A 141460-nucleotide genomic window follows, 5' to 3' on the forward strand; every position below is an offset into this window, starting at 1 on the left:
TGTGCCAGTAGAGAATGGGACTCTTAATCTCAGGGTTGTGTGTTCAAGCCCCACTTTGAGCAAAATATTCCTGCGTTGCAGGGAGTTGGGCTAGATGTGATCTCTTCCAACTCTACAATTCTAAGATCCTATGACAATCTCCCTCGACAAAGGTGGCCCAAACATGCAGCTGAAATGTTTAAATATAGGCTAGAGACAGCCACAAGGACATGCAATCAGGGTTTCATCATGAGATACTTGCATACATAGTTGCCCCCACCACCACTGCCCTGAGGGGGACAAACCTCTACCTCATGCTAGTAGCAGGCCACTTAATCACATTGTGGAACACCTCCCCATCAGATGTCATAGAGAAAAACAGCTGCCAGATTTTTAGAAGACATCTGAAGGCAGCCCTGTTTACAGTAATAGTACCACTGTATTCTGCTCTGGTCAGACCTCACCTGGAGTACTGTGTTCAGTTCTGGGCACCACAGTTCAAGAAGGATACTGACAAGCTGGAACGTGTCCAGAAGAGGGCAACCAAAATGGTCAAAGGCCTGTAAACGATGCCTTATGAGGAACGGCTTAGGGAACTGGGTATGTTTAGCCTGGAGAAGAGAAGGTTAAGGGGTGATACGATAGCCTTGTTCAAATATATAAAAGGATGTGATATAGAGGAGGGAGAAAGGTTGTTTTCTGCTGCTCCAGAGAAGCGGACACGGAGCAATGGATTCAAACTACAAGAAGATTCCACCTAAACATTAGGAAGAACTTCCTGACTGTAAGAGCTGTTCGGCAGTGGAATTTGCTACCAAGGAGTGTGGTGGAGTCTCCTTCTTTGGGGGTCTTTAAGCAGAGGCTTGACAGGCATATGTCAGGAATGCTTTGATGGTGTTTCCTGCTTGGCAGGGGGTTGGACTGGATGGCCCTTGTGGTCTCTTCCAACTCTATGATTCTAGGGAGGCTTTTAATCTTTAATCGATTATTTTATTCTTCTGTTGGAGAGTGGGCAGGGTATAAATAATATATTATTATTATTATTATTATTATTATTATTATTATTATTATTATTATTATTATATAAAAATGCTCAGAGCCAAAGAGCCAAGACTCATAGGGCCTAAAACCAAAGACTAATGGGGTGAAATCCTTACTGGGCAACTCCTTTCAAAAACAGACAAAAGGGAATGTTGTGCATGCGCATTCACACATCACATATGTACTGAAGAGAAAGGAATCTTATTCCATTCGCTTATTTGGAGGTTCTAATGTGGAAAGGGGGGGTCACCCCACAGCTGAAGTCACCATGTCCCAAAGGCCTGGAATTGGGCGGGTGGGCGTGGGCAGCTGCAGGGGATGGGCGGGGGGATGCGTTCCCCTCAAAGGATTTCCACCATTAGCCAGGAGGAACCGCTTGAATTCTGCCCCGTTGAGGGCAGGGCAGCCAACTTTTCAAAATACTTCTCTCCACCCCCGCGCCCCCGGCTTTTTTGAGCCTTTAATACCTGGCGCACCAGCAAGCAGGCGGTGCTGTGTTTTAAATGGCTGCGTTTGAGCTCCTCTTAAACGCCTAGGCGGGACAGTCCGTCCTAGAACAACCCTAAACGGAGAGGCGAGGGCTGCGGCGCCTTTCTCAGGCGCCTTTCTCCGAGAGCAATTGCACGAGCCTGCCCGCGAGAGAGCAGAGCTAAGCGGCCTTGAAAGGCGCTCTCTCCCGCCCGCCGGCGCTTTCGAGACTTCTGCTCTCCACTGCCGGCCCTCTCCTTTTCCGGCGAGTTCCATAGCATTCCCGCCGGTTACCGGTACCCAGCGAGCAGTCCCTCCACTCCCGCAGATCGAGGGGCGCGTGCTTTTGACGCATTACGGGCGCAGCCGTCGGAAGCCCTCCGGAGGGGCCGAGGCTTTTAGGAGCAATACGGTCTTCTACCCGAGCTTCTCTCTCTCCCTTGCCCGTAGGTGCAGATGGAGACCGCTGCGGACGAGCCCACTTCCTCTGGAGGGGGAGGCTGCTGCTGCTGCTGCTGCCCTCGCTGCCGCTTCTCCTCCTCCTCCTCCTCTTCGACGAGCTGAGCACAGCGGCCGGTTCCATCGGGGGAGCTGTCTGGGGGGAAGGGGCTGGGAAGCCGAGGCGCGCGGTGGCGAGCAGGAGGCGGATCCAAGAGAACGGGCCCGAGCCGGGACCTCCGAGGAGGAGGACTGAGCCCGCGGGGCTCCCAGCGCCCGGCTATGCGAGGTGGCTGAGTTGGCGGCGGGGGAGAGGAGGTTCGGGTGCCGTCAGGTAAGCGGGGCGGTCAAGCGGGGCGGGCGCTCTGCACCTGCAAGGCCGGCGGTGATTCGCGGGCTTCTTTCGCAATCCTCGCCGGGAGAGGCAGGCGGCTGGCCGGGGATGAGGCAGCTGGGAGGCGGAGGCTGCGGGAGGAAGCGGAGGTAACTGCAGGAGCCGCTTGCACCGGGGAAAGGCGGAATGGACGGAGCCGGTGTGTGCGTGTGTGTGAACGCTCTCTCTCTTTCTCTCCTTGGAACCGGGGGTGTGGAAGCGGGCGAGCCGAGCCGTAGGCAGAAACGGATCGGGAGCCGCGGGCGCTCTTACCCCGGCGATCGGGGCCTGAAGGGCGGGTCCCGCTTGCAGGGGTGATGTAGGGAGCAGTTCCTTTCCGCGGGGGCTTGTTGGGGGACGAAGAGAGGAGGGCGTTCCCCCATTCCCGGGGCGGCTTGCCTCTGGCGCTTGAGTATAGTGCAGCGTAGGCTGCTAGGGAGCCCGAGCGGCAGCAGGCTCCTTTGTTCTGGGGTTACGGATTGGGACATACAGCGAGAGAATTATGGGGCTGTGTCGTCGTCTTCCCTCTCCACCTCCACCCCCTCCGAACGCATGCATTGGCCGATTACTTAAGATCCCTGGAGATGTCCTTTGCAGATCCCCTGGCTGCAGGAGAGGCTGTTGCTTGTGCAGCGTCTAGGCCGGGGGAGCAGCGGGAATGTCGTGGCTGCCTAGCGGAAGGGCTGTTGTGTTTAGGGAGGGCGTAGGGACCGCCTGGAGTTGCGCTGGGCCTGGAGTGGCGGCGGGGACCTGCCTTGGCCATTTGGGCGACGGAGGAGGGGCGATTAGTCGCGCCTGGACTTGGTGTTGGGCGACCCAGTAATGTCAAGCGCACTCAAGGGGCCTGTTGTGTTGGGCGTGGCATGGACCGCCACTGTGAAATTCCCACCACCACCCACTTTACCGATTTAACGCAATGCATTGCTTGGCTCTGGGCTGCAAATCTCATTGGGATCACTTAGAAGGCTTTGCAGTAAGTGTGAACTCTTGGCGTGACTACTGGGGTCGGGCGGGGGTGGGTGGGATCGGTGCCAGTAAAGTTTTTGTACACCAGCACCGTGTGTGTGTAGATTGTAAAACACCGCAGGGAAGGACTCCCCTACAGACACATCTTTCATTTATTTATACGCTGTTACAGTGACTTACGAGGCCAGTGCTGTGTGCATTTGGTACCTTTGTCTATGTTAACACTAATGAACTGATGCAATGAAGTCTCTTCTGGAGTTTGATAAATGTTTAGCTCTGCCTCCCCATCCCCTTTTCCTCTTGGATACTGGCAGAGGTGCGAATGCTTTTGCCTGCCTTCTGTACTGCATCATATAGATGTAGATTTTCTTCTTAACATGAAGGCACAAGTTAACAGAACCTCATATTCTACTCTTCTGGCAAAGAGCGAGAGCTGTAACTTGCATGATGGGATTTGTAGTTCAAGGTGTTTGCTGTTGTATTTTATAGATTCCTATTTGGCACCTTTTTTAATGGGGGGGAGGGTGTATTTTCAGCTGAGCAAGGGCTGAAGGGCCAGCAACATTGGCCTTGCTCACTGATTCACTAGTATACCAGGTGCTGGGCTCTTTAACCCTCTATTTCTCCCAGTGAAAGCAGCACTAATGGCTTTGGCAAAGTCCTATCCTTAAATAAGTATCTCAACTCTACACTCCTATATTGAAGCCAAGGTAACAGGAAAATGGTACAGAACAGCTTAGGTGCATAATCAGGAGGCTGTACCCAAATCTCTCATTTAATGCTGTTATTATTTTTCGAGTATGTATAGCACTGCTCTCTATCTGTGTGTGTGTTTTTAAAAAGTAAACTGTACATGCAAAAAAGGGAGCAGAATGTGACTAGTAATTGCAGTCCCCCCCAACAAATAAATCACCAAGGAGTTGGATGGCACAGAATCATATGCTGCAATTACAAAGCCGGTATCATTGCTGTGATTTTGGAAAGAGGATCCCCCCCTTGTGCTTACCCACTTCCAATTTGTACTTTGCCCCCCCTCCCAAAAAAATATGGTGACCTGTGTCAGGCTTTGAGAAAATATGGAAGAGATAAAAATGGGAATAGTAGAACTGTGTAAGTTTTGATATGACACATGAAGACTAGTGGCAAGTTACTAGTGGAGGACTGGGCATCCTAGAATTGGGTGGCTAATCTGTGCCTCTCCAGATGTTGTTGGACTACAGCTCCCACCAGTCCAGCCACCAGGTACCAATGGGCAGGAAACTGTAGTCCAGCAACATCTGGAGGGCTGCAGGTTCCCCGTCCCTGTACTAGATAGAAAGTTGAGCATGCTGCGGAAAAGCCAAAGGCATACTGGCTGAAATTCCCCTCGTGACAGTAAAGTGGTTTGTTCAATATTTCTCTGTTGCTCGGTTGTGGCATCATTTGGCAGCAGTGAGGCCTTGCCATATTTTACGAGAATTTGCAGAGGAGTAGCTGGGTTAATCCATTGCAGCAAAATGAACAGACACTCCCGAGACATCATAAAGACTAACAAACTGTTAGGGCAAAATTCTGGGTGCGAGAATGCTCAGCCACCCAGCTCATCAGGCAAGGGCCTGTGGTCGTTGCGGAGTATAAAAGGAAGGAGTCCAGCCATGATCCGGAGCAAACAGCAAGGTTTATTACTGCGCAGCAGGTTCAATGCCAGACTGAACACTGTGAACAGGGCTGCAAGAACTTTTAAAACTTCCCACCACCATCCCATAATGCACATCGAAAGCATCATACATACATCACTTGTGACAGGGTAAAAGGTCAGAAAAGGGGAAGGTGCAAGGGGCATTAGCATACAGGTAAACAGGAGGTAAGCAGGATTAGCATAAGGATGTCCCAGGACATTGTTAAGCAAGTACCAGTAAGTATCTGGGAAGGGATCCTTGAGTACCTGGTGGGGGGAAACAATGGGTCCAGTTGTGTGTATTGCCTCTGGCTTCGGAGGGTTGGGAATGGCAGGAGATGGTACCTGAATGGATTATGGATATGCAGAGGAGCACCACCCTGGCTACCTGACCTCTTGCTTAAGGGATTATGGCTGTTCCCTGCATCCCTGAGAGCCCTTGGCCAGAGTCGCAAAAAGGAGGTTTCATTTAGAAATAAAGATACACTGTATTCATTCATAAAGAAATATGGTTACATAGAGTCTCAGGCAACAGAGAAAGGGTAGGAAAGGGAGCCTTTATTACTCAGGGCTTGATCTTGAGGGGTTCGTGTTGGTGCGATACTAGAGTGGTGTTGTAGGATCAAATGGGGTCCCCTTGAGGGCATTAGTGCCAATCTTGATTCCCAAATGAAGCCTCGTTTGGGTGCCCCCCCCCTATAAAATTCCCTAACAGTCCCCCATTCGGAGATAGATTCGTGACCCAGTTCTGAAAGAACAACGAATCTTTTCTCCGCTCCTTCCTGCCCTTCCCTGGGGTCCTGGGTGCCAAAGCTCTGTGATCTGGTATTCTCCTTCCTCAAGTGTCGCATCTGAACATATTCTGGGAAGAGGGTACGGTGCTGAGAATAAGTTCTTTAGGGAAAGAGATTTGAGGGGTTTGTGTCAGGGAAGAAGCGGAACAGGGAACAACAAGGGTTAATACAATGCATGGCACAACAAAACACAGGTACACATAAACTAAAACAATTCCTTTAAATAACCATCCTAGGTTGGGGGGGGGGGCAGCCCCATATGTCAAAGTCCGAAAGTCCTTCATGTTGAATAGCTTCCAGTTGTCCAGCCAACTTATGGATATTGTTCAAGTATCCCGGAATATGTAGAGTCTGGTCTGTGACATACGTGCAGCACTCAGAGTTGATCAGGGCACAAGTCCCGCCCTCACTGGACAATAAAGAGTCCGTAGCAATTCGGTTCTGTTCTGTTCTGCCTTCTGCATGAATTTTAAAAGTACGCCTGTAAGTTTAAGATGTCTACATGGTTGGAGCTAGCTCCATACACAGGGAATAGTGCCCTGCCCCATGTTTCCCTATTGGCAGCCACGTCAGAGAGTTTGGGGAGGGATTTTGATTTTCCCTTATTCCTTTTCCTTCCCGCCGGTAAGTCGCGAGTGATAAAGCAAATCAGGTTCAAGAAAAGTTGGATCTGCTCCGAGCTGGCATGGGGCTGTACTGGTAGGGTGTGGGGGTTAGGAGTTTAAGAGGGTTATGTCCTTTGCAATCTCCCCGCAGCGCTGTGGTCCGGTGTGGTCCCATACTGGAGAGGTGGGTGAAGGGCCTATGGGGTGGTACCAACCCTCAAGGTACTCTTCCCCCTTTCCAGCCCTCTGTGTGTCCAGGATTCCACAGGCAGCAAAATCGCCTCAAACAAATCCCTTGTAGTTGGGGCTTTGAAAGTTTTGGGGTCAAGAGGAGGCACTGGAACCCAAACATTAGGTTTTCCGTTTGGTGTTGCTTGTCAGTATAAACATGCACAGCCCCTCCCTGCTCTATTTCTGTCCAATTTGGGTGGCGAAGGGCCTCACCTTGTCCATAGAGGAGGTACGATCCATTAGCACAGTCCATATGGTAGTATTGTTGTTCCATGGAAAGGTTGGCATATAGAGAGTTCCCAGTACTGAGTCCCAGTGATTTTAGGCACCAGCGAGTGACGTAGTAAGGTTTGGGAACCCGGGTGACAGAAGTTGAAATCCCCCATTCGGTCAGGGTTGTGGTCGCCCCCTAGGTCTACAGTGTGGTAGTCGAGGAAGTGGCAGTCAGCTTGCAGTCTGGAGCATTGGTCCGACAGGACCAAGGCAGGTTGAGAGCAGAAGAACAGGGTAAGGAGGTAAAGGATGGGACCCATGTTCAGTTCAACGTGGAGCGACAAACAACTGACAGCTGTCAAAGCATGAGTTGTCAAACGAAGCGATGAGTGAGCGGCTGACAGCTGTCAAAGCAGGAACTGTCAAAACAAAGCGACGAGTGAGCGGCTGAAGCGACGGTAGGAAGCAGGAGCGAAGCGAAGGCTGAAGCGACTGCAGGAAGGCTGAAGCGACGGCATGAAGGCTGAAGATAGACGGCAGGAACTATTCACGTCTTAGGCGCAATTTGATGGTGTTGGGGTCTGGAACTATCTCCGAGGTCCAGATGTCCAAAGCGGTTTAGAGGAGATCCTGGTCTGGTCCGGTCTGTTGGGCCCGATCTTGGTCCCGATTCAGGTCCGGTACTGTTTTCTTACACCTAGTGTGATGCAGCCAAGAGTTCTTCTCCCCTATTTTAGAGCAGTGGGTGAGGTGAGGAGAACTTGAGATGGTCCCTCCCAAGGTGGTCAAAGTGGCTGCTTCTGGTACACTTTAACTGAAATCCAGTCTCCAGACTTCATGGATTCTGAAGCCTCTTTTTTTGGTCAAATGAGTTAAAACAATTAAAAAAGATGTGTAGAGAAGGTTGGCACACTGCAGAGTGCCAGGTGGGACAAGAATATGTGGTGATAAGTTGGTCTAACTTAATAAATTGGTCTTAACAATAGCCTGATCTACTGGAAAGTATAAAAATGCATGAGAACCCTCCAATGGGGTAAAAGCAAAAGTATGGTAAACATAAAAACAATTACACAAAAACTGTGATCCCCCCTCCCCCCATGGAAATAACACACTATCAGACATAGTTCAGCAATTCTACATAATAACACATAATATACACAACATACAATTATTAATTCCACCCCAGTTGGATGTATTTGAGGAAATCTGTGGTTTTGAGGCAGTTCTTGCCTTTTTCACACATCTTTAGCCATTTGGCACATTTGCTTGAGGTTAGAAAGGGACAGAAAATGTCCTTACAATTCATCTCCCCCCCCCTTTTTGTCAGTCCATATCCTTTTGGAATGTGATTGTTGTGGCCAGAGTCTTCTTGGGAAGCTGTAAACAATAAAATCTTAATGCATTTAAGTATTTTATTCATCGCCTTTCTATATAGTTACTACTGTTATTACCTGCTAAGTTTGTTTGGTTCTTTTGCTAAAAGAGAACTTTATGAAGATAACTTAAAGGTGCTACCTGACAGAATGCAGTTACAAAACAATACTGTATTTGGAAGTACTTAGGTTAATTTCATAGACATAATGGAAAAATAAATAAATAAATGAAAGCAGATTATTTGCAACCTAAAAAGAAGCATCAAAGCCCAAAACAGAGGGAAGTCAACTTTATATAGCAGGGGGGAAGAATGCCTGTAAGGGAAGAAAGACTAAAAGAATAAAAGGGATTACTGTTTGTATCTCCTCTCTTTTTTTTTTTTTTTTGCTGTGGAAGAAAACAAGAGGCAAAATACACCAGGATTAATACCAGTATATGGTAGAGGTAAATGTGAGATTAGTACATCTCAAGGAAGCATTTACTGACGAAGCATTTGCCCAGTGACCAGAAGATAGCAATTTTCTATTAATTTACAAGTGTGGAGGGGGCGTCCCCCCTTTTGTGTAAATAACATACTGTCAGACGTACAGTAGTTCAATGTTTTTGTTGAATATCACACAACGTAAATTATATATCAGTTGTATGTCTTGAGGTCATCAAGTGAGCTTGAGACAATTCTGGCTGCTTTTAAATCCTAGGGCACAGAGTCTTGAGGTCGAAGAGAGAAAATATCCTTGTAATTCATCATAGTTAAGCATTTTATTCATTTAAATATTATTATTATCATTTATATTTAATTACTGCTGTTATTGTCTACTCAGTCTGTTTAGTTTACTTCACCTAGTTTGGCTGTGGAGGAAACAAAGGACAAAAATGTTGTTAATTAGGACACAATTGATAAGTTATTAACATTTTCCTTATGTGGTTCTGAATTCTCTTTGAGGTTCGCGTATCCTGTTTGAAAGGGACTATTATTACTATTATTATTTACAGGAAAGAATGACTTAGATGCTACATTCGTATGTACAGGAAGAAAAGGTAGAAATGCAAAAAAATTGCATAAATAAAACAAAATGATATTTAGATTACCACTCAAACAACATTTTTTTCAGATGGACTGGACACAAAGATATCAGATTAAAAGGAAAAAGTTACTATCAATTAATACGAAGACATTATAAAGACCACACATGTTAATATTGGACTGTAACCTTAAAGATTTGAAGGTGAATGGGAAAATAATGGAAAACTGATTTAATAAATGGAAGCTAGGAAAAGGACCCATACGTCACAGAAGGGGTGTAGCCCAAGACCGCCCTCCCTAGATTCATCATAGGTACATCATGAAAGGGGAGGTCTGGTAGCAGTAATCTGAGCAGTCTGGACCCTGCCCCCTGCCCCCAAAACCCAATCAACAAGAGATATTTACATTTCCCTGTTTCCCAGCCAAGTTAATCACACCCTTTTGTCTGGCACTCGGGTATCAGGATGCCAGGGATTACCTGAGACAATGAGAAGGTTCCCCCCACCCCCTTCTTCCTTGCAGAGGAACACCTGCTCAGAGAGTCAAAATGGTGTCAGTCAGGCCTGTCTTCCTGTGCTGCTTCAGACATGTGCCTGTACATTCATGTACATGTTTTATGAACAATTATTATATATGTGACCTTAAAATTCTTATAACAGAGCCTTAGTTTGCATAGTCTGTCTGTCAACTGGGTGGATCTGACCATCAGGGTAGTATGAAGAGAAGACAGCTATTTTCTATGAATTTCCAAGTGTGAAGGGCGCTTTACATTAAGAAATTTGAATAATATTTCATGTGCAGAGTATAACCTTGACACCTCTTAAGTTACAACCTTCTTTTTCTCCTCTCTTTCTCTTCAAGCTGACATAGTCTCTGTGCATGTACAGAGTTCATGATTTAGAAATCCATTGTACCAATTGAAAGTGTTGCAGCTGTTGGCTAAGTCACCATTTGAATAGAGGAAGGGAAGGGTGAATAGGTTAGATTTTACCCAGAAACCCAGCAATTTACACTTCCACCAAACCAGCAACAAAAGTGGTCAAATTAAATTCTTTGGTAAGTTTAAATCCATTTCTTTAGCCTTTGTGTCCTGAGATATTTCTGACCTCTTATTTCCTGTTCCTTGCTGCTTAGGAGGCAGGCTTATAAATCTTAAACTTTAAATATATAAAACTTCAATATCCAGACAACGCAATATTTTCACCAGAAAGCTGCAAGAAAAGTTTGGTCAAATTAAACTCCTTAATGAAGTCATGGCACTAATTAGCCATGTTTACTGTACTATATAAACATCTCATACCCCAGGCAAAAGAAATCTAGATTTGCCCCCTTTATCTACAGGGTTTTTGGGGTGCAGACTTTTATTCAAAATATTTCACAAATGTGGATTATTATTATTAGTGTGCTTTCCCTCTAGTCATTAGCGGAACAATGACCCGCCCCCTTATGTACGGGTAAATGACCAGTCAGAATTCATAAATTGCAAATGTTTGTTTGTTTTAAATAACTTCAGCCATGGGCAGACTAAAATTCCCTGCCCCCTCATATATGGGAAAATGGCTACAGGGTCACAATTCATAAGATATATTCTGCCATTTATTTACAAGGGGAAATGGTCAAGACTTTTATATGTGCTTAAACTTTAAACCTTAATAGACAAAATGGTAAAACTCATATAATCACTCCTTAAAAAAGACACTCTTGTTCTAACTCTGAAAACCAATAATCTTTCCTTGCCAGAAAGCAGAGCTGGGCTGAATTTCAACCCATCACCACATCAGACACATTGCCTTTCACATAGCTCTAAAATGGGAGTTAGAAGGGACCCTGTGGTCATTTAGTCTAACCCTCTAAGATACAGGATCCACAAGATTTGAATTAAAATACCAACTTTATACAGAACCCTTTAGCAGATGAGTTTTTCCTTAAGAGGTTATATCAGGAGCCCAACACAATTGAAGTTAAAACTAGACTCAGATAGACAATTCCTGGCTAAGGAAGCTCTACTTTTGACAAACAAATCACCTTTATAGGAATAGCTGTTCAATTTTCCTTTAGTCAATATTCCTCTAGTCACTTGAAGAAAGACTCCCCTTTTGAGCCTCTCTCAATAACAAACATTTGCACACCTCATGAAGTGAACATTTTCAAGTTTCAAAATATTTTCAAAGTATTGAGCAAGCATTTTCAAGGTTACTTACAAACACATTCTCTTTCTCTCCTACCTACCTAGCACCTTCGCATCACATACAACATACAATTTCAGACACATTCTCTCTCTCTCTCCTTCTACCTACCTAGCACCTTCACATCACATACAAAATGTAATTTCAAACACATTCTCTCTCTCTCTCCTTCTACCTACCTAGCACCTTCACATCACATACAAAATGCAATTTCAAACACATTCTCTCTCTCTCTCCTTCCACCTACCTAGCACTTTCATATCACATACAACATACAATTTCCTCATTTAACTCCCCCCCCCCATTTGCAAGAGTCTGGTAGGGTTGGAAGGGATCTTGAGTAATCTAGTCCATCCCTTCTGAAATATGGGGATCTCAACACTATCATCGCCCTTTCAAAGCAGGATACACATACATTTGAGTACAGATGGCTAACTGGGAAGGAAACACGGGCTATGCCCTATCACGGAAGCACACATGTGTACTAAGGGAAAAGGAAGGAAGGGGAAGATTAAAAGTACCAACTTTACATGGAGGCCTTTAGCAAACCTGAGGGTTGGATAAACAGTTTTAAGAGGGAATTTACTTTCTCACTACCACCATTCTGTCCAACTGGACCAAGGTTAAACTGACTCAGATAGACATTTGCTGGCTATGGAGCCTCTACTTTTAATAACATTTCCCTAGAAGGAACACCATATTTCATAGTCACATGGTCCTAATACTTCCAAGGATTCCTCATAACAACAACACTCTTCTCTCAGAAGGAGACCTACCTAAGGCTTTATGAAATATAGACACTGCATTTTAGCTTGCAAAGAGCTGTTGTGCTCAATGAAGCTGGTTGCAGCAGAAACATTACATACAGAGCACATGGCTCCCTTGTTACACAGACCTTAAACATTGTGAGTTCACAAACAAACATTTTCAAAGTTACAATCTCCCTTTTCCTAGCTTCCTGCTCCCCCTTTCTGTACAGAAAGGGGTAGGTATACACACACACCCTCTTTTACTCTCTGGAGAAAGATTGGCCTTCTACAGCCTCTTACAACCAACAAACATTCACACACCACTTCCACCCTTTTTCAATATTTGCCATGTTTTTGGGTTGATCAATCCCTTAACATAAAATTATTTAAGCAAGCTTGCATTATTATTATTTTTAAACTTTTTTTTTTTTAACTTAAGGAAGGCAGTCTGTAGAGGTCATGGCCAATTTTTAAACACAAACTCCTTACATTCCCAAACCTTGATTACATTTCTTATTTATTTCAAGGGAAACAACGATCTCTAGCAGACACAAGGAACAGATGCACACACACTTAACAGACAAAACAAATAACAGACAACATGTAACGTGAAAACATATATATACCATTCCTATTGTTTCTCAGTCCTAAATAAAGTTACCTAGCTATTTCACAGAGTTTCTCCTGAGCCCTAGCTATCTGGTTTCCTCCCCAGACCTTTGGTGCTCACTTTTCCCGTTTCTCTTTGGGGTGCTTCCAACCACTCTGCCATGTCCTGCCTAATCCCTGTTAGGCTACCCCTCCTGGCAACCTCCTACCTATCGTCACAATCTTGAGAAATAGGGGACCCTACTGGACGCCCACGCTTTGCGGTGCCAGATCAGGTACCCCCTTGGATAGAATTTTCGCTCCGGAATACCCCCCTTGCTTTTGGAAGCGGGCTCACGCACGATACACGTGTTACGTGGCTCGACCAGTGCGGCTGGGGTAAAGACAGGACAGAAAAGGCTTCAGCCTGCTGGCTGAAGTGGTTGAAAAAGAGCCTTTGGTCCCTTGCTTTTGGACAGGGCCTTCCTGCCAGGGCGGCTGACCAAAGGACCCCCACTCTTTTCTGGAAAAGGGGGGGTGGAGAAGCAACAGAGATAGAGCTCAGAACTCCCCTTTCGAGTTGAGCACGGCACACGGTCCGGAGAGACAGGACAGAAAGCACGATAGATAAGAGGGCAGAGAATTCAGTTGCCAGGAGATACCACCCCGCTACCACCAGTGCACTGGGTTTTAACCTTATACTCACACACTCCTCCGTGTTGATCCTGGGGATGAAGAAGCTGGCCGGCCGGTTCTTGCCTTTGCTCCCTGGCTGGGTCCTTCGAGACTTGCAGATTACCGCCTGGAGGATGGCCGAGGGTCCAAAGGGGTCTTCCCAGGCAAAAGGGCCTGGTGCCGGCTGAAGATCTTGGGGCCCTCAGTCAGCCACACAGGAGAACCGCAAGTCCCTGTTCGGGCGCCAAATGTTAGGGCAAAATTCTGGGTGCGAGAATGCTCAGCCACCCAGCTCATCAGGCAAGGGCCTGTGGTCGTTGCGGAGTATAAAAGGAAGGAGTCCAGCCATGATCCGGAGCAAACAGCAAGGTTTATTACTGCGCAGCAGGTTCAATGCCAGACTGAACACTGTGAACAGGGCTGCAAGAACTTTTAAAACTTCCCACCACCATCCCATAATGCACATCGAAAGCATCATACATACATCACTTGTGACAGGGTAAAAGGTCAGAAAAGGGGAAGGTGCAAGGGGCATTAGCATACAGGTAAACAGGAGGTAAGCAGGATTAGCATAAGGATGTCCCAGGACATTGTTAAGCAAGTACCAGTAAGTATCTGGGAAGGGATCCTTGAGTACCTGGTGGGGGGAAACAATGGGTCCAGTTGTGTGTATTGCCTCTGGCTTCGGAGGGTTGGGAATGGCAGGAGATGGTACCTGAATGGATTATGGATATGCAGAGGAGCACCACCCTGGCTACCTGACCTCTTGCTTAAGGGATTATGGCTGTTCCCTGCATCCCTGAGAGCCCTTGGCCAGAGTCGCAAAAAGGAGGTTTCATTTAGAAATAAAGATACACTGTATTCATTCATAAAGAAATATGGTTACATAGAGTCTCAGGCAACAGAGAAAGGGTAGGAAAGGGAGCCTTTATTACTCAGGGCTTGATCTTGAGGGGTTCGTGTTGGTGCGATACTAGAGTGGTGTTGTAGGATCAAATGGGGTCCCCTTGAGGGCATTAGTGCCAATCTTGATTCCCAAATGAAGCCTCGTTTGGGTGCCCCCCCCCTATAAAATTCCCTAACACAAACTTATTGTGATATACCGGTAAGTCTTTTGTGGGTCAGAGCTCACTTTGTCACTGAGATATATGAAGTGGAATATGACTAAGTGAGCACATATGGTAGGTAAACCTACAAAAGAGAAGTAAATTGGTTTTGATCTGTGCTTCCCCCCCAAAATGTTAAGGATTGGCTTTTCCTGTGTGCATCTCCTCACATGCTTACATAAATGTGCGGCTTTCACCGCCAAATAAACACCCCCCCCTTTAGTTTGGTAGTGTCTTAACCTGTTGTCGCACCTTTGTTGGACAATGTCTTCTGTAGGGATGGGGAATGTCTGGCTTATTAATGGCTGTGCTTTTGACATTAGTGAAAACCAGCCTTTTCTATCAAGACTTTTGGGGGATTTGGCAAATTGGGTTTGTGGGCCATTGTGTTGGTTGTTGAGTGCTTTCATTGATTTATGTTGCTAGCCATCCTGGTTGTTGCTGCGTGTTCACTTTGTTTAGAAAAAGAGGCAGGATATATAAACTTTTAAATAAATCAAGTTAAACAGCAAAATACTGCTATAGAGCTGGCATAGTACTATGCAAAACATGCAGCAGCAGCAGCAGCAACAACAACAATTTTTCCAGAGAATGTTTGCCTGGCTTGGTCTCATCCTGAGTTAGTATCAGTTGTTGCACTTCTAAAGGGGAAAAAAATCATAGCTCTTTTGTTGGACTTTACTCTTTAATGATTGTGGTTTGACATGGTAGCATGTTATCAACAGTTCTAAGAATTTTGGCTAGGAAGTGGTCTGTAAATAAGATTCTTTTGCTGCTTAAAAATATTATTTTGAAAATCTTTTTTTTAAGCAACTCTTAGGTGAAATGACTGCATAGAGGGCAGCTCTGAATCACTTGTATTAAAAAAACCCTGCCTTGAAAACTAGCTGTGTGATAGAGAGGTCTTGACATAATAATGACTTTGGTCTTACTTGCACATACAAAAGGCCAAGTCAATATTTTAGGGCTTGCTTGATCTTGTAAATTTCCTAAGTGACCACACACAGTGCAGAAGGTAGACCAGCAAACAGACTTTTCAAACAAACAGTACCACACAAACTGTGCTAGATTTAGCTAAGTGCATTGCAAGAAGTTTTGTCAGCATCAAGAAAATGTCAAATGCCCACACTCAGTCCTTTCCTCCCCCTCTTATCCACCCAGTGATACTAAAGATACAGATAATAAGTGCTAAAAGGTTTCCTATCTTGAGCCTGTTGTTGTTTGTTTACATCAGGAATGGGGCTTGTATCTCCCACCATCCCTGATTATATAGGTCATGCTGCCTGAGGCTGAGGGAGTGGTAGTCTAACAATACCTGGTTTATATGATCAAGTTCTATATCATAACTCTTCAGGGAATATACATGATGTATAATCTGTTGTTTGAAGTACTAATTCTACATTTATTTCACTGAAAATACCTGAGCAGTTAAGTTATGGCCTGGAACCTGGACCAGGAGTTGCTTGGTGTATCTGTTGGCATCTGTTGATGGTCCTGCCATCTCTACCATAGAACCAGCTCATTTTTTGTACCTGTCTGTATGGCATTCTACCTCCCTCCCACAACACCCACCATGTTCTGAATTATTTCCCACTTACAACTTACCAAGCTAAGGTAATGCCCACAAGGTATGGGGACGTTACCTGCGGAATTCATCCCCCTCTAAGGCTAACCCTATTGCTCCATTGCATAACACAGTGGGAATCTGTTGCCCCATAGCAACTTAGCAGTTGCCTTTGCTCAACAGAGATGCTGTTTTTTCCTGACTAGCAATCAAATGACATGAGAGCATTATGCTGCCACTGTTCATTCCCATGGGGTGATAAAGCAGCCAGTTACCCCCATATGCCATGGAGCAAATGATTGGCCATGGCCCTAGATCCATCCCAGAAAGTACTGACTGTTGGCAAGCAATTCCTTCCTCTGGGTGGAGATGAGGAATAGATTGGTGCTTTGCTCTCAAGTAAAGGTAAAGGTAAAGGGACCCCTGACCATTAGGTCCAGTCGTGACCGACTCTGGGGTATCGGCGCTCATATTGCGTTATTGGCCGAGGGAGCTGGCGTACAGCTTCCAGGTCATGTGGCCAGCATGAAAAAGCTGCTTCTGGCAAACCAGAGCAGCACACGGAAACACCGTTTACCTTCCCGCTGTATCTACTTGCACTTTGCCATGCTTTCAAACTGCTAGGTTGGCAGGAGCTGGGACCGAACAATGGGAGCTCACCTCACTTAGTGCAAATGTGCTTTACACTACTGTAACAGCACTTACAAAGAAATGTTTTGTCATCTGACCCCACTGCCTGTCAAGCAAAATAGGGAGAGCAGCTGCAATTCTGCACCTTGTCAGCTCTACTCAGAGGGTGAGTGTTCTGGGTTCTGGTGGCTTTGTAGTGCTATGTGGGTAATTATGCACATCACAATTAAAATAATAAGCCTGGGTTCATAGCAGAAGCTAAAATACAAATAGTACCAACTGCCTGTCCCTGAGCTTTATTATATGTCATCTTTGGCTGCTTGATTTCAGGATGCCGCCCATCAAAGCGGGAATATGGACCTTCTGTTATGGTTTGCTCCTGGTTTTTAGCTTGAAAAGTAATTCTTATTTTTCTATCTCCTTAAAAAGAAAACTTGATGCACTGAGTGAAGTGGATTGCAGCCCACAAAAGTTTGCCACAATAAAGTTGTTGGTCTTTAAAAGTGTAACAGGCCTCTCTTTGTTTCTTGTGTGTATATGTGTCTACCTGTCTTCCGAAGTTGTGGAAAGCCTTAAGGAAGTCCTTGTTGGAAGAAACAGATATGAAGTTCAGTTTTGCCAGAGAGGTTGTGGAATGGACAGGGGAAATCCAGGCATGATTTATAACAACTGTGGGGCGACTGCTGGCACGGTAACTGAATGGGGAACAATTTACTTCAGCCTGGTTCAAGATAGTAGGTTACAGTACTTTGTCCCCAGTAAACACCTGATAGAAATGCCTGCAATTCTCATCTTTGTTGCCAGTCCTGATGGGAGAGGCAGTGAATGGAAAGAGCTGTGAGAACTTTACTGTGCATCCTAACAGGAGATCTCTTGGAGGAAATGCCAAACAGTCGAGCCTGCTGTTGCACCGGCTTGATAGGGATATTTCAGAAATGCTCCTTCTTAACAGCACAGTTGTGGCTTTTGTTATTCTCATGATGGACTGTATCCTTTCAGTGTTGGCAGCAATATGGGCTCCTTGCATGCCACCCTCAGCCTCTACCCACAATGTGGGCTGCAGAGAGTGCTTAGTGTTCACTGTGGCCATGGCACAGGGATGGTCAACCTTTGATTCTCCTGAGGTTATTGGAGTCCAGTTCCATAATCCCTGACCATTGACCATTCAGGCTGAGGCTGATGGGAGTCCAACAATCTCTGGAGGGACTGCAGCTTCTTCTTTATTCTCTTCTGTCCCGAGAGAGACCATGTCCCTTCTGAACTTTGCCATGCACATCAATTGTGGCACAATGCTGATATGGAAAGAAGCTAGCACACTTGTCATATCAGCACTGTGCAAGGCGTTCAATATTTCATATACAGTCTGTGCAAATGCACTCTGTATTTTCTCAGGGCCTGCCTGTCTAGAAGGCTGGTTTGAACTGGCAGGTGAGTGTGCATTCATCTTGAGTTCCTCCCCTTCATTTGACATGTGCCAGTACAGCATGTACACATCACATCCTGTACAGGATGTGCGCCCAGTCCCCATGGGCCTAGCTCTCCTAAGCCTTATTTGCATGCCCACAGCAATGCTATGTCAGTGAGTTTAAGTGCCAGGAAAACTGTCCCCTAAGCTGCACTCCCTTCTTTCCCTCCCACCCTCCCTTCTAGTGCTAGTTGCATCTGCTGACTTCTGTTTCAGTGTATCTGAAGAAGTGTGCATGCACACGAAAGCTCATACCAATGACAAACTTAGTTGGTCTCTAAGGTGCTGCTGGAAGGATTTTTTTTATTTTTTAGCATGATGTCACCTTCATTGTCCCTTCTTTCCCAATAGTCAGGCACAGTTTGTTCCTTAGCTGCATTGGCTATGCCTCTCCACGTTTGGCTTTCCAGTAGTTTGGGAGCATGTTAAGGTAGCCAACAATAGCCTTTGTGTTCTGGCCTTATATAAATTACCTGGACGAAGGTGTGGTATTTGCACTTGTCAAAGGAAAGTGCTTTCTCAACGGGAGTGAGGGCTAATCATACAAGTGTTTGGAGAAGCCCCTTGCTTGCTAGGTGTGTGATTACAAAGGATGTGGGAGGAAGAGCCTTAATATAGTACATTATTGGGTAGATCAGTCTTTTCCCACCTGGTGCGCTCTAGTTTTGGACTACAAGTCTTATCAGCCTCAGTCACCTGTGACCAGTGGTCCAGGATTATGGGAGTTGTAGTACAAAATATCTGGAGGGTGCCAGGTCTGGGAAGGCTGGTTAAACTTAATTTATTTGCTACATTTGTATCCCACTGTTCCTATGAGAAGAGCAGAATAGTATTGTATCCTCCAAGCAACTGTATTGATAGTCCGTGTTGACGTTGGGTTGCAGATGGCCTGGCTATGTAACTTATACATGGGATGGGGCTTGGAGGGGAGTGAGTCTTTGGCTCATATACCCACCCTACTAAGCACAAACCTTGCCAAATGAACTTGAGTTCATGTGAGCAGACCATACTCATATGATCTCTCCAGCCACCTACAGAAAAGTGATGGGTTGTGGCATATTTAGAGTTGACATTTAAATATTCCAGATGCAGTTGGAGGGGGTGTCTGGATTCACGGTTCACCCCCCACGCACCATTCCATGTATAGCTTATGACCCCATACGTCATTCATCAATTACAGCATTTGCCAACCTGGTGCTCTCCAAAGGTTTTGGAATCCCAACTTGCATCAGCCCCAGCCAGCGCGGCTGTAGTCCATAACATCTGGCGGGGCATTAGGTTGTCAGTGGCTGATCTGGGGAGGGGGGTTAAGTGTTCCCTACTTGTTAGAGCACAACTTGCTTTAGCCGAGGAATGCTGGAAGTGGAGCTTGTTGCTTTGGTATTCCCCCACACCCATTTAATGCTGAAGTCTGATAAAAAGATAAATGGCACAGTCTCCCCTTTCATTGAGGACTAAATCTGGCTTGTAAAAAACGACGGTAGAAGTGACGTTCCCTTCAGCAGCTGCTGCTGAATGACATGGTTTATGGCTCCCATTTTCAGGCAACGTGTAATAACAAACAAGAGCAGGGGAGGGGAGGAGGATGATCTGAGGCTTGTGCAGGGGCAATACTTGCTCCTTGAGACTGCCTTGTTTCCTTTGCCTGTGACAGATGCTGCCCCAATGCAAGGAATTGATTGGGCAGTAAAGCCCAAAGTCTTGCTAACCAGGGGGGGGGGTGCAGTACAGGATAAGATGGTGGATTTCTTGGTATTAAGTGGAAGGGAGTTTTTAAGAGAGATTCGATTAGTCCCGTTTTATGAACCCGTTGGAAGAATGGAAGAGCGATGAGTGTGGGATGGTTAAAGAAGCCTAGAAACGTGGATGCTTACTGTTGAGATATGCTGGCTACCGTGAGCCCATGTGCTTGGCAAACAACACCAGCAGATGCCACCCTGTTTGCACTGGGCCTTGACTAATGAAAGGCAGTTTCCTGATTTCCTTAGTTATTCTGACACATCCCACTGCTTTGCTGGAATAAGAACTACTTGGCATAGGCAGGATCCTCTATTAAACTAGTGAACTGCAAGAGTTCCAGGATAAATGTTTACACTTTTCTCCTTTTTAAATGTGAAGGCTGTGTGCACTTAAAATAATAATTATGTGGCAAGATTTCCCAGCTTTCATGTAGAAAAAGCCCAAACCCTGCAACCTGCATAAGGAAAATAATATTGAGTGTATTTACATTATATTTTGTTTAATTTGTCCCATTTCTCCTGTTCATGGGAGACTGAAGAGGCATGCAAAAATGTCAAGTTAGAACTTATCCAAACCTCCAGGAGAATGCTTTGAAGCTGCCCAATGCTTATGGGACCCCCTCCCCTCAGTTCCTTATTTGTAATTGTCATCTGGAGTTATCACACATTTAATGCAAGTTGTGCAATACCGGTAACATTTTTGATTGGAGCAAATCACTGTCAGTCTTGAAGAGCGTAGTCTCCCAGTCATGGGGATACATGATAATAGGGTTTAGGGCATATAAACTTTCCTTGCTTGTTACATTTGCTGATTAAGATGTGTTTTGAACAGGGAACTAGCAATCAACTTCTCAATTGTTCTTACGCTAGGTTTTCCCACCTCCTTTTCAAATCTATCCTTGCTGTCCTCAAGGTTTGTCTCTTGACTTACCTATTTTTTAAAAAGCTGGAATTTTGTGCTCTGTATCACATAGGTTTCCCTGTGCCTGCACAGAATATATGCAGCCCAACTTGGGGTACCTCTTCTACATTCCTTTAAGGACTCTGCTTGCCACAAAGCATAGGTTATCTATTGGAAGGTCCTTCTGATGTAAAACCTGAGGACTGGCTTTCCTTTTATAGTCCCCACACTATGTAGCGACTTGCAATAAAATGCATTGAATGAAAGTTGACTTGCATGACACATAGGAACAGGAGGAGGAGACCTCCATGTTTGAGGGCAAAAGCAAAGATAATTTCCCACCACCCGCATTTAATTAGGACCAAAAACACATTTTTGACCATGGAGAGGTTCTGGTATAAATTGTTTTTTGCTGAAGTAAAGGAGATATTGGGCTGAACATTTCCTCTGTGAACTCAGAGCTTAAATACAAACCATGTTAGATCAGAGAATTCTTAAGAAATGCTGATGGAATCCAAACAGTCTAATCCTTTTGCTGAACTGGCCTTATGATGCATATTCTTGCTTTACAGAGTGTTTGTAGAATTGCTGTGGGAAGCAGGGGGGTCTGCTCAGTTCGTTAACAGTGGATTCCTGAAAACTGATATATATATTAGGATGCTGGATAGTCAGTTGGTCAGAGCATGGTGCTACTAACTCCAAGGTTGCAGGTACAATCCCCGTATGGGACAGTTGCATATTCCTGCATTGCAGGGGGTTGGACTAGATCAGGCATGGCCAAACTTGGCCCTCCAGATGTTCTGGGACTAAAATTCCCATCACCCCTGACCACTGGTCCTGTTAGCTAGGGATGATGGGAGTTGTAGTCCCAAAATATCTGGAGGGTCAAGTTTGGCCATGCCTGGACTCGATGATCCTTAGGGTCCCTTCTAACTCTACAATTCTATGATTGGCATGGAAGATGGATCTGGTTTCCTTTGGATCAGCTAGTGCCTGATTGCCAGGATGCTTGCAAAGAATGCTAGTCTAGGTAGACCTTGACTCGATCTAGCAAGGCACTTCTTATCCTCTTAAGAAAAATCTGCTTGTTGGCACTGTGGATTTGGTGGGGTTTTTGCGGGTGTATTGTGCAACAATAGTGCTTTATACTGGACTGTCCGTACATCATTCAGCTTTATTCTGTGATGTTTCCCCAATGTTGCATATTATTGCCATCTGGAAGGGGAACTCTTATTGAGCTATAGTGCAACAAATGCAGATAACCTCCCCCCCACTCCCCCCAAAACCACCCAACCCTGAAACATCTGTGGTATGAAAAATTACAGGAATTCAGCAGGAAGCTTTCCAATTGGAAACTAAGTAGTATGATCACCCCAAAACTTCTGCGGGCACAAATAGAACTGAATTTGGGACCATGTTTAAACCACGCTGATACTGTGATGAGCACAAAAAAAAATCATGAATGCAGCATAAAAGGACATAAGGAGAGTTCCCATTGCTGTGTGTAGACTAGTTGTGTTTTTTGTTAAGAGATGCGGAGTATGTACTCCAGCTTTGTAAACTAATTGCTGTATGCAATTTTCTGGGGTTATTTTATTTATTTATGTTGTTATATCCCAACCATTCTCCCAAAGGAATCCGAACTATTCCAGTATAGATGAAGACTGGGAAAGATCTTGGCTTAAAAGATTTGTTGCAAGAGGAAGGTATTCAGTAGGCACTAGAAAAAGACAACAGAGATAGTAATTGTATCATATTCCTCAAGGGGAGGGAAGTCCAAAGGGAAGGTGCCACAAGACGAAATGCATAATAATCCTATATTATGCAGAATGGACCTCTTGAGAAGATGGTATTTGCAGGAGGCTCCTACTTGCAGGGGGTAGTGATCTATTGGGCACATAAGTGGTTGAGATGATCTTTCAGGTATCCTGGTCCTAGGCTGTGTAGGGCTTTGTACGTCAAAACCAACACATTGAACTTGACCCAGAAGCTAATTGGCAGCCTGTGCAAATCTTTCAAGAGTTGGGTAAAATGGTGACAATATCTTGCCCAAGTGAACAGTCAAGCTGCTGCATTTTGCACCAGCTGCAGCTTCTGGACCAACCTCAAGGGCTGCCCCACGCACAGTGCATTGCAGTAATCCAGCCAGGAGGTTATCAGTGCATGGATGACAGTGGTAGGTTGCCATGGTCCAGAAATGACCATAGTTGTTTTATCAATCAAAGGCGATAAAAGGCACTCCTAGTTACTGAGGTCAGCTTGGCCTCTAGAGGAAAGTGGATTTGGGAGCACCCACAGACTTCAAACCTGCTCTTTCAGGAAAGAGCAAGACCCCATCCAAAATATGCATTTTGCCTAGTTATCGCATCACCAGGATTCAGACCAAGTTTGCTGTCTTTCGTTATTTAATGCCTTAGTTGTTAATAGCTGGTTTTGTACTTTGGTGTTTTTCAGGCTTTTGTATTTAATCTAGATATATCATAGTCTTTGTTTTGTAAGCTACTTAGGATACACTTTTGTACAATAGCAGGATTGAAATAATAGGTCTGTTTAACAGGCATGTTTAAGCATACTGGGGTTCAAAAATGAGTTTGGTTCTTTTTTTGTGTACGATGGGTGAAAAGGCGTCTGCAAAAATGAAGGTGTTACTCGGTATCAGCTCCTGCACAGATGATAATGACTGAAAGCTTTTCCTATGAATAGCTTTGTGAGCTGGCTGTTGGTATTGAAGCGTTTTCTTATGTCCTTTACATATTTAGAAATAGTGTCAATATTGTTAGTTCTGTAGTTCATACACCTTGGTATCACCTCCATCTGCGGCAGGTACTGCCCCTAGCATTGCAATTCTATCCATACTCTGACTCGTGGCCTCAAACTGGCCAGGTGACAACCTTGCTTAGGTCTGACAGTAGTGAGTGTCAAGTGGGTCACACCCTTTCTATAGTTAAGCGCTAGCTTTTCGGGACAATCTTTTCCAAGTTGCTCAGAGCAGAGGGAGCGGGCCATATCTCTGTAATTGTTATTTTGGTAAAAATCCATGGTATCCACTTTTGCTGTGTGGTGTGCTGTTAACATGGCTGTCCCTATTTTCAAAAGTATTTATATACTGCCAACACATACAAAATATCAGGGTGGTGTACAATAAAACACGGGGGGAAATGCTGTAAAATGGGCATTAAAATGACTGGCTACTGAAAAAAATGTAAACAGCTGCATAAGCCTGTTGGCATAAAAAGGCCTTCAGGAGGATCCTCAGCATGCGGCTGGTGACACTGAGTCTAGGCAAGCTTTGGACTTACACACTCTTCCTTTTGCCATGAGGAACTTGTAGTTCTCATTTAGTTTCTCCATAGCTTGCTGTGTCATCTGAACATGGCAAAGTTGGTTAATCTTACCCAGGGGTCAGCAAACTTTTTCAGCAGGGGGCCAGTCCACTGTCCCTCAGACCTTGTGGGGGGCCAGGCTATATTTTGGGGGGAAATTCCTATGCCCCACAAATAACCCAGAGATGCATTTTAAATAAAAGGACACATTCTACTCATGTAAAAACACTCTGATTCCCGCACCGTCCATGGACTGGATTTAGAAGGCAATTGGGCCAGATCTGGCCCCCAGGCCTTAGTTTGCCTACCCATGATCTTACCTATGAAGTAAGCCAATGTCAATCCATAGTTTAAGAAGCAGGCTTTTTTCCAACTGACAGCAATTAAGATTGACCACAGTTCAAGATCTGGACATAAATCCAAACTCTGGTTTGAAACAGGCTTCTGATCCCTTTGTGACCCTACAAGAAGGAAGAGAGAGTTTTAATGTTACATCATGGTTTAGTGCCAAGCCTGAACTGGGCTATATTCATAGTTGAGCCCATTTTATGTGGAATGTGGCCACCTGTTTCCTTGTTATCAGTGTATGTTCTAGGAGAACATTTCTAAAAATAAAACAAAGCAAATCTGTGGGAACTCTCCTCACAAGCCATTCACTGTTGTGGTTGTCAAAACATACTTTCTACAAAACCAACAAACCACATGAGTGGTGTTGGAGATGAAATGCTCATGATGTTAATTAGCCATCATAACCAGGAACTTACTGCATTAATTTTTTTTTTTTGTTTAAGTCTCTCAGCGCATCTTCTTGTGTGTAGGATGCAAGCCACTTTCCTTAGCCAAGGCTTGCATTAGTAAGATATGGGCAGTAACACTGGCCTTTTTCACCCAGCTGCTCCAAGGATTAATACAATGATGTGAAACAGTTTAAATTCTTATGAAAAGTGCTATATACATTTTAAGCAGTAGTAGCTTTCTTCTTCCAAAGCTCACAAAGTAGAAGGGTACATGTTGTCTATATGTTCTGGTGAAATTAGGTTGTTCTAAAGAGGCTGACAGAAGCTGACATCTAATATGTTCCTAAGTCTTCTTTCACTTCCTCTTCTCCAAATCACGCAAAGTAATACATTAATCACTCTTTTTGAAAGTATACCTTGCATTTTCAGTTATATTTCCTATTTGGGAGACAACTGCGGCTTCTATGTTTTGATGAATTTTTGAAGTCGCTCAATTGCATAATATTCAAATAACTCCCTCCCCTATTCATCCTATGGGGAGTGCAGCAAGGATAAAAATAGTGATTGTGGGAGATCTTTCTCTCCATATTTCTTAATGGTCGTGGGGGAGGGGATTTGCTCGTATTGTATGGCAGTTTTAAGGGGGGGCAACACCCCTTTTGGAGATTCCTGGTTGTCTTCAGTGCACACAATGGAAGTAGAGTATGCAGGATATATGCCTAAGATTCTGCTTCAACCCTGCTTGCAACATTGTTGTATTTCTCACAGAGGTGCTAGACCTGTCTGGTATGTACCATTTCAGACTTCTAGTTGCGAGCTGCCTGGATGAGAGAGATATCTTCCCGATACCAAATTTTCTATATGCAGGGAGCTTCCTAGCCCCCCTATGGCCTATTTACCCATGTAGGCTCCAACCTGCTCTCTGAAGTTCACCACCTCTGTAATAACTAGGTGTAGGTTTCTTAGATTTTACTTTCCCCCTTCTTGTTTTGCTAAGAAGGATCCTTTTCCGTTAAACAAAATGAATGTCTTAGTTGCTAAGACACCTCAACGCCACATTTGTTTTCTCAAAGGCAAAAAATGAAAACCCTTCCTCCTATTTTTACAGATTCTGATGAGCAGCATTGCTCCTGCAACAAAGAGAGAATTCGTATGGATGTGTGTCTAGCTTATTCTAAGGCAGGCATGGGGAAGCTCAGGCACAGGGATTGAATGTGGCCCTCCAGGGATCTCCCTCTGGCCCCCCACCCCACCCTATACCCTTCTCCAGTCCTGCTCTACATCCTTCTTGAATGCTTTTGCCTGGTTGGAATGTGTTCTTCAACTCTTGAGGCCTCTTGCTTGCCTGGATGAAAGACTGAAGTGTGTATAGAGACTTCTGGTTCTTGTGTAGCTGCAGTGTAGCCTACAACAGTGTTTCCCAACCTTGTGCCTCCAGCTGTTTTCGGACTACAATTCCCATCATTCCTGACCACTGGTCTTGCTAGCTAGGGATGATGGGAATTGTAGTCTCAAAACATCTGGAGGCACAAGGTTGGGAAACACTGGCCTACAGTACAAAGGCACTGCATCCACTGCTCGACTGTCTGCTGTTGTCCCTGATCTTATCCACACAAGAGAAATGCACCCCTTGAGCTGAATATGGTCCCCCAGCCCTGTTCAGAGTGGCAGCCTCTAACAACCAACACTGCCGCTGCCCTTTGGTTCTTGCGGCTTAGACTTAGCCTTGCTTTGAAAAATGAGGAGGCGGTGGCATAGACTCTGGCTCCTGGGCAGCAGAAGGGGATTAGTGAGGGCAAGCTTAAATTGTTTACAGCCTGCTGTTTGAATAGTGGGAGGTTGCTAGACCGTCTGTACTAGAAGCAGCAGTGCTGGTGGCTGCCTGACACAGCTGGAGTCAGCCCAAGGCATTTTGATACCTGAGGCAGAAAAATCCCACCATGGCATGCCTCATGGTGATAAAAATGCAGGAAATTAAGAGCTGTAGCCAACCAAGTTCCATTTGCAGGTGTCCTTGTGTGAACGGGACAATTTTGTTGGATGCGAACCAGAGGAATTGACAATTTGCTGCCCCCCCTTTTTTATTACTCCCAAATCTTCTGCCTGAGTTGGGCTGTCTCACCCCGGCTAATGGTGCCTATGGTCCTTACCACAGGCTTTCTCCCCCCCCTCTCCCCCATATTCCCCCAGTAAATTTGGGATAAAAGTGGGGAGGGTTCCCAGACAGGCAAGAAACGATGTACACATGAATGGCCCTAGGCATATTTTACCAGATCATACTTGTTAATTTGAAAATGCTAAAAGAACACTGAAAACTCCTCTACGCTTATAAATCTTGCTGCATACCAGCATTCACATTTAATTATGAGGAAATTAATGAGGGGAAAATTACCACAAACTCTGAAACACATCCGTGACCTCTTGTCGTCTGGCTTCTTCCTTCTTGGGCCCCTTTGCAGAGTTACATAAAAAGATGTGGTAGGGTTAGGAACTTTTCAAAAATGAGTTCAAACTGCCACTTATTAAGTAAGTCAGAATGCTCTATGGCTGGTTGGAAAATTTTGAGGGCCAAGCTAGGCATTACATGTGGCAGCATTTAATGTGCCTGGCTTTTGTCCTTTTAATATTAGGTACGGTAAGTGGCTCTGATCAGAGCTGGAAGACTCTGAGGTAAAAACTTCATCTCCCAGGGCTAAACACTTCATCTCCCAGGGCTGAGACCCCGAAGCTGCTCTTGACCCCAGCATGTGAGCCTTGTGATGGGTAGCTTCCTCACGGTGTAATGGGATGAGTTTCAGTGGCACCCGATGGGGGGAGAGTTAAAAGACTTTCCCACCCTTGCATTGCAGTCCCAGTCCTGATTGATACTCCCACCCTGTGACCACTCTACAAATAATTAAAAGCAGGTCTACACACATTTAACATTATGACTGTTTTGGCCATGAGATGCACTATTATAAACAAGACATAGAGGTAACTTAGCAGAAGTACTCAATGCTGACCAGTGTGACTTCCAAAATACATGCAGGGCTTGTGTGTGTGTGTGTGTGTGTGTGTGTGTGTGTGTGTGAGAGAGAGAGAGAGAGAGAGAGAGAGAGAGAGAGAGAGAGAGAGAGGAGAGAATGCAGGCCTATTGTGTGTCTAGTACTGTATAATATAATGGGTTTTTGTTCAGAGTACACCCATTAAAATGAATGAACATGAATAAGTTCATTAATTTCAATAAGTCTACTCCAAGTAAAACATAATAGCACCCAATGTATCACAATTATGTTTTATCCTTGCACTAACCATTTTATACCAACATACAGCTTTTTAAAACTCTCTTCACCCTGAGCACTTTATAATTTCTTATGTTCCCATATTAACATCTCTGCTCAATGCAAAACATGGTTTTCCACCTTCTGACCATAGGAAAGTGTATAATACAGTGGTACCTCGGTTTATGAACACAATTGGTTCCGGAAGTCTGTTCATAAACTGAAGCGTTCATAAACTGAAGCGAACTTTCCCATTGAAAGTAATGGAAAGTGGATTAATCCGTTCCAGACGGTCCGCGGAGTAACCGTTCATAAACTGAAGCGAACTTTTCCATTGAAAGTAATGGAAAGTGGATTAATCCGTTCCAGACGGGTCCGCGAAGTACTTAAACTGAAGCGTTCATAAACTGAAACATGGGTGTAATTGGTTCCGGAAGTCTGTTCATAAACTGAAGAGTTCATAAACTGAAGTGAACTTTCCCATTAAAAGTAATGGAAAGTGAATTAATCCGTTCCAGATGAGTCCGCGGCGTTCATAAACCGAAAATTCATAAACCGAGGTGTTCATAAACCGAGGTTCCACTGTACATAAAACACATCACTTATTTTTGTTCTTGATTTGGGGGACCCTTACAACAGCAACAAGCTTTCTGCTGTACAAAGTTTTTCAATATATAATTATGTAGGATTTCTCACTGCAGAAAACTTGCACCATTAGATTGGCTTGCAAAGTGAGATCATACCATATTGATGTTGCTGTTCGGCTTGTTCTTAAAAGTAACCAGTAACCAGTAGGGACTAGGCTTGCAATGCTGTGCATAGTTTCTTAGTGTTCAGTCTCGTTGAACACCTTTGTAAATATTCAAGTTGTCCCAGATTTTGATGATTGTGATGAATGCTAGTGTCAAGAATGCAAGCATCTTATATTGGAGCTGCTTTGTACAATGTGGCAGCAAATGTGTATTTGCTATCCTGTATGTGCATGCCATGGGACGTAGGTGGCGCTGTGGTCTAAACCACTGAGCCTAGGGCTTGCTGATCGGAAGGTTGGCAGTTCGATTCTCCTGTTGCTCGGTCCCAACTCCTGCCAACCTAGCAGTTTGAAAGCCCGTCAAAGTGCAAGTAGATAAATAGGTACCACTGTGACGGGAAGGTAAATGGCGTTTCTGTGCACTGCTCTGGTTTCGCCACATGACCCGGAAAAACTGTCTGCGGACAAACATTGGCTCCCTCAGCCAGTAAAGCGAGATGATCACCGCAACTCCAGAGTCGTTCGCGACTGGACTTAACCTTTACCTTTTATGTGCATACCATACAGATATGTATATTGTCACATATTTGCATTACATTTCTAGAAGTTCTGTCCCCCCCCCCCCCGGTTTAAAGTAACCCGATGCTGTTTTGGCAGCCTTCACCAACCTTCTCAACTTTTCTCTTGCCTCATATATGCTAGTTATACTGCCTTAGTGGAGTGGGTGTAATACTAAGAGCAAATGAAAAGGACTGTTAAGTAACCCTTGTAAATCTGATTTCTAAATAAGAGGGCTTTTTTAAAACAACAACAACAACAACCCTCTGCTCAAATTTTATTCAGCCAAATCCCACGTGTTTACTGAAAAATAAGCCTTGGCGAAGTTAGTGAGCTTACTCTCAAGTATGCAAATGTGTGTGCTGCCTACCAAGTATACTTGCAAAGTGGTTGCTTTCCTTTCAGCAGCAAATAAAATCTGGGGTGCTCCTTTCTACTATTTCTCATGCAAAAGAGGAGCATCCTGCTGGGGGATGCCTGTAGGCAACAATCACTGGGTGATATCTAAGTAGTACTCATAAATCAGCGGACCTTCTCTTATGTGTAACTACTGCTGGATGTCACCCATGTCTCTCATCAACACTGTCAAGGTGATTGTTTCACCACATATCACATCTGTTTTAACAGCACTGTGCTTATTTTGCATCAATCCTTGCTCTGATTGAATTACCACTATCAATATTTCTTGCATTTCATCTCCTCCTGACCCCGCTGCTTAACTCTTCCTCCTTGTGGGCATATACCTGCAACTGAGGATTACACTTTATGCATAATATGTCAATTCCAGCTCACAAATGGTTATGCCATGACATTTTTTAGAAGTCTTTATGGAGCCATAAAAATATTTGCTGCTTTTGCTGCAGCAAACTAACATGACTACCCTTCTGAGACTTGTTTCAACTCTAATGCTGGAGTACACCCTCTTGTCCCCAGATGTGCATTGCGTTGTTGTGTAGATTGGGGCTTGCTCAGCCCATTTAGGTATAAGCAATTGGCCCAAAGGGTACCAACCAATCCTAGGTAGGGATGGATTCTTGCTGCTAGCAAAAAAAGTACTTGGGCCACTGGGAAATAATGCTTTCTGGCCTGCAAGGATAACTGGCATCTGTATTGGTATCTGAAGAAGTGTGCATGCACACGAAAGCTCATACCAATGACAAACTTAGTTGGTCTCCAAGGTGCTACTGGAAGGATTTTTGTTTGTTTGTTTGTTTCAACAATGTCAGACGTCAAAATGCAAGTAGATAAATAGGAACCGCTACAGCGGGAAGGTAAACGGCGTTTCCATGTACTGCTCTGGTTTGCCAGAAGCAGCTTTGTCATGCTGGCCACATGACCTGGAAGCTATACGCCGGCTCCCTCGGCCAATAATGCAAGATGAGCGCGCAACCCCAGAGTCGGTCACGACTGGACCTAATGGTCAGGGGTCCCTTTACCTTTACCTATGTCAGACCAACCCGGCTACCTACCTGTAACTAGCATCTTTATTGTGAAGAGAGGCTTACTACACTTGCTCAGAGGAACATTATATCAGAATGCAATGCTGCCAATGATCCTTCCTGGTTCTCCTCCTCTCTGAGACTACCCCAGTTGTAACACCTTACCTTGGCCAGCTCCAGCTGTTGCTGCTGTTGCTTTATTGCTTCAAGGAAGACGAGGTAGCAGAGTGCCCAGGGCCGTCTCTAGCAGGTCGGGCGCCCTGGTGCTGAGGCGCGGAGATCGCTCCGGCGCCCCCACCCTCACAGCGCGCAGCACGGCTTCCGCGCAGCTTCGTTGCGCAGCGCCCCCCTCCTGCCGGCCCGGCGCCCCGCGCCACCGGGACTGCACCTAGAGCCGGGCCTGAGAGTGCCAATGTAATGATTCCCTAGGAGGAGCTGCGATCTTTAGAGCTTGCTGCTCTAGTAGGAGGTTGATAGTAAGCACTGTGCCTCTTATGGAAGTATAACAGTCTTGTGGCGTCTTAGAAGACTAGGAAATTTATCATGGTGTAAACTTTTGTGGGCCATGGTTTCTCGCCATATTACCAAAGTCTACCCCCGTCTCACCACCTTTCCTTTCTGTATTATAAAGTTGCACCATGAATTTCATTGCTCTGCTCTCCCTGCCCCCCCCCCACCTTGGGCACACCGTATTCCAAACCTGTTCCAGGCTCTGTCCCCAGTTGCCATGGCTCCATCCTAACACCTGCTCTTCAGGCTGCAAGTCCCGCTGCTGCCGCGTGCAGCCGATTCCGGCGACAGCAGCGCGGCTGCGCAAAGATGGCCTGTGGCTGGGGAGGGAGGCGCGGCGGCGCGCCTGGTCACGTGTCCATAACCCGGGCCCGCGCTCCCGCCCTCGGCTTGCTGGAGGCCGGCGCGCGTGCGCGCTCTTCTTTCCCCTCTCTTCTTTCCCAGCTCCGAATGTTGTGAATAAAATGCGCCGTTTGTTACATCCTGGCGGCGCGGGCGGCTCTTAAAGGGCCAGAGACCCTGGGGCCAGGGTTACCCTCTTTCTACCTCGCCCGGCTCAGCTGGGAGCGCAGAGAGGGTCGCAGCTCGCCCCGAGCGTAGAAGAAAACAAAAGAAGCGACCGGAAACAGCCGCGGCGGCGGGGGAGGGGGCGCGGGCCCAGAGCCCAAATCAGGCGCCCACGAACAAACAAAAAGAGAAGAGGGGTGTGTGTGTGATTTAGGTGCATTTGCACCCCGAGCAGTCAGCGGAGAAGGTAGGTCTCGGGGGCGGAGGGGTGTGATTGCATTTCAGCCGCAAGCTGGCGATGCATGGGGTGGGAGGAGAGAAAGAGAAGGGGGTGGTGGTCGTGCAGCTTGGACAGTTGCGCTGCAAAGCTTCGGGGGATCAAGTCCTCTTAAGCCACACTAAATAAATAAAAATCCAGTCCGGGTGCTGCTCGGCAATGTCGGGGGGTGGGGAGGCATGGATGGGCCGGTATTGCAAACTGCGGCTTCCCTCCAACACCAACACGGCCCGGGGCATTTCCTCGCCTTTGATGGTGTGATGCACCTGCAGCGACGGGGGGGGGGTGCAACTAAGATCATCCTCTCCCCTTCCTTGCAGACGGTGAGCAGCACCTTCTTGTTCCTCATAGCGAAATAGCCCCTAAGACCGCTCACCCCCTGAAAGGGCCGGTGTTTCCTCTGCCTTTTTTTCTCCTGGCTAAGGAAGAGGCGATTGTGACTCCGAGGAAAGGGGTGCTGGCTTGCTGGGAGTTCAGCTGAGGCGGGGAGGAGGAGGAGGAGGAGGGCAGCCTCTCCTGCTTCAGTGACACGTGCTGCTCCTTTCCGATGTTGTTGATGCCTTTGTCTGATAGCGGCGAGGAGGTTGATTTCTTTTTGCGGGACTTGGGGGGGGGGATCCTCCGTGGGATCTGCTACCAGGAGGTAGGATTGGGGCTTTGTGTGTGCTCCTCTCCCCCGCTCCTCTTGCTTGTCCTTCCCGTTGTTTTTCCGTTTTGGCTGGGGCAGGCCGGAGGACGAGGCTGCCTCCGTTCTCTTTGTTATTGCTTTTGTTTCGCACGGAGCACATGGCCTGTGATCTCGCTGCTCTTAAAGTTACAGAACCCCAACCTTTGCACAAACGGATCGATTCCCAATTGTTTGGTCCTCCAAGCGGGAGGGGAATTATTCCCTTTGGGGCCTCGATACCAAGAATTACAAAGGCCCAAAGCACATTAAAGTGATTTTGGGTGGGTAAGTGGGTGTGTTTTTGCAAAAGGCACAGCAAAGCAAGCGGTGGAGGGTACAGAGGAGAGAGGGAAATGTACAATACCCGCGGATTAAAATAAACTGCATTGCCTCGCCTGTGTTCTGTCCAGCGGTCTGGAGTAAGCCCAGTAATAGCAGTGCGGTAATTAAAGTGCTGAATGTGTTCTGAACGGGAGTTGGCAGCTGTCTGGGGAAATGACAATATTCCAAACGGAAAAGTGGCACGTTTGTTCTGGATCCCCATTGTGTCTGATAATGATGATCCGGTGTCTGTGTTCTAAGAACAAGTTCCTGAAGGTGAAGTGGAGAATGAAAGTGAGCAGTGGTGCAAAAGAAGCAGGAACTATTAATTCTAGGCTTGCCTGAATACGCTTCCTAGTACTTTGAGGGCGGTAGTTAAAATTCGAACTGGCTTTCTGGTGCTGTTCCGTTTATCTCATGTGCATAGTAAAGGGTTGGGTTTTCTCATTTTCTTGTATTTCTCTTTTTAAGGAGTCCTGCCCCATGGCTTCCTTACTTGTGAAGTGTTTAAAGGAGCGTTGCTGGCACAGTCCCCACTGGTTGTGTGTGCATCGATAAGACAGTTTTGTTAGGCCTTCTTTCAGAGTGTATTTGTTCCTTTCACAATTTTGCTTCTTGGATAAGAAGGGAGCTTAGGGAGGTCTCTCAACTCCCACTCAGAATAGTGCCCCCAAAGCTTGTTGTGTCTGCTGTTGCCCATGAGCACTGAAATGGCATTTCATGCTGTTTTGTTATCACAGTTCTATCAATGCTTTGCTTGCAAGAAGCTCCTGGTGGGTTTCTGCCTCCTCTCAACCATCCTGTGAAGTAGGTTACGCGGAGAGAAAATGACTGGTCGAGCTTGCTTTGGGGAGGATTGCACACAGAGTTTTTTAGCTTTCCCCCATAACTTTTTGTATGGTATAAGGATCCCGTGATCTACCAGAATCAGCCAGGGATCTACCAGTAGATCACAATCTACTGGTTGGACATCCTGCACTATTACCACTGTAGCTCTTTCCATCCCATCTGTTCTACAAATAAAAGGAGTGTGTTGAAAGCAGAAGTGGGCATAGAAAACATACTCAGGAAGCAAAGACATTTTTGGCTAACTTTTGGAAGTAGATCAGATTAAAGTGGGAGGTTTCTGCAGGTGGCAGAAGCGAAGAGCCTTGGTTCATCATGGAAGAGTCTGTTTGCATTGTGATGTGAGATGGAAGGAGAGCGAGCTAGCGAGCTGAGAAGCCAGTTAGGACTTGGATTTTTTTTTGAGGGGGAGCTAAAATAATGCGGCCCAAATTCTGCCCAGCTCAAACCTGTTTGCTATAAGATATGATATAAATGTACAGTACAGGATTTTGCATGCATCAACTTACATAACTATTTTAAATGCTTTTTTTCTTCTACTTTGGGTTTTTTTTTGTGGTTAGGAGTAAGATGTAGGCTGCTGAAGCACAAGTGACATGTGCCAGGGAGGCATTGAATTGTGCAAGGAATAGAGTGGATGAATTCCTTTGATAAGTTATTAACATCTGTTGAAAATTTATTGGCATATCTAGAAGTGTATCTGCAATCATGAGGTCCAGTAACATTTTTAAAAAAACGACACATCATACAAAGCAGATTCTCTGTTCTGCGCATGAACATCCACACCCTTAGGCATAGAGATATTATAAGTGTTCACTATTGCTGGTATAAAAGTGTGTGAGGAATGTGCTGCATTCAGAGAGGTCACAGTGAAGGGAACTGGCTGTCTGGAGCCAGAGAACATCATTGCTAGATGAGTAGTAACATGGTGGAGAAGGTGCACAGTTAATCTGTTAGAAGAGAAGTTGAAACAAAATTAAAAAATTCCTTCCAACAGCACCTTTGTTGTTTAGTCGTTTAGTCATGTCTGACTCTTCGTGACCCCATGGACCATAGCACGCCAGGCACTCCTGTCTTCCACTGCCTCCTACAATTTGGTCAAACTCATGTTTGTAGCACCTTAGAGACCAACTAAGTTTGTCATTGGTATGAGCTTTCGTGTGCATGCATACTTCTTCAGAAGAGAAGTATTTCAGTTAACTCGGTCCCTTTGGAAGTGTAGACAAAGCGAGACAGATTCCTTAGTCATCTCACTTTCCAACTCAGGAAGCCTCCAGTATTGCTCCTGAAGTTTCTGTGCTCCACTGCAATATTGTATATAATTGCCCCATGACATTATCGCAAAGAATCTCACTACAGTAGTTGACTTAGTGTTGACCATGCTTTTGTGGACAATGCTAATCAGTGCAAATCTTGTTTTTATTATGTCAGTTAACTCCATTTGAAATGCTGGGAAGGTTTTATAGCAATGACCAGCCAAGGTATGTTTAGATGAATTGGCAGATTGTTAGGCGGTGGAGAATCATTAAAGATGGAATCTGGGGCTTCTGGTGTGCTATTGGGAGAAGCAGAAGAGTGGATGGTTGTGGTGATAAAAGTGCTGCCTCTTTGCTTCTGGTTCTGCTGATCAGTCTCAAGCCAGTGGGATGCTCCATGAGTCAGGCACAGAGGGACCACTGGATATGGTAGGCAAGAGTGACCTTAAACCCTAGATGTGCCTTTGGGGGAGACAATACCAGAATTGCCTTTTCTGCCCCTTCTCACAGAAAAGGGACAAAAAGCTGAACAGCAACCTCTGTTAGTGTGTCTCATTGCCACACTTCACACCCTAGCTGCTCAGTGTGTCATTGAAAGAAGCCTCCTTATGCTGGTAGTGGATTCCAATCCCCAAAGCAGCTATAGGCAGCAATACCTATAGAATTCCTGTTGTCAACCCTCACTTGCAGCAAAGAGAAAAATACTGGTTATCTGCTACCAGGGCTTCACTAGGTCTTTTTCTTGTTTTTTTCTTGTTTTTGTTTTTTTGCTAGAGGTGTGGCAGATTTCCCCCAGCATTGAAACCATTTTATTTCTTGTGTTTAGTGGCGCTGTGGTCTAAACCACTGAGCCTCCTGGGCTTGCTGATCGTAAGGTTAGCAGTTCGAATCTGCATGACGGGGTGAGCTCCCGTTGCTTTGTCCCAGCTCCTGCCAGCCTAGCAGTTCGAAAACATACCAGTGCAAGTAGATAAATAGGTACTGCTGCAACAGGAAGGTAAATGGCACTTCTGTGCACTCTGGGACTCGTCACTCGGAAGTGGTTTAGTCAAAGCTGTCTGCGGACAAACGCCGGCTCCCTTAGCCTGAAAAGTGGAGGTGAGCGCCACATCCCATAGTCAAATTTGAGTGGACTTTACTGTCCAGGGGTCCTTTACCTATTCCTTGTGAGTACTGAGAGATGTTTATAAAACTGATATTTGTTAAAAGACTCTGAGTGTGTCTGGAAGATGCACTTGATGGACAGCTTTTTGGTGGAAATAAAAGTGGCATGTCATGGTGGGCAACTTTTCCACCCTACAGAGTTCTCTAAGAATCCCTGTCATAAATAGCCTTTCCCCCTGCTGTCTCCTCACCTGTATATTAGAACTGGAAGGAAGTTTTTGTTTTTTCTCTGTTGTGCTATTTGCAGTTAGGGTTGAGTATGACAATGTCTCATCCTGTTACCCTCTCCGCTGATACTAAATGGAATTGCTGTTTGATGTATTAAACTGGATAATCCAATAACATTTGATTGGAATGTATTATTTGGACAATTGATTCTATTTGTTTTGAAGTCAGGGAAATTTGGCTTTCCAGGCTCTAGAATTTTAGTTCTTGATTTGCATTAAACGAAGTCTTCCTTCATGTCATTCAAGCAAAAATGCAGGCAGCAGTTTCATCATGGGTTGATAATAGCATTTTTGTTAAAATGGGCATTTAAACTTTTTTTCTGAGCCACGATAGCCTGTCTGGATGGTGAGCTTGCAGATAGCCACTTGCTTGGTTGCCTGTGGCAAGTAAGAGCCTCTTAGGTAGGGAGGCTTTTGCAAAATCAAAGATAATTGGTTGTTCTTTCTTTCAGGATGTTGATAGATTGCAAATGCTGTCTGGACACTCAGACAATAAAAAATAGTTGTGGACAAGTAACCATGGTTGACTTATTTATAAGATTGCTGTACATGCAAACCCGACTCTGCACATGGAATCAAATATGAACCTGGAAGAAATGAATATTTTGATTACATGGAAGACAAACGTGTGTTTGGATGTGTGCAAACTGATATGTTGAGGCTGTAAATGCAATACGTAGAGTCAGTGATATGGTGTAAAAACGTTCTAGAACAGGCAATGGCAACCTCCGGCCCATGGGCCAGATGCGGCCCACGGAGGCCGTTTATCCGGCCCACAAGCCGCCCGGTCACCGAGCCACCCGCTCGGCAAGTCACCGCGCTGCGCTGTGCTAAACCAGCGGAGCTCGGTGCGGGGACTTGCAGAGTGGTGCCGAAAATTTATGTGCAGTTCTCTTCAATTTGCAGCTCCCTTGTGATCTCGGGGTTTGTTTGTTTTTACCAAATAAATATTTCTTTCTCTGATTGTTCAGCCCTGTGGTTGTTGACTGCTGTCCTGCTGTCTTAGATCTGTGTAGGATTCTCCCCCCCCCCAAAAAAGCATGTTCTTATTCAATAAGTCAAAAAGACAACAGGTGGCTGCAGACAGATGGCTAGGGCAACGCTGATCAGCAAGACAGGCCATCATCTCCATATGCTGCTTGTCTTGCTTGTGTTCCAGCTGAACCAGAAGGTCTAGGTTGGATAGCTGAGTGAACTTTTATAGCCTCTGTCTTTCAGACAAGTGGTCATTTCAAATCACTTTCCCCAAATCTATTATAACTGCATTGGCCTCCTTGAGTTTAGTGTGTTGTTACAGAGCATTCATGTGGGGCCTTTAACATCACAAACTCTCAGCTATAATACTGTGTAATCTGTTTCAGGCAGGTACTGGAAAGATTGGTACCTTTGTTTTTCCACTGGCATGTATGTCTGAGATGTTGGCCTGAGCTTGCTGCAACACTTGCATATTGTCCTGTTTTTGTAATGCTGTGCAGAGATAGCAGTTGGTATGAGATAGCTGTCCTAAGCAATTAGGCAGATGAAAAAAATGATCGACAAGAGGTGGGCGTTAAGAGGGGCATTCCAAGCTTTCTGCTGCCTGTTAGAAACTGTCCCCAGTTGCCAGCAGCAGAATAATTATAGAAGAGCACCTTCCTCTGAATAATAGTTGTTGCAGGTGCAGAGAGCACTGTTGCACAGTCTCTGCTTGAGGACTTCAATAGATATCTGGTTGGCCACTGGGAGAACAGAATGTTGGACTAGATGGGTGTTTGACCTCATCCAAAAGGGATTGTCTTATGTTCTTAACCAACAGAGGTAAAATTGGGGTCTAATTGATCAGGAATAGAATAACAGATCCATAGTTTTACAAAGTTGGGGCACCTGAGTCGGGGTGTGTGTCTGTGTGTGTGTGTGTAAAAGAATGCCTGCCCTGGTTGCCATTTCTCTCTGTGTTGTAGTGGGGGTTGCAATATAACTTGGCTTTGAGAGACCAGTAGTGTTATGAGGGGAGCTCCTTTAGGGAAATCTTCATATCCTGCAGAAGGTACCCTGTTTCTCATATTTTAAGACATACCCATAAAATAAGCCATAGCCAGATTTTTAAGCATTCAAGGAATATAAGCCATACCCCGAAAATAAGACATAGGGATAGGCGCAGCAGCAATGCCGGCCGCGGCAGGAGGAGGAGGAAAAAAATAAGACATCCCTTGAAAATAAGCCATAGTGTGTTTTTTTGAGGAAAAAATAAATATAAGACGTGTCTTATAATATGAGAAACACGGTAGTGAGCAATGAACATGGATGTTCATATGTGGGAGAAATGGGAGAGAGAGGTGGAAATTCATGGATGTGTTTATGGTAGAGGTGGGGAGCCTCAGGCAGGGGGGGGCAGGGGCAGCCTCCAAGCCTTTCTCTTTGGCCCTTGAGACTCTTCACCCTCTCCTCTGCCCCATTCTGCACTCCTTGGGGGCTTTTGCCTGGCTGGAATGTGTTCCTGATCAGCTGTGATGAGGCCACTTGCTTGCCTGGAGGGAAGATGAAGAGGTGTGGTGTAGACTTTTGTGTGGCTGGATGTGCACAAAGGTTAATAGCTGCCTCCATTGCTCTGCTTGCTTTTGCCTTTGCTTCCTAGCCACAAACATTCTGGCCCCCCAGAAGGTCACAAACAAAGGAATGCAACCTCATGTATGAAAAAGGTTCCCAGTCCCCGTTCTCTGGTGAAATGTCATATTCTTATTTTTCTGAATTTATACACCATGCTTCCTACACCGTGATATCCCCATTTGCTTGTGGAAGGGTGTTGCTTGGCATGTTGTGACTGGTTTCAGCAGCAGCCTAACTACAGTGTGGGAAAGGGTAGAGGAGCTGTGGTGCCAGAAACCTTCAAAACTAATCATGCATGATCCAGAAAGCTATATTGTAGTGTACAGGAGATACCCAGAAGGAGGGTTTAAAGAGCTATTTGCTTGCAGGATGGGTTGAAGAAGTGGGTGTCTCTGCTTTTAAGGTACTCCTTGGTTTTTTTTCTAAGATGTGTGAGCCAACTGTCTCCTGTATTCCTGTTTTTTTCCTTCAACAAATGTCAAAAAGAGGTCCTCCTCTCTGAAGCTGGATGGGCAGTAGCACCTTCAGTTTATTCTAACAGATGTTCTTCTAGAGACTTGCCATCCTCCTGACTGCTGGGTTGGCCAATATGCTACCCTCCATGTGTTGTTGGATTCCAGCTCCCATCATCCTTGACACAACCATGTTGGTTGGGACTGGTGGGAGCTGCAGTCCAACAACAACTGGTAGGCAATTGCTGACTACCTCTTTTTCCAGAGAGTGTGATGGTGATTTCTGTTGCTATCCCTTGAAGAAGGTTTTGAAAATCATTCTTGAGTGAGATCTCTGTGTGGCTCTGTCCCCTGTGGTGTGAGCCTCTGGGGGGTGAATCATGCTTCTCATGTGGGCATTGTTGTTGGGGCAGATGGTGATGCTCACATAGCCTTGCATAATTAGTGGGATGTATGTATGATTAATATATAGGGATGCTATGCTAAAGGCTGTTGGCATGAGATTTTTTAACAATATGCAGATGATCCTCGTTGCTTGAGAGAGGTGGGGGCTGTCTTTTCCTTATAATATGTGCAGATTGCTTTTTTTAAATCTATAAACCAAGTGCTCTGTAACACATAGGAGGTTTATGCCATGCCACTTTTTACAGATGTAAAATAAAGGAAGCAGAATTACTATTTTTGTTGTTATTTGGGGGCAGTGTCCTTGTCTTAATCCATATATTGCTAACATGGTGCCCTCCAGTGTTGTGCACCTGTCACCCCTGACCATTGGCTATGTTGGCTGGGGATGGTGGGAGTTTTAGTCCAGCAACATCTGTGTGGCACAACTTTGGCTACCCTTGCTTTATGCCAGTACTTATGCACTAGGACATAACTTCCTCTTGTGCACTCTCAAATCCCTGTGATTGGAGGGGGGGGAGATCAACTTATATATTTAATGTCCTCTTCTTCTGGTGCAAACGTGCTGCTCGGCAGTTTACAACATTTGAAATTGATGTTTAATAAAAGCAATATTAAAAAAGAATAAAGCAAGGAGACGGGAACAGCCGTTGTATTAACTGCCACACACAACAAAGACCTGGCAGAGTAAAACTGTCTTACGTAACTGAGGAAAAACAGCAAGGGAACTAATGGGAACCAAGTTTGATTGGCTTAGCTTAGATCCATCCCTGTGCAGAACATTTGTGTCTCTCAAATACACCAATACACATCCATCTGTCCTTCTGAAATGACTGCTTGGGATTACCCTCACACCATTTGCAGGCCATACTCGGGCTACTTTCGGTACTTCTGTTGCATTACATGCTATCTGCTCATCATTATGGCTTTTTAAAATACATCCTTTTCTTTTTATATTAATAAATAGCAACATTAAAAAGTTATTTTAAGGGGAGGGAAGCAAGGGAGTGGGCCACCCATGCTTCACAGGGCAAGGTGTTTGTTCCTTAAGTGCAGCCACAAAGAGGACCTTTCCTCTCATTCCTCTCTTAACATGCTTCTGGCCTAGGTGGGAAGAAGGGAATGGGCAGAATGATATGGAAAGAGGAGTTCCTAAGGTATCCCTAGACCAGGGGTCAGCAACCTTTTGCAGCCATGGGCCGGTCCACCGTCCCTCAGACCATGTGGTGAACCAGAGAATATTTTGAAGAAAAAAATGAACGAATTCCTATGTCCCACAAATAACCCAGAGATGCATTTTAAATAAAAGGACACATTCTACTCATGTAAAAACACGCTGAGTCCCGGACCTTCCATGGCCAGATTGAGAAGGCGCTTGGGCCGCATCTGGCCCACGGGCCTTAGGTTGCCTACCCCTGCCCTAGACCTAAGCATTTAGCTTTAAAGGTAATCACCAACACTTTGAATTATGCCTAGAAGTGTATTGCTAAGGAGTGCAGCCGTGTAAATGATGCCATGAACATAGAACAGGATAGCTCATAGAATCATAGTGTTGGAAGGACCTCGAGGATCATCTTGTCCAACCTCCTACAATGCAGGAATATGCAGCTGTCCCTTATGGGGATTAAACCTGCAACCTTGGTCTTGTCAGGACCCAAACCAACTGAGCTATCTGAACACCCACTGACAACCTTGCAGGTTCATTCTGGACCAGCTGGAGTTTCCAGAGACTTTTCAAAGGTAGCCCCATGTAGGATGTGTTGCAGTAATCCCACCTGGATCTAATGAAGGCATGTGAAGACTTATATTAAAATATGCAGACATTTTAAGTGAGTTTTCTCTGAACTTAAAGGTAAAGGGACCCCTGACCATTGGGTCCAGTCGTGACCGACTCTGGGGTTGCGACGCTCATCTCGCATTATTGGCTGAGGGAGCCGGCGTACAGCTTCCAGGTCATGTGGCCAGCATGACAAAGCTGCTTTTGGCGAACCAGAGCAGCACACGGAAATGCCATTTACCTTCCCGCTGGAGCGGTACTTATTTATCTACTTGCACTTTGACGTGCTTTCGAACTGCTAGGTTGGCAGGAGCTGGGACCAAGCAATGGGAGCTCATCCAGTCACGGGGATTCGAACCGCCGACCTTCTGATCGGCAAGCCCTAGGTTCTGTGGTTTAACCCACAGCGCCACCCGCATGATATATGATGTCTCCTGTTGCACACTGCTCAGAAGCGACTGCATTAACTAGTATATATAAATTATTTTAATAAATCATCTTCTGTGGCCAGTGGGTATGGCTGGCACACCAACCTCAGCTGGCTATAGGTACTCTTTGCCACCAGATCAGCTAGGCAGAAAGCAGAGCCCAGGAGTATGGGGCCATAGTTTGGTGGTAGAGCTCATGCTTTGCATGGAATATCCCTTGGGTGTTTGGTTCCTGGCACCTCTAGTTAAAACAATCAGGTAACTAGTGATGGGAGACACCTCCCTCTGCTTGGAGACCTTAGAAAACCATGGCCACTTAGAGTAGACTATACTGGAGTCAATGGACAAATAGCCTGGACTTTTTGTAAGACAGTTCAGATTTTGCATGTAGAAAGAAACAGGATTGGCATCATTGCCTTTTCAGTCATGGAATGCCTGTTGGGAGAATGTGGTCAAGGCACTTTGCTGCCAACATATCAGTTCCAAATTAATAGTGGCCAAACTGGAGGTCCACACACAACCTCAAGTGTGTGACAGGAGTGTTTGTTATTCAATCTACAGCATTGCACTGTAAATCTTGCCTATACGACCTCATTTATCTTTTATAAACACTTCCTGTGATGCTCCCTTCAGAATCATGGACAATGGCAATCATGGAGTGGCAATATGATGATGATGATGATGATGATGATGATGATGATGTTGCTGTTGCTGCTATTAGTTTGTTATATTTCTCACGATGTCCTTCACAAGAAGGTCCCAGGACAGGTTACAGAATATAAAAAATACAATACACTTCAATCAGAAAATAATAATAATAATACCATGCATAACCCCAAAACAATAATTCCACAAAACACGTCTCAGAGAGGCACACCGCAGGCAATTCATTATAAAATCAATTCATCAGTTCATTACAGAAGCAGGAAGATTCTAGCATCAACACTGGTAAGAGTTCCATAAGAAGAAAATAAAAGAAAATAGCTTTCCCACGGCATGTGTTGTGGTCTGAAAAGCAATTTGCAGCTAACTGATTTAGATGGTTGGGGTGGAGAATCTGTGACCTAAGGGCCACAGCTTTTTTCACCAGGGTTTTTATTAATATATAGCACAGACAGACAAACAAACTGTCAGGGAGGTGAGACTGAGAGAAGGTGGCTAGCCCAAGTTCACTCAGTGGTTGAGTGGAGATTTGAACCTGAGTCTCTCCAGCTCCAGCCTGGCACTCTTAATGGGCCACTCCTTTAAAGTGATTTCTGTAAATGTGGACTACAGTATTAGTGAAACACTTCTGTTTTGGGTAGGCTCAGCCTGAATCCCACCCCCCAAGTAGTTAAAAGAGAAAAAGAACACATTATAATAATAACTAGTTTTTAAAAGCAGTTGGGCCTTATAGACAACAGACATCACCAGGATCGTGGCTTTGACAATAATTTGCTTCAGTCAAGTAAAAAGGTGGCCAGTCAAATTGACTCGCATAGAGCCTTATTTTGTCCACCCTAGCAAGATGTCTCTGCATTGTAAACACAATTCACACAAATTCAGATGCACTTTGGGAGCCTGCAATGTGCTGCAACCCAGCCAACACTCACTTAGCATTAGTTTATTGAACAATAAAACCAGGTGTTTAACAAGCTGTCCATATTTATCACTGAACGGGGCTGGCCCTCTCTTCTGTCTCCCCCACCCCCACCCTCCGTCCATGCAGTAGGCAGTAGGAGTTTTTCTGGCTAAGAAAAGGGGTTAATAGTGAAGAAATGTTAAGAAAATGATAGAGCTTGGTTTTTTCTTCTTTTAATTCAAAAAATTTATTTACGAACAAATACATAGACAGAAAACAAAATTCATATTACACTACCACCCCAGGTTACAAACATTAAAACACCCTTGTGATTTCCCTCCGCTGTCCCTCAGCCTCCTATGAAGATTGTTTTTGCTAGGCAAATAAAAACTGTGGCCATGTGAAGCCATGACCAGGGACACTTGAGAAATGTTTTCATTTTCGTCTCGCTCTTAGGTGTGTGTTTGCAAATAAAGTTGGTTAGCAAGCATCATAGGGAGATGATCAGCAGGGGGTTTGGGGCTGCACACCCATTGGAATAGCTTGCTTTTTAAAACACCCATATGCTTGGGAAACCTTGGGTGTGGAGGTTTCTATGGTGATCAGGGCTTGGAAGGAAAGTACAGTTCTGTGTGTGCATATATATGTATGAATACATTCAGCAAATGAGTGTGGTGACCTCCCGGTATGGGCACGGAGCTCTGAATTTGGGGACCTGGCTGGGGCCATGCCTGTACTAATTAAGGAGATGATAAGTTTGCTGAGTTCAAATTGCAGAAGATTAGGGGACACTGGAAGATTGAGGGCACTGGCAGCAGCATTGAAAGATTGAGGGCACTGACTTGCTCCATATGCTGATCAGAAATGGCTCTGAGGGATGCAGTGACACTACATTGGTCAGCTGGGAGAAGGTCTGCGAAGATGTGGCAGGCTTGTGGGGGTGGGAGGGCAAGGCTTTTTACCTTTCGTTCCTTGTGGAAGTTATGGGATCAGAACAACTGCATGCTGTAGAGTCAAATCAAACTAGATTTTTTCTGATAAGACTAATATAACCTGCCTTCCTGGTTAATATGGCGGCTACATTCAGTGTTAGGGGAACAGTCCAGTTCACTGCATCCACAATGCTGGGAGCCGGTGTCTGCCATCTTATAAATAATAATAATAATAATAAATTTTTATTTATACCCTGCCCTCCCCAGCCAAAGCCAGGCTCAGAGCGGCTATCGCCAAATATAAAACAACTGGTTAAAATACAACTCAACAACGAGACTAAATACATCAAAATTAAATTAAAAAGTATCACTTTGCCTTACTTTTTTCTTCACCTTGCCTGCCTTGTAGCTGGGTTTGTGTCTATTTGGCAAAGGGACTTTCCTGAAGCTTAGACTAGGGTAACCCTGTTGCTGTTTTTCAAATTGCTGCCCTGTGTGACTTCCTAATCTTAGTGTTTTGTTGGTGCTTATTTTAATTGCATCCCGTCTCTCCAAGGAGCTTAGGCAGCATGTATGGTTCTTCCCTTTTATCTTTGCAAACAACCTTGTGAGATAGGTTAGGTCAGTGGTTCCCAACAGGTGGTCCGGGGACCCCCAGGGGTCCGCGAGCTATGCCAGAGGGGTCCTCAAGATGCTATTAGATGCCAAGCCTCTGGCCCGCCGGAACCGGCGGAACTGCCGCCGCCGGTGCGCGGGCGCCAAGCGAGCCCGGTGGATCAACCGGGGAGCCGCTGAAGGCCCCCCGGTGACCCCACTGGACCGAGGCTGAGTGCACCCGGCCGGAGACTCGGCGGAACCCCTGGGGGCCTAGAGGCCCGAAACTGCCTTCCAGGCCGCGGACACCGCGGCGACCGCGTGGACGTCGGAAACGTCCGGCGGAGCAAGCGAGGAGCCGCTGGGGCCCCCGCAGGCCCGTCGGGCCGAAGCCGAGGGCGTCCGGCTGCCGGCCGAGCGGAGCTCCGTGGCCCGAGACCTCCCACCACGCAACGATCCTGGGGGGCCTGCCTCGCGACTGCAGTCACCATCACCCCTAGCTGCCCAAAAGGGGGAAGGAGCCCCCCAAGCGAAGGCCCCCGATCCCGCAGCTCCTGCGCGCCACACGGGGAGCCTCGTGGGGACCTGAAGAACAAAGGCCGCACCGAACCTGCTGGCGCTGGCGCCGCAAATACAGCCACCCCCAGAGGAGGAGAAAAGAAGAGGGGACGACAGGGAAGAGAGGGCCCCACCACCACCCTCAACCCAGGTGAAAGGCTAGAAACCTCCCCCCCTCCAGAGGGAAACCCCCTGACCCCCAGACGGCCATCACACCGCCGCCGCCACAGCCACCACCACACCAACGCCCCCCCCCCCGAAGGATAAAGAAAAGAGGAAAACAACTGAAAAATAAATAAAACCACTTTTTAATTTTAGGATTAGGAATTAATGGGGGTCCTTGTCACAATAGCGGCTCGATGAGGGGTCCTCGAGAAAATTTTGTTGGGAACCCCTGGGTTAGGTTGAGAGATTGTGGCAGGCTTAAGGACACCCAGTGAGAGGAAGGGGAGGCGGACCTGGATCTCCCCAGTCCTTGTCCAAAACTCTGTGACCACTGTGCCACTCTGGCTCACTTCTCAGGCCTGTTTGCAGTTGTGTGGGTTCAGTCAGTGTCATCTGTGGGGGGTTTCTGGCAAATTTTGTCTTCCCCATGCCTTTGGGGTACTGTTGACCCCTGCTACCAGTTGTACTGTTAAGGGAAGGGAATTTGTCTATTACCGGTACATGAAAATAGACAACATATTGAGCAATATCCAACCAAATAGATCCGCTAGTGCAGACATAGGCAAACTCGGCCCTCCAGATGTTTTGGGACTACAACTCCCATCATCCCTGACCACTGGTCCTGTTAGCTAGGGGTGATGGGAGTTGTAGTCCCAAAACATCTGGAGGGCCTAGTTTGCCTATGCCTGCGCTAGTGCAAGGATTTCCACATGTGCAACAGAACCTCTCCCACCCCTGTGCCCTCTCCAAATCTATCAGAGGGTTAGTGGAACCCCCATAACATATTTAGGGGAATGTGTAGAGAAGAGAGGGAGAAGTTCCGTGACACAAGTGGAAATCCTTGGGCGAGCAGATCTACCTACTTAGATGGTGCCCACAGTCTTTTCATCTGTTATTTTCCCCACAAAATGGACAGAATAGGTTCTGAGATAAATATCTGGTGAGTAACCAAAAACATTGAACATCAGTTTTTGAGTTTACCATTTATTTATTTTTGCCTTCTCAGTCATTCCAGTTAAGGGTAGAATTGATCCCCAAAGCTGTAAAAATAAAACCACAGATTTCTCCCTAAACTAAGAAGTGAGTGTCCTGCAACACCCACACATTTAAGGAATACCTGGAATAAAGAGTTGTGGGAGACTAACTGATTTCCACACACCCCATACTTTGGGAGTGTGTTTGTCCCTACCTGATGGCACAGAACTAAATTGCACCAGGCTGTTGGCCTGCACAGCTGGTAGTAATGTGACCCTAAAACCTGATACTGCTCAAAATTCCTTCGGCAGCATTCTGGGCTAGTAGAATTTTATTGTATTAGTTTTAGTGGTCTTCAAGGGCAGCCCCATGTAAGTGTGTGACAGCAATCCAATATTAATGGGTACTACTAGTGTATGCTTGACTTTGGACAGGCCTGGCATCTGCTGAAGCGGAGCAGAATCACTTATGGCCAGAGCCACTACATGGACCATCCAGGATCAAAGCTGAGGCCTGGAGCAATGTCAAACAGTGAACCCGGTTTTTAAAGGGGAGTTCAACCTGTCCAGATCAAGCCCCAGGACCACTTGGCTTCCTTGTCCTGGCTGCGTTTTACCTTGTTTGCCCACATCCAGCCTGCCCAGTGGCTTCTGCAAAACAGGCTTGATTTCCCCCTGTCCATAGTTCTGGCTACTCCTGGTGTGTTCCATGGAAATGAATAAAATAACAAGGATACTGTAAGGGAACAGAACTTAGCCCTGCATCATTTCTTTCTCTGAAGAGACTTGGGGATGCTCACACAGCCAGTGGTGCTCAGTGCTTAAGATACCTTGGCATTACCCTGTCTACCCATGCCAAGGCCTGGACCCCGTAGAAAAGCGCCACACCTGTGTTTTAATTCCGGGGATTTGTTACAAAGTCATCTGTTCGCAGAAGCAATTGCAGTTGGGGGCATTGCCTTGCTCTGCTTGGGTCATTTGCCAGCTGTGTGCTTAATAGGACGTGCAGCCTTTCCGCTAATGGTGATGAAATTGATGCCGTTGATGAGATGGGGGCAGGAAAGTACAAAGCTTGTGCCAAGGAGCAGTTCCCGTGGGGTGGGGGGTTGGTCTTTTATCACAGCTACTTTATGCGCACACTGCTCTGTCATCAGTGCCTTTGAGCTCTGCTCTGCCTTGCCCCATCTTCCCACCTTTGGGAACAGGCTCGGCTGTGAGCAGTGTGGTTTTCTGAGATTGCTTCCCCCATTAGACAGGCACTTGGTTGGCAATAGTGGCCTGTACCCATTGCGGGGGGACGGGGACGGGGGACACACACACACAACACTTCTCCGTATTAACCCTCCCCCCTCAAAAGATGCCATACATTTGCATGCCTCTCGGCCAGCGTCCGATTCACAAAACGTTCTCTCCTGGGAGAGGCATGTCCGTGTGGTGTAGTGGTTAGAGCGTTTGAACTTGGTGCTTCAAAGCCAAAAGGCAAATCCGTCACATGCCCACTCAGCCACAAATCTCACTGGTCAGTGTGTCTCAGCCCAGCCTACTTCACAGAGCTGTGGTGGGGATTAAGGGAAAACCCTCTGCTGCTCTGGCGGCAGGGGTAAAATACGATACATGGAGAGATACAGGTAGAGGAAGGGAAAGACTGGTGGAAGGGGTCTGAGCAGAGGAAGTAGACATTCGGGGGGGGAGCATCTCATATGCATTGTGGGAGGAGATGTAATTAAGGAAGAGGCTTGGTCTGTGACTGAATGCATGAAGCATTTCCCCCACCACTTGCCGATGTGCTGTAGCCTCCTAGCATTGGCACGACTGATCCGGAGACTGTTGTCATGAACTGAAACTGCTTGACGCTTCTCATGGCCTCCAGGCTCTGGCTCACTGGCTGCTTTCTCCACTTTCTACAGATCCCAAAGAACCAGGGTGCTGTCGTGTTTGGAGTCTGAGATCCAGCACCCCCTCCTTCCTTGCCAACGTCCCCAATGCGACCATGGGAACTGGCAGTGAATAGGCGGCCTCCTTCTGTCCCCTTTGACCAGCGACGATTCTCAGGGGGAAGCTGTGACAGCCCAGCACACCTCAGGAGAAGGTACGACTCTTCCTCTTTCACTGTGCAGGTCACCTGCGCTGAGGGTTTCTTAGGGCAAGCGCTGGAAAAGCCAGAGTCTCCTTATATGGAAGCGGATAGCGAAAGTGGACCCTTGTAACCTCCAAAAGGTTCCCTATGCAATTCTGAAAGCAAAAGTGCAATCCATATTAATGTAAGCCAACAATTTCTATTCGCTTTACACGCCAGCTCCCATCTTCCTCCCATATGAAGTTAATTGAGAAGAAAACCTTGCACTGTCCATCCCGTTGACACGCACAACTTGTTTTCATGCAATGTGTTTGTGAAGGTATCTGAACAAAATTAATCCAGATACTCCCTGAGCAAACTTAAAGCTTTGCTCTCATCCAGAGTCCAGGTAGCCATCTGTGTTGCAATGCACATCCAAGATGCAGGTGCAGAAGGAAAGACCTGGGGTGACCAGGATTACCAGTGGAAAGGTGTTGAACCATCAGTTGAAAGGCCTGCATAGCAAGCCTGTGTTTTAATGATTTTAGGATTAATTTACTCGCCTTATACTAAGCTAGCTTTGCTCCTGATGCTGGGAACCTGCCATGTTTGGGAGGCTATTTGAGATGTGACACCTTAACCTATTCCTGCCTCCCCCGATATTGCTGATCTCCAACTCCCATCAGGCTCAGCCACTCTGGACATTATCTGGAGGGACACAGGTACCCCAGCCCTGCCTGAGATACCGGGAAGAACAGATTCACTTTGTATGCTGAAGGGTTTGGTCCTGGGAAAGAATGCAGCCATGATAATAGAATAATATATATTTAGATTCTATCTTATCTCTTAGCCTTCCGCTCAAAGGAACCCACTCATAGGCGTTCTTCCGTGTTATGTCTCTGTATTCAGTGTTATGACTGAACTAGGGTCCTAGTTTTTTGCTGCACCAACAGTTGCTCCCTTGTGTTGCTGTTCTGGCCTAGCCCTGCTGTAAAAAACCAAAATAAAATGGGCGAATTTGTAGCTGAGAGCTCAGCGCAGATAATTGGCTGGCCCCTGGGGTCACCCCTCTATATTTCTCTCCCCACAACTGGCTCCACAGCCCTTCTTCCCGGCACCACTGGGGCCGACGTGAGCGACCTCTGCAAACTCTCCTAGCCCAGGATGAGAACTACTTGCACCCGGCTTTTTTCCAGCAGCCACACACCCCTGTAGATGAGCACCCGGCGTACGTTCTGGCCAATACGCCACCACGAATGCTTCACCCGGCTGCACACCCACCCCACCAGCATCCATTCATGGTGGATCTCCATGAGCAGGTAAGGACGGTGCCTGGGGAGGGGTGGGGTGGGGGTGGGGGTTTATGGCTCAGAACTATGTGGATTCCAAGGGCTGGAATCTTGTCCCACCAATAGATAAACTCTGGCTGGGATTTGCCTAGATCCCATGCTGACCAAGACCAGCAGACCTGGTCAGGGAAGCCCATCTCACATTTCCACCACTGAAGTGGAAGGCTATTCCGTGTTGGGTATACAGTAGAAGCTCGGCTTACGTTACCCTTGGGTAATGTAAACTTCAGGTTGCGAAAGCAGCAAACCCAGAAGTATTGTTCCGGGTTTCGCCACTCGTGCATGTGCAGAAGCGCTCTACGTGCTGCACTCATGTGCAGAACAGACACCTCCGGTTGCGGAAACCTCGGGATCTGACCGGAGCTCCGGAACAGATCCCATCCACAACCGGAGGTACCACTGTACTCCGTTTTTGTCAATGGAGATTGGCACAGCTGTATCCAGGGCAGTAGAGTGCCTGGTGGCGGGTGCCCACTCCCAATAGTATGCGGCAAAAAGCTGGCACCTTCCTTGCTAGCCTGAGCACAGGGAAACAGCATCTTTCCTAATCAGGGTGCCTCACCTGTGGCCTCCCATGTGTTGGTGGCCTACAGCTCCCATCAACCTTGGCCGATGCTGGCTGCGACTGATGAGAGTTTAGAGGGCTACAGCTTAGCTACCTTTGCTCTCCACCAGAACTTCCATTTCCTGACTGACAAAGCAACCCAAACCCAAGGACATGAACGTTCTGTGAGAGCATTGCATTGAAGTTTGATTTTGTACCATGTGCTTCTTTTGGCTGTGAGAGCCAAAATAGGCTGGACTGGTGTGTCTAGCAAATATGGAGTGCTAGTCTCCCTGCAATGGGATTCCTGCAGACTTGCCACAAAACAAAACTTCAGTGGCTGTGGAAGACTTTTTTACAGGCCATTTGCCTGGGGGGGACGGGGGACGGGACACAATAGCACTGTTCTCCCTTCCATTCTATCTATATCTAACATATATCTGAAAGCCACTCATCACAAGCAAAATAGGTGGGCTAAGGATCAAACACCCCAACTTGGGACCCTTTTCGGCTGGTGGAACAATGTGATGACATGTCTTCTAGTAAAAGAAGGAAGGAGGCCTTCAGGTGCACAGACTGAACCCAATGCATTTGCTAATAACAATCCTTCTCCACATCGCACTGTGCAATATAAAAATAAAATAAAATTACATTGATAACCACCTGCAAAATAAAATGAAAATAAAACTCAGGGATATTGTTTTCATCAGAGGCAATAAACTAGACTGTAGATCTGTCCTCTGGTGTGAGGGTTATGTCTCAGTTTGGGAGCTTGCACAACCTTTTGGAATACCAGAGGGTCAAAAACGCCAGTTTTCTGTGTGTGCCGCATATCCCAAAATGAGGGACTTGGAAACAGGAGAAATAAACCACTTGGGATAAGTCATAAACAGAATGTATATATTTCAAGGCACAAAACAGTAATCGATGAAATACAATTGAAAGTATGTGGACAAGTGTTCAAGATCTAAGTATTTCTTAAAAGAAGCCCGGGAGAATTCCAGACATTTGATGGATAGTTGGGTCACTAGGTTCACCTCAGGAGATTTTCACCAAGAGTCAGTTTGAATGCAGAGCTTTAGAAATTCATATATTGTACAGAGTCCTGCAGCTTCCCAGTAGGGGATGAAATGAGCTATTCATAAGTTCAAATATTAATTCTGTGGCCTACAGAAAGTTTTGCCCTCACGCCCCGAGAGCCATAATGGGAAAGCTTCTTCAAGGGAGAAGCTGCAAGTGTCTGTCGGCTGCAGTGCTGGTTCCTAGAGGAAGCTGAGTACTATATAACTCATCCTTGATCTACAGAACTTACACACAGCAGCCTGGGAAGTGTTCTTTCAGAGAGCGTATCATCCCAACTCTTAAATTCTTGGACTTGCTTGTACATTAAGCCCACAACTTCTGTGGGGGTTATGTTACAGCGATCACGCCTAAAGCCAAAATTGCATATACAGTGGTACCTCTACTTACGAATAACTCTACTTATGAATGTTTCTACTTACGAACGGAGCTCCGTCCTCCATCTTGGATGCGGTTTAGAATTTTTAGATAGGGTTGCTTCGACTTACGAATTTTTTCTTCCAATGCATTCCTATGAGATTCGACTTACAATTTTTTTCAACTTACGAATGTGCGTTCGGAACGCACTAAATTCGTAAGTAGAGGTACCACTGTAGTCAAAATACATTATTTTTGCCACGTGTGCAGAGCGGAATGTGCACAAGTTAAATGCGCCTAAGCTGTGGGCTTGCTGTAGATTTGGAACGCTAATCATACGAATTTGTATTTCATCAATTTCTACTTTGTGGTTATCTGAATCTTGTATCATTCTTTGGCCTACTTTAGCCGTGGGCTCTCGGGTGGTGGCGGTGGCGGGCGAGGGGTTATCTACGTAAGGCGGATTGAACATCCCCATGCGCGGAGATGTGACTTCTGATTCTGCTGCTGCTGCTGCTCTCTTTCCTCCAGGTGCATCAGGGAGCCATCCCTCTCTCCTACACGGTGACCACAGTAACCACACAAGGCTTCCCCATTCACACCGGCCAGCACATCCCAGGTTGCAGTGCGCAGCAGCTCCCAGCATGCTCAGTGATGTTCAGCGGACAGCACTACCCACTCTGCTGCCTCCCACCCCCCGTGAGTCTTTTGGTATGGGGAGAGAGCAGTCAAGGTTAAATGTCTTGTTCTCTGATTTGCCATTAGGGGGTGGGTATTGCGCCACTTCTCTGTTTGGGTTTGATACCTGATCAGCCTGGCTGGTTTTCTTACCTATAAAAAGAGGCTAGGATATGTTGACATTTTGCTTAAGGCCCGTAGGTTTCCTGCCGATCTTAGAGGAGAGAATATAGCCTGCTGCTCATAGGATTCTCCCCACCCTGTTCTATAGCCAGACTGATGTCAGCTGCCTTTCAAGTTGGTTGTAGCTTTCTCATGGTGATTCTCATGGTGACTCTCTCCCCCTCCCTCCCTCTCTCCCTTCTTATAGCTGATCCAGGCTTGTGCCATGCAGCAGCTCCCTGTCTCCTACCAAACGTTCCCGCCGCTCATTTCCAGCGACCATTACATCCTGCACCCTCCACCGCCTGTGCCGCCACACCAGCCTCCACACATGGCTCCCCTCAGCCAGTTTGTCCCCCTCCAACCCCAACACCCTCGCATGGTAAGTTGATTGGGGTGGCAGGTGGGTGGGCTTGGCGGAAGGAAGGGAGGGAGGGATGTCTGGGTCCCATCCCCCACTCCGTGCTCTCAGCTCTGTTCTTCTGAGGGATATCAAAGCTGGTGCGATCTCAATTCTCCAGCGTAGCGTACAGTTTGAAGACACGGGTTTCAGTCTTCAAAGGAGGTCTCTTGCCATTGTAACAAGAGAGAACTGTACCTAGTTTCCAATGGCCATCAGAGGTAGGTAGGTGTTGGGATTGTTGCGGCTACTCTCGAGTAAAGACGCTCCAGTCCGCTCTGGCTTTCAGAGTTTTATTGTGCATATTATTTACAGTGCAGAGATATCAGAAAACATGACTGCCTAGTCCGATTCAGAACCTGGCAATGGCTTCCGTCGCATCTTGGACCAGCATAAAAGCCTGGGCACCCCAAAGCGCCTCCCCCTAGCCCTGCGTGTGGGCACGTGCCTCAATTTGCATGCCGGAAGGGGCTGCGTTCCTTCTCCCATCCTTTGGCTGGAGCGTTGCAGAGGCTCCGACACCTCGCTGCGCTGTCCTTCCCCCTCTGGCCAGCTGGGTCAGTGTCTAGGCTCTGACACGTCTGAGAGCCCCCCCGCTCCATTCCTCATTCCCTCCTCCTGACCCGCTGCTAGTGCTGTCACTGGGCGAAGTGCTGGTCAGGATGACTGGGGGAGGGTCCCTGTAAGGAGTCGCCCTGACAGTAGGCAATGCTAGAAACTCACATATATAAGCTAGGCGCCAAATGGTTCCTCAAACCAAGGTTTCATTTGCCAAAACAGAACATCTAGTTGCAAGACTGCTCCAAAGTCTTCTCCCCCCCCCCATCCAAACAATGGACTGACTGTACAGTGGTACCTCTACTTACGAATAGCTCTACCTACAAATGTTTCTACTTATGAATTGAGCTCCATCCACCATCTTGGATGCGGTTTAGATAGGATTTTTTCTACTTACGAATTTTTAGATAGGGTTGCTTCGACTTACGAATTTTTTCTCCCAATGCATTCCTATGGGATTCGACTTACAATTTTTTTCGACTTACAAATGTGTGTTCGGAACGCATTAAATTCGTAAGTAGAAGTACCACTGTAATTGATTTGTAGTTAAACATCTGGCTAGTAGGGTTGCCAGACTCAATAGAGGACAGGACATCTGTGCCTTTAATTGCCCTGCTCTCTTTTGAGTCTGGAAACCTTAAAGAGAAACCAGCAGACCCTTTGTTTAATTTCCAAGCAAAGGGTCTGCTGGTTTCTCTTTAAGGTTTCCAGACTCAAAAGAGAGCAGGGAAATTAAAGGCACAGAAGCCCTGCTCTCTTTTGAGTCTGGCAACCGTACTGGCTAGTTCAGATGACAACCTTGAGTTAGGTTAAGAGCTTTGAGACCTTAAAGAAGAAAAAGTCTCTTGATCCAGGTACAGTCCATATACATATTGGCTCTATGCAGACCTCCTTCTCTTAATGGTGTCTGCTCCTGCTCAGGCTACACAGAAAAAGCATTTTGGTTCCTGAAATTCATGTTGATTGTACTTGGTTGTAAGTGGCTGGAAGCCAGGTGCAAAATGTGCCTGGCTAATTTCAAACACTGAAGGTAGGTTGTCTGTATGATGGATGGGTCTCCTTTTCACTGCATCCAATGTACCACAATCAGTTGCCTAGAATCCTGTCTGGCTCAGGCTAGCTGCAAAGCCAAGCCTGGGCTGCACACCTTGCTCAGTATGTACCATGTAGGACAGTGTGGAGTGACAGTACTTAATGCCTCTGTGGCAGCAGTTGTGACTAGGTGGAACAAGGAGGGGGTTCTGCATGAAACTGGCAATGCACAAGAGAGAGAGAGAGATTGGGGTAAGGAGCGGTCCCTCGCTGCCACTGATCACCTGGGGCAGATTGGACCTTGGCACTGCAACCAGATGGTTGGGTGGTCGCCTGCTCTTGATGGGGTTATGCTGCCCCTGAAGGAGCAGGTTCATAGTGCAGAATTCAGCGGCTAGGTTGCTCACTGGCGCAAGATGTTTTGAGCATATTAAACCGATCTTGGTCCGACTGCACTGGCTACCAGTTAGTTTCCGGGCCCAATTCAAAGTGCTGGTTTTGACCTATAAAGCCTTATATGGCTCAGGACCACAGTACCTCAAGGACCACCTCTTTCTACCTGGACCCTGAGATCATCTTCTGAGGACCTTCTTTGTGTGCCTCCTCCTCGAGAGGTCCTTCTCTGCAGTGGCCCCCCGTCTGTGGAATGCTCTCCCCAGGGAAGTTCACTTGGCACCTTCATTATACACCTTTAGGCACCAAGGGAAAATGTTCCTTTTTAACCAGGCCTTTGGTTGATTTGATTGACATTCTATGCCCTTTTAAAATGTGGGTTCGTTTTTTTGTTTTCTAGGGTGGGGATTATTGAGTTCTTTTTATTTTGATTTGATTCTGTGAACCGCCCTGAGACCTCCGGTTATAGGGTGGTATATGAATTCAATAAATAAAAATAATACTAGCATGCACATTTTCTTTGCAGTATTTATGAATTCAATTTCCATTTTTAATAAGAATGCTCAAGGTGATTGAAATAATACATTGCTATAGACTGTCCAGATTGCTTTACATCACAATTCCATCCTCCCAACATGCAACACAATGAATCCTGTGCAGTTGGCTCTTAATCTCCCCATTTTGTAAGTGGGTCACTGAAGTTCAGGCAGCAACTCCCAGAACGTCTTCAGGGCATCGGAAGCTTGAGGTCTGTTACCTGTCTGGCCTTCTGATATGGTTGGCAGATGTACTTGCAAATCAGATGAATCCATACAAAGTTATATGAGCCTTACATGTGTTGAGATAGATTTTTACAGGCTATACTGTTTTGCACACACTCCCGCCCTGGGTGACTTCTGTACCCTTCCTGTATTTTCTGCCTGTGTTATTTGGGTTCCATCCCTCCCTCAGCTCCTTCTCTTTGAAGAGGAAGCAAGGAAAAGAGGGTGACTGAATGAAATGGAGATGACAGATTTGGAGCAACAGTTCCCAGCGATGCTGCTAGTTAGGAGTATGGGACTCTGTGCACTATGCACTGTGCTTTTTCATGTACTGTAGTCAGCATTAGGAACTGCAGTGCCAAGGATTTAGTTTTGGTCTAAAAAAGCAGGCATCGTTATGAAAGAGGGTCTGTGGCAGTAATAGTAGGGCATAGTGGTTTGAGTATGTCTGGTGTACAGTACAAAAGGGATTTGATTTAGGGTTTTGGATGGGGCAGTAATCATCTTAAAATTACAATAGGATGCTGCCCTCTGTCCTTGTAGCCCAGTGTTGTCTACACGCTCACTGCCAGCATCTTTCTCGGGTTCCAGAAGGGCCTCTTTCCCCCACACTCCCTGGAGGTGCTAGGGGGCCACACTGGGCTCTTGCAGGCATAGTTTGTGTTCTGCCACTGAGCTGTGAACTTTCTCCCAGTGTCCATTCAATCAATCATTTTATTTGCATGCCACCTTTCCAAAGTTAAATCCATGCTTAAGGTGGCTTACAACATACAAAAAATTACATAGCTACAGACATACAGTGGTACCTTTACTTACAAATAACTCTACTCATGAATTTTTCTACTTACAAATGGAGCTCCGTCCGCCATCTTGGATGCGGTTTAGATAGGATTTTTTCTACTTACGAATTTTTAGACAGGGTTGCTTCGACTTACGAAATTTTTCTCCCAATGCATTCCTATGGGATTTGACTTACAATTTTTTTCGACTTACAAATGTGTGTTCGGAACGCATTAAATTCGTAAGTAGAGGTACCACTGTAGATAAATAGTAATAAACAATAAACACGGCATCAAAAATACACAACCAAATTGGAACAATGGTCACATAAACAAACCCTCTCAAACAAGACCGCAGCCCAAGAGTGTTCTGCAGCCTTAGCTTTTTGTAGCTGGAGTCCATCAGGGCTCCACCTTCCTAGGCCCGGTGGGGAATGGCCTGCAGGACAGGGAGAACTTGAATTCAAGATATAGAATGCTGGACAAAATCTTCTTGCGTGGGGGGAACAAGGCAAATATAGGATGCTTCTCCCCACCTCCACCCTTGCTCTGCCTTTGGGAAGGAGGTGTGGGGCTCTGGCAAGGTCCTAGAGCCCTCCCACCACCTTCATAAAGCTTAGCGCCTTGCTTATTCACCTTTGGGAAGGCAGCGCAAGGACAGGGGAGGGGGTTCCTGTGTTGCCGAGGGCTGCCAAAGAAGGGCTTGAGGGCTGCACATTGGACCACCCTGTTCTGTACTATCCTGAGTAAGAATGGCAGCAATAGCATTTCTAACTCTCTGGGAGTATTTGGGAGCTGTTGCTAGTTAGCCCTGTGTATTGTCTGCTTTCTCCACAGCCACTGCAAAGGATAGACAATGAGGTGGAGCTCCGGGGTGAACAGCACTCTATCGGAGGCTTCTCCTATTCTCCTTCCCACCATACTCCTGCACTGTCTCCCTCCGTGCCACTACATTACCTTCCACACACCCATGACCCACTGCACCAGGAACTGCCCTTTGGCGTGGTGAGTGTTCTGGGATCATAGCAATGAGGCCTTAAGCACTGGACTCCCTGAGGGGGAAAGGGTCCTTCGTTTGCTCAGGAATAATGGGACTCTGTGCTTCAGCAGGGTTGGCCATCTGGGGACCCGTTGCACACCGTGAGGTGCAAAATGAGCAACCTGGGGGCAGGGTCTTTCTCCAGAGTTGGCTAGCTCTTTTCAGCAGCCTCTGTGGGTGGGGAGGTGCCCTTTCATGAAAGGATGACACCTCACAGTTTGGGAGCTTTCATTTTGCTTTTGCAGCACTTAACTCCCCCGCTCATGTAGGAAATACTTGTGCATGTGTGTGCCGTTGTTCCGTGGGGATACAGACAACCTGTATAAGGTGGCTTTAGAGATCTGCAGCGTTTGATAGTGTTTACATCAGGGGTCCCCAAACTAGGGGCCGGATGCGGCCCAATCACCTTCTAAATCTGGCCCACGGACGGTCCGGGAATCAGCATGTTTTTACACGAGTAGAATGTGTCCTTTTATTTAAAATGCATCTCTGGGTTATTTGTGGGGCATAGGAATTCGTTCATATTATTTTTTTCAAAATATGGTCCGCCCCCCCCCCAAGGTCTGAGGGACAGTGGACCCAGCCCCCTGCTGAAAAAGTTTGCTGACCCCTGGCTTACATGATGTTTCACGTTGCAGAATTCATCCTTTCTTGGTGCAGAATGTTTCTGTTTTCCTAGCTGCAGATTTTTATTTGTGTCCTGTTTGGTATGGGGAATATACTGCCTAGGGCAGGCATCCCCAAACTTCGGCCCTCCAGATGTTTTAGACTACAATTCCCATGATCCCTGACCACTGGTCCTGTTAACTAGGGATCATGGGAGTTGTAGGCCAAAACATCTGGAGGGCCGCAGTTTGGGGATGCCTGGCCTAGGGATTAGTCAGCTCCATCTCAGTACGCATCAAACTGCCTCACCTCCTGGTGTTTCCAACAGCCATATCCACACATGATGCCCCGGCGACTGAACACCCAGCGATACAGATTGCAGCAGCCACTGCCGCCTCCACCCCCACCGCCGCCTCCATACTACCCAAGCTTCCTGCCATACTTCCTGTGAGTATCCATTGACCAAACAGAGGGAGGAAGTGCTGCCTGAGGAAGAAACCTCCTCTTTGCTGCTGGGGTCTAGGGCTGAGGGCCTTGTCTTTCTTTCAGCGTGGCCCCTCAGTGGGGATATGGACTTGCCTCCTTTTCCCACCCATGTACTCATTCAAAACGCAAGGTTGGTTTCTGCCTTGGTTTGCGTGCCTGCGCGGTTTTCTGCTCCCGTTGACTGCTCCGCTCTGCCTTTGAACTTTAGATCAATGCTTCCTGTGTCACCGACAGCTGTGGGGCCTACAATAAGTTTGGACTTGGATGTGGACGATGTGGAGATGGAAAACTATGAGGTGGGTTGGCCTCCCCGTCCCTAGGGGGCGTCGGAATGGCGGGAAGGCTCTAGAGCAGCTGGTTAGTGGTGCCCTCAGGGCATGGTGGAACTAGGCTTAGCCAGCTCTCTCAGGAAGAGCGTAGGGTTTGCCGTGTGATGGGGTCAAGTGGCAGCAGTGCCAGGAGAAGGGCGGAAAGATGCTGCCCTCTCTGGGACCATCCTGTGGTGAATGTACTGCTGAAGGAGCGGGTTTCAGGGTGCAGGAGGAAGCCTGATTGGAGCCCAGAAGGAAGCTGATCAGCTCTGTATGTATGTTCTTTTTTTCAATCTTCCCCTAGGCATTACTGAACCTGGCCGAGAGGCTAGGAGAAGCCAAACCCCGGGGACTCACCAAAGCAGACATCGAACACCTTCCGTCCTACCGCTTCAACCCAGAAAGCCATCAGTCAGAGCAAACCTTGTAAGTGTTGGGAGAGAGGTCCTCCAATGGAGTCCTAGATGGGGAATAAAAGGCAGCACAGCTGAATTTGGAAGGGACTGGGACAGCAGGCATGAGTGTTTCAGTCCACTGGGGTGTGTGTGTGGTGTGTACCTAGCAGTAGATACACAGGATTTAGAACACTTTATTGCCACTTTATGTGAGTGGCAGCAGGGAGTTCTGGCTGTCTCCTGCTCAAATTGCAGGGACCCAATCTTCAGTTGTCCATTTCCTAGCAGCTGGAGAAAGAGTTTCCTTCGGCATCATTTTGCAAACAGTTGTAAGTCTCTCTGAGCGATGCAACTGCAGTGAAAGGGTGGAATGTAAACAACTCTAGGGTGATACCCGACTAAGTCATAGTATGAGTGGATCCACTGGAAGAAGTGGACTTCACCCCATTGATTTTCGTTGGGCTGCTCTGAGTATGACTTAGTGGGCTGTTACATTAATAAGTAAAATAATTCATGTTGACTCTCCTATGGAACATACAGTGAAGTGAGAAATAAATAGTTTGAGTTGTAAGCCTGCTGTTGATCTGCGCTTGCCCCTTTTTATTATTATTTAACCTTAAAATGCATTGTGGGGAGGGGGTTGCACTCACCCTTTTTTCTTTTTCTTTTGTTTCTTAACATACGTACAGACTTCCAAACCAAATCCAACTCATGAGCAACTGGTTCTTCCTGTTTCCAGGGCAAGCGAGCTGTGCAGAGTGCTGATTGGCTGATCCTTGCGGCCTTCCTATCTATTCTTTTTATTTCATTATATCCCACCTTTCTCATAGCGCAGGACCCAGGGCAACTCATCATATGCATTAAAAAAAAGAATTACAGCTAATAAAACACTTCAGTCAGTTATAAATTTAGAAAGTTACCATATCAAAAACACTGAATCAAAACAACTTAAAGCAATTTAAAAACACAAGAGGAGAAGAATATGTACAATCCTGATTTGCAAGTATTGCTTTGACCTTCTGCTAATCAAAGGCCCCCTTCATTCAGAGTGGTCTTTGAAGTTTGAAAAAATAATAGATTGGTGGTGGGGGGGTTAATAAAAAAGGGGACCAATTAAATATTTAAATGAATAACCATGAGAAATGTGTGAGAGTGGGGAAGACTATTCAAAAACCCGAACCCCTGCTCAAAGCATGCGGGTGGGGAGGTCTTGGCCAAAATCTGCACTGATTGTGGTTGTTCATTGGGGCAAGACAGTTTGAGCATATTATACCGGTCTTGGCCCAACAGGACCGCAGTATTAAATGACTAAGGACCAACTCTACCCATATGAACCACTCCAGACTCTGCAATCATAATCTGAGGCCCTTTCTCATGTGCTTCCCCCACAAGAGGCCCAGAGGGTGGCAACACAAGATCAGGCCTTTTCTGTGGTGGCTCCGTTTGTGGAATTCTCTCCCCAGGGAGGCTCTCCTGGTGCCTTCATTACACATCTTTAGGTGCCGGGTGAAAATGTTTCTCTTCAACCAAGCGTTTGGCTGTTCTATGGCTTTTTACATGTGTTTGTAGAAGGAAGGTTGTTGGTTTGTTTTTATTTTATTGTGCATTTTGTTTTTTTCTGTTGGGATATTTGGATGAAGGGTGTTACACTACTACTCATAATGATATGCAGCTGAAGGTGCAGAGGAACTGAACTCTCACCCAGTAATTGGCGTGTTTCTTTTCAGTCTGCTTCTAAAGGGCGGTACATCCGTCCACCTTTAGGAATAGAAGGGCATCTTGAGGAGTGAGTTCAGATTGCACCCAAGCAGATCTGTGAATTGTCAGGGGAAGGCAACAACCCTTACTGATAGGTACAATCCAGTTGAGCAGTGAAATCATTTTCCTAGCGTGTCACCTGGAAGTATGTATTGGGCACCTAAATAAGGTTCTGCTGGAAAACAGTGGGAGACACTGCTCCCAAAGAGTGGGAGGCCTGCTGCTCAGTGACAGAGGCAGAAGGTTGCGGGTCCTCAGCATCTCCAGGTGGGTCTGGGAGAGGATCCTGCCTGAAACCCTGGACAGCATCTGCCCATCACTGTAGATCTGACTCAGCATGAGGCAGCTTCCTATGAGCCTGCAGAGAATCTTGCCCCTGTGGGGAAACTGGCCTGAAGACCGTGGATAGCTATCGGTGTGCTGCTGCTTCTTCCTCCTCTTCTGCCACTGCACTGACTGGGTCTTTCTCCTCCCTTCCCCAGGTGTGTTGTGTGCTTCAGCGACTTCGAAGTCAGGCAGCTGCTGCGAGTTCTGCCCTGCAACCACGAGTTCCACGCCAAGTGCATCGACAAATGGTTAAAGGTAACATCTGCTGCTCTTGGCCAAGGGCTCTATCACTGGGGAACCATTGCATTAAAAGATTATTCTGTCCGGGGTGCTGCGGCTTAATCGGCAAGGAGCATATTAGGAAGTGCATAATCATCTAGTGGGGGGGGGCATGCAGGGGGGAACGGGCCTCTGTGCAAGCGATCTGAGAGACCCAGGGCTTCGGAACCAGCTTTGGCAGCTCTCTCTACTGGCTGTTGGCTGCAACTGCACCGTGAAGGTGAAGGGGACTCGTGCGGGATGGATCTAGACTTTTCAGGAACGGCAGGGTCCTTCCTGGCCATGGAAGTCTCCTCTGCTGTGCTGGGGAAGTTTTGCAGCTCTCCAGAGCAGTTTTTTCTAGAGGCCATGCAGAGGGAAGAGTGACTTGGAAAAAGTCACCTCCGCCCCCTTCTGTCAGTAGGAGTGAAAACTGGGATTCAGCCACTGCCTCTAATCTCCATTCAATATTGTGGGTAAATTGCAGGCAAATCCTTTAAGTAGAGACTCTGGCTTTTATTACGTGCAAATGCAATGGCTGTTCAATGATTTTTGTGCACCTGTAAGGCGACTCAGAATCCTAATTTAAATACGGGAGTGGGGGAAATCCTTAATAATAATAATTTTAGTTACAGGTAGGTAGCCGTGTTGGTCTGACGTAGTTGAAACAAAAAATAAATAAAAAATTCCTTCCAGTAGCACCTTAGAGACCAACTAAGTTTGTCATAGGTATGAGCTTTCGTGTGCATGCACACTTCTTCAGATACACTGAAACAGAAGTCACCAGACCCATTAATTTTGTCTCGTGTCCTATTGAAGACATCCGAGCCACTGCCGCATCTTGTAAATTTCATGTGGTAAATGCTCACCTTTTGCAGCTCTATGAGACCCTTTTTGAGACTAAGTGGCCAAAATGGTGCATACGTAGTATTCCGAATGTGGCCATACCACCGCCATTACTTGACCTCATATTGAATCTCATTCATAATTTTATTGGGAGTTTGTGGGTTTCCACCATCTTGAATAATCTGTTGTCAACCACAAACATGGCCTCTTTATTTCTCAGCTGAATCTAGATTATTCATGAACAAATTAAGTAACATTGGTCTCAGTGCAAATCCTAGGAGTACTCCATATCTTTTCTCTGTTTTGAAACCTTCCTGTTTATTCCTACCGTCAGCTTCTTACCTAGCTTCTGATCCAAAGGAAATTATGTCAGAAGGAAAGGTTTGGACTGGAGGGCTTCTGGAAGAGGAGGTTCGCTCTTAACTACCTTGTTCCCGTAGAGCAGGGGTGGGGAACCTCAGATTCGTGGGACCAAATTCAGCCAACCAGCCCTCATAATTCCTCCTTTGGCCACGCCCTCTCTCCCCAAGCAATGCTTCTTACCAGCCCCGCTGCGCAGGTGCTTTTTGCCTGGTTGGAATGCATCCTTGCATTAGGATAATGCCTCTTGTCACCCTGGATGGTGTGATCTTTGTTTTGGAAGGCCAGAATGTAGCCTGCTGTACAAAGGTGAGAATTGCATCTGTTGCTCTGGCCACTTTTGCCTGGCATGTGGCCCTTGGAAGGTTGCTCATGAAGGCATGTGGTCCTTGGGGCCCAAAAAGGTTCCCCACCTATGTCCGAGATGGAGCCCAGTTTCTTGTCCTTGTCCAGTGCCAGTTATTACCTTGAGAAGTCTATTCCTTCATGCCAAACCTACAACGAGCAACAGGTCTCAGATAAATGGAGAGAGGCTGCTGCTGCTGCTCCTTAAGCAGAAAGGTTTCCTAGTGGGTGTGGTTGACCTTAAAGCCACGTCCCTTTTTCCTGATCCTGCCATTGGTCATTGCAGGCAAACCGCACATGCCCAATCTGCCGGGCAGATGCCTCAGAAGTGCACCGGGAGGCTGAGTGAGGCTCGTCAACGCACTGCTGCACAAATTCACTCCAGGATACGGACCTTGGCCCAGGGGCTTGGCCCAGCCTGTACGCTTAAGCCTCTGGGGACTCTCCTGGGATGTGGTGAGAAGATAAGCAATGTATGACACACCCTTACCCTTACCCCTCCGTGGCATGGACTGGGCCTGGTGGCAGAGCCAGCTCCGCGGTGTCACGCTTCGCTAGGGGGAGGCCTCCCCATGTGCTCCGCACTCCAAAGAGACTCCATCCTTGTGCCATTTTACTCTCCAGGTGTTCTTGCATTCCTTTCGTTTTTGGTTCTCCTTTCCTTGTTTTGGTTTTTGTGGCTGTCTGACCCAGGTATTTTTAGTCCAAACTCTTCCCCCCCACCCACCCCCACTTCTGGCGCCTTCAGAAGCAGAGCAGCTCAAAGATGGTGATGGGGAGATGGGGGAAGAAGTGCCTGCTTCAATCCCACCCCCACCCCCCAACCACTTGCCCCCAAAGCACAGTGTTGTCGCATGGCAGGCAGTGGAAGTGGTTGGTTGCAGCACTGATGAGGGGCAGCCCAAAGCCTTCCCAGAACCATTTGGGGTTGCCCACACACAAATCATGGCTTTTCCTTACACACACACCCATCTTGCCCTTCCTACATGCCGGAGATGCTGGGCGGCATTCAGGGCTCCTTAGCAGGGTGGTGGTGGAGCGAAACAGGCCTGCGCAAGGCCCAGCAATATCCCACCCCACTCCGCTCCCCTTCTCATTGCAGAGGGGCGTGTGGAGACCCATTCCCCCCTCAAAAGACGTGGAGGGAAGCGTGAGTTGAGTGAGTGAGAATCCTCGTGGTGAAGCAGCTGGCTCTGCTTCATACGTTTGTCAGGTGGAGGCTCTCTTTGCGAGGCCTGCCTTCAGAATCATGTTCTCTAGCTAGAGCTGACAATTACTTCTCTTCCCTTCTGCACCTCAGTTGTTTTCCTTGGGGTCCCCTTTCTTTCTCAGCACCCATCTCCATGAAATCCACCACCACCCCTTCCAAAAAAATAAAAAATCAGGTTCGTGCAACTGTTTCCCCAATATCTCAGGGGAGGGCACGTGTGTTTCTCTGCCTCCCTCCCTCTCTCCCTGTTTTCCTTCTGCGGGGAAGAGGGAGATGCTCAGCCGACTGAAGCAGAAGCCCTTAGTCCCACTGTAAATCCTGCCTGCTCTTCTGTGTTGACCCCAGGCTAAGCCCCTGAAAGCTGCCGGGGCCGCTGTGAAGCTCTCTGCAGTAGGATCCTGGGCAGCGAGCAGATGGGGAATTATTTATTAATCTTCTTGTCGTCTACCCTTGCACTAGCTATCATGGAGAAAAGCCCATCTGGCGAAAACCGCTCCTCCCTCCAAGATGCACTGCTGCATCAGCTTTCTTTCCTTTCTGCGTAGGACCAGGCAGACGTTTCCATTCCCTTTGCCACTCGCTAGACCATTTTTCTGTCCTCCCCCTTCCCCCCCCTTCCGGGGGCCCCAAATGAAGTTTGGCCCTCCTACTGCCACCCCCAACGGAGTGTTGTTTTCCCCCCTGCATGGCCTGATGCTTGTGCTCTGGGTCAGGCACCGTGGAGTGGGGTGGGCTGTTTCGCCATGACGAGCATACATGCGAGTTGTGTGCCTTCCTGTATCTCTGTGCACGTGCGTGTGTTGCGTGCGTGCACACACACACTAATCCTACCTAAAATAAAAAAAAACAACCTGCTGGTTTGAAGCAAGAAAGCAACCGACCTGCCACCCTGTTACAGAAACCTGTGATCGTTTAAAAAAATATATATTAAAAATAAAATAAAAGTTGTTTTGCATGATTATACCATGGAGCCGAGAGAGAGAGAAGCCCTCGCCATGTAGTTGGATTGTGTTTGGAAGCCTGGCAAGAAGGACTCGGAGAGGACGATGAAACCTAATGTAAATGTTCACAAATTATGCATGCATGTTATGACCAGCTTGGAACTTGGTATTGGCTAACTCTCTAGCCAGCTGTGGGGGTGATGGGGTGGGGGGGTTAAAGAGGGAGTTCTTTGTGCTCAGCTGATTACTGCCATGCACTGTACTGCACATGTCCGCAACGCCTCACAAGGACCGTCAACGCTTTTCAGGGCAATTCTCCCTCCCCTTCCCCCCACCCCACCCCTCCAGTTTAGAGATGGGTTTGAAACCTGGTTGGGCCAGGAGGCGGCAGCTGTGGGAGGGGGGGCACATACAGGACTTAACCTCGAGGTAGGCTTGCAAGGGTCAATGTTGGCAGGCGGTGGGGGAAGCGGTTAGTAGCGGCCTCAGAAAGGAGAGGGTTTTGTTAGGTGCATCTTCGCTTTCATCAGCTAGTATCAGCTAGTGGGATGTGTCTGGCAGTGTGGCTCCCAGTCAGAATTCAACTTCCTCCACCGTCCACAAGGTGGAGCTCTTCTCTCCCCCCCCCCAAATTCTCCATCTTCTCCCCAGCTGGGTTCATTGATTCCTGCTGCCTTTAATTGCCAGCCGAGGTCTGGCTTGCACCCAACCCCCCTTTTGGAATTGATGGCAGCAGATGAGAGCGGGCCATGCTTTTCCTGCTCATCCAGCATCCCTGGGCCTTTATCCATAAAATAGAGCCTCTTCCCACAAAACTACACCCCCCCCCCAATCCCATTCTCCCAGCCACACAAATGCCGGAGGGGCACTCATGAGCGGAGCAGGTGGAACGAACCATGGGCCCGTTACTCAGATTGGTCTGGGCCAGCCTTGGAGCAGCGTTTGTGAAGGAAAGCTAGATTCTTCCAACCTGGCTCTTTTCTGTGGGGTGTTCCGAGCTGAGATGGTGGCTGGAGGAGAAGTGGCCTCTCTTAAAACAGTGGGCAGGAGCAGTTCAAGCTGTCTGCGTTGTTGTTTTCCTGAGCCCACCGGCTCTCAGCAATACTTACCTCTGAAGCAGGGGAAAGTCTTTTTAGGTGTAGCTGGGGCCACCAGGCCTTTTGCCATTGGTGCTTACAGCTAATCTCTCCCACCCCACCCCACCCACACACCGCAGATGCTGGAGTTCTTGATCCACTTGAATTCAGGAAGTCCTCTGGGGAGCTAGGAGGTTGGGGACCTGAGAACCTGCTTTTGTTTTGTCTCGTGGACTTTTTATTCAGTTAACAGTCCAGGGATGATCTTCAAAGTCCTGCAGAAAGACGCTGAGCCACACAGGCAGGATGTAGCAAGGTACATTTTCTGCTTAACTGCAGCTGGGTAGCAATCTCTTGTTTTGGCAGGAGCAACTAGCCTGCAGGTAGATCAGTCAGTTAGAAACCTCTTGAGCTCTGGGCAGGCCAGAGCTTTCTTTTTAATCACCTGAATTTGTGATGAATTGAATGTTTTTTTTAAGTCCCCACCTGGCTCAGCCCCTTGTTTGCACTTTGGCTGATAATGCAGGTTAAAACGGTGAAGTCACTTGGATCAGGTCAAATAATTTAAATCTCTTCCTTCTCAGCCCACTTTTCCAGAGGGTTAGAATAGCCACAGTCGGACATCTAAGCCAGGTCTTGGCCCATGCGCCTGCGTGCGCGCACACAAAGGAATGGGCCACTTGCCATATAAAACTGCACAGACACCAGCAGCCCCTTTCGAGTACCTGTCCTTCTGTGACCACTCAGTTCTCCCCTCTCCCTCACATGTCAAGCCAGTGCCTTGTGTCAGACCCACCTCCACCGCTCTCCACCCCAGCCCTGGCCTTTCTCCTCGTTTCACAGCTTTTTCTAAAAAAAGGAAAAACAGTAACAACTTATTTCACGCGGCACAAATAACCAAAGGTCTTTACTGTATATATAAACCACAGGTGTTTCTATATTTATAGCCAATCAGAATATAGTGCTGATGCCCATCTGTTTTAAAAAACGCTCTCTTCTCCTCGGGCCCCCCCCCCCGCTATCTCGGGTTATTTTTCCCCCACCCCCAGAAAGATGACTTGGGGTTGGGGAGGGTAGAAAAGCCTTACGGTTCTTCTGGTGGCGACTCGAAAGCTCACAAGCTCGTGTGCTGCAGAATTTATTCCAATGAGCAGCTAAAAATTATCATTTTAAAACAAAAAACCAACAAAAAAATTACTAAAACATTTATTTAGGATGTTTGTGATTGCTGATTGCGCTGTAGATGCCACTGTTTACCAATGATTTCCTGTGGTGGGATAGTGGACTGTTTACTGTTCTTTTTTACCAGTCCCGTGCCCTCCAGAGGGATAGCTCAGCTTCACCCTACAAGGAGAGGAGCCTCCCTGTAGGGCACCAGGGCATTTGTTCTGTGTTAGAAAGTTTATATATATATATATTATATATATATTATAAATATATATATATAATTTTTTTTTTGCTCTGTTACTTGCACATTTTACAGTTACCTCATTTTTCCCATGTATGTATTTGAAAAAAAGGCTAATATATAGAGAAGAAAAAAAAGGTTCTTAAATCTCTAAAAAAGTGTTTGTTTGTTTTCCATTCCATTGGAATCATATTGGTTTGTAGCATTTAACATAACTAGTATGTTGTATTATATATATGTGTATTATACTGATTGAAATTTTTAACAGATTTGTACTTTTTTTAAAATGAAAGTTGCTAGTTCTGCTTGACCAAGTAGTGCAATCATTATTTTTTTTAATGTTGTGGCTGATTTTGAGAGGGATATTCACTAATAAATGTATGATGTATACCAACGAGGGCAGGCCAGTCTCTTCTCTTGGTGGAGGCAGTGCTCTCAGGAAGGTGGTGGTGGTTGTTTTTCTTCTAAATGTAGTACTAGAGGTATCCTGACTCTTTTCCAAGGAGCTATGAATGGCATCCTCACCCCCACCCCCAACTTTTGAACTGAGTTAGGATGGGAGACTTCATAGACTGGAGCAATGGTTTGAAATGCGGTTTCCCACATCCAAAAGAGCCATGGCATCATCAAAAAGTAGTCACAATGATAAAATGCTGTAAAGAAAATATGCGTTAATTTGCTTTATGCTCTTATCAGTAAAATATAAAATATAAATATAAAACATAAAAAAGTGAATGTGCTATGAAGGCACATGAATTTTCCCTCACCAGCTTCAGGGAAGTTACTGTGACCCCGAAACATTAACTTCAGCATCCATCTTAATTTTGGTTATGGAACAATGACACAATCTTTTAAAGTTGCAGCATGTTTAGCATTTCCACCAGCTTCTCGGTGATTGATGTAGTAGTGTCACCCCTTGCTTTCAACTAATACAGCTTCTATGATGCGTGGGTTGTAGTCCCTATCTGCCACAGCTCTGTGACACAAGGAACCAAGCACAAGCTAAGAAGTGGAATGTTAGCATTTTTAAAATATACTATCTACTCTGTCACCTGTGATACCTGGAGCAACTTGCTCTTAACAAACAAAGAGTTTTCCAATGCCCATGGTAGTGTACAGATTTGTTTTCAGTGTGTCAGTGGTTTGTTAAATATCATGGTTAGCACTTGTGTTTTTTGTTTTAAAACGCATGACAGATGTTTGGACAAATTCACAGAGAGGTCTACTAGTGGTTAAGTGGTGATTACTACTATTGGAGACCTCCAGATTCAGAGCAACAGCAGAAAATGGTTGTTGTATATGTCTCCTTGTAGACTTTCTGGAGACGTCTGCTTAGCCATTGTGGGAAACGAAGTGCAACTAGGTGAACCTTTGACCTGATCCTGTAGCACTCCTTATGATCTACTATTCAGTTTTTTAAAAAAGCTAAACATGCAAATAACTGGAGGTGGTGGCTAGAGAAAATGTTTTCTCCCCATTGCTCAAAGCACTAGAACTTGTGGACATCCAATGCAGCCCTAATATTGGAAGATTCAGGACAGATAAAAGGAAGAAACATCCTTATACTGCACATAGTTAAAACTGTGGAACTCACTCCCACAGGAGGCAGGGATGGCCAGCAACTTGTGATGGCTTTAAAGAAAGGATTAGACGAATTATGGATTAAGCCATCAATGGCTACTTGTAACAATGGCGATGTTCTGCCTCCATGGACAGAGGCAGTAATGCTTTTGGCTGGAAACTGCAGGATGTGAGTGTGCTCTTGTCCTGCTCATGGGTTTCTCCAGAGGCATCTAATAGGCCACTGTAAGAACAGGATATAAGGCTAGATGAGGCATTGGCCTGACGCAGCAGGCTCACCTGAGATTCCCAGCAATTGGTATACAGAGGAATACTGCCTCTGACCATGAGGGCAGAATATACGGTAGCATAGGTCTGTTTTAGGGAACACAAAAAGCAGCCTTACACCAAGTCATAATTGTCTACACTGACTGGTAGCAACCCTCTGGGCCAGGGTCTTTTCCAACCCTACCTGGAGATGCTGGAGATTGAGAACCTTCTGCTTGCAAAAAACAGATGCTCTACCAGTGGCAGTTTTTGCATTTGCTCTCCACTGGGTCAATTTTTGATTGGGCCATTCACTCTTACTCCCAAGATCTTTCTTGGTCAGCCACTACTAGCTCAGTAGGATTTGCATCTCCTGCCCACCTATATTGCGCCACACTTGCTTACGTAATACGATGCCTGTTTTATCTATCACCCATATTTGCACATTCAAAAAACACTTGTATCACAAGAGTCTTTATTGAACTGTGACTTGATTTTCTTTACTTGCTTGGAGTGTGTATGGGCTGGAAACTTTCTATTAGAAAAGAGCAAGTGGTCAAACAAAAATGAACCTACCTAACCTTTACATCCTGAATTCACTCCAGCAGTATTAACTTGTTCCAGTTTGGCAAAAAGCAATACTAGTGTAAAAGCTGTAAATTTTCAGTGTAAACCACATCTTTTAACACTAGTGCCCACTAGAACAGCTGGCAGATTATTTACCTTTTCCCCCCAAATCATATTTGCTCATGCTCTAATTTTGCTAATTAGATAACTAATTAGTATTAAGTTATGCAATGCAGCATGTTTAAAATGAATTGAGCAACTGCAAGATTCACAAATAAAGTAGGGGTTGGGGTGAGTTATGCACATCATTCATTATGGGGTGTGAAAGTATTCTCAAGTTTTTCTTTCTACGGAAAATGGCATCAATCTACACTCACTGCTGTGCTTTCTCTTTATGATAAAGGCCCAAAAGGCATTCAGATGCTCTAGAAAAGAGGGCCAGGGCTATGCTTCAGTCTGTTCTATCCAAGAATTTCACATGCTAACCACTTTAAGGCATAAAGCCAATAGCTGAGAAATTATCTGAATTTTTGGGAGTAGCTAGAATTCTTTAGGCAGGGACTACCATCAGATGAATCAATACCTATGGAAAAATATGTGTAAGTACAGAACACATACAAGGTTCACCTTGAACCTGTATTCCCACAGAAATACTGTGTTTTTTAATCTCCCTTTTATAATCCTTACTCAACTCTCAGAGTTTTCTTGATTCATATAGTAAGGAGGACAGAAAAATTAGTATTCTGCTTCTGAGCCAATCAATCAAAAAAAGAGAAGGGAAGCTAAGTCTGGCAAATAAAAGTAATACTGTATTTCATGAGTCCAGCTCGGATTCCAAATGAGGCTCATTCGCAGGAGGCAATATTTTCTGCAGTATATACAGTAGCAAGGAGGCTCCTCCATCACAAGGAGACAGAAGAGAGGCCAGCGAGTTCCATGAGCAAGTCTGTGCTCTCAACTTGCATACGCCTAAGAAAATTACACAACTGAGACACTCCTTGTTAGCTGGAAAGACTTCAGAAGGCAGCTTTCCTTACCTCATGAACATCCCATTGCACTAAAGGGCAAGAAGACTGAATCTGCCTTAGTACAGACAACAGCTGCAGTTATTAAGAGAGGCCTGCATCTGTAAAATGTGCAGGCTGCCTTTCAGAGCTCTGTGGGCTCTAGCTGCAACACACAGCTCATCGTTTAACACTTGCAGTGTCCTCAAGGCAGGCAGATACCATCCCCATTAACACTGACAAAATGACAGCCTTGGCTCAACAAAAATGTCTGCAGTCCTTTTACGTTAGCTCAACTTCTCTGCCTGCCTTCCCGTCGCTGCTGCTGCAGTTACCTCGTGTGGCTATTGCAAGAGACATATCCCTCACTGGCACAGTCACAAACACTCCTCCACAGTGACCCAAGGCAAGCCTTAGATGCTGTGCGGAAGACAGTATCGAGTCCCGATTGCTGCTGCAACATGACCCAAGGGAATTTCGCTACAGCTGTGTGCACACAGGTTAGGTCAGGCCATCATCTGGGCCAGTAAGACACTTGACAGTCAGAGGTGTTAGCACAGGCACACTAGAGGCAGAGTTTATTACACTACGCAGGCTAACAACCCTGGAGAAGAACCCCTGTGGTTAAGAATGTCAACCAGCTCCTTATAAAAAACAAAAAACAAAATACCACTGTTACCCCCGTTCTCCTTTGGTCATTACAAAGCAAAAGAAATATTTAAGAGATTTATACAGAGTGAGAAGCTGGAAGGAAAAAAAGACCCTCTGCCCGTCCCTCCCCTACCTGGGCAGAAGACAACCTGGCCCACAGGTACGGTGTCCTTTAGCTGTCACAAGCAGCAAAACATCAGGTGTTCTAATGTCAGAATGTTGGGGTATATTATTTCCAATAAAAGCAGTATTTACCAAGAGCTGCCATTTCTCCCACTCTCTCGGGAGGGCAAACCGGGGCCCCTCCCATCGGCCCTCTGGATGTAAAAGGGGTTGCGTGTGCGTGAGTGTGCAGTTTCTCCCGCCAGTGCAGACATACGGCGTGGCTGGCCCAGGCCACAGAGTCTCTGATCCCTCATGTGTACGCAGCAGTCTTTTAAAAAAAATATTGTATTATAGTAGGAATTTCTCTTTCCATCTCTGTATTTTGGGAAAACGTCAATCGTCCGAGAGGTCCTGCACAAAGAGAACTTCCGTGTGGCTGAGTCCAGCTTCTTGCAGCGTGGGGGGGTTGGGCCACTCCTCTGTCGGAAGGCAGGGCAGGACGCGGCGAGGGAAGTTGGCCTCAATCTGGAACTTCTCCGGGCTCTCTTTCAAAGAGAATAGGAAGTCATGGATCACCTAAGGAGGTAGTAGACAGTTATTCACCAAATGACGGAATGCCTTGCAACTGAGAGCAGAAAGCAGATGAAGGCCCAGATCCTCACACTGCAACACTCTTCTCTGTTTATGGAAAGAATACACAGTAAGATGGCCATTTTTTTCATGATCATCTTAGATGGAGACCTCCATGCAATCACAACATACCTAATTTGTATAAAATGTTGCTTGAGCAGTAAGTTTCCTCATATATCCACTGTTCCTAAGAGCAGAACTTGTCGTGGAACACTCATGCTAAAGGAAATGTGGAGGAGATGAACAGTGTGGGAGGTGCTGGAGCCTATAGGGGGAAGGGGGAACTAGAAATATCTCCACCCTCTTTCCTCCAGCAGGAGCCTCCATTGGATCTCAGTGTCTTGCATGAATTGAAGTGAATTGAATTATATTCATGGAAGGGACACACTGGGTTCAACCCACTCCTCCTTAAGGGCCTGCATGATGCAACAAAGAGATAGCCTAGTCTCCATGTGGGAGATCCAGGTTAGAATCCCTAATAAGTTACAAAGCAAAGTGAGTAGTCCAGGGTGTAGACCATTGGTTAGGTTAAGATAAGAGGCTTTGCAAAAATGGTATGGGTATTACTGCACTGCTCAGCTCCACCATTCCTTCACTTCTGCATACTGGGTCTCCCCTTTATCTGTATGAATCGCCAGCTGCTAAAGCAGTTTCAGAGCTCAATTTCTGCTTCTCAAATAATTCTCAGCCACAAAATTTTGCCCCATCCTTACTGCTAAAGACTGTGTAAAATGGAATCGCCTCTCCACCCTGGAGTCATTGGGCATTTTGAAGACGATCTTGACACTTTCCGGGTCATCAGGATGCGGCTCTGGTGGAAGACATTCAGATTTCCGTTCCTTCTCCTCCTGCAGAGTCTTCAGGGATAAAATGGAAATATGAATAAATGGCAGCAGTTCCAACAGTAAGACAAAATCCAAATACAGCTGTAGCCACTAGATCAGCACAGCAGCAGTCAATGGAACTAAGCATATCAATAGTTGCTGTCACCTCATCTCAAATGGGCCTCAAAATTAGATTGCCGAGTCATATTCCAATATGTAGAATTCCAGCAAGAGCCTTTATAAGGTTTGCAGAAAGGTGTGTAGAGTGTTCATAAGTAGGCATAACCCGGCCAGTTACTGCATTCATTTGGAGTCAAAAAGTTAACTCAAGAAACCGCCACTCATTGGAACTCTTGCTGAGTGATGCTCTCTGTTGGGACTAACAAGGCTATACCCAAAGCTTTATCAGTCTTCCAGCAGAAAGTGTAGTGTGTACACTTGTTTCTGGTGCCTTGGTCCAAAGGAAGGGAACTGTGAAGAACTGCATCCTGGGATGATGGAAAGCCCATTATGAAAATACAAATATAGGTCATCCTCCCACCCAATGTTGCCTGTAATGACCTTCAACACAAAGTTTATTCCTATTAAAACATTCATTTTTGCATGTATTCTAAAATAATTTATCTTTCAAATAGAACAATATTTGTTAATGGGAATCTACTACCCTTAATCATGTTCTAACCTACAATCGTAACTTGTTTTGCGACCGGGATCCGTTCCGGAGCTCTGGTCGCTAGCCGAAAAGGACGCAGGGCAAAGTACCGCATCTGCACATGCGCACGGAACGGTTTGTGCTTCTGTGCATGCCCGAGTGGCAAACCAGAAGTAACCTGTTCTGGTACTTCCGGGGTTTGTCGCAGACGTTTGCCGGAATGGACGCTATGCGAGGTGGACGTTCGTGGAGGTATTACTGTTATCAGTGGAAGACTTAAGGCATTAAAAGCAAGCTTTCATATGAAGCCTTCTGAAAGTGAGGTCCTTATTTAAAGCAACTATTTCAAAGTGAACTTTAGCTTCTTCAGCCCTGTCTGGTCACCATCCTTTCACCCACTGGTGCAAATTGAAGGACTTCACCTTCCAACCAGTTCGCTTCCTCCCTAAAATGATTTGCTAAAAGACACAGTACAGTACAGTGGTACCTCTACTTACGAATTCAATGCGTTCCGAACGCACATTCGTAAGTCAAAAAAATTTGTAAGTCAAATCCCATAGGAATGCAACCTATCTAAAAATTCGTAAGTAGAAAAAATCCTATCTAAACCGCATCCAAGATGGCGGACGGAGCTCCATTCGTAAGTAGAGGTACCTCTGTAATAACAACAGCCATGAATTACAGCCATCAAGAGAATGGAAACTAGTAAATGGATCTTGCAACTAAACATTGTTGCTTTATTCTGCAAGTGACTGTGCTACTTGTAAATATAAACTCTATTAATGGGGGGGGGGGACACTATCTGTGACATGATCTGAATTCTCTAAAATAAACTTGTTCACTGATCAGTATTTTAATGGATTAATTTACAGGATCTGAATCCTGGCTCATACTGTACTATGAAATGCAGACTAATCAACTAGGAGTGGTCTTGCACAAACTAGTAACTGCTCTTGTTTCCAAAGTGCCAGTACAGTAGTACCTCGACTTCTGAATGCCTTGACTTCCGAAGTCAGCAAACCCTTGACTTCCGAAGTCAGCAAACCCGTTCTACGCATGCGCAAAGCGCAAAATCACACTTCACGCATGCGCAAAATGGACGCTTCAACATCCGAAGGTTTCGACTTACGAAGAGCGCCGCGGAACGGATCGCCTTCGTAAGTCGAGGTACCACTGTACTAAATTTGCAGTAATATAAGGCCATCTACAAGAGCCAGTCATTCCCACCTGCATTCGTAGCTGAGGCATCTATTCTTATTATGAAAATTGCACCTGAGACCTGTGATTCACTGCTATTGACACATTCAATTCTCACCCGCCGTCGTCTCTCCTCTGCTAGCTTCTGCTGCTGCACCTCTTCCTCCTTCCTCTTCTTCTTTTCCCGCTCTTCCTTTTTCTTGCGGTCTTTCTCCTGATCAGCCCGTAATGAAGCCAGGTATGCCTCATCTTGCTGTTGTCTAAGGACCTGAGTTTGGTTTCTCTCTTCTCTAAGATAAAAGGGGAAATGTATTAGTGCTAAACTGACAAGAACTGCTACAACAACACCTGAAATTTCAGATTTTTACTAGGGGAAAGTTATATTTCTAACTGGGAGGGTTGTCCCAGTGGTTCTGCATTACAACTAGGCATAGCAGCATTTTCTTATTTGGATGTGGGAACAGCAGCTGCTGCTCCTCCTTTTCTTTCTTGATACCAAGTAGCAGCAGCAGCTTCTCTCTCAAAGAGCTTGTGCTCCTTCTGTTCCAATTGCTGGCTCAGTGGAGTAAGTAGGTGGCAGCAGCAAAGAGCAGCAAGCACCTCCTCTTGTGGACCTCTACCTGGGCCCTTGCCCATGCTGACCTATGATGCCTGAATCTTAAGGTGCTTTGAGATGCAAGCAAGAATCTGGGGGGGGGGGGAATACCCAACGGCTAGTATCTCTAAGAATACAGGTCTCTCCCTGTGAACAGCACCAGCAGTCCACTTCTTCTTAGTGACAAAGCAACCTGGTGCCAGAAATCACCAGTATGCCAATTGGAGTTAAGAACTAGAGGCAATCCCTTCCCATCCAACACTAACACACTATTGTTGAAAGCCTGCAATCTCTCTCAATCTGTTATATCCTACATTAGCAATTTCTGCCATAGCAACACAATTTGCCAGCAACATATATGAATACAAGTCATATAATTAAACAGATAGCTGAGGTTTACGGGCTATATATTTTTCTTCTCTTTTACTCTATGCCCAGATAATTAAATCAGGTTGAACAGTTGGTAGTTTTGCCACAAAAGAGGTAATCACAGATTTCATTAAGTACTGTAAGGTGGAGAGTGGAGATGGCCTCTCTTGTTTTTGACCTAGTACCTTTCCAGGCGCTCAGATACCAAGTATGTCTGGTTGGCATCCATGATAAATGTCAGCTGGTTAATGAGGTCATCAGGTTGGATGAGTCCTTCTAACCTCCCAACTACAGTCATTCTACGATCTTTCAGCATGATCATTGCCAGGAATGGGTAGGTGTTCTCACGCAGAGCCTGCGACACTAAGACAAATGCATACAATATGGTCAGCATTTGCAATCTTAGCATATAGGGCATTTACAAAGAGATGAAGCTGCATTAAACTCTGTCAGACTATCTAGCCCACTGCTATCTACTCTGGCAGTGACATTCTATGGTTTTGTGAAGTGTCTTTCTAAGCCCTGCTTATCATAGATCTTTGTATCTCCAGGCATCAGGGTTCAACTTGGGACCTTCCAGAGAGAAGTCATGTGCTCTGCCACTGAGCTGTATTCCTTTCCCTAATGCAACATGAAGACTATTCCAACTTTCAGCTTCTACAGTTCTTCTACACTTTTAAGAGGAAGTGGCCTTCTGTTCTCCACACTTGGGGTTCTAGTCCAACAGCAAATTCACACTGGAGATATGGTATCAAAGGCATATACACAACCTTCTTAGAAAACCTATGTTTTTAATGATCAACAGCATCACACAAAAGGAAACCCCTTTTCAAAATTCAGGAAGGAGGCACTAGAGAAAATATTAGAGAAAGCTATCACAATTCAGTTACAGGTGGGTAGCCGTGTTGGTCTGACGTAGTCAAAAAATTCCTTCCAGCAGCACCTTAAAGACCAACTCTGTACAGAGAATGGAGAAGGAGCCCTTGCCTCAGAAAAGATGGAAGTGCTGTTGCTTATTAGGAAATGAGTGTTGAGGGATGGTGGGACTACAACTCCCACCATCCCTAGCTAACAGGACCAGTGGTCAGGGATGATGGGAATTGTAGTCCCAAAACAGCTGGAGGGCCGCATTTGGCCATCGCTGACGTAGATGGTTCGTTTCCAATATAGTAAAAGCGTGCAGAATAAAATACCAAACAGACACAACAGCTTATTTTGACAGCCTGATCCTAAACACATTTGCTTGACTATAGTCCACCAGTTCAAAAGCATTTCTTTTCATCATGTAAGATTACAGTTCAAGGCTGCAATCCAATGCATACTTACTCTAGACTGCGCCACTGATTAGAGTAGACAGTAACTCTAAGTAAACATGCTTAGGACTGGGCTGCAAGTGTTTATAAAATGTTAGGTTAAGGCAGAGTTGTAATCAAAACACGTACCTCTATATCCTTCTGGTTTATTTGTGGAACAAGCCCAGAAAAGCATCCTTGTATTTATGAGGGCGATCACTTCAGGTGCACAAAGCGTGTTGCTGTTCGGAGAGGATAAAAGATTAACTCACTTGAAACCACACCCAGAACTCACACCACCATTTATATATTAAAAAAAAATCTGACGTAACTTACCGACAGAATTCATCAGTGTCTTGATGGTCATCGCCATGAAGGTAAACAAGGAGGAAGCGTAGCTCCCTCTTTGCATCATTCAGTGCCTTGAGAGAAGAAACATAAGGATGTTTTAGAGAGATGAAATCTGGACAATTTGGCACTGTGCCCGAGTGAAAAAAGTCGTATCAGATCATAGCATGTACACAAAGACTATACCTGTGTATTTTTTTTGCCAAATCATGCATAGCAAACCTTCCTCATTGGCTAAGGAGCACTGTGGCTGTGCTCTTGGCTTTCCTTCTCCAGCTGTGCTGTGCTAGACTAAGTAGTGAGTCTTTGATAAGGTCACCCAAGGCAGACTGTTCTATTATTAGCACCACTAGAACCACGCATTGAAAAACTGAAGTTAGTAGCAGAGTGATTCCATTTCCCATACATTGTAACATAGGCAACAGCTAACAAAACGTAACTTCCAATTAAATATCTCAAGTTACTATTTTATATTTCAAGTTACCTACAATATATGTTTGCAACATTTTTGCCCCAAGGGATAATTTAAGATTACTCTTCCAAGAGTCGCCACTTCCAGACAGGACAACACCACGTAACTCTTGTACATCTCTCATGTACATCCTCTTGTACCAACCTGACTGTATGTTCCCTGGTAGAAGACAGGATGTATTCTTCCAAATTTTTCTTCAAACATATGAATAAATGAAACAATATCACCAACAGGGTCAGTGACCCGGCTACGAGGATCAGGGCGTATGAAACGCAAAGCAAACCTAGGAAAGAGTATATAATTGAAATATCAGCTACTGGATATTCTAGCACCTTCGGAAGACGAGTGGGATGACTTCAGTCTAATGTTTATATATGTTTCTATCACCCGTATTTACAACACAAAAACCCATATTAAAGATTTCTTAACAAAAATCAACCATGCCACAAAGTAAACACCTTTGTTTAAAAACATTGCTGGACCATACCAAGATTTACAGAGCCCAGCAAGTTTACAAGATTTCCAGTGCTAACTTGTCTTAATTTTATATTGCTAAACTTTGTTTTGCAACCATCTAATGACTAGAAACAAATAAATGAACTGATCAATGCCCGAGAACTACTAAGTGGGCCTTCAGAAATTGACCACTAATCTACCAGTAAACCAGTATCTAGCCTCCTGCCCACTTCTGCCATAGAATGTTACCTTAGCTAAGGAGTAGTGGCAAACTTCAGAATAAAGCAATAAACTCAACATATGCAAACATAATCAAGTGTGCACTTACCTAAATATATCAAGTAATGTGTAATATGTAAATCGGAATGGAAGCATTATCAAATAGTAACCCCAACCTAACAAGCCCTGAAATGACAAAGAGAGAGTTAGGTCCTTTTCACGCCATTCCTTTGAAGTACAGTGGTACCTCGGTTTACAAACAGCCCTGTTAATGAACTATTCGGTTTATGAACTCCCCAAAACCAGTAGTGTTGAACTTTACCTTGGTCTACAAATGGAAGCCGAACAGTAGAAGGGCACCGGCGGTGGGATGCCTCATTAGGGAAAGCGCACCTTGATTTAAGAACGGATTTGGTTTAAGAACAGACTTCAGGAAGAGATTAAATTCGTAAACCGAGGTACCACTGTACCAGCTTAAATGTATTTTATCTTGAAGCAGCTATGTTAATGAATTTTTTTTGATACTGAGGAATTGCTAACCTCAGAGATACAATTCCTAGATGTTGGTTCTCATCAGCTACAAGTGTTTTTCTATTCCTTCCCTCCACCTCCCACCCCAGCTTGAGGCATATTTAAATAATTACCAAATGTTTGGTTTTTAAATATCATCTTCCTTTGCTGTTCTGCTTTTCATTTTTATAACAGCACAGCAAAAGTAATCACACAGCCTCTTATAGAAAAGAAGTTCCCATTCAAGGTAACATCTGCAGGAAAGTATTTTCCTTGTAGGTGCTTTATTGTTTCATAGAACTGACACAGAGAAAACATTCTTCCCTAGTTAAGCTAATCTCAGTTATAGAACTTGCCCTTGGTTGCGGCCTTGAAACAACATAGCTGTAGATCCTGTGGTCGGCAGTGTTGACCTGTAGCGGTCTAGAAGGTGGTGGATTGAAGACACTTGGGACACCCTCTTGTTCATTCAATCGGTCCTGAACAGCTGCCTACGGAGCAGGTAACAATAACTGGTTAGCATATTTTACCTATCACACAGAAAATTCTTTTGGAAAGTATATAGACAAAAAAATAAAAGGATGACTAAGGTATCTAATACAGTGGTACCACGAGTTACAAATACCTCAGGTTACAAACGCTTCAGGTTACAAACTCCGCTAACCTGTTGAAAACTTTGCCCCAGTATGAGAACAGAAACTGTGTGCCGGTGGCACAGCGGCAGCAAAAGGTCCCATTAGGGAAAGCACGCCTCTAGTTAAGAACAGTTTCAGGTTAAGAACGGACTTCCGGAACGAATTAAGTTCGTAACTAGAGGTACCACTGTAGTCAGGAATACAGCAACACTAAAATGCTTTGCTGAGCTCTTTGCATCATCCCCTGACCATCAGAATTCCACAGAGCAAAATAAAAATACAGATTTATTCAAATTAGGTAAAATGCTAATTTTGTATAATCAATATCAGTAGAGGCTACAAAATTTGGGTTTTGTGTGTGCAGAATTTGGATCCTCATTCAAGGCCCTTCTTTGTGTGTCCTCTGCAAGGGTGGTGCAGAGGATGGTAACAAAAGAAGGGGTCTTGTCAGGGGTGGCTCTGACTTTGGCCTGACTTCAGAGGCACATAGTCATTGGGCTGTATCCAATGGTGGGATGTATTCACCCCACCGCAATGACATTAGGCTAATGTCTTTGGAAACCTGTACAGGAGCAGAGGCTTCCATTAGTTGAATGGGGAAGGAACTTTTGTATATCCACCTTCCCCATCCACCCACACCCCTGCTCCAGAGGGATAGTGGGAAGTGCCACAGAAGACTATTGGATCAAAGAGCCTTTTGTCAGAGGAGATGGATACCATCAACTGTTTTAATCAGTGCAACAAGCAAGCCGCAAGTGAGACAGTACCTCTATGTTCCAGTTGTGTTGTTCCAGTGTATGACGGCACTGGTCCATGGACTCTATGCCAGTCAGGTCCTGGGGGCAAGAAATGGGGTGGGAGAACTTAAGTCAAAACAATACACAATACAGTCCTCAAATCAAATTTAATTTTGTTTCTCATTTAAGCCACTTCCATTTGGAAATCCGAATTCAACGCATTTGTAAACAAACTGCCTCACAAAAGGAGCAAACATTAAACTTTGAGTCTTGAGATTCCCTTTCTACAAGACAGCTGGTCACACTAGAACCTGAGAAACCAGGATTCAAATTCCCACTCGGCCATAAAGCTCATTGGGTGACCCTGAGCTAGTCACTGCCTCTCAGCCTAAACCACCTCACTGGGTTGTTGTGGGGATTAAATAACAGAGGGGAGAGCCATGTACACCACCTCAAACTCATTGGAGATAAGGTGGGATATAAGTGCAATCAATCAATAGAATACAATTATTCTGATTTTTCCTTCCCCTCTCTGAGCTCTCTTATTTCTAAAGAAAAAGTCCTACTAGAGTTACAGCACTGTGATTAAACACTTTACTGCTTTTCATTAGCACTTCTTTTTCCAGTTTATTTTGAGCTTTTAATTTATTAGCATTCTCTGTCCAAATTGTGATTTAGCTCCAATCTGCTCTTTGTAGACATGAGTTCATACATTTATCATCAGAATGACAGTAGGTATGCTTTCAACCAAGGATATATTGCCACTATATGTAATGCCACACTGCACTAACAGAATGCATGCAGGCACACAGAAATAATTCAACAGAAGCCCTCAGGCTGTAGCATTCCACTCTGCTAGTTAGGCTGGTATTCCTGGCCTTGTTTCATCTTTGCTCAACCTTAAATTGTGCTGGACACGTGAGGTAACAAGATTTGCTCTGCAAACCAGTGAATTACAGTGGTACCTCGGGTTACAGACGCTTCAGGTTACAGACTCCGCTAACCCAGAAATAGGACCTTGGGTTAAGAACTTTGCTTCAGGATGAGAACAGAAATCGCACGGTGGTGGCACGGGAGTGCCCATTAGCTAAAGTGGTACCTCAGGTTAAGAACAGTTTCAGGTTAAGAACGGACTTCCAGAACAAATTAGGTTCTTAACCCGAGCTACCACTGTATTGCCCAATTAGTTCTTCAGAGATAATTTCTTATAATATTCCTAGTTAGCAGCATAATACTTAGAACAGCATAATTCTTCCTCTCACAACACTGACAGAGCAAGTCTCACAAATAAGCCTCCGAACAGGATTTACAATGTTCATTCCCTAGAAATTCAACTACAGTAATTTAGATGCCTTTCTGAAACATATTCATGAATGGGCATGTGCACCTACTGTTTCTTCACATTTCTAGACTGACAGTTGACCTTTTCAGTGTGCTTAAAATGGTACTGTTGTTTACAAATCTACAAAGTTCAAATGCTCATTTGCACTTCCATACAGCTAGAACTGCTGCAACATGCACTAAAATTGGATGCCAGAATTTTCTGTTTAAAAGTACGTAAAGGACTGTAGCAGCTTTATGTGACAAAACAAACTCTACACAGCAGTGTTTTCATATAGGTCTCAATAGAGGTGTTGGGCATTTCAAATTATACACACTTTAGCAATAAACCCTCTTTTCTCCCTATAAGTGTAACATAATGCAGCTGTCATGTCTTGTAAGCTTTCTTCCTCAGAACCACCATTACAACAGATGGGGACAACAGCCTACATGTTTCCATGTCTACTGGATTGCCATGCAAGTGCCAAACCTGGTATATCTTCTGCCAAATTTGGCATTCTGAGAATCTCAGCTTTTGTGTTAATGTGTCTATGCGTATAACATTTTTCTCATTTATCTGTAACTACTTTACTCAAGGTCAGAATGAAAAACAGGCACAAAACTATCTGCTAATGCTGTTCTATTCCGTGTTTTTTAAAATAATATTTTTATTATTTATTATTAGTTTTAAATTACAGTACAATAATAGCCTCATTATAACAATACCAATTTATAGTACAATTATTAATACCAATCATGCAAATACCAAATTATATAATTAAAGTGGCCCCCTGCATGCTAGATTTAATGATTTTCTTTAATTCTGCATTCTAAAGTCTAACTAGTTTCAATTATATTCCGGTCATAATAATAATAATCCCTTATACAACAACTGCAATATTAATAACTTCTATTCGTGTTGACACATTAAATGATTTATAAAGCTTCAAGTGAGGAACTCAAACTATATCCTTGTTCTTCCTGTGTGTGGTAATTATTCTGTGTGTAGCATTTCTTCCTGTCCTTGTAAGATGTTATGTCTCCTCCCACCCCACTTGTTGCTGTAATACATCATGCCTAGGGCGGAGCTGATATCCCGTTGTTGTTCCAGAAATTTCTCCATCGCTCTGTCCCATGCTTCGTTGTTTTCCACTGAGAACTTTAACAACAGCTGCAAAAGTTGCTCTGTCCCAGTAAATAAACTGTTTTCACCATTTCCCCTCTCAGCCTGGGAAGAAGAGCGGTCTGTCAAACTGCAGATGACTCAATAAAGAACCTTATCAGTTCCTTGGCGGCTCACAGACTCCTTTCAACCTTCCTTCCAGCTGAAGATATATGGCCAGTTTCCTTCCAATTAAATTAAATTCCAAGTCCTCTTAGCATTATTCAGTTCACTTCGTAGATAAAAAAAGGATGGGGAAGAGTCAGCTCTAAGTTTCCATTGTAAACATTTTGCAAAATAGAGCTTCCCTCCCTTTTTCCTTTTTTTACACACAGTTCCATTTGATGTTATATACCATATTTATAATCCAATTTCTTCCATCATCACCTGTACAAATATAATTTAAACCAACATTCCGGGGAGGGTTGCTGAATCATAACCGTAGAGAAGAAAACTTTAAATAAAGAAACCATAGTCTCCCCTCCCCCCCATTTTTTGCATCAGATGAAGTCTGATCACAAATTCAAACCTTAAAGTCCTTGCAGTTGGTTTGTTCTGCAGTTTGTCCTCTCATCTCTTCTACCATGCACCCGTGGACTAAATTAACAGGAGAACCTCTGCTTCTTAATGGCGGCATTGGAGGGTTTTTGGCAGATGAAGTGCTTTTGCACCTCCCGCATTCCATACTAGAGTGAGAGCTAGGTACCAAGACAAACTGCGAGTGAAGCCCGCCCGCCCCGTTCCAGGGGGAATTTGCAAGGATGATATACCCTCAATCATCCTTGTTTTTCCTTTGGCTATAATCTCCCACTGTCATGGGGGCTGCCTCCATTAAGGCAAAGTGGAACCAGAAGCCCTCTTCAGTGTTATAACCATGAAACTGCACAACATTTGTGAAGCACTGGAACATTTCCCACACTACTGTTTGTGAAGATGCAATCCAAAACAGAATTCTGTATTGGCTAACTCCTGCAAATATATTCCATGGCTTAAAGATAGCTATAAGATCAGATCACTAAATCTGATGGGTGCATTCTCATCTAAGATTCCAGTCATCAACTTCGCCTATCCACCGCTGACTTGAAGGGCCTCTTGCATACATACAGCAGGACCCCCTTTACAGCAGCCATGGAAAATAACTGGCACATCACCAGCTATTTTCAAAGGACCAAAGGACAGAAAAAATGCATTTTAATTGCTTGAAATAATGCTTTTTGTTCATTTTAGTTTTGCAGTACCGTAAATGAAAATGTTCTAACATCGCATTAGAATATGCCCCTTGTGGTCAACTGTACCATTCATTCTGAAGGGTTTTTCAGGTTAAATGTCTAACTAACAAATGATTTTACTAATAAAGAAGCTGAATAAATACCATTGTATGTGTATTTCTAACACTAGAGTATTTACTGCTTTGAGGTGCAATTCAGAAGGTGCTTAGATAGAACCACTGAGCCAAGCAGAAAGGAGAGTGGAACCACAGTAGACACAAAGCAACTAGTGGCACTGAACTACCTTATCCAGGGTGGTTCAGTGCAAAGCAAAGGTCAGTCAAGTTATTTTAGCAATAGAGACAGAAAATCCCACAAAATTTCCCCTACCTTCCCCATATGCCATGGACCCAAACCTGACCAGGCTTGCAACTGGTGTTTAGTAAAAATTTACACATGCTAAATGCATTCATACATTTAACGTCACATTTGGTTTTGCTCTATAATATCATACAAGTGAAACATTTCCAAGAAGCCTGTAACTAGCTCTGCTGTTAACTCCCAAACCATTGCCAAATTCCAGAGAATTATGTTTCCAAGGTGAGGAGCACCTGACTCTAACAGAACAAAAGCCTTTGCCAGGCTGAGAATTTGTTTTTGTACAAGTGCAGCAATCAAAGACTGAACATGATATAGATGACAGATACAATTTGGTAAAGTTTCTCATAGGGTAGTTAATTTAAGAAAGTTCTTTTCCCCTGGATACCAGCTGCAGGTTCACTTTAAGTTATAGATGGGATATACAATGGTATTATCAATAAAGTTCCAAGTTTTCATTCTTTGTTATTAGTAAGAGTACTTACTACCATAGGGCACCAAATCTTTTAATTCTGTAGTGAACCTACAGACCATACATACATGGTTGGCTGTCAGCCAATCCAATCAACACCTCCACAGGTAGGAGGCAATCCAGTGCTGGACAGTCTGCTGCCTGAAGGATACCTTTGAAGGTACAGATCAGACTGGCCAACAGCTGACCCACTGTGTAATTTCACTTTGAAAGGCACAGATGTGGGCCTCATTCCCCCCGCCCCGCATCGTGGGACACCGGACTTGACAGAAAATGTCGTCAGCCCTTTAATTCGAATAAAATTCAAGAAAAAATAAATCTCTCAGCATTCTCCCCAAATTTCTACTTTAATAATAGCTAATTAAGTATTGTTTTACATATTTTTCAAGTCACCATCTGACACTTGTTTGGTTCAGAGCTGACCATTCCATTCTAAACAATGAGGGAAATACACAGAGACAAGAATAGCATCAACATAGAATGTACAGAGCAGGTGAAATTCCATTTATCTGGAACACTGTACCTATGCATGAAACTGAGCCTTACAACAGTGATATGCAGACTCTGTAATATGGGGTGGAGAATCTTCTCAGCCCAAGGGCCACATTCCCTCAGGGGAAGCTTTCAAGAGGCTGCATGCCAGTGATGGGAGGGCCCAGAACAAACATCTGCAGGGCAACAGATGGGACTCTTATCTTTGTACAGCAGGCTACATTCCAGCCAAGTAAAAAACCTGAAGTTTCTACACACCTCCATCTGGGCAACCAAGAGACATTCTTAGGACACATTCTAGCCAGACAAAAGCACTTGAGGAGGGATCAGAGCCAGTGTGGAGTGTGGCCTAGGCAGGCCTAGAAGTCAGAGAGGCCACATTTACGTCCTGGGCTCAAGGAGATAAAATATCTTTGAAGCAATCTCTGGAAATGCATTACTTTAGACTAAATGCATATATGGTCACTTTCTTCTCCCCATTATAGCCAATTTATGTTTCTAGAAGAAATCTTAACAAAACCATATATTTTCGAAATTCCCATTATTTCAAATGCATGATTCAATATACACCAGATCAGCAGTACAGTCACCTGCTCAGCATTTGTTCTAGGTGAGCAGCTGAACAACAAATTCCTATTATAATGTCATAGTATCATTTTTTTCTGGGCCAAGTGGTAATATAATAGCAATATTTTCAGTTCTCCCTCCATCCCTTTAACTATTTCAGACAAGCATGAACAGAGCAACAAGTGCAACTGACCCAGTATATCCCTCCACCCCAAACTGTCTCACTTTTTTGTCTCAAAAAAGTGAAGCACAGTGGTGTCTGCCTCACATCAATGGTGAGGTTAAGGTAAGGTAAGGTAAAGGACCCCTGGACCATTAAGTCCAGTCAAAGGTAACCAACTGGCATTTCAAAATGCAACAAACACACACTGCAAAGTATGTGGCATTTATCAAATGCCCAAGTATGGCTTAAACCGAATAATCTCTTCAAAGTAGTACAGCTAAGGTAATTTAGCAGCTTTAGAAGCAAAGAGAAAAGAAGGATTGGAAACTTAGAAGAATGAGGGATGTTTGAAGAGTACTGCTGTGTTTGGGATAGGTACTTTAGACTTGCAGTTAGTACATTTAAGAAATAGTGAACATTACATTTTGATTTAATTTTTAATATATTGTGATTATTCAAAACAATAAAAGGAGTGCTTTGACCCCAATGTGCTCTCCCAAAAGGCAAAAAAAACCCCCAACCCTCCTCCAGAAGACAAGAATTGACTAAGACCCCTGACAGAGATGTCAAATATTATGTATAACAAGAGAAAATGGAGCTTTGGGGGAGGGGAGACACGAGTTCTTGCTGTCCTTCCTCAGCCATCTCCATCCAGCTCCCCTACAACAGTGTGTGGATTTTTGATAAAATGCTCAACTCACCGTCCATAATTCTTACTGGAACCTCCCACTTCTGGCAGCAGTGAGAGAATTAAAAGTTGCAGCCATGCTAAAAATGTCAGAGCAGTACTAGCATTCCCCACTACAGTCATGTATGGAAGGTTACGATGTTAATAGAAACTGAATGGTGTAGGAGGCAGTCTTCCCCATGACTTAAAAAGAGCAAAATGTTAATCAAAGCATTCAACCCTGGCTAAACAGAAGGCCACTTGTGTGAAGTTATAACCCATCATGGGAATGAATTCCCAACATAGTGCTTTCTACTTTTAGGAAAGTCCAAAATATACTCTCTCTCAATTGTTTATGCCTAGTGGTACAAGATAGTTTAAGGCTCTCTATGGAATACTAAAGTGCAGGAGGAGGGAGGAAACAATCTCTTTTAAAAACAATTACAAAAAAATTCAAATGTTGCTCAGTGTTCTAAAGACAGGGCAGAATCTTATGCACTCATACTTGGCAGTTGAGAGCACTGGACTCTGTGGAATTTACTTCCAAGAAAATATGCATGACTGGGCGCTATAGGAGCTTGTAATTGGGATTCAACCCGCCTCTCAATAGAGCAACCTTTAAAAATAAAAAAGCGGGGGGGGGGGGAGCTCCTTCTTAATATTCAGCTTAGAAACCGGGATGTCCCTCCCCCATACAGGTGTACTGACTCATTTCCTGTTTGTTGCTCTTAACCATCACAACGCATAATATCTGCCGGTGGTGATTTATTTAAATGGTACGATGCGGAAGAGCACAAAACACCGAAGCAAGCTTAACTGCTCACAGGCCGACCCCCACGGACTATACGTTGCTAGTTCCCACCCCACGGCCATACCCGCGTTCCAGGGGGGTGGGATGCAGGTCCAGGCGGCGGCCTGCCTAGGCTGGCAGCCACCAGGCCACCGATGGTCAGGCCGTGGCCGCTTCCGCCGATCGCACCCTCCGCGCCCCGCTCTCTAGCCCCGACGCCGACGCCGCCACCCCTTGCCCAGCAGAAACCTCAGGCCGGCCCGGCTGCTCTCCTCCGCCCCCCAACCCCCGGTGCCGCCCGCTCCTCTTGGCCGCCCGACACGCCGGGGACCCACGCGAGGGCTGAGGGAGGGCCCGGCCTCCCGCCGAGGCGGTCGGCATGGTTCAGCCCGCTGCGCCCCCCTCCACCGGCCGCGCCCGCGTCCAGCACCTGGAACTGGAGCAGCTTCTCGGTCTGTTCCGCCGACAGCTCCCGCTCCTCCGGAGCCGCCATTTTGCTGCTGCCTCTGACCCGCAGATGCGTCACTCCGCGGAAGTGACGTGACAATTCGAAACTTCCGACCGCGTTCCGCGCGCGCCGCCGCCGCAAACAATAAAATAAAAAGGGGGTCTAGAGCAGGCACCCCCAAACTACGGCCCTCCAGATGTTTTGGCCTACAACTCCCATGATCCCTAGCTAACAGGACCAGTGGTCAGGGATGATGGGAATTGTAGTCCAAAACATTTGGAGGGCCGAAGTTTGGGGATGCCTGGTCTAGAGTAGCTAGTGGAAGCTCACAGGGATTGCGCGCGCGGGGGGGGGGTTATAATGCAGAATTTGCCGCTCCTTCTTGATGCGTGGTTCGTTGGATTTGTTTTGTTTTGTTTCCTCGGAGACAAAAGTTAATAGTTGCCAGCCTTTGGAAAAATCTAACTTTCAGCAGCCTCCTCACCCAGCAATAAAGGCAGCAGCGAGGACAGGAACTTATTCTCTTTACAATTTCGTCTGTGGCTTGGAGGGATGTGGTTGGGGAACAGCAGCTGGCAACAGTCTTGCAAATTTGTAGCACGCTGCTGGTACCGCAGTTTATAAAAGTGGGGCTAGGCTAGTTTGGATCCGCAGCCCCCCCCCCCAAAGAAAATCCCATATCAAACGCCCCTCAGGTTGCAGCAGCAGCAGGAAAAGGTCAATCTTCTTAAATTGCTCCTTCCCAGCTCAAATCATGCAATGCACGCAGGAGCCTTGTGCGATACCGACACATTGCGCTTGGGTTTTAGAATCTTTATGCTGGGGGGTGGGGGTTAAATCACGTGCCAGGTGGAACACAGATACAAAAAAGGATTTCAGACTAAACTCGGAAGCTGTGCGTGTGCGCAGGCCAATTTCTACAAGTCTGTGATCACACCCATGTGTCACATTTGCACACGCCCCCTTCTGGCTTCCGGTTTAATTTGGAATCTCCATTTTACACCCTAGATGCAGAAGAGCCCCGTGGCTGTTTGCCAGTGAGCGAAACGCGAGGGGTATTTGCATTTAGTGCGGTTACAGCGCTATTCTCTAGAGCCCATTCCATTGAGTTCAGGGAGGCTCTTACTCCCGGCTACAACACTGCATCCATATCAGATATGTTTTGCAAGGGAAATCATGCAACCCTGCCTGCTTTTAACGGAACAGCGTGTTGATTTTGAATAATGTAGGCATGGAAACAGATTAAAAGTTGAGCCAGGCAGGACCCATCCCTACAATCTGCAAGGAGGCTTACAATAATATAACAATTTGCAACCACAATAACGCAACAATTCAGAGTAAAAAACACAGATAAAATGGCACTATAAATAAAAACAACTTACAAAAGGATAGAAATGGCAAAGCTTGAAATCAGTGCTGCTAGGAATAAAGCTGCTGGGAGAACTTCCTAAAGGAAGGAGTTTTCAAGCTAGGTGCCACAATAGAAAACACCATATCTTGGATATCTATTCACTTAGAAGCTATGTTGGGAAAGGGAAACCTGTGGGTCTCCTGGTGCGGCTGGGCTCACATGAACTTCAGGATGGGAATTGTAGTCCAGCAACACCTGAAGGGCCACAGGTTCTTCATCCTTGAATGATTCAAATTGTACAAACTGCCAGACTTTGGTGGATGCAATGGAGCTTCTCCTATCCTGTCTCCTTAGCTCCCCCCTCTCCATCCTCAACATTAGCTCTGGAGGGTTGGAATGCCCTCTGGAACAGATTTTTGAGGTTGGGGCGTCCCATTCCATAATGATAATTTTACTATTTATACCCTACACATCTCACTGGGTTGCCCCAGCCATTCTGGGCGGCTGCCAACATATATAAAAAACATAATAAAACATTAAACATTAAAAAAAAACCTCTTCCCTTTACAGGGTTACCTTCAGACAGCTCAGGGGTCACAGCGCCGTCTTAAGCGCTCCCGGCGCCGTGGTGTGCCGGATCCTCCGGCGCCCTCCCGCCCCATTCCGGCGCCCTCCCACCCCGTTCCCCAGCGCGGTGGGCGGGTGGGCGCTGCGCGCAGCGCGGGTGCAACAGGCGCTGCTGCGCGGCAGGCGGGCGGGCAGGCGCAGCTGCACGGCGGACCGGTTGGCCAGCGGGTGGGCGCAGCTCGCGGCGCCCTCCTGGTGGGCCGGCGCCATGGTGCCCTGCGCCACCCAGCCTGCACGTAGGGCCGGGCCTGAGGGGTCAGATAACTCCATACCCTCCAACATTTCTCCAATGAAAATAGGGGCATCCTAAGGAAAAGCGGGACATTCCAGGATTAAATCAGAAACTGGGACGGCTTCTCTAAATCAGGGATGGCCCTGGAAAATAGGGACACTTGGAGTGTCTGCAATATTTTACCTGTCTGTTTGGGGTAGTTTCTAAAGTTCTGGTTATGAAAGGTGAGCTCAGGAGTCTGAACTGTAGCCCCCCCCCCGGGGGGGCAGAATTCCAAATGCCCTTTATTTGCAAGCGTTTATCACTTCTTTGTGGGAATATTAAAGTTTGGCCAAGGAGCACAGATGGCTGCACCACTATATATCTGCATTATTCCTCCTCTCCCTGGACTCAGTGGCACATGTGGGTGAGTTGGCACCAGATTATCAGATGCCTCTTGCAGCCCACTGCAAGACCACCTGGCCACTCTTGTTGTCGGTTTCTGAGAGAGTGAAAGCTTTGTGTTCTGTTGATGTTGAATTCAGCAAAGAGGGGGAAACAGACACAAGCTGAACAACAACAGCAAACAGAACAACAAACTGAACGGAGAAAAGGGAGAGAGAGAGAGAGAGAGAGAGAGAGAGAGAGGGAGAGAAGAGGTCATGCAGAGGAAAAAAGTTAGAAGGAAATACTAAATTTAAAATGTGACAAAGTACTTAACATGTATTGCATTTCATGTTTACTGTATATTGCTTGCATTGCCTAAAAATGGCAGGGCTTTTGTAATAACTAAGGTTTATGAACATTGTACTGTATATATAATTTTTACAACCTTGATTGGGGCTGGCTTGTATTTTCTTTTCTTTCAAATCTCCATTTTCATATGATTAATGTAGCAGTGTGGTTCTCCTGAGTTAAAAAGAAATGTAAACGTCAGTTTAAGACATTTTAAAGCTATGCACTCCTGGTCTATTAAGGTCAAATGACTTGTGATGTTAAATGCATCTTTGCAAGTAATGTGCGCATTTTTCAAAAAAGCAGTGGTGTGGGGAAGGGTGATAATGACCTGAATCAGAAGGGAAGGTTACCCATTCCTCCCCTGCCATGTTATTGACAAAACATGCTCCTCTGAAGCTACTATTTGAATTGGGAAGAAAGCTTCCATTGGCATCAGTACCCTTTATTTATCTGGAGCCAGACAGTCATCTTGATAAGCAAGCCAAGGTGATCTTGGAGTAGCTCATAAAATCATAGACTTGTAGAGCTGGAAGGGACCTTGGGAGTCATCTAGTCTAACCCCCTGCAATGCAAGAATCTAAACTAAATCGTAGTTACTTCTGTTGCGCCTGCCAACATTTGGCAGAGGGAAAAAAATAAATAAATGCACCTATATTAGTGATAGGGGAATCAGAGGCTCATAGAGGGTAAACCAATTGAAAACCATTTCCATGAAGCCTGCTGGCCAACTAATTTTGGAAATTGTAACTTCTATTTTCTTATAGCTTAGAAAGTATCCTTTCACATTCTAGTATTTTTAATCTAGATCATTATTATCGTCATTATTATCATGATGGTGATGGTGCAGTGATGTTCATGGTTTGTGAACTAATGAAAATTTGTCCAGGTGTTGATTGCTTACATTTGTCCAGATGTTGATTGCTTACATTTAAAGCACATCCCTTCCCCCCCCCCAAAAGAAAGTTTACCTTTCACAGAGCTACAGTTCTCAGCACCTTAACAAACTACAGTTCCCTGTATTCTTGGGGTAGGGGAATTTTCTTTAAATGTATTATGTGTATATAACACGTAACATAATGGAGGGTTGGCATCAAAGGGTGCCATTCACCAGGTGTCCAGCATGTGAACTGATAATTACATGACTACATTTTTTAAAAAAGCTAATCTTTAGTAGTAATTAAATACCTAGAGAGTTCCTTGAAAAATGGCAGCAGATGAGGCCCGGTGATATTCTAGAGGCCCTGTTATAAACAAAATCCTACATTGCCACCGATAATATTTACGTATCACAAAATAGGCCACCACTAGAGGTCAGTAACATAAAATTGTCATTTAATCTTGCCTGCAGCCAGCTATGCCTTTCAGAGCCGTGATGTGGAATGCATACTAAGGCTTGTGAAAGTGTATCATTACTGAGCATCAGTGCCTGAGTTGCAATCCAACACCGCCGAGAAATAACACCATGCATGTGGGATTCTCTCTAGATACAATTGTGGAGGGTTTCACTAACTAAGCATAGGGAAATCATATTTCCTGAACATCACAATTTATGTATATAAATTTATACATAAGCTGATCTACTGGTATATAATTCCAACATTTGCTTACAAAAATAATAAACAAGCTCAGAAAAAGGCCTTTTCAGTTCCCTACTTTGCAGTAAATGGATGACATTACATAAGGAGACCCACATGCTAACACTCCAGGTGACTTGTGGAGAGGGATGGCAGGCAAATATCTGGGTTTTCCTACTACTAAACTCTTGATTATAAGCAGCAGTGAAGTTCACAGGGCTGGAATGTCCCCACATGTAAACAACTGGCTGAGCCAATTTTTATCCAGTGGCTCCATTCCTCTGCTCTCATCCTTAATGCAACAATCAGAGTGGCTACAGAATGGCTATCTGCCATGGCACTCCTCCTTGATTGAGCAGTGAAGTGCAAAGGCAAGGACAGTTTGGAAGAAAAGAGCACCAAGAATGTTTTTAATCAAATTACACCTATGTGGTGTAGTGGTTAGAGGGTTGGACTAGGACCTGGGTGACCAGGGTTCAAAACCCCACTCCACTCAGCCATGAAGCTTGCTGGGTGACCTTGTGGGTCAAATGGAGAGGGAGAAGAACAATGTGCACTACTTTGAGCTCCTTGGAGGAAAGGTGGGGTATAAATGCATAGGGCTGCCCTTGAAGATGGTCTGGTAACTGCAGCTGGTGCAGAATGCAGTTGCTCGGGTTTTGAGTGGTGTTATGAAAGGGGATCCTATTTCACTTATCCTTATTGAGCTTCTGAATCCAATTTAAGGAGTTCATACTGGTGTACGAACGCAGGTGGCGCTGTGGGTTAAACCATAGAGCCTAGGGCTTGCCGATCAGAAGGTCCGCGGTTCGAATCCCTGCGACAGGGTGAGCTCCCGTTGCTCGGTCCCAGCTCCTGCCAACCTAGCAGTTCCAAAACATGTCAAAGTGCAAGTAGATAAATAGGGACTGCTACAGCTGGAAGGACCTGGTGGTCAGGGGCCCCTTTACCTTTACAGCGGGAAGGTAAACGGCGTTTCCGTGTGCTGCCCTGGTTCACCAAAAACGGCTTTGTCATGCTGGCCACATGACCTGGAAGCTGTACGCCGGCTCCCTCGGCCAATAATGCGAGATGAGCGCCGCAACCCCAGAGTCGGTCACAACTGGACCTAATAGTCAGGGGACCAGGGGTCCCTTTACTTCTCTACCTTTACTGGTGTATGAAGCCCTGGACATCCTGGGAACCAAGTTCTCTATGGAACTCCTCTCCAAATATCTGCTGGACTGTGGTTTCAGATCACCAAGGGAAGTCCTTGTTGTGGTCCCACCTACAACAGTGCTTCGTGATGTGAGGGCATGATTTTATGGCCTTTGATTTTAATGTTTTATGGGATGCATTTTTATTGGATTTTTGTGTACAATGCCCTGGTGGTATAGAAATAATGAAATGAAATAAGATAGACTAGTGCAAAGTTCATGGAGTTGAATTAAGGCTGTGAGATGGATTCTTTGAAGGATATTGTCTCTGCCTTATTACATTGGCCTCTGCAGGTAAGAAAGAAATAGGCTGCTTCTCATCCAAATGGCCCAGAGACTTTTTGCAGTGGCTTATCACCCTTGGAATGACCTCCCCCTGAGGTACGGCTTGCCGCTTCATCAGCAGGTGAAGACACATCTCTTTGCCCGGGCTTTCAGGGAGGAGTGGGGTGTATTGCATATTTGAATGTTGGTTGCTGCTGGTGGTTTTAACTGTACAATATCTAAATTCTGCATTTTGTTTAATGCTGTTTAACTCTTGGGTTTGGACCAAGTATATTTCTACTGAGACCTTTAGGTGAAGGTGGATCATAACTATTTTTAATTAAATTAACTTATACAGTGAAGCCCAATATGGCATTAAAAGCTCACGATTGGGGGTGTGGGTTTGTTTTTCCTAGCACATCTCTAGAATGAATCTCTGGCTTTGTTATTATTGTTGTGACACCCCAATATCTGAGCGGTGTGAGATTCCAGGGGTTTCAGGCACTTACCCAGAGTTTGTGTTTCCTTTTGCAAGTGAGGCACAGCAGACACTGTAGTGTCTTTAGGATATATGGTTTATATGTACATATGTACAACCTGAGCCTACAACGGAGGAGCTCACAGTATCAACACGCCAAGAGGATCATGTTGTTCACATAGCCGCAGTCTTGGATTCAAACAGAAAGCAAACATTGGTCTCTAACTTTGCTCTCTTTCTCTCTCCAGATTGCTGCTTTCCTTCTAATTCACATTTTTCCTAACCTCTCTGCTCTAAACTCTGGCTTTGTCTGTTGAGGAAGGGGACCCTATCCATTTGCTGTCTAGCACAAGCCCTTTAATCCTTTATTTCCTTAAGGGCCCATCACCCAGGAGGTTAACCTGGCTTGATTAGCTATTAACACTTGCTGAATCCAGCGATTCGAAGTGCCTCATTCTCAGCTTAACATCCCAACCCTTGATTAAATTCTAACACTTACTGGATCTGGAGATTAGAGAGGTCTGGCACCTGCAAACTCATAACACTACATAAACTGCCAAGTTTCTCTTTATTCCTGGTTTCACCTACTTGAGCCTGCAGCCCACCTGCAGACGCCTTGGCTTCACCATTAGCCATCTTTTCCTTTTAGTTTCACTTCATAGTGGATGAAGTCTGGAGAACTTTGCAAGCCCAAAAGCTATTTTGTGCCATTTGGGCCTAATCAAATCCACTTTTGGCCTAATACGGTACCCCTTATTGTCTGGATTTTGCAATTTCCAGAAGGGCTGCAAAAGGTGACTAGTCAAAAATAAGTCCGGCGCCCGCGGGGCGGGGGAAGCTTCAGTCTTAAGATGCCATCTCTTGCCGTCGTCACGATGCTGGCAAATCTCTCCCTGGGCGGAACTGCTCTGATTTTCGACGGCGGCGATTCCGTCGGTCCAGCCCTATAGCAAGCAGGAGGCGCCGCAGTGCTTCCCCCTCGCGGCTCCGGGGCTCCTCGGCAGCCTGGCTGGTGAGGTCACCTCCCTTCGCCCGTCCTCTCGCGGCGAGGCTCCTCCCGACGCCGCCCGACGCCGCAGTGACAGCTGAGCCCGGGCTTCCTTGTCGCTCGGCGGTTCTCTTTGCTTACCTTTGCAGCCAAGGAGCGCCGTCGGCGCAGCTCGGGTCGCCTGCCCGTCGTCCTCGAGGAAGGAAAGGGTCGGGAGGCGCAGCTGGCGGGGTGGGGGAGGCAACATGGCTGATGATTTTGGTTTCTTCTCCTCGTCGGAGAGCGGAGCAGCCGAGGCCGCCGAAGAGGACCCGGCCGCCGCTTTCCTGGCTCAGCAAGAGAGCGAGATCGCGGGCATCGAGAACGACGAGGGCTTCAGCACCGCCGACGGGGCCGCGGGAGGCAGCCAGGAGGCAGCCGAGGCGCCGGGTGAGCCGGAGCGGCGAAGGGCAAAGAAGCGGCGCGCGGGCCTGCGCCGAGATGCGGCGGGCGAGCCGGGCTTCTCGGGGGGTGCGGGCGGGGGAGGCGCCGCGGCCGCGTAGGGGAGGCGCCGCGGGACACCTGCTTGGCATGCAGAAGGTCACGGGTTCCCTCCCAGCCATCTCTGGGTAGGGCTGGGGACGACCCTGCTGCCAGTACCCCCGCTAGGTGGACCAGTTGCCGGACTAGGTGCTGGGGCAGCTCCCCGTGTTTCTGTGCATTCCTCCTCAGCCTGGGTATGAAGATGAAGCGGCAGATAGAAGGCTGGCTTGGAGGGGGCCTCTGAGGTTCCCCTGTCTCTCCTTGGGGTGGGAGAAGAGGAAATGGTACTCCCTGTCCGCCTTTCCCGAGGCCTTGGCCGCCAGCAGTCTGGCAGAGATGTCTTTGCCTCTGCTACAAATTATAACTTTGCCTGCTTTTGGTGCAGTCTTTGGTAGAACACTGTCCTCCTTTTATCTAACTCAGCCCTTTAGGTCAGGAAGCAGGTGTGCTTTGGATTTGGGACTCTCATAGGAAACAGAGGCCTTTTACTCTTCAGGACAACCTCTGCAGCCACAGGAAGGGAATCAGAGTTGGGAGAGGTCTCAAAGACAATTTGGGCCAACCTGCTGCTGATGCAGAAGCTCCCTTCTACACTTAAGATCTTTGAACGGTTAGCATCTTTTGGCCAGGTGTGAACAGTTGGCCCAGGGCAGAACAGCCCCAAGCGTGACCCGCAGAGAGAGCTCTCACTAGTCTTCCTTGGCTGGGATGAGGCAGGCAAGTATTAGGCCCAAGTGTTAGGCTGGGGAGAGACGGTATAGAAGGAAGGGACCATTCTTAGGAGACAGGCCTTCTGAAGCTCAGGGCCGACTTTGGGAGGAGTCCTTACAAATGCTGCCAGACCAGATCCAGACTTCCTGGGTGTAGCCAGCTACCGTATTCAGGGCATGTGTGTGGTGCCAAGGAAAAGCAAGGGCATCTACAAGGAAGTGGCATAAGGAAAGGAAGGAATAGGTTACCTTACCATGGGAAAAGCACAAGGAATGCTGCCACTTTGTCCTTTGACTTACTCTCCCTCCTTTGCCTTAGCTCTGCTGAGGGTTGTCAACTTTTTCAGCTGGCCTGCTCCTGTGCCTTTGCCATCAGCGTGGCTCGTGGGAATTTTCCACTGCTGGATCTCCTTGCCAAGAAAAGCTTCTTAATTTCTGCATGTCATGTTGCTGTTGAAAGCAGAACAAGTGAAAAAGACAAGTCCATTCTTGGCTCTGCTTAGTCAGGAGCCCTGAAACTATCTTCTTCCCAAGCAAGAAAGTTACACTCTTTAGCCATAGTTGCTGTTTCAAAGGCCTTGTGAACTGAAAACACACTGTCCCCATTTGGCCTTTCCAAGCATGCTCCAAGTAAGCAGCCTAGAGTCTCAGAACCTGTTTAAACAGTTGACAAGGGATCCCCCGCTTCTTTGGAGCCCATTAAATATCTGGAGTCAGCCCCCTTCTTGTGAGCTTTCTGACCTCAAGGACTGTATATATTTCCGTTGATCTCTAAGGAAACATGTATGGGACCAGGCTGCTGATTAGTTAACTTAATTTTGTTTCTTCCATTGTACATCCACCCACTCTTTCCTATATTCCCACTATTTCCCCACACCAGTTCATGCATTTGATGAATTAAGTTCTAGCTTACGGAAATCTATGCCCACGATTTGCATCCTCATCTAACCAGCTTTTCTTAGTAACATCCACTGTGTCTTACCCTCAGTGCAAAAATTACACTGTCCCATTTAACTCAGTGGGGACTTATTTCAAAGTAAATTCCTATCATCTCCTGCTATCAGATTTACTTGCAGTGCTGAGGAAAGGGGGCTTCTGGCTTCTAATACCTGCAGAACTTCTGATCTCAGAAGTTGCTCACAGGTGCCATAGTTACCAGGTCCTTATCCAAGGGCTTAGAGATTAATGAAAATGAGGCGCAAATTGATGAACTGACTTTTACTGAGAAGGTTGCACAAAAGACTCTAACAGCAACTACAACCATTGGCTTGGCTACTTAGGACTAATTTTGGGGTGCTGGAATATAGGGGTGAGTGTTCCAGATTAATGCACTTTCTGTCCCCAGATTCTAAGACTCTGGATTTTCTGTCTTCCAGCTTCCACACAATGCTGTGTTTACCTGTCTGACGCAGACCTCTCACTTTTGTAACCCAGTCAAGCCATGAGGCAGACAGCTGGTCCCATAATATAACCCATTCCACCAGCCTTGGAATGCCCCTCCAGATGTTTTTGGCTACAGCTTCCATTAGCCTCAGTGGCACAACTTGCTATTAACATGTTTTTTTTTCTTCTGCAGCTGATTTTGACAGCAATGGGGCTACTGTGAACGGAGACCTCTATCAGGTGAGACTCTGAGAGAAACTTGTGGGGCTGGTGAATATAGACAACACTGAGCTAAATGGACCAAAGTCCTAGAAGTCAGAGGTTTTCATTGTCTGTCTGTGGGTTGGTTGGATTTTGTTTTGTTTTAGTCTTGAAAACTGAATGGTTATCTGGAGGGCACACATGGTTCCTCTGTTGTGCTGCTGTGATTGCCACTGATACCATGGCTGAAAGAATAGTTTGGTGCTGTCTTTTGTGTTCTAGTCAGATGGTGCTCCGTGAGCACACCTTCTCCCTCCACAAAGGCCCTTTAGCCTCCTGTTTCTGCTGACATTAGCCTCCAGTTGCTTAGGGCTCTTACAGTGTTGTGTGTGGGCAACCACTTACAAGCTGCCAAGGAGGAATTCAACATGCGCTGCCCTTTCAGATGCCATCCCACACCATGACGTATAGGAACAAGCCCGGTCTGCTTGGGTAGATGCAGAGGCAGCGATTGTTGTGGAGTGCTTCACCCCCTCCTTGTTGTGGTATCGACTTGCTTTATAGCAGCATAATCTCATTGGAGATGGGTAGATTTAATTAGATTAGCGGATTCGGATGCGGGTGGAGGGTAATCCAATAACCTTGCTCTACATGACAAGCAGCAATAGTTGTGAAGCTGAGAGAGCTTTGTGCTTAATTGCAGCCACCTTTCACTCTCCAACTTGAACCCCATAGGAGTCTGACTGCTGATTCTGGAAAAGCAACCCACCTATCTTTAGGAACATAGGACATTGTCTTATACCGAGTCTGACCATTGGCTCACCTAGCTCAGTGTTGTCTACAAGGACTTGCTAGAAGCTATCCAGAGTTTCAGGCAGGAAATTTCCCCCTACCTAGAGAAGCTTGGAATTGAACCTGGGGTCTTTTGTATGCAGAGCAGATGCTCCACTGCTGAGCTATGGCATTACCTTCTCTTACTTGCTTCCAGACATAGCAAATCAAGATAACAGTTTGTGGACCATAAGCTTTCATATAGCCAGAGAGCTGGCCGAAATAGCGAGCTCGAGGTTGTAGAGAGAGTTTGAGGCATGCTGGGAAATACTTGTGGAATTATATTGCAGTGACAGTGCTAACATCTGAATAATGCTTGCATGCACATCTGTCAAAGCATGTTTACTCTTTGGGAAATAGTCCAGCGAGACTTTTAAGGCAGTTTTGGCCAGTTTCTTCAGGCTAGAGGTGTGGATGTGTTAATTTGCACATTCCACGAGGGAGACCAGTTTTAAGGCTGGAGTAATTTCCCTTAAAGAGCCTAGGATTTGAAGGGAAAGTGTGGGGTCCTCTTGTTGTTACAGGAGAAGTAAGAAGAAAGTAAAGCCCCCAATATAGAGCTGATTTGGTGCAAACCAAAACTCTAGGCAACAACCTGTTGGCCAGGGGTGCCAACTTGAATAAAATATTTTTTTTTGGGGGGGGGTAATCCCTGCCCAGCACAATCCATCACATGCCAAGGTGTGCACACACACCAGTTGAATGGCAATGCCCATCAACTTGGGTGGCAGCTCAAATATTTAATTGGGGGTGGCACAGACTCCTCGGCCTCTAGGAGTTGGCTTCTATGTTGTAGGCTGCTGGGTGGCAGATAAAAACTTCCTTGAGGACTAGATGCGATTGCAGCCTTTTTGCCACACCCCACCTCATCTGACTTTAATGTTTCCCTTCCTGTGGCTGCTAGCCATGTATCACATTTCTCTCTAGTGACACATTCCTTGTCTTTACCTCACTGCCTGTCACAAGAGACCAGGTGTGGCAAATTCTACCCCATTATCAAATTTATCAAATTATTCCTGCACTGCAGCTTTGTTGCAACAAAAGACGTTGCAAGAAGGAATGGCAAACAAACTGGGAGAATTAGATAGGCTAGTTCTGTAGTGCCCCATGAAACTTAAGGGGAAAGCACATTCTGTGGAAATTCAGGGACAGCCCAAGTAGGAAAGAGAACCCCATCCCACAGAATGGTAAGGCTGCACAAGTTATTCTGGCACAAGAGCTAACATATGCAATCATAATAAAACAGCCAACAGCTTGCTGCCTTTTCATGACACTCAAAATCAGGCAGCTACCTCATGTTGCTTAATGGTAGTAAGGTCAGCCGTTCCCTCTTATAGTGGGATTCTTTCAGCTTTCAGCCAGTCCTGTCCCTATTCGTGTAGCTTGACTACTGAATAGCTAACTATCTTCAGGTATCTGTTCTAGAGAGCTAGCTGTGTTAGTCTGTTGGTGCAAAAATGATGGAGAACCTTGTGGCATCTGTGGGAAAGCCTTTTCCTTAGTGAGTTCTTATCCCCTAAGGATTTTTGAACTGTTTTGGCGATGGTGGCTGGAGCTGAGGGGACTTGGAGTCCAAGTACACCCATAAAGTGACACCCACCTCCCTGATAAAGGGTGGAACACCTCTGCCTGGGTGTGATATAGGGGTCACCCACATCCCTGATATGGGGGGCGGGGACCTCTGCCTGGGCGTGATCTGCAGTCTCACTAGATTCAGCCTCTACCTGCCACCCAGTCCCATTTATCTTTTTATATCACAGAAAAACCCTTTTCAGGGTACAGTTCCTCACCGTAGTAATACCGTTCCTGGACTGAACCATTTAGAGAGGTGAGGGGGATGCTAGACTTGAGCCTTTCTCCCTGAAACATTAGCTTTTTGCATGGAGCAAGACTCTGTTGTTGCTTTGAGGTAAATCTCATTCTCCCCTCCTCCCCACCTTCAGTGGCCCAGTCCGGAAAGAATTTTATCACTTGATTTGTGTAAATTTGGTCATAGAAATTTGCTTTCTTTTTGAAATGGAATCTAAAATTCAAATAAATGCTTAAGTTGATTCTGATGTTTGGAATGAGGTGGAAAGGCTAGGTGGGAGAGCTGCTTCACTGAGAGCCAGTAAATAATCAACTGCCACAGCTGCGCACTGCAAGGAGTCCGACTGTGAACCAATAAAATGTTGTATGCAAATGGAACCGATACTGTGGGCCTTCTCAAATGCTGCAGCTGGCTTATTTAATTACTATGATTACTAGCCTTTAAATAAAGGTGACCACTTCTAGCACTTCCCGCATGATTTCAGCTTGAGGCTCCAGTAATTGCCATGACAATGGCCCTGAGTGGCGTCACGGTGGTTTTAGAGCCAATTGAAACAAGTGCCTGGCTAGGATCAGAGAAAGATCTCCTCAAGAAGGCACTAACCTTCTGAAGACCAACTGTGACATCAGAGGGATGACATCACAGAGGAACAGCTTGCAGCCGTTCCTCCTTAGAACTGTAGGTGCTCGCCTGTCGCACAGACATGAAAATCACGTTGGGAGCGAATGGCACGTTGGATAAGGCTGGGCAGGTACATGGCTGATGGTATCTATTGGGCAGCATAAGAGTGTAGCTTTCAGAAGGACATGTTCCTATAAGCTTGTACCAGACTAGGTTCAAGGTGCTGGTACATACTGATGCAGAAAACCCTATGCAGCTTGGGTCTAGGATACCTAAAAGGTTATCTCACCCCCTACATACCCAGTTGATCACTGCATCCTGCAAAAACCATCCTACCAGGAGGTTCATTCCACATGGTGTCGGAATCAGGCCTTTAGTGTGGCAGCAGCTCCCCTTTGGAAGTCCCTCCCGTTGCATATCAGTCACCTTCCCTATTGTCTTTCTGGTGCCTGCTCAAACATTCCTCTTTCAAGAAGCCTTCTGAAATCTTTACCCCGGTTGGTATCTCTCTTGGAATTGAACTGATTTTAGGCCCGTGCTGTTGTTCTACACTCTTTTTATATGTGATCATTTTAAAGAATTGCTTTTACCGGTATGTTAGAGAGAGAGAAAGAAAGAAAGAGACCACAGCACCACATATATAAAACATTTGTTTGTGTGTGTGTGTGTGTGTGTGTGTGTTATATGTGGCGCTGTGGTCTAAACCACTGAGCCTTGGGCTTGCCGACCAGAAGGTCAGCGGTTTGAATCCCCGCAACAGGGTGAGCTCCCATTACTCGGTCCCAGCTCCTGCCAACCTAGCAGTTCGAAAGCACGTCAAAGTGCAAGTAGATATATAGGTACTGCTCTGGCAGGAAGGTAAATGACATTTCTGTGCGCTGCTCTGGTTTCGCCAGAAGTGGCTTAGTCATGCTGGCCACATGACCTGGAAAAACTGTCTGCGGATAAATGCCGGCTCCCTCGGCCAGTAAAGCGAGATGAGCGCCACAACTCCAGAGTCGTTCGCAACTGGACTTAACTGTCAGGGGTCCTTTACCTTTTTTTTAAAAAAAAATGTTTTATATGTGTTGTAAATCACTTTGGGATGCCTCATGGGAAGCAATTCATAAATGAAATAAATAAATAGTACCATAATTTTCAGGCAGTCGTGCTAGGGCTCTTGAACCTTCTCCACAGTTTCCATTCTTTCCCACCTTGTTCATGGAATGGACCTTGGGAAAAGGTTGTTTATATCTGCTGGAGAACTAGGATTAGGACCTCACCATAATTTAGTGCAATACTTTTCATGCTGCTTCTTTTTCCATGTAGATTTGTGGTTGACTGAGACTATGGGTGGGTATGGGAGAAGAGTTCACTTCCCACCACTGGGAAACTCCTCTCTCTTGGGGGGCCTGCATCTGGTGTTGGATCAAAGAGACAGGTTAGGGACCCTACTGCTCCACAGCTTCCCTGACAGAGGTTGTCTTGGCTGTGGGCTTGAAGGAACCCAGAACTCTGGTTTTGGGTGAGTTGCCAAAATTCTGCCGAGTTGGCAAGGCTCATTTGATGTCAAATCCACATCAAAATAGAGCCTTTAGTGTTGTTGGCCCAGTCCTGCTCTCCCAATAGAGATTCAGCAAGCGCCTTTTGTTTCAACTTTTAAATGCTTGTTGAAAACTTTTCTATTCTGCCTGGCTTATGCAGGCAATTCAGAATGCATCTTTCCATAACAGTTAGTTGATGGTCTTTGGCGGCCCAATATACCTGAAGGACCATCTCCACCCCCATTGTTCAGCCCGGACACTGAGGTCCAGTTCTGAGGGCCTTCTGGCAGTTCCCTCACTGCAGGAAGTGAGGTTACAGGGAACCAGGCAAAAGGCCTTCTTGGTAGTGGTGCCCGCCCTGTGGAACGCCCTCCCATCAGATGTCAAGGAAATAAACAACTATCTGACTTTTAGAAGACATTAGGGAAGTTTTTAATGTTTGCTGTTTTATCGTGTTTTTAATATTCTGTTGAGACCGCCCAAAGTGGCTGGCGAAACCCAGCCAGATGGGCGGGGTATAAGTAAAATCATTCTTAATAATAATAATTTAATTAATATTGTATGTCTTTTTAGTTTACATATATATTATTGTAAACTGCTTTGATATATTTTATGATACAGCGATACATAAATGCTTTTATGAATAAAGAAAGAGAGCCTGGATCTCACAAACTGTTGCTTTTGCTTAAAGGAATCCAATGGGCCCACGGACGCCTATGCAGCCATTGCTAGAGCTGACCGGTTGACGCAGGAGCCTGAGAGCCTCCGCAAATGGCGAGAGGAGCAGAAAAAGAGACTGCAGGAGTTGGGTAGGAATGAAAAGGAGCAAATATAAACTGTACAAATGTCTGTTTTGTACTTCTAGCACAGATTTTTGAGGGACAGGCAGAGCTGGCACACGCTGTTATGACATACTTTGTCAACCCGGCTCTGTCCAGGTGCTGTGGACTACAACTCCCATCAGCCCCAGCCAGCAAAGATTTCTGAGGCAGTGCTGAGTACCCAAGGCCAGTCAAGTTATTTGGGCACCAGAGGCAGAAAATTGTCCCAAATGTGTCTCTCTTCCATGGCTATAAAAATACAACAAATTAAAATAAGTGACAGCGTGACACCCTAAACCAGCTTCCTCACTCTGCCTAATGGGAGAGCCAGCTCCCAGGAGCAGAAACCGGTGAATAATGAAATAAGGGGTAGGAGGGTTTCATCAGAGAAAAGGCTACAAGGAGGAACTTTAAAGGGTAAAATGAAAAAGTCATTGTAGGGCTTTAGAGGGGTGGGGATGAAAAAGCCACTAGGATAATAGGGACATAGATGTGGCTGGTGCTGATGGAAACATAGAATAATTAAGAAGATGGCAATGGAACCTAAAACATCCAAATATAGTGAGAAAAGACATATACGTTAGGGGTTCTAGACAAAATTTTAGCCACAAGCTTCACCTCAGGAGAGCTATTTTCATGGGGCTTCAGCTGGATATACAGAACCAGTAGGCCTCTTTCATAACACAGAGCCTGACTAGTTGGGCGTACACTGATTTGTCTCCTAGTGGTTATGCTCCTCCCTCATTTCCACTTAGCCCACTGCCTGTGTGCCCACTTCTTTGCCCTTGTTATCCGTGTTTTCGTGACCGCTTAGAGCAGCACTTGGGCTATATCTTGTGAGGGGGCTCTTCCATATCGTTACAGCCAGCAGCTCCCTGCCTCAGCTTCCTTCCAAGGGCTGTGGCAAAAGGGCAGGAGCTCACTAGTAAGGCATCTGCTTAGCATGCAGAAGGTCCCAGGTTCTATTCTCAGCATCTCCTCAGAGTCAGCATTGTGAGGTGTTTGGCTGTGGCTGAGACCTCCTCTCTGCCGCTGTCCTTCTGCTCAGCAGTTATGTGTCCTCCTCCTTTCAGATGTGACCTCCAAGGTGTTAGAGCAGGAATGGCGTGAGAAGGCCAAGAAGGACTTGGAAGAGTGGAACTTGCGGCAGAACGAGCAGATGGAGAGGAACCGGGCCAACAACAGGTATGGCTGGGAGAGACAGCTTTTAGCCCCTGCCAATAATAGCTCACTTCACCCCCGGCACCTACCAAAGTATCAGAGCTGCCCCTGGGAGCCATAATGCAGCCTGAGAAAAGGGACCTCGCTCTTTTGGCTCCCACACATCCCTGGGGGCAGGCTGGGTAAGGGAGCTTGGAGATAAAACTCCTGCACCATATTTCTACCAGGCCACACCATCACAGCTGTGCAATAAATTTATACGGGCCAAATAATGGATTCTGGCGAGAGTGCCTCACCAGGCAGCAAGGCTGGTCACTCTTGCATTCAGACCTGCAACACACAGGCGAGCCTTTCCACATTATCTGCTGCATGACTTCAAGGCGTTGTCAAACTAGTTGCTGCAAACATCCTGGGTGGGTTTCCTTTCACTCCCTTGCAGTCAATCTGAGATTTGGGCTCACTGCTCCCTAGAAGCTGCTGTCTCTGTTTTTGGGGGTTATGGACCATGCCAAATATTTCATCTCCATAAGGGGGCTTCCTTCTGTCACTCCTAAGCGTTTGACTAACGAATCTCTAATCTCCTGCTTTGTCTGATTCTGTTGCTCCTCCAAGGGCACTAACCCACCTTTCTCTCTTTAACTCTTTGCTGCCTTTCTGCTGTGCTGCTTTCTTCTGTCTCTGGGTCACACCGTAGGATTGCTGACAAAGCCTTTTACCAGCAGCCGGATGCCGATGTGATTGGCTACGTGTACGTCTCTCTATTGCTCTTTTTCCCTTTGGGTCCTGTCCTAAGTGGATCTCCTGTATGCGGCTGTTGGGCTATGTTCTCTAAGCTAAAGTTTGCTAGTTACACAAGAGCTCAGGTGTGCATTTGCGGGTCTCTTTGTTGCCAGACATTTTACAAGTGAAGAAAGGGCTTCTGCAAATGTTTCAGGATAGGCTAATGGTGCATTGGTTCCTCCCTTTTATACACAGAGTTCCCAGGCCTATATTCAGAGTGTGAGTGCAGCCATTTGACAGGGTAGTTTCCCCCAGTTTCCTTTAGAAAGTCTAGTGCTTCTTTGATATTGTTGTACTCAGAGCCATTCCTATCCCAAGAGGGTTTTGGCTGATCTTTATGTTCTTTGAGAAAGGTGAACTCAAAGCAACTTAGAAATACAAACATACAGTATTCTGAAATAACTTACACAAAAGTAAAGCAACGAGACATTATACAGCTATAACAGACATGGCACGTGAGGAAAGGGTTTCCATTACTAATTGTGCTTTGTGTTTCTCTGCCACTTAAGGCCGTTCCTTGATTGTTAATTGTTCATTCCTGATAAGTAAGTGGCAGTGCCCTTTAATCTTCTTTTGATGTGAAAGGCAATCTATTTTCAATCTCCAGTTAACCAAGCAATTCTTCTTAGCCACCTGACTGGCATAGTAGATAAGGAGGTGCTTGCCTGCTTCTTTTTCTGAGCCTGACCCTTTGCTCGCTTGCCTCCTTCTCCAGGGCCTCGGAGGAAGCCTTCATGAAGGAGTCCAAGGAAGAGATGCCCGGCACCGAATGGGAGAAAGTGGCCCAACTCTGTGACTTCAACCCCAAGAGCAGCAAGCAGTCCAAGGATGTGTCGCGCATGCGCTCCGTGCTGATCTCTCTTAAACAGACACCCCTGGCCCGCTAGCCAAGCCGGAAAGGGGCTGGGGGCTGGGCTGGGGGCCGGGGTGAGGATGCTGCGTTGCTCTTTGGCCAGCAGATTTCGCTGCTGCACAACAACAGGCTTAGATGGCCACCAGTAGGGGACACCAAAAGCATCCCACCCCTGCCCCTTCCTCTCTCCTCCGTGCGTTTGCATCACTCGGGCTGAGTGGTTGCCTGTAAACCCCCCCCCCTGATTTTACTTTGCTTAAAGGGTGCATTGGTATCTTTTCCCACATATTTATTAACTGCGTGGTTCCTTGGGCAGCTGCCCTCCTTGGTTCCCACACCTGCTGCCTTTGAGAAAGGTCACTCCCTGTTTTAGCGTAAGGGGCATTCACAGGCTTCCCTGGCCCCTGTTTATCCCGTCAGACTTGGCCAGTAGAGTAGGAAAAACACAGTTCACTTTCCCAGTACTTTGTACCAGACCCAGGAGGCACCACTCAATTGGAGCCCAAGGCTGCATGCAGGATTCCCTGAGTTCGGGCCTCCGCTCTTGTTGCTGCTTACCCCCAGTGATAGTGAGCGGTGACCCTTGAGAGTAGGCAAAGTGTTGGAGCTTAATCGTGCTTCCGAGCTGGTGCCTGACAGGCTTGGCAGGGAAAGAGGAAGGGGTCTGCAAGCCCTGGGGAGGAGGCAGCGGGGAGGGGGCAATGAGGAAAACTGACCTAAAGACTTGGTGTGCTGAAATTGTAATGGAGGGGCTGAACCTAAGATCTGTTTGAAGTCATGAAAGAGCTGCAGGGGGGAAATGACAACAAGCCATTGTGCTAAGACTTGCTTCCCCTGAGTGGAATGCTGTTTCTCCCCACCACCAGTTAGTTCTTCCTGAATCAAAAGCCTGTTTTGGCTTAGGTGATGTAGAAGGGGAAGAATATAAGAAAGAATCCTGAGCACTTCCTTCATATTCTCATTCCCCACCTCTCTCATTTACATGCATACATGTGCCCCTCAAGGCATATTATTCTGTATTTGCAAAGGCAACACTAAGCACAGGGACGTGATATGGGGTTAACGCGGTTTTTCTCGGAGAGATTGCTTCTTTCAGTTTGTGTGCTTCAAAGGGAAGGTAGATGAAAGGAGGGCAATTCTGTACTCATCTCCCACTAAGAGCTGTCTATGCCTTTTGGGCTTCTAAGCAAGCCAAGGTCCATTCTCTTACTGCCGCCACCCATAGTAAGTCAACACCCCCAAATCAAATACTGTACTTAAGAACGCATTCCTGTGCAGCTTGGAACAAAGTGCCACAGTATATTCAACAGGGCTTTCTTCCATATATATATATGCACAGGATTGCAGTTTTAAAACACATCACCAGCACAATCATGTCTGTTCAGAAGTAAGTCCCATGGAGTTCAATGAGGTTTACTGCTAAGTAAGTGGGTGTAGGATTTCAGCCTACACGTTTGATTTGAAGGCTGATTTCCCTCTATAAAGATTCAGAGATTTGCTGGACACCTTATGGTGCAGCTGATGACCTTGCTGGCATTAGATTTCCCCAGCCCAGGTAACAAACAAACAAATGTGGAGCTGAAATTACACTGAGAGCAGTCCACTCTCCCAGTGCTGTGTGAAGAGTAAGTGATGATTCTGTAGTATTTGTCCCTTTCCATACAGCTGGCCTATATCTTAGGCTCCTGCCGTCTCTCCTTTGTACCAGGAGAGGAGCGAACAGATTGCTCATTTTCCCATTGGGTGTATGTTCTGCTGTGAGGGGCTGCTTCACTCCTCTAATGAAGGCTCTTCACCTTGAGTGAATGTGAACCTAACAGCAGAAAAGCACAATGGCCACATGTGGCTGCAAGTGCGTATTTTGGAGTCTCAGGAATATATGGCCATTTGGGGGAGGGGGATCTGGGCTGGTTGTGCATTGTTGCTGAAGTTTTCAAGACCGCAGAAACAGCTGTAAGCACAGAATACATAGATTATCAGGGTTCACCTCCTTACTTGGGTTGGCTTTGCGGGGAGCTGCATTTGCTTATGTCCATGTATATTATTTAATGTGTTAAGGTCCTCATGCGCTAAGCTCACCGTATCATTTTTGAACAGTGAAGCATGTGTATAAAAAACAAGATCCACAGAGGAAACGGAAGTTCCTATCCCAGGAAAGACAGTTCTTTCAAGGAGCTTTTGACAACATTTGAATTTTCCACATGTGGACTGTCGCATCAGCACCTTGCTCTTCAAAAATGATGTGATAAGCGTCGTGCAGGGAAAACGGTTTACAGTGTTAAAAAGTGGGTTGGTCTGGGCCCTGGCAGCTTCCAGAAAAAGGGATGTGTTCCTATGGGGAAAGGCAGTTCTTTTAGGTAAAATGTTTAATAAGGTTCATGCTTTTCTCTAATCAGGAGCCCAACAGCTTGGAAGCAAACTCTATGCAGTACAAAAACCTTGTAGATTCTAGGGAGTCTTGCAGTATATGCAGCTCAAAAAGCCTGCCTGGTCTTTGTCCAACATGCCCTGTTGGCCAAAGATGCTTTGATTTGCAATGTAAGGTTTGTGACAACTGCATTACAACTCTCCATTGGGGGGGGGGGGCTGTTGCTAGCTTAGAGAAGCACAGAGAAAGCTGTTTCTCTTCACGAGGGTTCGTTTTAGGGATGTTTCCTCTGGAACAATCCACATTCAAGTTTATCTGAAGAGCTAGAGACGAGAAGAAGGGCCCTACAGTGACACGAGCAACAGATTCCAGACTGATAGCAGCTCCCTCTTCCACCATCAACTACAGAGAACTTCACAGCATAGAGGAGACAGCTGGGAGCATTGGTGGTCTGACCACTCCTCACCATATCCTCTGGAAACCAAGCTGTTTAATTTGTACCCCGGAATGGAATCACCCAGTCAGCCCAGAATTTCACTACTATGTCTGGCACCCCAAATGGCAGCAGCTGTAAGCTGGGGTGGCACTTGGGGGAGGCGGGAGCTTTGCCTGCAGCTGCTCTGTCCACCAACATTACAATCTGTGACTTTGTTAAACCACCTATTATCAATAAACTGCCACTACTACATTCAGAGTTTAAGGAGCCGCAGAATCTTTCTTTCCATGCTTCTTTGAAATAATGGGGGAGGAGAGTATTTGGGGCAATTAATATCCTAGGCCAAAGTTGGGGAGCATGTGACCCTCTGAGTTGTTGGACTACAAGACCCACCAGACTACATGAACACCAGTCATGCTAGCTGGGGCTAGATATTGGCCAGCTTGAAGGCTGCAGGTTCCCCAACTCTGTCCTAGGCTGAAGCCTTGCAATCCTCTGTTACAGGAGGGAGATGACCATTTTGAATACTTTTCTCTGAAGCAGCACTGGGAGTTTTTAGACACTTAGAGACTGATTCTAGGCATGGTTAGTTGGAAGTTCCACTGTCTCCAGTGACAATTACTCTTAGGTAAGTATTTATGGTGTTGCATCCTTAGACAAGTTCCACATAAGAAGCTTATGAAAGAAAATATGTCAGCAATGTTTGGGAGGCACACTTAATAATAGAGATTTCTTACTCCATATTATATTAAGAAGTTCTAGCCTTGGTTTATAAGGCATTTATGGGGCAAACTTTTATTAAGCAGTAAATACAGAATGTTTTTAAATGAGCCGTAGTTTTCCTATGTTCACGGACACAGATTTGAATTCCTTTTTTCATTTTAAACACTCTGAAACAACATGGGAAAATACACTTCTTTAGCACACTCTAATTACCCCCAATTTTATGAAATAGAAGTTGGTTTAAGCTCATTAGCTTTTAACTCATCTTTTTAAGCAGGTACATTCTGTTACCTTGATGAAAAGTTGCCTGCCTGTACATTTGTCTGAGGCAGGTAGAATTATATCCACGTACTTCACTAGAAAGAATTGTAATGCACTTTAAGAAAGCAGCTAACTACGAGCAAGTTTGTTGTAGCTAGTCTTAAGTGTTCATGGAAATGCCTCTCCTTTCCCCACTGGCAAAGAAAACTAAACTTATGCACTCTGAATTGACGGTCAGCAAAGCAACAGACTGCATTTAATGTTTGCCTGTCAACATAAGCCAAACATATTTTGGGCTTAGGCATGGATAAGTTACCGTATGTTCTACATTTCCTTCTGCAAGACACTGAGCATCTCTCACTCTCATAAAGTTGGAGTAATTCTCATTTTTAAACATCACTCATTTTAAACATCAGACAAGAATGAATTACCGTTGGTGGAGCAGGATGAATCTGTAAGACAACTCTGCCCAGACATCTTGTTTCTGACCTCTGCACCCTGAAATTTTGTTGGATACCTCTGCCTTTCTGCTAATTCAGGAGAAGCCCAGTCTCCTGGAGAATCTAAAATCCTTAATGTCCTAGCAACCATTGTGACAGAGGAGCTAGAAGGAACAGGGCTAAGGCTAAACATTAAAAACTATTAACTAACACTGCCCCATTATAGTTGCAATAGTTTATTGCAGAGTTCTTATTTTGTGGCTGCAAATAGTAAAGCCAAAATAAATAACAGCTTCAGTGAAAGGATTTGGAGTTATTAATATACAGTACAAACATAACTAGAAGGGAGAGAGGGGCATACAGCATTGTTACTTAGTGACAAATTCTTTGACTTTGTGCTGGTTGCTCATGCCTAGAGGAACTGCTTTGGCTATGTCAGTATCTGCTTATTAATCTACACAAGACTAGAGTTTACAGATGGCCGTTAACACCCCACAATACAATCTTATATACCTTTACATACCAGTAGGTACCATTAGATGTATAAGATGAGGAACCTGTGGCCCTTTAGATGTTGATGGACTACAATTCCCATCATTCCTGGCCATGTTGACTGGGGCTAAAGTCCAAGTTGAAAGTCCAACAACATCAGAGGGGCAACAAGTTCCCCATCTCTGTTGGTAGGGAATTGAAAGATACTCTGTGGACCTTCAGATGTTTGCTGGACTGTAACTCCCATCAACCCCAGTCATGAGGTTGAATTGTAGTCCACTGTAGGCCATTGTGTATTTAGCAGTGCTTCTGAGGAAACAAACACAGTGCTCTACTGAGAGTCTTAACTTCAATGGGTATTGATAGCTTTATATTGAATTTTAAAAATTCAATCCAGCTGCCACAGAATCCAGGTCCATTAAGACCAGTTCTCAAAACAGATTGAGCTGTAAAAGAATCATGCTGGTACTATTTCTTTGGGTGATGACAAACCGAGAACAAGTAACAAAATATTGGGTGTGGTTGCAGAAAGAATAATGGAAAGCTTTTCTATGAAGTCTCTTTGTTGAAAACTTGTTTGCTTCCCTAGTAACTTCCACAGCACCTATTCAATTTGCTGAGCTTATACAACACAAAATAGAGGTTGCCGCCAATTACTCCCAAAAACCTGAGACCAACATTCTGCATATGTATTCTTCTCTGATGTCTCTTCATCCAGTATCAAACTTCCCATATAATGAAGTGGATCTTCATTTGGGCCATACAGCTCTTGAATGCAAAGTGCCCCATTTCAAACTATTTTAGTGGCATCTGTTTTTCCTTAGTGACTGGCATGAAGAATTTGTTCATAATTTGTCCTCAGCAGATCTGGCAACTAGGCTAAACCTCTTCCTTCTGCGTACCAGATTTCCTCAATCTTACATTTAATTACCAGTCAGAAAATGTAAACAATCTTGATTCTACAGTGCAATAACTGGACAATCAAAGAGGTTTTTCTGAAAAAAATAGTTAATCCTATAATAGCTTAATATATCAACAGCCTTATTCAGCAGAGCAAGCTGCCAAGAATCTGCCTAACATGGCTTGTCTTATAAGTCAGACTGTTCCAGATTATGAATGGTTATTATCAGAGCAAATGAAATGCACAGTGGACAGCCATCACTATACTTAACTCATTGTTACGAAATAATGCTTTGGAAATAAAGTTTTTCCACTCACTCCACTTTATGTGTCTTCAAAACTTCATGTATCCCAAGATGCCCAATTGCTTTATTTACACAACCCGTCTTCCTGCAATTTGCATCAGCCATGTTTACATCCTTTTCAAAATGTCAGTGTAGCACCCTCTTAGTCACAAACCTTGCAGCATAAACAAACCATAAGCAAGAGTCCTATACAGATCTACCCAAAAATAAGTCCTGCTGAATTCAATGGGGCTTACTCTAGGGTAAGGGGGTAGATTATTGCAGCCCAAGTCATGTATCCATTTCCACACTCAGGCTTTTCAAGTCATCAGCCTGAATGTTGGAACTGAGTTTTGATTAGCAGGCCCTGATATAGGAGGAAGAAGAAACTGGGGTGGGTGGGGGCTCAGTGGTGGGAACCTGGGTTGGAAAACCTCACCTTTTCCACCCCAATGTCAGCTACTTCAGAGCTCCCCCCTCCAGCTTCCTGCAGGGCAGATAGCCTCAGTGGAGGCTGGGGAGGCAGAATAGGAGGTGGCAGCAACTGAACAGGAGCCAGAACAGGAAGGTACAGCCTTGTCGCCTAGAAGCAGGTGTCATCTTTGCAGATGGGAGCAGACTCCCCTCTCCCCAATAGAGTACACATTTGGAATCTGGACATGCATGCAAGGCAAGCAAGTCTCACGAGTGAGTGTACCATGCCCTGTCTTTAAAAGCTTGGTGGGCAAGTCATGGAAACTTGTTGGTGGTGTCTTCATCACTTGTGTCCAGTTCTGAATGTCTTGCCTTGTTCCTGAATCATGACTCTTGAGCTCTAAGTCTGCTGCTGTGCATGTGCTATTAGTTACCTGGATAAAGATCTTTTTCTTACACATAAGTAAGAACTCGTGTGTGTGTGTGTGTGTTGGGTGGGAGCAGGACACCGAATGCATGAGGAACTGAGAACAGTTGGCTAGAAGCTGGCACCAATGATAAAACAACCAGCATGTGAAAGAGCAACACATGTAGATACCAACAGCTGGCAAGGAGAAGAGAGCAAAGAATAAACTTACAATTTTGTTTCAGTTCAGTCAAATAGAAACACGAACACAGATTGGCAAAGAGGTGTGATCTACTCCATCCTCGAATGTGAATATTTCAGGTAGAGTAACCACAATTAGAAGCACATTTCCCTCTCATTCAAAGGCTTTGCTCATCAGTTCCAGCCCTCAGGCTTTGTGATAAATGTGAGCAATTTCCTGAAGTGTTTTGAAGCACAAAAGTGCCCCCAAGGTAATAAAGACACTTGTTTCAATTAGCTTTACTAATAACTTTTACTCCAATATATTGGCCTTGTCAGCCAAACGAGCCTTACGACCAGGCTATATAAGAGAGAACGGACGCTTTGTTCTTGGAGGTAGCAGCAGCCAGAGACCATCAATGGAGGAGGTGAGCTGTTTATCTGGCCCTCCTCCACAGCTGCTGGAATGCCTCCTCCTCTTGAAGAAGTTGGCCTTTTTGGACCTTTAGCGGGCAGAGGGAAGCTTGCAACACCCCACTCTGACTGACTAGAAACCCACCTGGGCTCATTCTAGCAGAGGAGTAAGGGCTACATAAAGACCTGGGCCAATGGTGGCAAGGGCAAGGGCCACCCCCATAACATCTTCTTTGGGGGTGGCCTTGCCCTAATTGTTGGGAGAGAGACAGGGGAGATATGCCCATGTTAATTCTCCTCAATCTCTCAGTGGCTTTCAATACCATCAACGACGGTATCCTTCTGGAGCGGCTGTCTGACTTAGGGGTGGATGGCACCACTTTGCAGTGGTTCTGGTCCTACTTGGATGGTCATTTCCAAGAGTGATGCTTGGGGAGTCAACTGAACATATGCAAAATGGTCGCTGCCTGTCATAATAACATCAGTGCAGAAAAATCCTTATATACCAGTGACAAGGTTTAATTACTTGAATAAGTGAACACTGTTTTATGTGTGTGTATATATATATATATTTAACGGAATCATCTGGCACCTGATGGTCACTACAAAACATCACCCCACAAGGTGTGGAAAGCACCCTCTCCACTGCAGAAAGACTCAGTATGATATTGGCTAGCCACACGTGGCTGCACAACAGTAGCAGGTTCACTTCTTTGGTTTTATTGCCGCAACCACCACACCCACCAATATGGCTGCGATAGTGAAGCCCTGGGCTAGAACACGTGCCCGCATCATCCTCTGGGATTGCTGGGTATTTCCTTTCTTGAAGCAGATGAGTCCATAGGTCAAAACCCCTGCTGTGCCAAGGCATCCTAAAGGGCAGAACAAGAGAAAGAAGGAAATGTGACCATGTTTTCCCGTGAACTGAAAGTCAGGTTTTCATCAAAGAGGTGTACGTCTAAACATTTTCTTTCAATCTCACTTCCTCCTTGGTAAAATAGTGAATAACCTCACAGGGGAAAACCCCGGTTTCAAGACAAAGATAGTAAAGAATTCTATAAATGGAAAATATTAGGAAGATGAAGCCCTTCTTCTCTTGGAGACTGTTTTCCAAAGAGGAAACATCTGACCATATATCCCTGGGCAGGTGTGGGTAGGAATCAATGCTGCACGGAACTTCACTACTCTGCCCACCTGAGTGAGGAATACATCTAACACAGTGGTTTAAATACAATTTCAGTTTGGGAATCACTTGACTAAACACAATTCCTTCCTCTAGGTCAGTGGTCCTCAAAGGATATGGTGCACCACACTGGTGTGGCAGGAAAGGATGGCAAATGCGGTAGGAAGAATCAAGGACAATCAAAGAAACATTTAAACATTTCAGTGTAGTATAGTATGGTATAGTATAAAAATAAATTTTTATTTGTAGAATATGGATAGATATCTTTTCAAAATGAGAGCAAAAGTATCATATGAAACTGCAGGCTCACACCTCTCATTGAGTTTGTATACATCCTTAAAGTACATACTGTATGTAGAAAGCTCATTTATAGTTATATTCTAGGAATGATTCATGTTCTTATGTAGCTGCATTTTTTTATTTTCTCCTCCAACAGCTCCCACCTCAACATAATCCACACAACCCAAAATCTAGACTACTGTTCATAGCTTTGTGGCCTCTTGAAAAGTAACACATTAGAACAGGCATCCCCAAACTGTGGCCCTCCAGATGTTTTGGCCTACAACTCCCACGATCCCTAGCTAACAAGACCAGTGTTCGGGGAAGATGGGAATTGTAGTCCAAAATATCTGGAGGACTGAAGTTTGGGGAGGCCTGCATTAGAATAATTGTTTGTGTGCTACTGTAGCCTACTTCATCAGACACAGAGAGCAGGGCTTTCCAAACTGTGTGTTGCAACACATTAGTGTGTCAGCTGCAGTGTGTAGATGTGTCGCCTGAATGCTCCCCTTGCTCCTCCTGGGGCATAAAAGGGTTAGTTTAATCTCTGGTTTGCTAGTAAAACTGAATTACTGTGCCACGGAATGATGCATGTCCAAAAAGTGTGACACCAACTTGAAAAGTTTGGAAAGCTCTGACAAAGGTGATCCTCCATTGTCAGGTACAAGGATCACACACCATGCATCTGATGAAGTGAGTTCTACTCCATGAAAGCTTATAACACAATAAAATTGTGCCACAAGACTCTTATTCTTTTTTATTTGTTTATTTACTGCATTCATAGCCCACCTTTTTCCTCTAAGGAGTTCAAAGCGGCGTACATTGTTCTCCACCTCCACATTTAACCAAAACAACCCTGTGAGGTAGTTTGGGCTGAGAGAAGACTAGCCCAAGGTCACCCAGGGAGCTTCATGACCAAGCAAGAAATCCAAACCCTTTAATCAAATTCACCATCTTTCCCTCTTCAACTGCAATTGTCACCCTGTCTCTGGGCCTAGATGAATACCCCCAACACCAGGACATTTCTCTGGTGGAGATATTACTCCACCCCTCTGCCTGCCAAGGAAAGTTTCGCAGGAAACATTTCCGTGTGTCAAGTCTGGCTGGTGTCAAAGCCACACTGGGCTGGAGGAGAGAAGCATGGCAGCCTTACTCCTATCAGCTTCCTATCCTCAGGAACTCCTGCTCATCTTTCAAACCACTTTTGCTTTCCCTCTTTCTGGATTTGACCCCTTTTTTTCTCTGACCGGTGCTGACCCAAGACATAATTGGCGGGGCCTCCTGGGCTGCAGCAGACGGCGCCCCACCAACCCCGGGCGGCCCCGTTTCACCTGCAAGGGAAAAGCTCTCCCTGTTGAATTAGGGTCCCTGCCTCCCTCCCTCTCCGGTCTCTGGCTTCCCTCTCACCTATGGGCACGAGCGGGTTCTCGCGGATCTTGCGCCGGAACTTCTCCCCGAACCCCTCCTCCGGGTGGTAGGAGGTTGGCGTGAAGCCCTCGATCAAGGGCGGGTTGTTGGGGTCGAAGGGCGGCGGCGCGCTCTGAGCCATGGCCAAACAGGCGACGGAGGAGGAGGCCACACCACGGGAAAGGCGGGCAGGCTGCTTCGCGCTAAGCTTTGACCCTCTTCGGCTACCGTACAAACGAGGCGGCGCACAGGGCCCACCGTAGCCCAATAGTGCTCTTGGCTGGGCCGGAACTGCAATACGAGCACGTGAATTCCCCCGCCGCCGCCCGACGTGTTGCTGGGAGTTGTAGTCCGCCTGACTCTCCTCTCCTACAGGAAAGCAACCTCTTCTGCCGAGTCCGTAGAACTACGTTTCCCATCAGGCATCGGGGCGACAGGTCTTTTCTCTTCTGACGCTCCCAGAGGTTCGGGCTTCTACCCGTATTAGAAGCCGCGTGTGGCTGGATTGTTGTGGCCGATATTCCGCTGAGTCGCCGCGATGCCGAAAGCCAAAGGGAAGAGCCGGCGGCAAAAGTACAACTATAATGTCGATCGCAAGAAGCAGAACAAGGCTTTCCGCAAGCGCGCGGCGCCCCGTATAAAATGGTGAGTAGCCGGGAATTGGGGTGAAGTGGAGGTGCCAGGTGGGCTTAGTAGAGAGAGGGCGGCAGAGAGAGGGGGGGGGAGGGGGGAGAGGAGCCGGGCTCCTCTGGTCAACCAACCTTCGCGGGTGGGAAGGGACTCCAAGGGTCATCTGGTCCAACCCCCTGCAATGTAAGAACTGACCATCTCTAGAAGCACAGCAGAACCTGCTGATTTCTGCACTGCGACCTTTCTTTCAGCTTTAGCCAGTCACCGAAGTTAAAGTTGATAAAAGTACAACCCTCCATTTGTTTCTTTTTGGCCATTACTGGTGAGAAAGGCTGTTCTGTAATCCCTTCTACAGTGCCATGCAGAGCATAGATGCAGCCATTTGGCTGAAGCTAAGCAGGTCTCATCAGCATCAGGATGGGTGACCTGAGAATCCTGTGAATCTTGAACTCCAAGAGGGAAGAAAGGTGGAATATAAACCAACCAACCAACGAACTACGAATAAGTAAATGCTGTACGGTGTTTTCTACATATCCTGCCCATGGAAGACAGAATGTTTTTCTGTCACTCGTAATGCTTGGGAGCAATTCTGGAGAGTATTGATTACAGCAGATCAAGTACAGTACTGAATTGCCACTGGGCAAAGTTAATGGTACCGTAGTTCAAAGACCCTTCCCAAGCTAGACCTATCAGTAAATCAGAAGTAAAAGTACTCCTGTGGAACCATTTGGTAGTAGACACCTCATGTGTAGTAGCATTCTACCTACTTTCCATGTGTTGAAAGACTGCAGGCATTCCAGGAAACAAACAGGCTTTTAAAATTAATGAAATCAGGCAGAACTGTCTAGAGTAGACAAGTGTGGCTAATATTTTCTCTAAGATAGTTGTGTGGCCATTCTTACCAGAGAGGGGAAGAACCCCTTCAAGAATGCATAATATTAATGTATGATTCTTTCTTCCTCTCAACCCCCATCTCTGTCCAGTACCCAAATCCGACATGCCTGGGATAGGACCAAAACTGTAAAGCAGAACCTGGCAGAAATGGGCCTGGCTGTTGATCCAAACAAGGCTATACCTATTCCGAAAACAATGCAACAGGTGAGTAGTGACATGCAGGTAAATTTTCCAGGTTGGGAGTTCAACCAAAACTAGATTATATACCAGTTTATGGGTGATGGATGCAGTCCCAGCAAGACAATATGTACAAAGTGGCAGCTGCAGAAATAGCTGGGGAAATTTCTGAGTAAGGAAATGTTATATCTATGCCTGGACATAAAGTCTCATGTAGTGTTTGGCTAGACACAAGGTATGCATGAAAGAAGTTGCCAAAATGTTATTTCAAACCTGTTTGTGAGAACATAAAAAGGTAGTATTTCAAACTCATTTACGGTTTCCCACTTCACCCTTCATACTAGACACAATGGTCAGGAACACAAATGGTCAGATGGAGAGTTTGGTGAATTCCGAACCTTGGGGTGTTTCCATGGTATTTCTGGTGATCTAGTAAAAATCTCCATCACCCCTTGATGAGGGATAGATTTGACACCCCACGAGAGGTGGTGGACTCTACTTCCTTGGAGGTTTTTAAACAGAGATTGAAGGGCCATCTGTCATGGATGCTTTAGCTGAGATTTCTGCATTGCAGGGGGTTGGACGAGATGATCCTTGGGTACCTTCCAACTCTAAGATTCTATGATCCCAAGGTTCCTTGGAACATAAATTGTTTGGGTTTGTGGAAGTACTGCAGAATGACTTTCCCAATGATAAATTATTCTAGGGATGCTACCAAAATTTGAGTTACTTAGTGGGCTTAATTGACTGCATTGGTGAAGTACCATTGCATCATGTTTGCCTCAAGTATTATCACATTTGCCCTTTAGTGAAAGACAAATTAAGTGAAACTTTGTTATTCATGTGCTTTTATCTTCTCCAGTTAATATTAATGAGCATGATGAAATCAGAAAAATAAATGGGGTGGTTGGGAATCCTTTTAAGTTCTTAAGGAAAGATGAAAACATGCCAGCTAAGGAATTTATAAAGTTAGGTAGCATTTTAGAGCATACAAAGCAATGCATAATAAATGTATTGGTTTAAAACATGATCTACTATGTCTTTTAAAATGCAGCTGCTGAAAATGGAAGTGGATGGACAAGAAGCAAATGTGAAAACTGTGCGGAAGCCATATGTACTAAATGGTTGGTAATAGCTTCATATTGGCAATGTACAATGTTGGCCTGATGCCTCATAGTGAAACCTTTTACCTGAACTGTTGTAACTATAAATCCTGAGAGCCACCATTTATCCTATTCAAATTAAGTGCAGTATTCTGGAGTGTGTCAGCTCTCATTGTCAGGGAAACACTGGCGATACCATGCATTGCATAGTCTTTTGTTGTGTGCTGTTTTTATATCTTGGAGGCCACTTCCATCTGAACCAACCCCCCCCTCCCATCCTCTGTTAGACGCTAAAGGCTGGCTGGCCACAAAAGGATCATGCCAGTGCATTTGGTGCATGGCGAACCTCAGTGGGTGACCTCAGTGATCCTACTAGTTGAATCTAGCTATTTATTCTGCTTGAAAAAGGCCACACAGGGTGCAAAAACGCTTCCCTCTTCTTCACTGCCTTTTCTTTTTAACACTTAAGAGTTGGAATCGGAGGCCAGCCTCCCAGAGAAGAAGTCAGAGTCGCTCTCCCGAGATCTTATTGACTATGTCCAGCACATGATCCGGAGCCATGGTGAAAACTACAAGGTAGGCACTCTTTGTTATAGAAGCTCTACGGTGAATGGTTGCAGCTGCTAGCATTAGAATGTTCAATTTTCAGTATTTCCTGGTTTCTCTGTTTTTTTAAAAAAACAAAAACTGCTGAGCATGCTCAATGCCCTGTTTGCTTCCTCTTTTCATCCATAGTGCTTTCCTGTACCCTGAGCTGAACACTGTCTACATTTTCTGACTGCACTCCTGTGGCTGTAATTTTCCATTTGCTTTGTGCACAGCCACTTGCTGACTCCTAGTGTACAATATACTGCTTACTTTCTGGGTGTGGAAGGCCTCCTTAAGGCTGAGGTAGCTCATTACAACTTTACTCTTTGCCTCCTAGGCTATGGCACGTGATGAGAAGAACTATTACCAGGACACACCAAAGCAAATAAAGAGGAAAATCAATGTATATAAACGCTTCTACCCTGAGGAATACCAGACCTTTGTTGCCTCTCTGCAGCCAGAGAAGATGGAACAGCAATGATTTTACTCGCCAAGGAAATGGGCAGAAGCAGCTGCACCTATATTATTTCAGATCCTTGTTTGCCCTCAAGTGACTTCTGGTTAGGGACTGAAATGTTGGATTTTCTGTAATTGTGCCCTTTGAAGAGAGAAGATGGGAAGGTGTTTATGTAGATGGGACTTTGTCTGACCTCTAATTGTTGGAGAGCCCTTGCTGCATTCTGCTTGCACCGTCTTAGCTTTGGGATAGATCCTAGTTGAAATAAACTTCTTTCCCAAGCCCCGAGTCAATAACAAAGCACAGCCAAAGGATGTTTCCTGTTCTTGCTGTGTGACAAGCAGTTTTGCCAAACCATCTGGAGAACAGGTGGGGAAGACTGTCCTAAGGAAATTTTGGTGCATCATCCAGCTATGGAAACAAGAAGTCGTAGTAAACCAATGTAATCAAAAGCCAGTATGTTTTCAAGCATTCTTTTATGAAGAGTAAAATATTTCCCTTTCTTTAAAAAAAAGTTTCTTTAAAAATTGGCCTCTTGCTATGGAAAGGTGTCTCACTTTCTTGACGTTTTGCAGCTGTAGTATTTTAAGTCCTATTTTTGTGTATCAGCAGGTCCACCCGTGAGATGACATTACACAAGTACAAAGGGAAGCTGACCTTGGGAAGGCTCCTATGAAAATACACACACAGTGTGTGTGTGTGTGTGTGTGTGTGTGTGTGTGTGTGTGTGAGAGAGAGAGAGAGAGAGAGAGAGAGAGAGAGAGAGAGCGCTTAAATGTAATTATATACATGTATTGGCAGTGGCCTTAACACTCCTCGAGTTCTGCCTTTCTTAACAGTAATGACACATGATGCTGCTGGCCTTGTGATACCTCTAGCTGCATGGAAAACACAACCATATTCCCTTACAGCTGAGACAAACAACTCAAGGTTTATTTGATACAGTGAGGAGGGGGGGTCATAGTGTAAACAGTTGGTCACCAATTATCCATTTCATACAGGCAAGAGGAACTTAGGGCTAGGAGCCACAGGCACAAACGAAGCTTCCCATAATCTTTGATGGTACAGGAGAGGTGGCCAGGTTTTGCAAAAGGAGTGTAGCTCAAGCTCAAGCAATAATGCTGTTTTCCCGCTGTGATTAAAGGGAACAGGAAGTTGGCATGTGTACTGAGAAAGAGCACACAAGGGCTGGGTTCTCTGTGCTTGTAAGCACAGGGTTCCTCTGCAGGACTGCCTGGCTGAACATGTAAAACTATTCATTTCTCTAGAGGTAAGATTGGCATTTTGTCTGAGACCAACTTCTTCCACATCACGGGCAGCCCAAACTATGAGGCCGGCCTTTGGCATGTCCCAGCCACCACTATCTGACACTACAGTTTCCAGTTCAGGAGGAATATGGATTATATAAGAATGAGTCCTGAGCCAAGTGACTGAGATCAAACATAGCACCAACCTGAGAAAGGGATTTGCAGCTTCATTAACCTGGGCACAGCAATTCATATTAGGCACCTCAAATTTCCCAGTTCTTTCTGCAGCCTTTCACTGAAATTCACAACACTTGCTTTCTTCAGAAAGGGATTAAGGGTAGTAATTCACTGGGGGCTAACTTGGCTTTGGAAGTTAAGCAAGGACACTGGCTGTAAAAATGCCTCAAGGAGCTAGTGCCTCAGAAGCACAATTGTTCCAACATGCTAAGGAAATGGCTGTAATTCAAGGGCATCTAGTATGTTTGAGAGGGATCAGCTAAGCCATCAAGTTACTTATCAGATGATAGATTTTATTGCACTAATAAGTAGCATTTAAAGCCCTAACAGCCATCAGGGACACCTCAACAGAATAGCTGCTTGCACATGCTCTGCTGAGATGCCCCTATAACACCCACTTTCAGACTAGCCCTCGTGACAGTTTGAGACACTACATCCTGCTACCCACTAACTGCAGCGAGGATTTAATAGTATTTCATAGGGACACAGTCAATCCCCAGCTTCCCAAAAGGCCAGTGAGGGATGAGGTATTCCAGCCTGCACAGGGCACTTTTCCTATAGATCTGGTGTGTCGAGTCTTGAAGACAAATTGGTAGTTCTTAGTGCAAGTATTGACAGTGCAGTTCCCTAGGACTGTTCAGCAGCAGATGCCAGCAGCCACCCCCAAGACTACTGTATTATCCCCACGGTCAGTATATTTTGCCCCTGTTTTAGCCAAGGTCTCGATGGCCATATTGGCGGTAAGGCTTCTTTCCAGAAGGGGGTTTAGTAGACACCTACAAAATTATTTTGAGGACCTGGAAAGCCTGTTTCACTGAGGATAAGATCTCAAGAAGCCAGGAGGAATGATGCCACCGTTGGCCCCATCTGGCTTGAATATCCTGGAGGTGTTGAAGAACCTTCAGACCTGGGCCAGGAGTTTGATCAGCAGGTGCTTCAGGTGGAGAACACTGTTTCTGGTGGCCAGGCCAGCATCAGTAGCACTTGTGGGCAGGAGAAAGAATTCCCTTTGATTTTTCTTCAAGGTGTGCAATGCCAGCTCCTCGTGCAATTCTGCCACACTCAGCGCATCACTCTTGTCCTAGAGTGGACATAGATCACAGGTTGAACAAATGACATCCCTTCCCCACTCGTCCTTAAGAGAACTGTATTTAAGCACACCTTTAAATCTACTTTCACTCATTCTCAGTCAATGATCCGTGTGAAAAGGAGGGCTGGGAAGGAGACAGTTATACTTGACACTAAACGCTTATGACGACAACACATAAGCTATCCAATATTCTTAGTCATATCAGTACAAGCAAATGATATACAGAAGATGTGAAGTGCACAGACAAGATCTGTATTGCAGGGGGTTGGACTAGATGGCTCTTGGGGGTCCCTTCCATCTCTGCACTTCCAGGGTTCCATCTCTAGATCAGTGGTGGGAAACAAGGCTGAATGTGGCCCTCCGGGCATCTCCATCTGGCCCTTGGAACTCTTCCCCAGGACACATCTCTCACCAGCCCTGCTCTGCACCTTCCTTGTGTCCATTTGCCTGGCTAGAATGTTATCTTTGGACTGTGATGACGCCTTTTACTTGCCTGGCTGGAGGATGGAGAGATGTGTGTGTAAACATAAACACCGCTAACCTTTGTGTGGCCTACTATACAAAAGATAACTTCTGCATTACTTACTATATATCCGTTAGCATGCCCAGTTTTGCCTCTGGCCCCACCCCACTCAAGCACACACAGAGACACAAAGACCTAACCTTCCCTTGCAGCAGGCTGGTCTGGAGAGATGGGATGACTCCTCCCCTCTAGAGAGGATGTTGCAAGTTGAGGATTCTGCTTGTCTCCAGCAGGGGGAGTCATCCCTATCAGGAATGGCGTCCTGCTCCATCTGATGAAAGGATCCTCTGCCTTGCTCTAGACCAGCCTTTCTCAACCTTGGACCAGAGGTTGTTGGACTACAACTCCCATCATTCCTAGCCAGAATCACCAGCGGTCAGGAATAATGGGGGTTGTAGTTCAAGAACATCTGTGGGCCCTAGGTTGAGAAAGGAGGAAGAATGGAGGAAGTTCAAGATATATTTGGAAAAAAACTATAAGATTAAAAATGGACAATAAGGGAAGTGGAAGTACAAAGAGGCTATAGAAGCAATAGTTTATAATGATTAGTTTTAAAGATCAAAAAATATTAGATTTATGGTTTATTATTACAGACTAATATAAGAAATTTGTTATTAATAATGATAATGAGTTTTGTTTTAGAGAAAGTGAAGAGTTAAGAAGGAGAAAGCGCTGTATTAGTTATTAATAGAAGCGTGGAAGGGGGGAGGGAAGTCACCAGATTAAGAATTATATTAGTCAATGGCTAAAGAATATCCTTTTTCTTTTTGTATCTTTTTTCTTGTTAATCTTTGTTAATCTTTGTTTTTGTTTTGTATCTTTGCTTTTTGTAATTTTTTTTTGTACTTACTATAAAATTAATAAAAAAAAAAATTAAAAAAAAGAGAGAGAAAGGCTTCTTCTGTAGATAGTCCCAGGTGAAAGAAGAGGCCCACCTGTTTGTTAGCGAGAACTATCAGAGGCAACTGAGGGTCCTCTGCTAGCAGGCCATGGAGCTCCTGTCGGGCAGTGTGGAGGCGCAAGCCATCTGCAGAGTCCACTACAAACACTAGGACATGGGCTTTGCTGAGGTAGTGGTTCCAGTACGAACGAAGATTCTGGCTGCCACCAACTGAGACACAAAAAGGACCAAAAATAAAAACCATACATGTTGAGTATATGGCATGTTTTTGGCAACCATCAACTGCCAAAGAAAAGAGGTGCATGGAACACTCAGTTCTGCTTTAGGTACATAGAGCTTCTAGTAAAACCCTCCCCTCAAAAATATTTGTGATGCAATGGCGTAGAGAGAATTCCTTGCACATTTCTCTCAGAGCAATGATACAATATAATAATAATAATAATTTATTATTTATACCCCGCCCATCTGGCTGGGTTCCCCCAGCCACTCTGGGCGGCTTCTAACAGAAGAATAAAATAATCAATTAAAGATTAAAAACCTCCCTAAACAGGGCTGCCTTCAGATGTCTTCTAAAAATCTGGTAGTTGTTTTTCTCTTTGACATCTGATGGGAGGGTGTTCCACAGGGCAGGTGCCACTACCGAGAAGGCCCTCTGCCTGGTTCCCTGCAACTTGGCTTCTTGCAACGAGGGAACCGCCAGAAGGCCCTCACCACTGGACCTCAGTGTCTGGGCAGAACGATGGGGGTGGAGACGCTCCTTTAGGTATACTGGACCGAGGCCATTTAGGGCTTTAAAAGTCAGCACCAACACTTTGAATTGTGCTCAGAAACGTACTGGGAGCCAATGTAGATCTTTCAAGACCGGTGTTATGTGGTCTCGGTGGCCACTCCCAGTCACCAGTCTAGCTGCCGCATTCTGGATTAGTTGTAGTTTCCAGGTCATCTTCAAAGGTAGCCCCACGTAGAGCGCATTGCAGTAGTCCAAGCGAGAGATAACTAGAGCATGCATCACTCTGGCGAGACAGTATGCAGGCAGGTAGGGTCTCAGCCTGCGTACCAGATAGAGCTGATAGACAGCTGCCCTGGACACAGAATTGACCTGCGCCTCCATGGACAGCTGTGAGTCCAAAATGACTCCCAGGCTGCGCACCTGGGCCTCCAGGGGCACAGTTACCCCATTCAGGACCAGGGAGTCCTCCACAACTGCCTGCCTCCTGTCCCCCACAAACAGTACTTCTGTCTTGTCAGGATTCAACCTCAATCTGTTAGCCGCCATCCATCCTCCAACCGCCTCCAGGCACTCACACAGGACACTTACAAGGCCAAGTTCTCCCACTGTCCCAGACTGCCCTGCTTCCAGGAGGCTGTGGTAGGACTTACCCTCCAGGAGGTCCATCTGGAGCCCATTGGCCTGTAGTTGTGCTGAGTTGAAGCCCTGAGTGGGTGCTATGTGCATCTTGGCTTCTGTGCTGCAGATATAGTGGATAATGCTGCTTTTTCCAGCCCCATCCAAACCAAGAACCAAAACCTGATACTCACAGGAAGGTGGCTGAAAAGAGAAGAAAAGATTTGAGGCACAGCAGTAGTACAGCTGCAGGAGGGCCTTTCATGACTGGCAGCCTCACCTGTGGCTATTTGTCAAGTCTGCAAAACCAGACTTAATGTTTGGGTTGTGTGTAAAGCTGTTATTGTTAGGCTGACGGGGAAGGTCGCTTAGAGATGAAAGAGATGGATAGGCTTGCACTGTTAGATGCAGTTGCAACAAATGTTCTTAGATTAAGCATCCAAACAAGGAAGATACCAGCCAAATTGAAGATCAAGCTATTTTGTGTACTATACACAAACCTATGCAACCTATGGAGCAAAAGATCTTAGATTAAGCAACAAATGTTCTTAGATTAAGCATCCAAAAACAATATACTTGATCCTGATTCTGTCTTCTGCAGCACTAGCTACCTCTCCCACTTTGGTGTCAACTGCAAATTTGATGAGCATCCCCTCAATTCCTTCATCCAAGTCATTTATAAAGACAATCTGCCTAGGACAGATCCCTGCAGTTGGCCCCCACTTGTCGCTTTTTTCCAGGATGACAAAGAACCATTAATGAGTACTCTTTGGGTTGAGTCAGCTAACCAGTTACAAATCCACCCAACAATTACTTCATCCACTCCACATTTTACCAGCTTCCTCACAAGAATGGGGGGGGGGGGCGCTTTCAAAAGCCTGAAGCACTACCGGTATGTCCACAACATTCCCCTGATCAACCAAGCTTTTACCTCTATGAAAAATGAAATGAAATTCTTCTGGCATGACCTGTCTTTGAGAAACCCATGCTGGGTCTTAGGAATCACGGCATCCTTTTCCAAGTGCTCAAGGAGCGGACTGTTGACTTATCTGTTCTAGGACCTTTCCTGGAATCGCAACCCCACCTGCCACATCTGCTCTGTCTCCCTAAGGCAAGGACTGATCTGGGTGGATCCAAACATATTTCTTCCTTTTAGCAACGGAGCAGCAATTGTCCCAGGGGGAGGCTGACAGAGTAGCACTGGCCTTGAGCATAGGGCGCTCCCAGTCTCCACCCATCTTACCTCCTCGCCTCCGGGTGCGTTGCGCCCCAGCTCCTCTTCCAGCTGCTGCTCCCATCGCCCCCTCCAGCCGATGCAGCTGTCGTTGACGTCTCGGAAGTAGATCTTCCAGGCTATGAAAAGGAGGGAGCCCAGGGCGGCCACCGCTGCGCCCAGCGCCAGGCTCAGGTGCCTGAAGGCGCCAGTAGGAGCCATGGGCGAAGGAACCGGACTGAATCAATTTCCAATCAGGCGGAGAGGCAACTGCAACCACACCAGCAGCGCCTCACTCCGAATAAACCCGCACAGAAAAGTCCCCTGCAGCCTCCTGGGCTTGCCTTGTATCCGTATCCTTCCTTATTTCACAAGTTAGCAACCTGGGTTGAAGAGGCTTGTGTACTAGCAAGTGCAGCGATCCACAGCAGATGCGCCCAGCTGACCAACAACAGCCTATGTGTGTGCGCGCGCGCGCTGCTGACTCAATCTAAACAGCCAGAGAATTCCCCGGCCGGTGGCAGCACCAGCCCCAGCAAACTGCAGACGGAGTCCAGCTGACGTCACTCTCGGCCTTAAAGGGGACTTGCTCTGCCTCTCCACCGAGTAAGATTGCCCAGGGGGCGGGCGGTGGGTGACAGAGAAAGAGAAAACGTATTGCTGAGCGTAATATTGCCTTATACCAAGAGGGCGGAATTCTCACTATTGCTGGAATGCGACTGCCGTTATACCTGACCATTGGTCATGCTGCCTGGGAATACAGTAATGGGAGCTGGGGTCCAATGACATCTGTAGGGCCACAAGCCCCACTACCCATGTCTAGGGTTGGCCCACCCATGAGGCATGGTGAAGCAATTGCCTCTGGTGGCAGGATCCACAGGGGCAGCAGATCTGGATGTAGATCTTTAATCCCACCTTGTTCTTGAGGTATAACTTCACTCACCTTTTCTTCCCTGGTGGGGAGGTGCCATTTTGTGGTTCACCCCAGAGACCAAAATGTCTCTGGCCAACCTTGTTCATGTCTCATACCAAGATGACAGGACATTTTAGATGCAGAATGTCCTAGGTTTCATCTCTGGCATCTCCAGGTAGAGCTAAGGGAGAAGAAGCTTGCCTGAAACCCTGAAGAGTGGCCTCCGGTCAGTGTAGACAGTACTAACCTAGATGGACTAAATGGTCTGAGGGTTTGTCCATGCCCAAGCAAAATGGAAGTGAGAGCTGGACCATAAAGAAGGCTGATCGCCGAAGAATTGATGCTTTTGAATTATGGTGCTGGAGGATACTCTTGAGAGTCCCATGGACTGCAAGAAGATCAAACCTATCCATTCTGAAGGAAATCAGCCCTGAGTGCTCCCTGGAAGGACAGATCGTGAAGCTGAGGCTCCAATACTTTGGCCACCTCATGAGAAGAGAAGAATCCTTGGAAAAGACCCTGATGTTGGGAAAGATTGAGGGGACAAGGAGAAGGGGACGACAGAGGATGAGATGGTTGGACAGTGTTCTCGAAGCTACAAACATGAGTTTGACCAAACTGCGGGAGGCAGTGGAAGACAGGAGTGCCTGGCGTGCTCTGGTCCATGGGGTCATGAAGAGTCGGAGACGACTAAATGACTAAACAACAACAAAGCAAAATGCAGGTTGGAACTGGTCTGCCTCTCAGGCACAGCCATGAAAATCATGTTGGCGGCATCCTGTTCTCACAGTGGCCAAACAGATGCCTGGCACAAAAGACCTGAACACAAGAGCATTCTCGCCTCCTGCGGTTTCCATCAATCTGTATTCAGAGACAAGTTGGATAAAGCTGGGGAGGTGTGATTTTTAACTGTATTTTTACAGACATGCCACAGTCTAGGACTCCTGGCTGAAAGAAGTATCAATTCTCAGGCCAAGTGGATAATAGGAATGGGTAAAAGTAATATCAATTGGGGGTCCGGGGAGCAGGTAGACGGAAAGCTTTCCAAGATGATTCTCATCTGGAAGCACAGTGTTCCTGCTATGATACGGTATATAAAGCTAGTTAACTTTTGTAAACCACCTTGGGAGGGCTTGATATTAAAAGACAGCACATAACTGGTATTTTAGATACTGTGTAGATAAATATTGAAGGGGAGGCAAAACATCTGAAGGGGGAACTTTCTTTTTGTAAATGTTTTATATTATTATTTCATTTTAAAATGTACATAAAACAAAGAGAACAATGATAACAAAAGACAAAAATTAAAAGATGAAAAAGATTTTTTTGGGGGGGGGATTTCTGAGGAACCATATTGTCTTGAGGGGAAGAGAGAATAAGAGGCAATATAAGAGAAACAGCTTCTGCCCACAACAGCCAGGATAGGGACCTGACCTGAGACCCCTCTCTCCATTCCATTGTAATACTGTATTATTATGAGTGTTTTTTTTATTAAACTCTGAGCAGCCTTTGAGAAGTGTGTCATGATTCCTAAAGGTATATTTTATAAAGTTAATAATTAATGAAAGTTATTAATATTTAATAACTATCCAGCCCATTGTGGAAGAAAAGCACCCTTTATGTGGGAGGAATAAATTGCCATTTTCAGAATTATATCCATCTCCTTTCTCTGACATATTTGCATTAAAAAATAAAAGCAACAGCATTATTTGCTGGAACTGCAGTGTCAAGCAGATACCTTGCCTAACAACAATCCTTTGCTGATTTAGGGCACTCAGTAAATTCTGACTTTCCCAAAGGTCACAAAAGAATACTGAAATATGTGTGCAGTTTCCTTTATTTTCCATATGGGGTTATTGGGATGCAACCCAACCCTGCTTTTAAGGGCTTCTCTGCAGCTATAAGTGCTAAAGTTCAATGGAAAGTTGCCCTCTGCCCTGGCCCATGTACTCTAGACTATGGACCTTCTGAGTTATTTTCTCTCTTCACCCTGAAACCCTTTAAAGAAAATCTAAAGGAGAAAGAGTTAAGATTGTTAGTATGCATAGTTACTGAATTGTCTTAAACTTGTTATATTAGTACAGTACTCACCTTTTGCATCTGTTTTGTTTTACTTTTAATTTGTATTTTCAAAAAAAGTTCGATAGATAGATAGATAGATAGAGGCTACTAACCCTGATGTGGGTGGTGCTGTGGGTTAAACCACAGAGCCTAGGGCTTGCCGATCATAAGGTTGGTGGTTCGAATCCCCGTGATGGGGTGAGCTCCCGTTGCTTGGTCCCTGCTCCTGCCAACCTAGCAGTTCGAAAGCACCTCAAAGTGCAAGTAGATAAACAGGTACCGCTCCCGCAGGAAGGTAAACAGTGTTTCCGTGCGCTGCTCTGGTTTGCCAGAAGCGGCTTAGTCATGCTGACCACATGACCTGGAAGCTGTACGCCAGCTCCCTCGGCCAATAAAGCGAGATGAGCGCCGCAACCCCAGAGTTGGTCACGACTGGACCTAATGGTCAGGGGTCCCTTTACCTTTACTTTACTAACCCTGAACATGTTCTACCTCCACTGTCAGAGGCAGTATGCTTTGGAATACCAGTTGAATATTAGGACTGTACCTTCATATGAAATCCTTGTGAGCCCCGCACAAACGTTTGCAAGGTTCCAGTTTCACTCTTCTTCTAACAAAAATAATAACGTTACTTCTAAAGTTCCTACTTTTTTCTTTGTGCTGTACAGAGATTAAAAGACAAACCAGTCCCTTGCCTTCCAGCTCACAAACTACCGGTAATAGACATCATACAAAAGGAAAACTTAATGGGGAGGGAAGAGGAAAACAAGAAAAAAGGCATCACTTATTGAAGGTATATAATTGTTCTGGACAGTTCCCCCCTCTCCTGCCTTTAAGTACACATGCATATTGGGCTTGGCAAAAGTTGCCCCCTCCACATCTCACCAAACTTTCGTCTGCCGCAATGAGGCGTGTGGGTGTGCATGTGTCAGGGAATTTGGGGTGGGGGCAAATTACAGCCTTGAAATGTGGCTTCAAGGCTGTCATTTGATTTGTCACTAAATTGCTCCTGTATTATAGGAATACACTGGCAATTCAGCAACGTTACGCAAAACTAGAGCACAGAATCTCCATTCCCATCGTTTCATAACAGGCCTTCCAAGCATGACTAGCCTGGTGGAAAGGAGAGGACCAGCTGCCAGCAGAACATGATTATAGGTAGATATAAATACTATAGGAAGAACAGGGAAGACATACTGGAGTTGGTGTTGCTCTGGATGTTAAAGAAAGCATCAAATTAGCAAACCAGAAATCCCCAAAGGGGCAGATTCCTCAATAGCACTGTGGAAATTACAGGCTGGTTGGCTTAACGTCTGCCTTGGGGAAACTGGTGGGAGGTATTGTTCAAGATAAAACAACCAATCCTATATAGGTAAAAAAGATAAAGGACCCCTGGATGGTTAAGTCTTGTCAAAGGCGACTATGGGGTTGCGGCACTCATCTCGCTTTCAGGCTGAGGGAGTTGGCGTTTATACACAGACAACTTTCTGGATCATGTGGCCAGCATGACTAAACCGCTTTTAGGCCAACGGAACACACCGTGGCCAATCATATAGAACAAGCTGTGCTGAAGCAGAGCCAGCATGACTTCTGCAAGAGTAAGGCCTGTTTTATTAACCTAACTTAGGGTTTCTTTGACAGGGAAGCACGATCCAGCCCCGGACCAGCATCCTCCTCCTTATTCTGTTCCTAGTTTAACTTGTAGAGGTTATCCCAGGTTCTTATTTGTTATATATTCATTAGTAATTTCAGATATTTGGTTTTTAATGCTTAGATTTTAGTTCTACCTATTTTATTGTAATTAAAGTTTTATTATGCTATGTCTTGATTGTAGCATCGATCAATTTATGTTTTCTGTTGCATGCATTTGCCATTGTTTTATTCCGTTTTGTTTTGTTGGGTGTATGCTATGGCTAAATGCTAATGCAATAAATAATTGATTGATTGATTAACCTACTAGTTATTTGAGAGTGTCAACAACCATATAGATAGAGGTGATCCAGTTGACACAGTGTACTTGGATATTCACAAAGCTTTTGAGAAGGTACCTCACCAACGACTGCTTAGTAAGCAGATACAGGACAAGAGGAATACATATTATTGATTAGGAATTCGTTACATAACATAATGCAGAAAGTAGGAGTAAATAGATAGTTCTCTTGATGGAGGGATGTAGAAAGTGGAGTCCCCCAAGGATCAGTATTGGGACTTGTGCTTTTTAACTTTTTTTTAAAAAAATCTAGAGTTAGGGGTGAGCAGTGTGGTGGACAAGTTTGCTGATGATACTCAATTGTTCAGTCATCAAAACAAAAAAGGATTGCAAAGAGCTTCCAAAGGACATCTCCAAACTGTGTGAATGGGTGGTAAAATGGCAAGGGCAATTCAATGTAAATAAGTGTGAACTCATGCATGCTGGGGCCCCAAATCCTATTTAACCTATACACTTATGGAGTCAGAACTGGTGGACTAACCAGGAAAAAGAGTGAACAACTTGATGAAGAAGCTGACACAGTGTGTGGCAGCGGTGAAAAAAAGAGAAAATTTCATGCTAGGAATCATTAGGAAAGGAATTGAAAATAAAACTGTCGATACAAGTACAAATCTATGGTGCAACTGCCCCTGGAACACTGTGTACAGCTCAGATTGCCTCACCTCAAAAAAGTTATTTTCAAGCTGGAAAAGTTTCAGAAAGGTGGAACCACAATGATCTGAGGGATGGAGCAATACCTTTATGAGAAAAGGCTGCAACATTTTGGAGCTTTTTGAGAAGAGGTGACATGATAGAAAGATACAATGCTTTTTTCTTGGGGGACACAGGGGTACATTGAGGGGGCAGTATTTCAATAGGAGTAGGAAAATGAGAGTATCCCTAAACATTTTCTTTTTAGAAAAAAGCACTGGAAAGATATAAAATTATGCATGGCATGGAGAAAACAAACAATTTTTCTCCATCTCTAGTAACACTAGAACATACTGTACGACGTAGCTGAATGCTGGAAGATTCAGGACAGACAAAAGAACGTACATTTTCTCCGCACAAACTATGGAACTCGCTCCCACAGGAGGCACTGAAGGCCACCGACGTGGATATCTTTAAAAGAGGATTAGACAGATTCATAGAGGACAAGGCTAGATCAATGCCTGCACAACCCCGAAGCTCTGCCCGTCTCCGTTGCCGGAGCCCGTATGCCGAACAGCGACGGTTAAGTTCCCTCAGCATTCGCCTCTCAAACGCCGCGAGACTGAAATCTCGCGAGATCGTTAAGCTTATATATCATGCTCCCTCTGCCGGCGTCCTCTCAGTTGCAGGTTGTCAGCTGCGTTGTTGCTGATCTGGGTTGGTCTTGCTTGAGCTCTTCCTCCCGGCTCGGGCTGCGCCATGGCGCCTCCGGATCTCGTTGACCGGCGTCTGCTCGCGGGCGGCCTCCTCCGCCTCCTGCTCTCGTCCGACTTGTGGGCGGAGCGGGCCTGTTAGTACCGGGGGGATCCAGTTCGGGGGCTGCGGGCGGCCCAGGAAGAGGAGGAGGTAAGGGAAAGTGGCGGGCGGGAGGGCAGGCAGGCAGGCAAAGCAGCCGAGCGCGGCCTTGTTGTTTACGGCGCCTAGTGGGCGGGGTAGGCCGGTCGCGGAACCGCCGCAGACCATCAGGAGGAGGCTGGGCTCGGGGATAAAAGGCTCCGGCGAAATTTATTTGGAATTTATATGGAAAATACCTGAACTCCTTCCCCCCACCCCCGGACAGGGAGGGACGTGGACGGAAGATGCTGCTTGTGGTGAAATCTGAGGCAACCGCCTCTTCTTTCTTAGGCTGCCATCCTAAAAACACTTACTTGGAAGCAAGGCCTATTGGAGGCCCAGTGAGACTTGCTCTCGAGTAAAAATGCAAAAATATATTAAACACGCTTTTAATCTCACTGCATGCGTTTTGTAAACTAACGCCTCGCCTTTCCCTGTCGGTGTTCAGCCCAACTATGCATGTCTACTCGGAAGCAAGCCAAATACTAATACTAATAATAATTTAATATTTATACCCCGCCCATCTGGCTGGGTTTCCCCAGCCATTTGGGGCGGTTCCCAACAGAATATTAAAAACACGATAAAACGTCAAACATTAAAAACTTTCCTAAACATTGAGCTGAAAGGGGCTTACTCCCTGGAAAGCGAGTATAGGGTTGTAGCCTAGGCTATTGGACGGACCTGTTGCCTATACTTGTCGGTGGTGTGCCTCCCTCCCTTACACACTTGCTTATGGGAATGATGGTTAGTGGACTAAACCTTTTGAGCCTACAGCAAAACTTATTTTCCTTGCATGTTGATGTTTGTTCAAAATGATTCATAATATGTAAAGTGCCTCAACAGTTAGATGTTGTATACAGTTAGTATGTTAAAAGCAGCCAATATCACTAGCCCCTGCATTCTCTCACATTATTGGAGGAGGAAGAGAATAGGCTCACTTTGATTTAAACCGCTTGCTTGGCTGCAAGAAGTAGCAATTGTTGGTTTCTAGTGAGAAATGCTGGATAAGACTTAAAGTGGCCATTTGGAGAATCCACTGCCACTCCTATCATACCTGTGACTCGGTGCCTCTTGAAGCTGCATTTACAGCATCTGTCTACTCTTAATTGCAACCATATGGGAGAATATGCTGGCATGAGCTACTGGGTGTTAGTATGGCTGCTTTCCAGGTCAGCAGTTTCTGCAGTTGGAAGAAGAGTAAAATGCTTAGAACTGGCCAACAGATGGTTAGAAAAATTAATATAAATTACATTATGGCATCTTATTTATATCTCACCCACTCTGATAACTTTAGTGCTGTGGAGATTTAATGATTGATGCTTTAATGTATTTTTAATCTCTGTTGGAAGCCGCCCAGAGTGGCTGGGGAAACCCAGCCAAATGGGTGGGGTACAAATAATAAATTATTATTATTATTATGATTTATAACTTCAGGGCCTATATTTTTGCAAGTACTTGGCAGTCCAACTGAGTGAAGGTTTCTTTGGTGTGATTGATGTAGTGTCTAGTTGAGACCACTTCAATTTTTAGAGAATTCCCACATAGAATTGTAGAGTTGGAAAGATCCCAAGGATCATCTAGTCCAATCCCCTGCAATACAGGAATTTTGCTCACAGCTGACTGGGTGGGCTCGAACCACCAACCTAATGGTTAACAGCCAGACGAGGCATTTGAGCGTTGTGCACTATTTTCTCCTTTATGAAGGTTGAAGTGGCTTTCTAGCAGTATTAGGTTATTATGAATACAGCTTTACTGCAATTGTAGACTGTCTTACTTTAGTAAAGATTTATTGCTTCTGAATTTTTGTTAGTCTGTCTGCATGGAAGCTCGTGAGGATGGTTTGCTAGTTTCAGCATCAGCAACAGAATGGTCCTTTTTCTCTCATCATAAGTTGTGGTAAGCTCTATTAGGTTTTTTTTCCTTATAAAAACTTTTATTACAATGATACGCAGGCTGATTAATTTAAAGTGAGTTAGGACATAATACATTTCCATTGCTTCATTATTTAAATCAAAATAAATGTTAGACATCTTGCTAGCTTTATAAGCAAAGTAAAATATGTGGAGCTTCATTGACATACTTACTCTGGTTTTATTATAAACCAGGATCCTTTGCTATGGTGTAACTTTTGCAGATGAAAGTGCCCTCTGTTTTTATTAGGTAACCAATACTGTTCTGGATTTCCATATAGTGAAACACCTGGACTTGCAGTCATGGCTTCAAGAAGAACAGATGTTCCTGGTAAAACTAATTATCTAAGTAAATGTGTCAGGTGTAAAAGTGTCTAGTGGTAATTGTAATAAATAACATCAGGCTCTTTATTCAAATCTCCCAAGTATATTTGTGTTGTATTTATGAAGGTCCAGCTGTACCACACTTAAATGTAGACACATATAAAGATCTGACTCTGCTCTAGAGAGAATTGTAATTGTGCTTCAACAATGCATCTGTTGGTGACCTAGCATCTTATGGTTGGAGTTGTCCGTTTTCTTCCCTGCTAATGACCAACAACTGCTAACTAGATAATGATGAATTAATTACTAAATTGATGGAGTTCTCCCCTGAGATGAATTCTTGCATCTGTTCCTGGAAGTAGTTTTTCAGATTGCCTTCAGGATTATATATTTCATGCTACCATTACTTGACTTTTAATTTGCTATTGAATTTATTGAAATCCGATGGTTAGTGTGTCTGTTTACCTGATTATGAGTGAAAAGGCTGTTTGCCATTAGTTTGGGAAAGTCATCTCGGCAGGGATGGAAAATTCTTCAGATCAGATCCCTATGAAATAGAATGGCCTTCCTAAGTACCTAAACATTTTCTAGCCTGGTTTTTTTTTAAGTTTGTGTTTTCTGGGGTTATTCTGTTTGAACATCATTTAATGAAAAGTTGATTACCTTCCTGGTCCTAAGTGTCTCATGTGGGAAAAGATTCTGAATAAGTGCTTTAGTGCCAGGGCTTGGGTTTTTAGTAATTCTGGACTAGACAAGTGCTTAAACTAATAGGCAGTAGACTTGTTTGAGTAACAGTGTTTCTAGGAGCTTTGGCCTAAGAATTTCTAGCTCTAGTAGCACCTTTAACTCTCTATTGGTTGAAATGGATCAAGTGCATTGTTTTGATCAGTGGTGGTGAACCAATGGCCAATGGGCTTCCTCCAGTCCACAAAGTCTTCTCCAGTAGCCCCCAATTCCCTGACCCAGTGTGGTGCTGCTTTGAGATTGAGGGGGGGGCATAGTACACTAATGGAATTTCATCTTCATAGTACTGGGCAGAGAGGTTGAAACTACCCTCACAGCTATTGTCAATTTCATTTTTCATATTGCTTGCGGTTTGTGTGTGTGTTCCCTGGTATGCATGTAGTGGCTTGTGCACAGGTGCTCTTGCTTGCCTGCTATAAGGTGGCCATGCCTATTTGTGGCATGTTGCCCTGACGGAGTTGGAATACGGTGATGTGGCCTTGGGCCTGAAAGAAAGAGTTAGTTACATCACAATGTTCTAAAATCCTGTGATACTGATGCTAGAAGATCATCTTAATGAAATAAGTGCTAATGTGATCTGTACTACTTGCTTGTATAAAGTTGACATTCTAAAAGTGCAGCCTACTGTGAAATTTCCATCTCTGTCCTTAGCCATTGAGCATGGCTCTGGAGGCTTTCTAGGAAAGATGTCCCAACCCATTGGAATGAACCGTCGGACATTCAGTTATGATGATGCCCTTGAGGATACAGCACCAATGACTCCTCCTCCTCCTAATATGTCCACCAATATCCTGTGGAAACGGCCAGTCGTCCCAGAACGCAAATATGAAGATATTTCCAAGGTATGCAGTCTCTAGAGTGACTATAGAGGTGGTATGAGGTGTCCAGTAAATACCACTTTTAATGTCCCACTGAGGAAGTAAATCAACCACTGAAATTAACTGTGCTGAGGGGCATCAAATTTGCATTGCTTTGCTCTTCTGGGTGTATGGGGTGTTAGGGGAGGTGTAGTACCTCTGGTGGGAGACGTATTGTGCTCCTTCTAGGATACTTTGTCCACCTGTGGTCCCCACGCTGCACTCAGCTCTCACCCATGGCTCCTAGAAGTTATCAGCATGTGACAGCCACACCCCAGGAAACAGCTTTAACTGGCCAGCTAAACCAGGTGAGGGTAGCTGAGTGGTCTCAAACCCTCGGTGAGTTAGGGTCTTCCCCTGCATGTGAATACAGGCTCTGGCAGATTGAGCAGACAAGACCCATAGTGGGTCCAAGTGTCAAGAAGGCAGTTTCTGCATGTGCTGTAGAGGGAAGTAAGAGGGAGGTGGGACTTATCCACCTAGGAGAAGGAAAACCCTGATCCTAAACCTCTGCTGCCTTGCAGGATATCTTCAGGGAAGAAAAGGCTAAGGGGTAAACCCTACACAAATCCAGAATGTAGTCCCTAAGATGGTTGGATGGCACCTTCACTCCAGAGGCACACTCCATTTCTTTCGAGTCAAGCAGATGCCAATAATACAAATGCTCTTCTGATACTTTTTATAGCAACAATTATTGAGGGAGAAACACTTATTTTCTTTACAATGGCTGTAACTGGTCAGAATTTGTGAAATGTCTGACAAAAAGTGTGTCACAACAAAAAGCTGGTATGATTGATTTTTTAAAAAATAAAGATTTTTTCTAGGGTTAAATGGCTGTGGGTGGGTGACAAGTAACAAATTGTAACCATGGTTTTACTCTTCAAAAGCAGGGAGTAATCAGAAAGCCATAGTTATCTTATGAGGAGAACTAGACTTGGGGGTTGGAGTTCTATGCAGGAGAGAATATTTTCACCTGTTTTCATGGACTACGGCGGATCTGGTTTTTGGTGAAAATAGGAGTGATCTTTTGGTGAAAATAGGAGTGATTAAAATGTTATAGATGAGAGGGTGGAAAAATGGCAAGAGCACCATGTTCAATCTGTACAGTTCATGTATGATTCCAGGACTACTCCTCTTGAGGATCAGGAGTAGTGTGTGAGATTCTCCTAAAGTAATTTTGCCCCTTTCTCCTCAAACTGTCCCTGGCTTCCTCTGCACAGGATGAGGAAGGGGAGACTAGCATGCATCTATCTGCCATTACCCCCTCATCTTCCACTGAGACTGTGAACAAGGTTCCAGTAGTGAAGGCCAAGGCCACCCACATCATCATGAATTCTCTCATCACAAGTAAGAGCTCTTGTGTTCCTCTAGTAGGCAAGTTAACCTGGAGATCAAATTTTGCAATATGGTTTATATCCCATTACCATGTGGGTTATTTTTATTCTCTGTGATATAGTTGTGTCTGTTCAGAAAGGCCTACAAAGAGATTGGATGCCCTAATGGAAAGGGTCAAACAAAATGCTGTAAGAATGAATTTGATGCTCTACCTCCATATTCTGCTCCTCTTTAGTACCGAAATGCTAGCATGTAACCTAAGGGAAACAGCATGGAAATTTAGTTCTTCTTATGTCCTGCAGCACTTCATTATGTGTTTTGTGGTAGTGGGACTGTACTGCCAGCGCTTACTTGTTAGCTTGGCAAACTCATTCCATTTGTCCAGTCAATGTATTAAAATGAATGGCTTTGGAAGATAATCTGTTGGCACTTACGTATGTTTAATTGTAGCTGTTAAATCTTTTGGGAAAACTAAGAATACACACTTCCATTGAATTTACAGTGACTTAAACAACTTCATTAGGTTGCCAATGGTACATTTGCTCCTCCTACTAATGGGCAGATAACTGGCACATAGACAATATGCTTGAATCAGCATGATTTGGATGTGGCATATATATTTCACCATTTTGAGTCTCCTGTAGTTTTTCTGTTTTGGAAGTCTAGTGATCACAGCAGAATGGAAGTCTAGTTCAGGTATATTACTTTCTTACAGTAAAGCAATGAAGGAAACTTCCTTTATGTTTAAGAAATAATTCCTGGAAACATATTTTAATAATATTCAAAGATAGCGGTTACTATTGCATCATTTTTCTTTTTTAAAAAAAGCTACTAAAGGACAGGGTTGAGGTTTCTGCTCTGAATAATAGTAGATTGGAGGAAGGCATTCTGAAGGTGTTCCTCCTAAACCCGGTGGCTTCTTTTTTGGGCCCAGCTTCTGTTTATGTATGAATTTATGCTGCATTAATGAGAACATAACAAAAGGTGTTGCTGTAAAGGTTTAGAACAGAGATGAGGAACCTACCTGTGACTCAAGATGTGCTGCCACTCCATCAGCTAGCCAATATGGCCAATAGGCAGCAACAATATCTAACAGCACCTGCAGGGCAACATGTTCCCCATCCCTGGTTTAGAAAGTCTGGTTCTGGAACCAAAAAAATACAGTAAGCTCACTTGTAGGAAGAGCTCAGGACAAAGGAAAACATTTTGTGTATAACCAGGCCTTTAGCTGATTAAACAATCTATGGCCTTTTAAAT

At 45.5% G+C, this 141460-nt stretch overlaps 7 protein-coding genes across 21 annotated transcripts in view; 4 read left to right on the plus strand and 3 right to left on the minus strand.

Moving 5' to 3' along the window:
• Window positions 1-1884: 1884 nt before the first annotated feature.
• Window positions 1885-69962, plus strand: RNF44 (ring finger protein 44). 9 transcript variants are annotated; one of them, XM_060271604.1, is made up of 11 exons: window positions 1885-2260; window positions 48946-49127; window positions 50197-50413; window positions 52956-53123; window positions 53473-53646; window positions 58025-58192; window positions 59161-59279; window positions 59527-59614; window positions 59934-60055; window positions 62265-62364; window positions 64205-69962. In XM_060271604.1, exons 2-11 carry the CDS (start codon window positions 49021-49023, stop codon window positions 64265-64267), a joined length of 1326 nt encoding a protein of 441 aa, XP_060127587.1. In that variant the 5' UTR covers window positions 1885-2260; window positions 48946-49020; the 3' UTR covers window positions 64268-69962. The 9 variants fall into 9 exon arrangements, with proteins under 9 accessions (XP_060127587.1, XP_060127588.1, XP_060127589.1 ...); XM_060271605.1 differs by lacking the exon at window positions 1885-2260 and adding an exon at window positions 2288-2459; XM_060271606.1 differs by lacking the exon at window positions 1885-2260 and adding an exon at window positions 2288-2409.
• A 2538-nt stretch (window positions 69963-72500) lies between these two features.
• On the minus strand, window positions 72501-89408 carry FAF2 (Fas associated factor family member 2). Its single transcript, XM_035105812.2, has 11 exons — window positions 89293-89408; window positions 81674-81742; window positions 80628-80762; window positions 79871-79947; window positions 79231-79369; window positions 78603-78688; window positions 78417-78508; window positions 77160-77337; window positions 76129-76300; window positions 74051-74194; window positions 72501-73283 (listed from the first exon to the last, which is right to left on the minus strand). The coding sequence occupies exons 1-11, from the start codon at window positions 89353-89355 to the stop codon at window positions 73101-73103; spliced, it is 1338 nt and encodes a 445-aa protein (XP_034961703.1). The 5' UTR covers window positions 89356-89408; the 3' UTR covers window positions 72501-73100.
• Window positions 89409-96802: 7394 nt separating this feature from the next.
• On the plus strand, window positions 96803-111015 carry CLTB (clathrin light chain B). Its single transcript, XM_035105801.2, has 5 exons — window positions 96803-97166; window positions 99546-99592; window positions 105030-105147; window positions 106233-106344; window positions 107816-111015. Exons 1-5 carry the CDS (start codon window positions 96983-96985, stop codon window positions 107985-107987), a joined length of 633 nt encoding a protein of 210 aa, XP_034961692.1. The 5' UTR covers window positions 96803-96982; the 3' UTR covers window positions 107988-111015.
• A 4960-nt stretch (window positions 111016-115975) lies between these two features.
• HIGD2A (HIG1 hypoxia inducible domain family member 2A) lies at window positions 115976-118416 on the minus strand. Its single transcript, XM_035105802.2, has 2 exons — window positions 118141-118416; window positions 115976-116143 (listed from the first exon to the last, which is right to left on the minus strand). Exons 1-2 carry the CDS (start codon window positions 118280-118282, stop codon window positions 115977-115979), a joined length of 309 nt encoding a protein of 102 aa, XP_034961693.1. The 5' UTR covers window positions 118283-118416; the 3' UTR covers window position 115976.
• A 156-nt stretch (window positions 118417-118572) lies between these two features.
• NOP16 (NOP16 nucleolar protein) lies at window positions 118573-122445 on the plus strand. Its single transcript, XM_035105799.2, has 5 exons — window positions 118573-118785; window positions 119754-119868; window positions 120896-120965; window positions 121414-121520; window positions 121870-122445. Exons 1-5 carry the CDS (start codon window positions 118679-118681, stop codon window positions 122011-122013), a joined length of 543 nt encoding a protein of 180 aa, XP_034961690.1. The 5' UTR covers window positions 118573-118678; the 3' UTR covers window positions 122014-122445.
• On the minus strand, window positions 121628-129030 carry ARL10 (ADP ribosylation factor like GTPase 10). The gene is made up of 4 exons (XM_035105798.2): window positions 128576-129030; window positions 127368-127536; window positions 126022-126197; window positions 121628-124554 (listed from the first exon to the last, which is right to left on the minus strand). Exons 1-4 carry the CDS (start codon window positions 128765-128767, stop codon window positions 124375-124377), a joined length of 717 nt encoding a protein of 238 aa, XP_034961689.1. The 5' UTR covers window positions 128768-129030; the 3' UTR covers window positions 121628-124374.
• Window positions 129031-134826: 5796 nt separating this feature from the next.
• KIAA1191 (KIAA1191 ortholog) overlaps window positions 134827-141460 on the plus strand; it is a 9997-nt gene continuing 3363 nt past the window's right edge. Inside the window, exons 1-5 of one of the 7 annotated variants that reach the window (XM_035105795.2) lie at window positions 134827-135045; window positions 136844-136929; window positions 137194-137274; window positions 138663-138853; window positions 140089-140215. In XM_035105795.2, the coding sequence (XP_034961686.1) occupies window positions 137247-137274; window positions 138663-138853; window positions 140089-140215 (346 nt within the window). In that variant the 5' untranslated portion in view covers window positions 134827-135045; window positions 136844-136929; window positions 137194-137246. The other 6 variants (XM_060271611.1, XM_035105794.2, XM_060271613.1 and 3 more) reach the window with 6 other exon arrangements.

The sequence above is a fragment of the Zootoca vivipara genome, chromosome 2, assembly GCF_963506605.1.
Source record: "Zootoca vivipara chromosome 2, rZooViv1.1, whole genome shotgun sequence".
In the NCBI taxonomy this organism is placed as follows: domain Eukaryota; kingdom Metazoa; phylum Chordata; class Lepidosauria; order Squamata; family Lacertidae; genus Zootoca; species Zootoca vivipara.

Coding starts and splice junctions, on each gene's coding strand:
- RNF44 (XM_060271604.1), top strand. CDS start 49,021: ATGCGACCATGGGAACTGGCAGTGAATAGGCGGCCTCCTTCTGTCCCC. Junction 53,124..53,472: donor TCTGCTGCCTCCCACCCCCC/GTGAGTCTTTTG, acceptor CCCTTCTTATAG/CTGATCCAGGCTTGTGCCAT. Junction 53,647..58,024: donor AACCCCAACACCCTCGCATG/GTAAGTTGATTG, acceptor CTTTCTCCACAG/CCACTGCAAAGGATAGACAA.
- CLTB (XM_035105801.2), top strand. CDS start 96,983: ATGGCTGATGATTTTGGTTTCTTCTCCTCGTCGGAGAGCGGAGCAGCC. Junction 99,593..105,029: donor TGAACGGAGACCTCTATCAG/GTGAGACTCTGA, acceptor TTTTGCTTAAAG/GAATCCAATGGGCCCACGGA. Junction 105,148..106,232: donor AAAGAGACTGCAGGAGTTGG/GTAGGAATGAAA, acceptor TCCTCCTTTCAG/ATGTGACCTCCAAGGTGTTA.
- FAF2 (XM_035105812.2), bottom strand. CDS start 89,355: ATGGCGGCTCCGGAGGAGCGGGAGCTGTCGGCGGAACAGACCGAGAAG. Junction 79,370..79,870: donor ACATTACTTGATATATTTAG/GTAAGTGCACAC, acceptor ACTCTTTCCTAG/GTTTGCTTTGCGTTTCATAC. Junction 78,509..78,602: donor GACACTGATGAATTCTGTCG/GTAAGTTACGTC, acceptor CTCTCCGAACAG/CAACACGCTTTGTGCACCTG.
- HIGD2A (XM_035105802.2), bottom strand. CDS start 118,282: ATGGCTCAGAGCGCGCCGCCGCCCTTCGACCCCAACAACCCGCCCTTG. Junction 116,144..118,140: donor GAACCCGCTCGTGCCCATAG/GTGAGAGGGAAG, acceptor TCTGCCCTTTAG/GATGCCTTGGCACAGCAGGG.
- NOP16 (XM_035105799.2), top strand. CDS start 118,679: ATGCCGAAAGCCAAAGGGAAGAGCCGGCGGCAAAAGTACAACTATAAT. Junction 118,786..119,753: donor GCGGCGCCCCGTATAAAATG/GTGAGTAGCCGG, acceptor ATCTCTGTCCAG/TACCCAAATCCGACATGCCT. Junction 120,966..121,413: donor GAAGCCATATGTACTAAATG/GTTGGTAATAGC, acceptor TTAACACTTAAG/AGTTGGAATCGGAGGCCAGC.
- ARL10 (XM_035105798.2), bottom strand. CDS start 128,767: ATGGCTCCTACTGGCGCCTTCAGGCACCTGAGCCTGGCGCTGGGCGCA. Junction 127,537..128,575: donor ACGCACCCGGAGGCGAGGAG/GTAAGATGGGTG, acceptor TTCTCTTTTCAG/CCACCTTCCTGTGAGTATCA. Junction 126,198..127,367: donor CCAGATGGACCTCCTGGAGG/GTAAGTCCTACC, acceptor TTTGTGTCTCAG/TTGGTGGCAGCCAGAATCTT.